Genomic DNA, 112,580 nt, shown 5'->3' on the forward strand with positions numbered 1-112,580 from the left:
TGAAAGTACTCATTTATGAACGTCACTTTGAGAGTGACAATAAACAATCATTATAATTTTAAATTTTTCAACGAATACTGGGGTTCGGAAACCATTAATTGCAAGACTTCAATTATTGATTGAATTGTAGGAGAGAAAAACAATATTATTGATCCTACTCCTAATGGGAACATTCAATATGACAATTCGATTGTTAAACGATATCATTTCGATCATATGTGAACACTTCGACATGATATGCATATCATCTTGGTATATCAAGTGATATAAGCGCTAATGTGAACATGGTATTATAGTATCAAAGATAAATAATAAAGACATGTATGTGCCTACAAAAATTTAAAAAAAATCTGGTTCGTACCCGGTACTTTCTAAAATGACCGCACTCACCGCTTGGGGGAGCGCGAGAGTTATTGTGTTGTAAACAGTTCAAGTTGAAGTGTGCCATGAGTGAAACGAAATCAAATGTCAACAATTCACTCATTTCGATACTGTGTATCGCGTTACTGTGTAATCTCCGTTTCAATATTTGAACTTCCTAAGGTAATCGAATTTGACAAATAAAAGCAATTACCAACTACATTTGATCTGTATATCCTTAGCTGCTTCCAGATTGGCATATTTGGTAAACGTTCAGGACGGCGCTTGACGACAATGGTAAGGTCTTCAATCTGCTGCCCAACGACATTGACTGGCCAGTTAGGTAAAGTTTTTAGCTAAATGAATTATGGAAAAACACCAAGTTCGCTTTCTGAAGGTAGCTGATTTGGTCATAGGGTGAAATATCGAGACAAGGTACTATACAAGATCGTAAAAGGGATTTGATGATCAACATTGTTTAGTTTAGGAAAAATGAGAGAGAAAAATGCACGAAGAAAGTTCAGTTAAGACCTCGAGTAAACTACGGGGCTCACTGGCTCTTTTTTTGAGATCATCGACGAAGAGAAATCTCCAAATGGAATGAAAATATGCAGCTCGAAGCAAATGTTCAAAGTTCTGTTTGATTATATTCACAATGATGCGAATTCTGTGATATACGGACTGCTCATGTTGTAACGACATAGGTGGTCACCAACAGAGCCTATGGAACCACAATGAAACGAACTAATTCTCTTAACTCCGAAAATATTCCTCTCATAGCAGATGGAAAACTTTTGAAATCTGGACTTTTTTTATAAATAAAGTATATAGACTAGAATTAAACCATTTTTTTCGATCCGAAACTAACATCCAAACTAAAACAATTTTATTAATTAGAAAAAAAAGAAAGCTTATTTTGACATGCGGATCTGGTCCTTCGGCTGTCAACAGTCGGGCAAACGGCTGACGGCGATGACTTCATCAGAACCGAAATCAGAACGAAATTCAGGCGGACACAGTTGTATCATTTGAGGCGTGTCCCTTGTTGCATGAGGCAGCCAGGCACTAGAATGCCTACCATGCTGACATTTTAATGTCTCTCCTTACGTCGCACTCGAATCAAGTTCTGAAGTCAAAGTCTGCTGTTAAAATTATAGAATCAAAATGTTTGTCGGGTGAGAAGAAACTTTCAATAAATATCATATCACACTTTACGAACCTCTTGCAACAATTATATGGATCGAAAAGTTGAACAATTGACCGAAAAACATAAGCTACGGTTTTCCATTCCAGAAGCATTTCATAAGAACGAGGTTTGCTTATTTCTTTGAAATATTCGTACCATTGATTTACATTTTCCACATAATTTATGTAATCTGCTCTGACTTTTTCGTGGTACATGGCAGAATGTCACAAACCTGGAAGTTGAATCCTGAGCCTTCCGATGTTCTTCAGCGCTAAAAAGACTGATTGTATGTAGCTTTACTACAAACGGAAAAAGGATGTATTCAAACTTTCATTTAACTGCTATAATGCGCATCGGATGTAAATCGTCCGCTTGTGGTTAATGTAAATAAACGCAAGACGAACTTTAAATAATTGAAATAAAATATAAAATCTCAATGTTTACCAATAAGTTAACGAATCGAAAGAGTTCTCACGGTTTGACATTTGCATTATGAATATGATGATGGGAACTCAGCAGTGCAACCAATTTATCACCATTGGTGCCAGTTTCTCGGAGGACCGTAGATGTGTGCCAAAAAAAGATCGTGACTGTCATGTCTGGAAATTCGTTTGTGATAGTATGTTCACATTAGCGCTGATATCAAGTGATATACGGATATACTTGATATCCGATGATATCATGTGCGATATCACTTGATATCCCATACAATTTTATGTCAACGCGTATCACCATTTTGGCATGATATCCGGGATATCATGTACGATATCATGTCGAGTTGTCAAAAATCGCTACTAGCAACACGGATAATGGCATTGAACGTACTCATTTATAAACGTCACTTTGAGAGTGACAATAAACAATCATTATAATTTTTAATTTTTCAACGAATACTGGGGTTCGGAAACCATTAATTGCAAGACTTCAATTATTGATTGAATTGTAGGAGAGAAAAGCAATATTATTGATCTTATTCCTAATGGGAACATTCAATATGACAACTTGATTGTCAAACGATATCATTTCGATCATATGTGAACACTTCGACATGATATGCATATCATCTTGGTATATCAAGTGATATAAGCGCTAATGTGAACATGGTATTATAGTATGTTCACATTAGCGCTGATATCAAGTGATATACGGATATACTTGATATCCGATGATATCATGTGCGATATCACTTGATATCCCATACAATTTTATGTCAACGCGTATCACCATTTTGGCATGATATCCGGGATATCATGTACGATATCATGTCGAGTTGTCAAAAATCGCTACTAGCAACACGGATAATGGCATTGAACGTACTCATTTATAAACGTCACTTTGAGAGTGACAATAAACAATCATTATAATTTTTAATTTTTCAACGAATACTGGGGTTCGGAAACCATTAATTGCAAGACTTCAATTATTGATTGAATTGTAGGAGAGAAAAGCAATATTATTGATCTTATTCCTAATGGGAACATTCAATATGACAACTTGATTGTCAAACGATATCATTTCGATCATATGTGAACACTTCGACATGATATGCATATCATCTCGGTATATCAAGTGATATCAGCGCTAATGTGAACATGGTATTAAATACTACTTCATAACTCTTGGAAGTGAAGACTATAGATCTAAAAGAGCGTAATTCTACATTATTTATAGGGGATAATTACTTTCGTCAGAAAAAAGACATTTAATTATGAAAATGTTCACACCTATGAGGGCATCATGCTCAATTAGTTTTGACATTTCACTTCTGGGTGCACGCTAAACGCAAACTATCAAACAGGACTGAACTAATAGCCTTTTCCGTCACGAGATGGTGTTACTGTGATGTATTTCGATTTGTATTGAATTCGTTGAAGTATTTCTCGCTCAATTTTCTCGGTTATTGCTGAACGGAATTCGATAATCTTAGGCTTGTTGTGACCTGTTATTCTCTGGTCACAATGTAGTTCCTTTGGTCACTGAGTCCAGCTTGTATATATTTTTCAAACATTGTATATTTTCGTTTATTTCATTGTCAGTAAATGTCTGAGTAGAATTTAATCGTCAATCGCGTTCATACTCCGTGTTTACATGTTTGAGTCACGTTTAAGTTCTGCTCAATAGCAAAAGTTGGTGTCAAACGTAGGGTTTTGTTGATTTATTTATTTATTTCCATTTATTTATTTATTAGTGATTTATCTTATTTATTATTTATTTAATATATATTTATTATTTATTTATTGTTTATTTATATATTTACAATCATTTATTTACACTATTTATTTATTTATTTATTTATATTATTCATTTATTTACATTCGTAAGTTCATATATTTCTTTATACAAATTTATTTAATAAATTATGATTATTTCGGCAAAAGGAAACAAAATAGCAAATACACTTATAAAAGTACTAAAATTCAAATACACAGTTCATGACACCAACCATAATAAAACGATAAAATATTGTAACCGTCATCTGTCTGCACACTGTCATCGTCGTCATCATCGTCATCATCGCAACATAATATGCGGGGTGGCATGCTTTGAGGGTGGCGGTGGGTATGAGATGGAAAACGGACCCCAAGCAGATAAAATCCGCGGGAAAACCTTTGCGGAGACTAGTAGATTCTGACCCAGTGAAGTGAAGACAGCAGCAGCGTGTCACCCGCCAAAAGTGACAATCCGTTTCTTTGAACCACAGTCCAAATCGATCCCAAAAGGGATCTCCGTAGTTATCCGTGTCGAAGATCCGCACGAACGTTTGTTTCGATCACGGTAATCGAGTGGGGCAAGTGCGGTAGGATCGTTTTTTTATTCCCCGGTTTTACTAAAAATAGTGCTAGCACGACGTGAGTGCATTCCCGGTCAGTGAAGGGCAAGAAAAATTGTGTTTGGCAGGCGTTGAGGACGCCACCGTAGTGAAAAACCGGGGAAAGCCCAAAGACCAATGAGTTAAATGTCCCACTCGATCATACGTCAGACACTCGCGATCGGTTAATAGTGCACAGTACCACTCACTGGGTCTTCCTCACGCGAAACGGAGGCCTCCGATACAGATAGGCCGAGTTGCTGCTTCATCTGGAGACGAGTTGCTGTTCCACCGCCCCGAAGTCCGTGCCACCCCGTCCGTCGTCGTCAGCAGAGTCCACCAAGGCGACCAACGAGCATCACGGCCGCAACGGGGCATCGAAGCTAAGTTTTTCTACAAAATAAAAGCGCAAGTAAAAGTGAACCATTTTGCCTTTATGTTTTTTTTTGTCGTACGCTAAAAATATATAGAATTTAAAAATTTAAATTGTACGGTCTTTTCCTATACAAGCTGTATCGTCCATTTTGTTTAGTTTTTTTGTGTAATTCTGTTTCCGCCGAATAAACGATTTACTCAGTGACCACAGGTTGGGAAGAAAGTCCGCCCAAAAAAAATAGTGAAGTGAAGATTCTCCAGGAGACCAAAAGTTAAACGACCCTGAACTGGTGGTCCGGTGCTGAAAAGCAGCCACCAGTAGTGTGTATACAAAACGTTACGTAACATTGTTTAATAGCTTTTATTGATTATTTAAACAAGTTCGATGATAAAATGGCGAACACTTCCGGTTTCTGAGATATATGAGGTGTAGGGTAACAGAGGTATTTTGGTCACTTCATATATTTTGGCCCACCTAACAAACTTTATGGATTTAATCGATGTTAAGTTACCCATGTTGCATCGATTTGAAGCTAATCACATTAAATTACCTATTGCGAAAGGGTTTTTCATAGATATTACGACATTTGGTGGATATTTTTACAAAGTGGGTCAAAATAAAATCAATTCTAAAGTGGGCCAAAACACCTCTGTTACCCTAAATGACGTTACCGGGAATCTTCCCTTTTTTCTAAACGCTTTCGTAACCGCACTTTCATCCACTCATGTTTTCAGAGAGGGCTCAACCGTTTTTAACAATCTTAGACTCATTCGAAAAGTACTAATGGGTCGTTGAGTGAATTCGAAGATCAAATGGTGGGCTCTTCCGATTGTAGAGATAGAAATCGAAAAACCGAATCTTTTTCGCTTCATACATGTTAAGTGACGATAACAAAACTGGTATTAAACACTGAAGTTTAATCATTAACATATGCTCTAATTTAAATGATTTATGATGATGATATTATTTTACATAATATTTCACATTAAAGTGATGTTAATGAACCCTTCAAATAAAATCAGTGTTGTTGGTGCCAAAAAATTAGTGTTGTTGGTATATGCTTCAAAACTGGTCATTTTGAGATATCGTAAGTAATCACCCCTATTCTTTACTTCGATATAATGTAAAAATGTGCATTCTGTAAATCGACCGATTTATGATATAGTAAAGAAAACTCGATGTCGATCGAGATACAGAATGCAAAATTTCGTATTCGATCGAAATAATCCGATTCGAATGAAATATAGAATCGGGGTAAATGTCTCCTATTGACAATCGACGGTTTTCAAGTGCATGTTTCCGGTCAGTTATGTGGATGGTCTATCGAGACGCTCTTGGTCTAAAATGCTGTGTTTGCCTTTTTTAAACATGATGTACCAATGATTTGTTTATGGTTTTGATAGGGCTTGGTCCCCGCAAGACTTGTGCAGTATTCGCATTTTTTTCGCAGCGATTATTCTTTTTAAAAACAAGACTTAATCGCACTTTTTTGCTGAAAAATTTCAGACAAAGTAAAAATCGAAAAATGCATTTTTGGCTGTTTCACAAAAACATGCGTATCTCAAACACTGACTTTTTTCTTGAAATTATACATAGCAAAGTAAAGTCATGGCATTACATTCTTGTTGTGAAATTTGGCCTTTCTGCTTCAACAGACTTTGCAGCCGATTCATAGCGTACAGAATCTTTGCATGGCTAGTACTACGATTCTACTGACATTCTTCCAGATCGAGGCTCGAACTCGAACAACTGGCTTGTAAGACCAGCGCCCTATGCATTGAACCGTCACCCGATCGAAATTTAACATAGATGTCAGAAAACAGCGCTACCACGAATAAAAGAATCGATTAAAATTTCTAGCCCGCCCAGTAAGGTTGTCATGATTTTTTTTTTCACATGTAAACAGCATGAGTCTGCATACAAGAGGAGAATGCAGATGTCGTTATCGCTTTCGAATTCATCTACCATTTTCGATCTGTTTTTGTTTTTGTGTACTGATAAAAACTTAAACTAGGTTAATGACAACATACAGGGTCCACCATCTAACTTTTTTTTACCTAGCGGTTATTTCGACATTGGTAACCTTATTGTCACTTCTGATTTGACAGAAACTTATTTTTATCCTTCCGCTGAACGAAAATGGTTGTCTATACGCTTGAGGAACGCGTGAAAATAGTGCAGTTTTACATTGAAAATCATGCAAAAATTACGTATGAAAATCATCTTCTCGGATGAGGTACATTTTCATCTTGGCGGGTATGTTAATAAGCAAAATTGTCGCATCTGGGGGACGGAAAACCCGCACGTTATCATGGAGAAGCCGATGCATCCTCAGAGAGTGACGCTTTGGTGCGGATTTTGGTCTGGCGGCATCATTGGGTTATTTTTCTTCGAAAATGAGGCAGGAGCCGCCGCCACGGTCAATGGCGAACGCTACCGCGCCATGATTAGCGATTGGTTCTTCCCATTACTTGAAGAAGAAGACACCATTTGGTTCCAACAAGACGGCGATCCGTACCACACAGCCAACGCTACGATCGATCTTCTGCGCACAGTCTTCGAAGATCGAATTATCAGTCGAAATTCGGATGTCGTTTGGCCGCCTCGGAGCTGTGATTTGACGCCGTTAGACTATTATCTTTGGGGGGCTGTCAAAGATAAGTGTTATGTGGACAAGCCAGAGACAATTTAAATCTTGAAGGACAACATTCGTGCAGCCATAGCTGAAATAAAGATGCATACAATCGAAAATGTACTAAAAAAGGCAGCCATTTGAATGAAATTATATTCCACAATTAACCGGAAGGATTGTACTTTAATATGAAAAATTAAAATTTTAAAATTGCATGTTTTTAAAAAAAAAGTTACAAGGCGTACCCTGTAGATATAAAAGAAAAACAATTAACAAGATGACAGGCACCCCGCTTCTGTATTTCGTTCGAATCGGCTTGTTTCGATCGAATACGAAATTTGACATTCTGTAGCTCGATCGAGTTCGAGTTTTTCATACAAAAGCATCACTCGGTCGAATTAGAGAATGCGAATTTTTATATTCGTTCGACAAAATCCGATTAGCGGCCCTTACACGAGCATTAAAAATGTCATTTTAAATGATGACTAACTAATGATGTAATTCAAATTTGTTTGAAATTTTGTCATTAGTGCACCATTACACGTTCATTAAAATGATATTATTTTTTATTAATGACATTTTTAATGACTCGTGTAAGGGCCGCTATTTGATCGAATTACAGAATAGGGGTGAACGTCTTGGATATGATTGACTCTTTGATGTCGTTTTCACTTGATGCCAAACATAACCCAGTTTCCACCTTAACTGCTGTCAAAGCTAGGTTCGAACCTAATTTCAACGTTGTTGAACTGAAAATCGAGTCAGTTTTGAACCTGGTTTTTATATAAGGTTTGCTCAAACCCCCGTTGCTAATTTTCGCTTGAGAAAACTGAAACTGATCCAGGGTAGTTTCTTCAAACAAACACTTTTAACGAAACTGTGTTGGTTTCGCACTTAGAATAGTTCAGAAGTCGTATATCATGGGGACGTGGTTTCCCTTGCTAAAGCTATTGCTATTTGATTAGTAAACCTTCAACATAAATTTCTTAAGAGTAGCGATTCCATAGCAAAAAAGGAAAGTTATTTCGTTACATAAAGCTTAGTTCAGTCAACCAAAACAATTTCATCCCAATATAAGTGACTGTCACAAGACATTCGATTCATTCATTTGTTGTTTCATCAACCAAAATGTTCATTTGGTTATTCGCTTCTTTGTGCTTTTTCTTTAGTATCTACATCAACGATACTAGTGCTGTAACCGTTCAATATGGTAAGTCTTTTTTTTTACTGCATCAGACAAACAGTAGTTTCAACTCTTGTATGTACAACAAAACTACAATCCAGACTCGGATGATTCACTAGTCACAAGCAGCAGTACCGTCCAACAAAAATCGAGTAACTATAATCCACAAAATTTTCACGAAGTAGACGCATTTGGAGATGACTACGTTGATTTCGGAGCTCATACAGGAGCCAATGGCGCGTTCTATTGGCATGCAAATTTTCCCGTCGAAGATAGTGAAAACGACAGCATCTACGATGAGGACTGGAAACATCAAAGCACCAATTACCGCGACCATCGAAATAAATAAACATTGTTTTACTTTTCGTTTATTAAAACGTGAATTTATTGATTTCTCATTCACTCCTCAACTTTAATGCATGATTGTATTTTTATGCATTTCCCTGCTACTCTCCCTTTCTTCCACAATATCAAACAAAAAACGTACTCGCGCAATTGCTAATAGTAATAAGTAATACAAATTGTTTCTGAATTTCTCTTTCGCATTTTTTTAGCTCGTTAGATTTTGGCTTTTTATAAGCATTCAAAAAAGTCTCTTGATTTATGCCCCCAGCTGGTTTAGAGTAATTTCAATAGAAAACAACTACAGCGCTGTTGTTGGGAGAAATGAAATCTTTCTCTATGAAACAACGGAATAAGAACTTAACAGCCTCTAACTGCACCACGACATGAGAGCAACAACGTGCTGGTACATTAAGTCTACAACCTATTCCTACACCAAGTCACACCCGTGGCATCAGCAATCTCCCAGTATCAAGTTCACTATTTAAAAAAACCGTTCCCAGCTTTCATTTACCGGCCGTGCGATATCATATCAAAACAAATACAATGTACCGCATACTAAGTCAGACTTTCGGCTACTGCACATCAACCATCAATATGTGTACCACCTTAATCCTAAATGTCCTTATGGGATAATGCCTTACAAATATGTCCAGAGTAAATAAAATCGATAGATCCATTAGAAAACTAGCGAAAAGTGTTGGAACAATGCATCAATATTATAATTTGCTAGTATGTATATCAGTTTCCAAATTTATTAAAGCATTACAATATTTGGGAAAAGGCATGAAAAGTTTCTCAACTTTTACATGCTGGCATTCAGTGTATTTGATCTTGGATCATTACAATAGTGAATACACTTGATTGAGTAATTCATCTTTTTTACCATTTGTATAACTAGGGGAAACGTCTAGAGAAAGATTTCCTTCTCCTGTTATAAGCATGCCAAAAATGAATGTCTAGTGCTCAGTATAAATGTGTTTTTTTTTCTATTTTGTATGTGACCTATTATTGCGTTCCATAAAATAAATGTTATTCATAATGACACAACGCTGTTGCTAACTGTATCTGCTCTTGGTTATCTAGGTGGACTTAATGGTGACCTACATCATAGGAGACATGAGTCTACGCGTGTGATGGATATAAGTGCGACAATTCAACTAGGTTGGTATCGACGTGGTATGGCAAAACAAAAAATAAAATAAGAATGTGCTTGTTTCTCGTGAATGTAAGAATGAAAACTGTGTATGATTGATGATGTAAGTTTATGAACGAGTATATGCACTTTTACTACGTTTCTGCGTTATCTTCTAGTAAACTGTTCAACTATTTTAACTCCACCAGTGAATGGCCATGGAGCCTGGTCTGTGAGTAGCCAATGGGATGAGAAATTAGTTTCCGTATGATGCTTCATGTTTTTCACTTTTGTTCCTGCGTTCTTAGTAGATGTTGCTTGAATTACGCTCTCCTTTGCTCTTGTAAGTTTAACAAACTTTTTGCTGTTTTTACCATTTTTTTGTTTTTAAATAATAATATATGCTTATAATTATTATTTATATTTTTTATCATTAGGTATATTATTTTGTTGTTTAATTTGTAGTGTGTATTACAATATTCGTTATAATGATATTCTTAAAGGAAATAGTCCGGTGTCCTTCTGGTCACGTGTGGTTCGCCGCGACGTGGAGCTGGATCAAATTGTAGGCTAGAAGAAACGAACAAATAGTTAGGTATTAAATACGGTTGTGATTTTATATTAGAATTTTTCTTAGAGAAAAGGTTTGTTTCTGTTCAAAGATATGTTCCATACGAACATTTCAGCATATGTAACTCATTATAATTGAATAAAAAGTGATGCTAGTAATTATTTGCCATTTAACATCATGGTATAATAGCGAATGTGAGCAGCTGGGTGAGGAGAAGAATGCACAGCAAGGGCAAGGATGCTGTAGCACCGCACGAAAGCGAACGAGGAATAGGTTGAACTCAGTTTTCCGAAGAAAAAAACACCACCAGGAACATCGTGATCGCGAAGCGATAGATCAACTGTACCGTGTACGAGCAGAGAAGATAGTAGTAACCTCATCAAGAACGAATGTGAGGCGATTGACAGGAGAAATCAGTACTACGACCCGCAACTTGACGACAGATTCCCAATACCTGGACTATCGAAGATAAGAAAGAAAATCGATAAGCTGAGGTACAACAAAGTCGCGTGTACTAACCAACGACCTGGCGAACTGTTCAAACGTGGGAGAGGTACTGATAATAGTCCTGCACTGGATAATTTCTAAAGTTTGGGGAAAGGTATTTTACCACAGAAATGGAGAAAAGGAGTAGTGTTTCTTATGTATTACATTGTGTGATGTGGTCTTTATAATTCTTTTATATAGGGGGAATAATAAATCCTATCTTTTAAAATAATTGCTTTCTTTAATGCGCGAGATAGTTCTCGTCGAATTTGTAATGTGTTTAGACCAATTAGTAGCCCGCAACTTTCATAACTCGATAGTTTTTTCCCTTTTTTTATTCGATTGAAGAGGTTTTGACCCTAAAGACTAAAAAAAACTTTCTGATCCTATGTGCGATAATTATCTTTCTTAAATAAACAAAAAAAACTCTTGTTTACTCGTTCCTCTAGAAGAACTAGATCATTGGAACTGTTGGCGAAAGAAGGGCTCTCTAGCCCCTTTGTTTAATATGGTTTTGGAAGGTATGATTCGAAGTGTGAGAATCGATACAAGTGATACGCTCCTTGGAAAGTCGGTAGCGCTTTCTACCTTCACTATGATATAGCGTTACGAGACTTCAAGATCATGGTGGAAACATACATCGGGCTGAAAGCCGAAGCTAGGTGGATAGAACTGTCTATAAATACGTTAGAAAGAAACACTACGCATCTCACCACAAGTCTTGATAGATGGCGAGAATATCGGGTTGGTCGATGCATTTGTATATTTAGACTCTCGGATGACCACCGAAAATGATATAGAAATACAGATCCATATTTTGGCGGGAAGTGGTCATGGACTCAGAAAATCCTATCGATCGTGATTTCTCAACAAAAAACACTGGCAGTATCGATTGCACGACATTTTCAGTAGTTATTGATATTAGAAAGAGGAGGTATTTGATTTTTAGTAAGCGTAATTGAAACCTTGCTGAAGGAAAAAAAAATTTCGATATTAAAAAGATTAAGCGGGCATTCTTTGAAATGATAGAAAATATGGTCCATCTTCTTTATTTTACTGTACAGAAACCGGAGAAAACAGGAGCATCTGTGGAGGTATATTAGAGGAGAGGAAAAATAATTTTTATATAATAAAACTATTCAAAATGGTAAGCATATTTAGCAACTCCCAAAACTGGCTTAAAAAAGCCTTCCAAATTAAAAGCGACTTGTCTCAAGTGCGACTTAGCTACATACATATATGCAAGAAGAACAAGGTGTTCTCTTGTTGTTTATATTCAAAATAAAACAAATAAGACTAACTTTTTCTACATATTAAAGGTTTACGCACTTCTTTGTACAAAATTTTACAAAATTAAAAAAGATTCGTGTTGATTGGATCAATAGTTTTATTTTTATCGTGTAAACGGACGGTTTCGAGAAAATGCGCTCCAAAGTTTATGTGCTTCAAAAGAATGGCTGTATGCTGGTAAAGTCAAAGAACAGTATCTCCGAAAGTATACGTAATACGATATTGAAACTTGAAAAATTTGTTCTCAAACGATATCTAGTTTAGAACACCCGCGTATGTGGAAAACGATGTCATTTATGTGCACGAGCATGATCTTCTCCCGTGCTTACTCTATTCAAAAACAAATGGCGCATATTCACCGAGAAGGAAGTGTGGAAGATTTTTTTCTCTGGCCGTTCGCAATCAATGAGGTAGAAACAGGCAGGGCAAACACAACTCTTTTGTTGGAGGAAGCAAAATGATTTTTTTAAGAGTGGTTCAAATGAACAAGCGAATACTTTGTATATTCGAGTTTAGTCTCAATGATGTATTTTTCGCAAATTTTTACTTCCTATATTTCAATCATTTTGCCTTTTCCGAATCCGTTTTTCATTAAGTAAAGATAAAATGCTACGATGGATTAGGCATGTGATTAGGATGCCGAATGACAGAGTTCACTGAATAGTCCTTGAAACATATCCGGCTGAAACAAGAAGAAGAGGAGCGCACGGTTGCTCGATCAAATGGAGGGCGATCTACGAAATATCCATGTCTTGAGTAATTGACGGGCAGTCATGGACCGAGTAAGTTGGAGACGTATGTTTGATACAGTAAAGGACAACCCTAGGACTGTAATAGCTCCTAGATAAGGTAATTGAATATCATTATTCAAAAATTAGGCGAAATTGATTGGTTTAGATTCGATTTAAGAAAGTTCATATAAATATACCACGTACAATGTTTAAATTAGGAATTTCGAAAAAGATTCTCAGTCTCAAGAAAAGATTTTTCACAAGATAGAAGAACGAAGAGCGAATCTCCAGTACTAGACGGTGCACCAACGCAGTTTGTGCTATGAAAATTTAACTTGGAGCCTTTTTCTGTTTAATAAACAACTGCAAGACACACACGAGACATAGATAAGAATATTGTATTGCAGTGTTGTATTATTTTTCCATTTGAAAAACAAACTGCTGCTGATTCATGTCGATTTATTCGAGATGCTTTTTATGTACATGCTGCATTTCAATATACGTGCGAACGATGGTTTCGGTTCAATGTTTTCGATATAGCGGATAAGAAACATGGAATCCCGTTTAACACATATGACATTGTACTTGCAAAAAACCATCGCTACTTCGACTCCAAAAATGGATCGTTTTAGTAGAAAATGTTGCACAGTAACCAAAGCGTCCAGTCAGAGACCAAAGTGTTGTGGTCTGTTGCTAGGTCCATAATCTGCTGAAACAAGACAACATCAAACTAGGCTCATCTCGATTATCATCTGCATGCCTCATGTGGTCAGACAAATGACTCGACGAATGGATTTTTATCGCCGTGGGAATCACAGTTTGTCCGAAACATGGGTGAATGTCTAACAAACAATAGATTATATTTCAAAAGAAGAGTTTCATCATTTTTTAAGGAAAAAGGAAATGGCCGAATGATGAGTAGACGGCCTCAAGGGGGGCAAAATATTAAATGACAGTATGATCCATTTTCATTAGTTTACTGTACAAAAACCGAAAATACTTAAAGTACGACTTTGAAACATTGAAATTATGTACTCAGACAACATATCTATCGATTAGAACAATAAATGAAAAATAGATTTTTCACAGAAACAAATTATAACAAATGATTCAGAAATATTAGAAAAAGTTATCTGATTAAAATATCGCAATCTACCTGAGCATAACTTTTTAAAAATGCACTGTCAATTACTGAAAACTATCGCAAATTTTGATTTTAGACAACTTTGACATACGATAACACTGTGAAAGTGAAGTAAAATTTGAACAGTTTTCCTATGGACGCGCCACGGCGTTTATGTGTCCCTATCAAACGTTCATACATTGCAAGATGGCAACTTTTAACGAAAATAAGTTTTTCGAACTTTCAGTTTCATTCAAAGCTAAGAGGATGTTGCCAACATTTGCTCGAATTGGCGCTTTTTTGTAACTTTGATGTTAATATCGATATTTAAACTAAGCTTAATTTATATGAAAATAAAATAAAAAATACTCACAATGAAAACTTCAGTGCATCGTCTAATTCCATTAATGCTGCCTGGTTACCACAACGATAACAGTAGTTTGGTGCAGAGAATATTGTAACCACATTGCGATCGTGACACCAATTGTAACCTTCCATGACAAGTTGATGTGCCCGAGATACCAGCGTCAGACCATTTGAGTGATTAAACAGTTCTGATATATCCTTTAAAGAATGTAAACAGAAAACGGTTATATCGCTATTACCTGTAACAATTGCGCACGTAACTAACCTGTCCGAAGGTATAGCCGGCACCACGTGGCGAAATACCCCAACCGCCTCGGTCATCGGGATCGGACCACAGCAGATCACACATCGGTCCCTCGTGTGGAACTTCCTGCAATCTGTCTAACGCTCGGATGTGATCCAACGTATCGATTGAGGGACTGAGACCGCCATGCAAACAGAATATCTGACCGTCAACCAGAGCCGTAAGTGGGAGATAGTCGAACAGGTCCGTAAAATATTTCCAGACGTTCGGGTTGCCATACTTTCGTAAACACTCGTCGTAGAAGCCATACACCTGCGTGATTTGACGGGACTCGTGGTTACCGCGGAGGATTGTGATTCTCTCGCGATATCGAACCTGAAGCAGACAAAAAAAAAACAAAACAAATTAAACCAAACTTCCTGGCTGGGAAGACACTTGTTTACCTTTAGTGCAACTAATAGCGTCACGGTTTCGACTGAATAATAACCACGATCAACGTAGTCACCCATGAACAGATAGTTGGTGTCCGGTGATCGTCCGCCTATCCGAAAAAGCTCCATCAAGTCATGAAACTGGCCGTGCACATCGCCACAAACTGTCACCGGACATTTTACTTCTTGTACATTTGACTCCTTTGCCAGTATTTCTTTAGCCTACCAAAAATGGAATTGAAAAGTATTATGATTCATTTTACTCAAATGTATTATTTAGAAATCAAGTATTTAGTTTCGGAGAATCGGCAAAAGTTATCGACAGTTAACATAACATTCATTTATGTGCTGTAATGCTTAAGAATAAAAGTGAATTATTTTTCAAAACTTGTAAGAATTTGGACAATCGGCTATCGAAAGTGCTGCCACATGTTCATATATTCAGTTTTTTTCGGCTTGTTTATTTTTATGAATAACCGTAATCTTTAGGTTATGTTACGGCTTTTCAGTCTGATGAAAAAATCATTATTTTTATTTATTCTTCTATCGCCGTTTCAATTCTTATTGAATCTGTAACATTTATTGTGTCAATCGTGTTGAAAAAACTTTTTAACAGTTATACAAAACTATCAACATTTACGACAATTCTCGATGAACATTAGAAAAGGTCCCAAGTGCAAGTGACAGTTTCTCTTGGTTTACTTTCTCTTTCAATTATTACGGCAAATTCCAGTAATTTCCAACAAATTCTACAGTGCATATCGAAAGTTGATGGTTTTTGCTATAATCCTATGTGAAGTGTTAGATGGAAAGATTGCTGATTGGACCGTTATACTCGAAAGAGAAAGTAAACAAAGAGAAACTGTCATTTGCACTTAGGACCTTTTCACGTGTTTGTCTTCAATTGAAAACAAACACGAGAAAAGGTCCCAAGTGCAAATGAACGGCTGAAAGCAAAAATCGGATAGTGGTAACTTAGTTTCGAAAACCCGTTTAAGTTTTTTTGAATGCAAAAATCGGATAAAAACATTGAGAGTAAAAACCGGACATGGATTTTGCAATGCAAGAATCGTTAAAATTAGCTTAATTTAAAACTTAGCCGGTTCTTTCAAAACAAATGTATTTATCTGGTTTTTGCATTCAAAGTTTTTACAAACTGCCGCTGTGGGAACGCAGCATAGATCAAGTTGCTCTTAACAAACAAGAAAAGCATGCTTCGCCCACAGCGACAGTCGGTAGAAAATTTGAATGCAAAAACCGGATAAATACATTTGTTTTGAAAGAACCGGCTAAGTTTTTGTCCGGTTTTTGCTTTCAAAGTTATTTTGTCCGGTTCTTGCAGAAAAGATATTTTTTAACGATTATTGCATTGCAAAATCCAAGTCCGGTTTTTGCTCTTAATGTTTTTATCCGATTTTTGCATTCAAAAATAACTAAACGGGGTTTCCAAACTAATGCCGTTTTTCATTGATAAACACTGGTGGCGTGGATTGCTCTGATTGATTCAAATGAGAGTTTATCTTTGTTTATTTTCTCTTTCAAACTTTTTACCTAGAACAACGACTGAACCCATCGACTTTCGATCTGTAGTTAAGAAATTGTTGCAAAATACAGGAATATGCTGTTATAATTGAAAGAGAAAGTAAACAAAATAGTGGAAATAAATATAAAACTATTGAATATATTCCGCTAACAGCTCCAGGTAAAAATAGGGAAGTAAACAAAGAGAAACTGTCATTTGCACTTGAAACCTTTTCTAATGTTCATCGAGATATATGTTGTTCTTTAACCTGTTAGTTCTCGTTGAACGTATATAGGTCTTAATTTATCTAAAACTAGAAACCTATGGATGATGGAAAATCTACTCGAAGCTCAATCCATTTGTTTTTGTTTCGCGTTTTGTTTTCGACTCATCAGTGCATTAGCAGTTTATGAAGAACTGCTAATACCACCTAGCGACTCAACATAAGCCGCTACTCAACATAAGTCAATGCTTTTTGCAATTCATGTTTTCGCTTGAGTACCACAAATTTGTGACAAAAAAAACGACTTTATGGCCCCAAACATATAGTAGTAATTTAGGGGTTTTGGTATCCCAAATGTACCGATTTATGTTAAACACGCATGGCTATATTTTTATACGTTTCGTCTTCGACTCATATATGCTTTAGCAATTTAGGTTGAAAACAGTCATGTGCGTTTACAAGAGATGGGCAATCCATTCGTGAACAAATTGAAAGAACTAGTCCTTCCGGAAGAATGAGTGAACAACAGTTCTTTGTTGAAGGATGATAGTTCGCTAATATTTTTAAATTAATTGAATTCTATAAGAAAGTGTATTAATAACTATATATTTCGAAACGGTCGTAGTTTATAAGAATGAAGTTGAAATTGTATATATTAGCGACCTGTGAAAAAGTGCACAAAAATGAACGACTGCTACTTTACATAATTGCAAAAAAAAATTACAACATTTCCATTAAAGAGTTTGTTACCAATGAATTAAAATTATTTGGTTTTTGCAGAAACATAAAAAAAATCGGGAGAACTAGGGTAACGGCTCTCTATTTCATCTGAGCTCCTATTTTCATCTCATCCCTTCACCTCATTACTTTGAACATGAATAATATCTTACAAGGTACCTGAACCAAACTGTTGAATGTTTTAAAATGATTATTCAAGCTATTGTCACACTTTCTCATTGGAAGAAATGGTTTTAAATTCTTCGGTGATCTTTTTTTTTCATTTAAAACAAACTCACTTTTCTATTTAAGACACATTTTCGTCTCAAGATTTACAGTTCGTCATGTTTCTGAATATCTACTAATCGATTTGTCTCAAAACATGATCACTATTTCGCACAATACAGATAAATCTGTATAAATGGCATCTCTGGTTCTGCATTTTGTTTATAGAAGGGCTAATGCCTAAATAGTAACCAAATTCTTTTTTTTTTGTTTTTTATTAAGTTCTCCAAATTAACTGCACAGTAAAATTTCAAATTTAAAACGAAAGGTAACGAAAACGATCCAAAAAATTTTAAACGTCGAAATGATTCCAAACGGTTTCTAAAAATATCGTGTGTTGTCTCATAGTTGGCATTAGGCTTTTTAAGGAAAATTCTGACATTTTGAACCTGAGAGTGTAATAGTGCAATATTTTGGTTTTGATTGCTGTCGCCATTGCTAATTTTTGGGATGAATAAAGGACCAACGATAGGATAAAACCTTTAGGATGAAATTAGGAGCACAGTAGTGAACATATCAGAAGTGTTTTTAGCTGATTTTTCAAATATTATTTTAATTTCCGAGGAATGTGAATCAATTCCCAATGTGGAGCCAGGCGAATTAAGCAGAAATATGAAAAAATCGTGGTGATTTTAGTGGCTAAATCAAGTTTATAAGGTAACATCCTTACAAATGAGATGAAATAAGGAGCCATACCCTAGTTCTTTCGGTAGAACTATCAAGCTCTACACGGTCCTTTGAAAAAAATTGTTTTGCCCATCTCTAGCGCTTACCATAAACCGGCACCCTGGAGATACCAAAACTTCTAAATGACTTCTAAAACAAATCAAAGACGATTGACAAATAAAACAGTGAAAATATTAAAATCTGCAGTAGGCAAAACTCCAAACTTTAATCTTCTCTGATAAAGGGAATCCCTCTGGTTTTTGTCTCGAATACAGCGAAGGAAATAAAAGTTGTATATAATATACATGAGATAACCATACATTAACTGATAGTTGCAAACAAATGAAATCAATTATAATCACCCGTAGAACAGTTGCATTCTGTGAATTTTATTATTTATCGAACAAGTACATGCAACTGGTTTCTATTGTAAGGAAATCATATTATATACGAAAGCCTAAAGGATACATTTATTTGGTATGAAAGAAATTGCTCCCACGTGATAAACAAGTTTAACAACACTAAATTACCCGGAATCAAGATTATTCTAAAAAATATTATTGAGGTTCCTCTAAAACATTATTGAGCAAAAGCAATTGTGCCAATAGTCATCCCATTTGACGAGCCGCCTCATAATTCTTCTGATTCCTCGGCCTGCAATCAATGGATTGCAACGGAATCGGAGCAAACATCTTCCCTTTTCCCTAAGAAGCAAATCAACACCATTTGCGAACAACTCAGCGACGTGACAATTTTTATCATATCCTTTGAGACAACGCGTTGAACAGGCAGTAATTCACACTAATGGTTTGAATATATGAGATGAAATGGTGAATCTGAGATGAATAAGGATACGGTTTATATTGAGTTGAATAGCTTAGGAAGATCCGTTTCACAGACAAATCAACACATTCATTCATTCACCACATCATGAATTATTACAAAAACATGATTTTCTTTTGCATTACTACCCCCCTTCCCCTCTACGGTAACGAATCGGATGGTGTAACAGCCCAAATGTGTCCGGCGTCGCGTGCAATTACGCTTCTTCGTTAACTCGTGTGAGGAATGACCATGAGGAAAAATCGCGAAAGAGCGAGCGCACCCCCTCTTTGTACCAACTGCGTAGGTGGAGGAAGCGGTAGAAATGAAAAACAGGAAAACCTACTCTTGAAGTTGACTGATGATCGCAGTGCTGGCCGTGACAACAGATCGCGACCGGAAGGGAAATAAAATCATTATTTGAAATATTGCCAGAAAACAGTACATCAATGCTTGTAAGTGAAAGACTTGTGCATGTGTAAGCGGAGGTTTCCTTTTCTTGGACAGGATCTGCACATACTCGAGAAGCATTAACAATTGAATTCGCTGTTCGTTTAATTCAAATTTTTATGAAGACACACACGCAACACAGGTAATTAAAATTTTCAACGAACCGGTAGCCGACTGATAATTCATCGCTTGAGGAGATTGTGTGCAAAACTATATAAGTTAGAAGTGCTTACTCTGTTTACCATTGTTTGGATTTATCAGTGAAAGTATTATATTTCGAACGTCTATCTCCAGCTTTCCTTGGTGATGATATAATGGGCAAATGAACAGCACGGTAAAGAGCTAGAAAAATATCAAACATAACCTTTTACACAAAATAAACTTAGCCATGGAGAGCTGACCTACAATTGAGGACTCGGAAATATGTGAAGCATAGTGGCCTATACTAGTTAAGCTGAATTGGCTCTGACTAGCTAACAGTCCGGAAAAGCTTACTAGCGTGTGAATTTGAGTGAGATGGAAAGTTCTAAGAGGTCGTTTAAAAGTCACGTCGATTCTCCAATTTCGCGTTGAATTATTATCTCATGATCACTTTGACAAAATGGTTTTGCAATTTAAATTGTTTATTAATTATGTAGAGTCGCCATAAATATGTTTAGCTTTAGTAATGATTAAGCGGAAGAAAATTGAGAAGTAAAATGAAAAGATTTTTTAGACAAAAAATACACCCAGAGGCATGACCCTAACCTGCGTACTTATGCATTGATTGCATACGCTTGAACCGTATCCGCCACCCTGAACTGTGGTAGACACAGTTCTACACCAGCTTCAAGTTGGTATAGTAGAGGTATTGCAGAGTAACATTATAATAGTAGATATGTCTACTATTTAATTTTGACAATCACTCTTTAGTTATTAAAATGACTTCAAAGGAAAGTCGCGTAGACGAAAGTGTCGCAAGCATGTTGGGAGTGAGTCTATCAGGTGTGCCAGTTTATATTGAGCTATTTTTTTCCGAATATGTCTCTGCAAACTGCGCTTTTGCTGAAGCATCACGCTCCAAAAAAAACCATTGCTATATTGTCAAATACAAGTAACATATACATTTAGTGAATTTTCAAATGAATTTTGAAAATTTTCAAATTTCATTTTTGAGCTTTCATTTAATGGCAGTGGAGGAAACTGCTTTAGCGTTTTATTTGACTGTACTCCGTGTATTGTAAATTGCCCCTCAAACGATTTCAGTTTGTTTGTTTGTTAGTACAAAGAACGCACAGGTCAACCCAATAAAGTTATATATGCTGAATTGCAAAGATTTTTGATCGAAGACAATATCGTAACTCCAAAACAACTGGCGGAGATTAATCAATAATTTTCAAGGCATTCATGATCGTCTACACGCTATATGAACGATTCAAAAGGTGAGAAAATGGGTTACTGGAGAACTGAATAAAATATAGCAAGCACAAGCCGGTGAGCTAAATATCGCTTTCTCGACATGGAACCAAAGATTTTCTTTACCGTAGGCATCAACAGCAAATCCTAATCGCTTCGGAAAAAAATAATACTGTGCATTTGATGGCATTAAAAAGATGTCTTGTACTACGTGTTTCTCGAACCAGGGTAAACTGTAAACACATATCACTACCAATAGAGAATGATGAAATTTAATCAGGCATTGCTCGAAAATCAACCAGAATTCTCCACAAGAGCTGAGCTGAGCTAAAGTAGACCGCCCGTAGTTGTACTTCGAGATTGACCGAGTTTTTTTGGAGTGTGACAACACGTAACCTAACTAAGTCTACTTATTGAACATATATATTCAGTATGGTAGATTTATCTGCATTAATGATATAGGAACTTTAATGGATTTTCACAAGAGATGATTTTTATTAAGCGGATTGTATTCTTAAAGATCAGCAAACATGAAAAAACGAACTTGCCAGATGAAACTAGAAGCTAGAAAAAATAATAAAAAGGGTTTCTCTCGAAAAATTAAGAATGAAAGTTTTCAAATATGTATCTTGAATAAAATGAAAATTTAGTTAAAAAAAACTGGGTGGGTAATGTCAGAGACACAACTGGATGTCGTGAATACGAATAAAACTGGCACGCTTCCGAATATCAGTCAGTTGATCGATTGTGTGAATTGTACAAGCATTCTTTTTTTTTTACTACTAGAATTCGAAACGATGCACCTACACTGAAGTACGGATAAGTTACATCAAACATTCTGCCACACAATTAAATATTATGAAGTAATTTTCATAGTTATTTATAATAAATAATGGTGGTTCCAAAAAGAACCTTATATGAAGGCGTTGGCTGATGTCATCTATTTCCAAGCTTGTCCGTGAATGAGATACTGATATGGTTGGAGTAGGTATAGAGTTCACAATCGATTATAATCTTCCAATGGAGAAAACATTAATTCACTGGGTTGATCAATGATACAATAGGCCTGTGAAGTATGAAATATATCTACGGCTTGCTACATTGATATTTCTAGCAAATACGAGATCGATACATGTGCCTAGCGTAGTAGCTATTATCTTGTTTTGAAGCATCTTTATTAAAATCCCTCACAACTATCATCAGAGAAAAGTGAACGAAGCAAATCAAATTATTGGATTTTCACTGAAATGATGATTGGCAAAGACGTAATCTGACAAGTTCTTTAGATAACATTTGGAGCCATCAGAACGGCTCATTTTATATAATGTTGTCCACTTTTCGTTTTCTTTCTCTCCAATGCAAACGACCAGCAGCTCTGTATGACGCAATCGCTCTTGTTTGAATTGAAATTGGCTTTGTGAACGAAAGATGAATTCAAAAGATGAACAGTTCATTCAACGAAGTATTCGTGAATTGGTGGAAATATGAAAAACTTCATAGCTTACGAAGGCAACTAATTTGATCAAAGTATCTTGAGCCTTTTCTTTATAGTCAACATGTTTTTCCATTCAAAACATGCCGCATTCTGACCTGGCGTATCTGGTACAAAGCGTATCAAAAAAACAAACCCAACTGTCGACTTACGAAAAAGAGTTGACTAGAGTAAAACGATCGCGGAAGCTGAACATGCAGATGCAAACGAAGGTTGATTGATGTTTGTTTTATTTGCATTACATTCCTTTTGTAGAATTTGACCATTCTGTTTCAACAGACTTCGCAGCCAATTCTTAGCGTACAAAATCATTACATAGCTAGTACAACGAGCCTATTAACACTAAGAATCCTTCCAAATTGGGGCTCAAACCTACATCTACTAATTTATAAGACCAATTCCCTATGTATTGAACCATCAGCCCGATACAATATACCGTAAATATGCCATTAAAATATAATAATTATAGTAAAACATATGACAAGACCAGGGACCAAAAAATAAGTCAATCAGTTAGTTAGGGTTAGGGGCACACAAATAAATCTTGCCCCGAGGCCCATTAATACGTAAAAGCGGCGCTGGACAAGATAGATTTCATAATGCTTCCTGGAAACAAATATTATACGACAACTGGAAGAGAAAATGAATTAGAGTTAGAAATTTTCAGACACATTGAACTGTCCCAGTTCGCAGTGAAATATTTCATGTGGGAGGTCATCTGTTCCTGTGGCTTAAAATGAAACATTTATATCTGACATAAAATGGAACATTGACAATCTGAGCAATGAACTAGAAAATTGATGTGAATGAGTACATGTGAAACGATACCTTTCATTAAGTGTTCCGCTATATTTCGGCTGGATTTGGCATTTTGTCATTACGGGAAAAATACCATATGCCGTCTACAACTTCTCACCACCCAAAGGTTCGAACAGTAGAAATTTAATTGCTGATTAATAGTGAAATATTACGGTAACAGATTGGTAATATTTAATAAAAAAAATCGATTAAAAATTACAAGTTTTCTAAGTTTGCAAGTTTAGCGAAGTAGTGGAAAGTGTTTTCCATTTGTGTTTCCTTTATTATCATTCCGGAGAGTTTTTGAAAATCGCTATCATGACATTAGTAATTTTTGAACAATATTTTGTATATTTGGTTTTTATTATCAACCAACACTTTAGCATCCACTGGAAGAATGATAATATCGCTGTCTACTCGGACCAGAACAAGCCCAGAAATTCCGTGGCGTCCAACGGCTAAACGAGTTGATTTATTATTCCTTCGCTTGTTTCCTGTTGTTCGCTCGTTAATTTTTTTCTAGAAATTGTTCTACGTGATATGGCAAACTATTCATTGAAGACATTTTTTTTTAATATAATCTACAACATTAGAAATACATCCCCGTATTATTAATAGTAATCTAAATTTTTGTGTTTGGCATCAGAGCAAAAAGCTCGCGGTTGAACAGAACTATCAGATACAGTACAATTGTAAATACAATTTACATATTACACATCTATTTGGTTCACATAAACAAGAAAAAATTCTCCCGTAGTCCAAAAAATCGCGTCACATTTTACCGGTGAAGTGGCGATGACCGCCATCACGTAATATTCGCTATTCAATCTATCCGTTCGAAACACCACTCTAGCACTTTCCCACATAGCAGTCAAACATTTGAACCAACTCACATTACCAACAAACACAGACAGAAAATAACATTACGTAATTCTACCGCAACGAAAAAAAAATTTAATGTCTATCAAGCGCAAAAGTGCGCCTGTTTATTCTTGTTTTTTATCTGCGCAAAGGTACCAAACATGATTCAGCCGGTGAATGTTAAAAATAAAAATACATGCACGACCGAATTGTAGAACGATCTTTAGACAGCAGTAAGATCCCGTCTGTGATCTTGGCCAAAAAATGGATAGGGATTTACCTCTGACGATTATATTTTATTTGAAACGGATCATAATAATCAATCGACTGTAATAGGACAAATCTGTAATGATTCGCAAGCCACTTTCTACGTCACGTGCTTTTTTTTTCAATTCGCTCCCGAATTGAATTTTATGTATATATCAGTTCTAAATCTATATTTAAATGGGGCTACCACGTTTGGCATAAAGTCGTTTGGCATAATACCGTTTGGCATAACGCCGTTTGGCATAATGGTTATTTGGCATAATGGTTATTTGGCATAATGGTCATTTGGCATAATGGTCATTTGGCATAACAGTCATTTGGCATAACAGATGAACATGCTGCTTAATAAAAATTGTTCTAATTTAGTGCAATTTTGAAAAGTCAAATGCGGCTACGCCGCATCGTTTTTAATGACCTGGTGTCCGACCTCGCTGCCGCTCGTTCGGACTTAACTGAGGGATAGCTCCTAGCTTTGGGTAATCCGGGCAAACGCCCGCAACTAGACAGAGGTGATTTCTGCGGGGGCGCTGCCCCCCCGCAGTGGCCGGCGCTTCCGACGGCGGGTCGCCGGCGCACTCGCGGCCTTCGGCCGTCTCGACCTGAATCATCTATAACGAACAGAATATTGTGCTGGCACTAAGTGAGTTGCTTATATAAAAAGGTTTCACATATTTCGTTGGAGTTTCCCTTGCACAACATCAATCGATCGAAACACATACGAAAATTTTCATTAGATTAAAATATTGCAAATCCCATTATTATTATGCCAAATGGCATTATGCCAAATGACCATTATGCCAAAAGACCATTATGCCAAATAACTGTTATGCCAAATAACCATTATGCCAAACAGCGTTATGCCAAACGGAATTATGCCAAATGACCTTATGCCAAACGGGCCGCCCCCTATTTAAATACCGGTATTGATTTACTTGGTTGGCTACCCTTATAGAATCTTTATGGAATCAGTCAGGAAATCGTCTTTTCGATCGAGTTGTTTAATGGAAATGTTGAGTGCGATCGGCTGTTGAATGCGACCGTAAAAAGTGCTGTTTGAAATACTAGTAATGCTTTCGAATATCTTCATCTATTTTTCAATCCTGAAAAAAAAGTTCCGAAACCGACATTTTTGTTTAAATACCAGTGTCTTAGAATTGCATGAAACGTCAAGATCTTATGATTTTTCCATTTGTAAAAATAGTTTCGAGTTATGCGATTGTTCAATATCAAACCAGTTTTAATCCACCTAGTGGTGTAATGATGCATTTCACAACATTTTCAAAAAAATCCCTTGAATAAAAAAAAAGGAAGTTTTGAAACAAAGACAGATGTACTCTTGTCATTTTGCATCGCCACTTCAAATGACGGTTTAAAACTTTTAACACATTTCACTCTGTAATTCCGCTTATAAGTAAGCTTGTAAGACCACAACACCTTTTTTAGCCAAAGTCTTCTCAATCGGTCCAACCATCTATGTAAAAGTGAAGCGAGTTCGGTTTCAACATTTTTAACCACTATTTCCGGAATTTCCGGAACCGGTAACTAGGAAGTTTCACCGAAATTGGTTCATTTGTCCAGTAATTAAAAAAAACTACAACTTAGAACAGTTCTGAGCCAAACTTAGAAAACAAAAATTTACATTGACGTTCTACATTACGGTTCAAGAATTGTATGGCTAGTTGAAAAGATTTTACTCGTTTTTTTTTCGACGGGCATAGAAATATGCTCTTTAAATTTAATTTTTCATTCCTACCAGTTTATATTTCCGGATTCGGATGTCGAACACGAATAAAATTAAATAGCATTCTATTATATCGTTAGACCTTTGAACCGGAGATTGAAGAATTTGGTTTTGCGGTTTCTGAGAAAACAAGATGGACTATTTTATTTTTATTTTCTTGAACATATACCCCGTAACGTCAGGACCGGAAGTCGGATCCTAACAATATGTATACACTGGGGTCTCTTTTTACGCGGTTTTTTATGTGGTTTCTTTTTACGTGGATTTCCAAAGTTACGCGGATTTCTATAAGGGTACGCGATCAAAATTTTTCTATGTCCCAAAGTCCATTTTCACAAAAAAAAATAACATCAAACAACACCAGGTCTGGACGTTTCATGCATTTCTTAGATATTTGGCATCAAAAAAAATTTTCTCAAGTTCGGAGTTTTTTTACGCGGATTTCCGAAGTTACGCGTTTTTTTAAGCGGTGCGTATCCCCCGCGTAAAAAGACCTCAGTGTATTGCAGACATGAGATTGTAGGGCCGATTAAAGAAAACGAATGCACACTATTCCATTTATGTTTGTACATTTTATCCTGTTACTCCGAAACCGTAAGTTCGATCCAGATAAAATTCTATAGTAGACTTCGGAATCTTAAGACTTTTCATTTAAGTCAAATTTTGGTTTTCGATATTTTTTAGTAAACTTGATGTATGAATTATGCTTGATATTTTTTTATAAATTTTCATAAAAGTTATGACTTTGTAAAATTTGAAAAGTATAAACTCTTATCTTTTCCATATGCAAAGTACTCGTATAACGTTTTGTAATATAAAAAAAATAAAAAAAATAGTCCGGAAATAATATTTTATCCTTTTCCCAACTTTCTGATTTTCCATATGAGACTGACATGCAAGTATGCGCAGTACATAAAAGAGGAGAATTCGATACGGACGGTGATTATAGGAACGAAGGCCTCTACTTCCTCAGGTCCTGATGGCATACCGACCGGTAATTACTCCCCTTTGCCGATTGTTTCGAATGTCATTCGCTACAGAAGTACTATTCCCTAATTTATGGGAGGTTTTTTTTGTATTTTTGTATGTTCCCAGTTTTTAAAAAATGCGATACATATCTCATGCTTATACGCTCCACAACTACCAACCTATCGCCGTTCATTTCTTATGTTCTCGACTGATGTATTGTCTAGCAAAGCAAAGCCTTGGTATTACATTCCTGTAGTGGAATTTGACCTTCTGTTTCAACAGACTTCGCAGCCGATTCAGAGTGTACCAGAACCATCTACTGACACTACGAATCCTTCTAGGTCGGGGCTCGAACATACGACAACTGGTTTGTAAGACCAGTGCCCTATGCATTGAATCGCAATCCCGGGTATTGTCTAACGACTCGTAAATAACGTCCACGGACTATTTCTTCAGTGTTTGATATAATTGATAAATTCTTCGAAGAATTTGTCGCATCATCCGGAATTCCGCAGGGAAGCCATCTCGGACCTTTAACATTTTTACTGTACTTCAACGATGTAAACTTTTCTCTGGAGGATCCTCGTCTATCGTTTGTTGATGACGTCAAAATCTGATACAACATTCGTAAATCAGAAGACACAACCTTTCTTCAAAGGCAATTGTTAATGAGTGCTGTAAAGTGAACCGTACGATATCGTATCCCGACAAGTGAACTACTATTACGTTTACGAGGAAAGAGATCCACTCCAATTCAAATACTTTCTGGAAGGATCCGTTCTAGACAGATCGACTAACGTGGAAGTCCTCGGTGTACTTCTCAATGAACAACTGAATTCCAGCAACACATCAGTTACATTGTAGTTAAAGCGTAGCCTAGGATTCGTAATGAGGATGACTGAGTACTTTACTTCACCTCTTGAATATTGCTCAACAGTTTGAAACCCTTGCTATCTTAACGGTGTGCACAGAATCGAATCGATACAACGTAAATTTGTCCGTTTTTCTCTTCGCCGAATGCAGTGGAACAACCTTCATCTACAGCTGAGTTATAAAAGTCGCGGACTGCTGGATGGTCTAGACCAGGGGTTCCCAAAGTGGTCAATACAGACCCCTTGGGGTCGATATCCTTTTTGCGGGGGTCGACGTAAACGAAAACTGACTATGGGGGTCCACGAGGTCTAGAAATCGACCTCCTATTGTTTGATATAAGTTGTTATTTGAAATATTCATGCTAACAAAAGTTGTGTTTATTTGACCATCCGCCATTTACATAAATGTCAAAAAGCAAGAAATTGAATCTTCAAAGGAAATTCGTTAATGGGGGTCTGAGCCTAAGTTAATTTTAGTAAATAGGTCCATGACCCAAAATAGTTTAGGAATCCCTGATCTAGACACACTACAAGGACGACGGGCACTATCTAGCACTTCTCTAGTTGATTGACTGTATCGCTTTGCTCAATTTTTGATATATTATTAATAATTATCATTAAGATCCCACATTGTGTCTGTTGATTGCAAATAAATTGCTTTGTGAAATTTCTAGAATCAAATAAATGTTAAAATGATTTTTTTTACGTTTCGTCTTTGACTCATCAGTGCAGAGCAGTTCAAATGGAACTGCTTAGTGCTAAACTCGCTAAATAAATAAAAATATGGTTATGTGCCCTAACACAAAATTTAGCTAACCCCTAAATGTTAAAATGATGTTAAATGATACTCTCTATTGATCGCACACTTACTGCTTCTGAATAAATATAACCAATACAAAAGCATCAGAATAGGATGGTACTGTTGAAATAAAAAAAACGCAAAATGAATCGAATTGATTAGGAACACATTCATACATTATATTCAAATGATAAATCTTTCAATCATCATATCATAACTAAGATTGAACAATTTGAGCTACACCTTTAAGCAAACTATGGCAACAAATTGTAATTCGACGGTCAACGGCATAAAAAACCACAAATTTCAATAGAAAATCACACTGACTCTTGTGATATCGCACTGATAACTGATACCGTGCGTCGCAGATAAAACCACAAGGAGATAAAATCACGTAGACATGTGAACATTGAACAATTAGACGCCATTTATATGACTAAGACAGTCCAGTTTTTCACCTTCCATCGACGTTACAGACAGTCACTGAACCTCAAGAAAAAAAACAGTAGAAAAAAGCAACAATTCTATACTGTTTTCTATTTCTGTAACCTCAATATTTATAGAATTAAATTCTCGCAATTTTGTTAATGAACTATCTCAGATGATAGGGGAAGTGTTCCTACGACACACACGTTAAGATTAAAAGCGATCTTTGCATTCACAATGTTGTTTATATTTGGTTAGTCGTATCCTCTTCGATTCGCACAACGTTTTTGAACCCAACGAAGTCCTCATAACGTTTTAACTCAAAATCATTGTAAAGAAGTCAATATAATAGTGATGTGTCCCGTAGGAAAGGGTTACGGAACAAGTCATTGTTTATCGCATTCTGACACAATTCATTCAAGTGCCGGAGTTATGACAATATGAGCTCTACTGCCCCTATAATTTGTTCCTGTATGCACTGGGATTTACGGACGACTTTGGCCAATACAAATAATCCTCTCAAGGTCGTTGTCGCTTGCGATAGAATGCATCGACCATCGTGGTGTGACTGTAAAACACACAAGCATAACCAAACGAAATCGACACACTACTATCAAGTGACAATGGCATCTTTATCGCTCGAAAGCTTCACACACTACGACGCACATTTTACGAGTGTACTGTCTGCCGGGTGTTAGGACTGTAGATTTTGAATCACAAAATAACTTCATATCAACAGCACCAGAGCGCACAGATGATGATATCATCACATTGTTCTTCTGGCGTCATCAATGGCATCGTCGGTTTTTTTATCAGAGCCGTTTGTTGATCGCAGAAACAGGTCGCAGGTTTTTTCGCTTTAGCGACGGGATGTTGATGCTAAAATAAATTGCACTGGAAAGTTATAAGTTTTACACTAATTAATCCATGTATGCTGTCAAAGGTCATATCTTTTTATATGATAAATGAACATTCATTTTATGACAGCTGTGCCGAAGACAAGATGAAACATAGGCCACAGTTCGAGGACTCCTGGAAGGATTAATAGCACGGATTTTTCAACTAATTCGCCAAGTTGAGATAGACTATGATACATTTCGAATGCAGAAGACAGTCTCATATCAATGCATCGAAAGTAATTGCACAATGACCGAACTATTTCTTCTGCTGTATCACTTCTTTAAGCCGGAGCAAAGACATTGTAATCGATTTTATCACAATTCATTGATTGAAAGTCAGGTTATCCGTGAAAAACAATGGTGACTCTACTAATGAAATGACTATTGGTACAATAACCCTATACTTCTATATTTCATTCTAGTTTCAATGTTATCTGAAGCTAGGTTATGTGGTGGTTATTTAGTGTTTTTTTTGCTTAGCGGTTTATACTGAATTGCTAAGTTGCATTAGCAGTTTCATATGAACTGCTAATGCACTGAATAATTGAAGGTGAACAGTGTAATGATTAAGGTAATCCCATTTCTAATTTGTTGCTTTTATAACGCTTTTCCATGTTCCTCATAGATTTATGAAATTTATATTGAACTTGAACATAATCAATTTCGTGTAGGTTTGCACATCATCTCAATTGCGTTCTAATAAAATTTGTCACAATACATATTCTAGCAAAATCTAAAGATCATTGTTAAAATAGACTTAGACGAAACGGCTTTCAAGAACTGATTTCCCTTCAACTATTTTGTTTTAAATTTTCAACTTTATTTTATCAAATTTCCAACTCTCTCGTCACCCACAAGGAACTGGTTTTGTATTAAGAACAATCGGAATGATTGATTCGTGCTAAAAATCACTAGTCGGAAATGATTTTGAAGAAAAGTCTGTAAACTCCTACTCATCAAATGTGTAGTCAAAAGTTAAAATCGAAATCAAACAAACGTTGAAATTTGTGAAGAAAGGAAGATCTTCGGACAATTCACAGAAATGGTACCAGGAATATGAATTTGAATTTGTATTGTGTTAATTTCACTGAATCAGCTTTGTCAAATCGTGTCAACCTTTCTACAACTTTCGATACTCTTCATCTGATTAAATATATCAATAACCATAATTGTATTTTGAAGCAAAATATTTTGTAAATGATAGCACCTTTAAGCCATAATTATAACTATTTTATTTTCCACGTAATCGAAAGCACTTAAACATACAGGAAAAATCATAAAATTGAAAAAAAAACACTTTTCGACATGAACACGATTGATAAAAAACTAAGAAATTAACTCATCCCCATCAACATTGAATCTCTATTTAATCGATTAATGCAGGTCGGATGGTATCGTATATACACCCCTATTCTGTACACTGAAGTTTTTTTTTTCATGGGAGATATATACCGCGTAACTTCGGAAATCCGCGTAAAAAAACCTAAGTGTATTTCGATCGAATCGGATTAATCCGACTGAATGTGAAAATTTGCATTTTTTAATTCGAACAAGTGATTCTTTTGTATGGAAAACTCTAACTCGATCGAGCAGCAGAATGCAAAATTTCGTATTCGATCTAAATAATCCTATTCGAACGATACACAGAATCCAGATGAAAATATAATGAGTGATTTTGTGCACAGCACAATATGCACTAGTTCACCTAAGTTGCTTGCGCTTGCTGGTCAATGACATCCGAACGATCTTTTCATGTCGCATTTCCGTGGCCTATAAATTGCGCTTTAATCCCGAGCACATTGCCTAATGTACCAAAATTGAGTGTATTTACACACATCTCATATACATCCAACTAAAAATTTTAAGTATCTCTTGTGGCTGTGTTAGTGTCTTTTTCGTGCAAATGAGTTACCGTACAGATTCAAAAAGGTGCTGCTCAGTTTCGAGATTTGTTGTTATCTCTGTCACGTTTGGCTCTGTGAGAACTTGTATGCAAACTTTCAGAAGAGGTTTCAGTGGCTTATGCTTATGGCAGTTGGAAACAAATTGCTGTCTTAGTTTCAACGTTCAAGCGAAGTGATTTGATCAATTTTCTAGACGTGCAGAACACTAAATTCTTCTATTGTATTGATGATACGAAATAAGTTGAATGAAAAAATTACAATCCGAAAGTATATCGTTATTTCATTGTATTGGAAAACACAAGCGAATCATCATTCCTCAATCTTTAGTTTTCACTAACAATGAGCTGTTACATGTGATATCAAACCACATAAGCAGTGCACAACTAGTAAATTTTGTCACGAAACGCCACTAAGATGAACCAGAGTAAGAGTTTGTTTGTGAACGAAATGTGAGTTCAGAAATGTTATTTTCTTCATGGAAAATCGAGTATTTTTTTTTGCTCTGACGATGCGGCCTTCCTTTTACTACAATTGAAGATTTTTGCTGACTTGTGTAAAGTCAATGGAATGATTTTGACTCCCGACAAGTGCACAATCATTTCATTCAAAGGAAAAAAATGTTTCAAAGTTTCATCAGAGTAACATTCAGACAGAATTTATACATGCTTGTAATCCGGCATATTCATTAAATTTGTGGAGCTGTTTGGCATTTTTCCAAAACCCAATTACTTCAACAATTCTGGATAGTCCGAGTTTACAAGTTCACGTTAACAAAAATCAATCTGCAACTAATATATGCTAATATTTTAGCAATTCCTTAAATCACTAGTGGATTGACAATGTTAATTAACCGAAAATGGAAGAAAATAGATTTATCAGCAATTCTATTTGAATCAACGCAAGATTTTTTTATTATGGTATGGAAATAAGTTTTATTTTACAATACCTATAAACCCTATAAACAGTCGATCCATAGAGTCAAATTTCGAATATGTGACATTCTCATGATGCATCAGACCATTCAATTCTAACTTATTATATTTGTTTATTGTAGCCTTTAATAAACTGTAATTAATCTTTTTTTCTTTTTAGACTCCGGCCCGGATAAATTTACTGTTTATTGTAAAATTTGCAATTATTATAGTTTAATTGAATAATCAAAATTTATCCAAATTTTTAATCTTTTTTGCACTTGTTCTGACTAAGACTATAACAGCAATATATTAATTTCAAAATTTTTTTTAGTTATATGAAAACCACCGCACTACATAAACAGGAAAAAACTTTATCCATATTCCGCACAATATGATCGCAAGTAACAAAAACAAACTTGTGGAAATTTTATGTATTAATCAATCATCACATCAACTTCACGAGTAACTTCCTACTTTCATTTTCAAATCTTATCTGCGATTTAGAGCCAGAGCTGAATGACCCATCGCATTGCAACGGTCAAATTCAAGTGACGAAAAACACGACATAATTTTGGCAAGCTCGGTTTGACACATCGTCGTAAGCCAGTTTTATACAAAAATAAATACCTACGCACTTTTCGTCGCCTAAAGGAGATCGATAACATTATACATTTTTTCATCAGATTTTCGCAGTCTGATGTCAATGCAACAATTTTTTATCCGATTGCCAAGCGTTAATCATCTGATAGTGACATTGCCCTCTGCTGAAGCAAACGGAACATTAGAAGACAATAAAAAAAACTACAGGACGGACGTCTACTTGTGCCGATTTTAGAAATACTTTTCTTGTCAAGCAAATCTGTGTGCGTGACTGCTCCGGAATTTTTGCCGACTTCCGAAATTAGAACATGATACACGAATAGATACAGCGGAAACTTGTTCCCGGCCTTTATTACCTTATCACACAGGGTTTTCACTTGAGTTTCGGTCAGTTGTTTGCACTCGTTCAGTTGTTCGATCCATTGGTCCAAATCTTTGAGTGTCGCCTTGTCCTCCATCCTGCTATTTTCACTCTTTGCTGCAGAATTAAACGACTAAATCGTGTCACTTTTTGCGTTACTCCTCAACACTGATCGTACACTTTCACTGCAATTCGCACGGAGACAGGTTTTGTGTGATTTCTATCGAATTCACACGACGAAAAATCGAACAAAATCCCGACCGAATTTCAACTTCCAAATCGTGACTTCCTATCTCAAGCACACTTCTAACAAAATGGCCGCAACGTTGAGAAAAATCAAGGCAACGCAATAAACACCAGACTGGTCGAATGTCGACTTCACTCTTACGAAAATGTCAAATTTGCCGCTTCACTACGTCGATTTATTTTGTTATTCCAAGCTAATTCCAAGCATTTCGGTTTGCACAAGTTTGTTTCTATCCTTCAGACACTATTATCGGTCTAAAAGTCACAAAATATAATGAACTGGCATTTTCACAGCAATATTGGAAGAAAACTAGCTATCTACAAGGTGAAGAGAGTAATGTACACCGAAAAATAACTCTAGTCAAACGTCACTCTTGCTTGAACTTTAACGAGCTCATGCGAGTTGATCATTTCCAAACGAATGCAAGAAATCGATTAATGATTGAGGCATGATGAATTAATGCAAGGGTGAAAACTTTCTGTAATCTCTGAGTACACTGATAAAAATGAGCATAATGACATATCACCAGAGTCAGAGTCAGAGATGCCATTTATACAGATTTATCTGTATTATACAGATTTTTACATGCGCATACAGATTTAATACAGAGTACAAATTTCTTACAGATTTCTTAAATTTAATACAGATTTATACAGATTCCACCAAAAGTATTAAGGAAAAAATTAAACTATCTATTAGTATTTGAGCTATCTATTAGTATTTGATTGCAATGACGAGATAAACGTTTAGGAATCAACGTACAAATCACTTTTTAAAATATATATTTTTAGTGCAGATATTTAATGAAGAACACTGAAATCCATTTATATTAAAATTTGTAACTAAATTGAACTTAAAAGTGAAACAAGTCTTGGCATCATGAAACATTATTGCCAGACTGACAGTTGTATTACCTGACTCGACGTTGCATATTGGGTTTTGGAAATCCATCTCAACTTATGAAGTGAACATTTTCAAATTAGACAAGTATATGGCACCATAATTCAATTGTTGTTGATAGGAAAAAATTATAAAATTTCGTCGATGAATATAATATAAGATATGTACTATCGTAACCATCATCTCAGTCCTTCGGGGCCATCAAAGCTAGCAAGTCAGTGAGAGCAAAGTAAACAAAATGAAGTAAAATACAACACATCATAGATTGTGAAAGTCAGTATTACAATTTGGCAGCGCACGTTTCATAACGATATCACATTTATAATCAAACATAAAAAAATCAACTTTCACAGCTAAATATCACAGATATTTAGCAACAACGAACTTATATACTTCTTCGTTGTTTTCGTCTTTGCGGAGAAGATGATGGTCACGAAAACATGGCGGCCTAGCAGGGACTTGATTCTTGCAGAGTCCCTTTGATTTGCTGCAAGCACAGATAACAGATATACATATATATATATATATATATATATATATATATATATATATATATATATATATATATATATATATATATATATATATATATATATATATATATATATATATATATATATATATATATATATATATATATATATATACACATATATATATATATATATATATATATATATATATATATATATATATATATATATATATATATATATATATATATATATATATATATATTTCAAAATGCTGTGTAAATTTCAAATTGGCTATACGTTCTACCAAATACAAATAATAATACCCCTAAGTCCCATACAAACGAACCGCCAATGTTTGGTTCACAGCCTGAACAAGTAAGCCTAGCAAATTACTCCCTTTCGTTGCGATAGTTTGAAAATGTAGAAGGAGATCGTTTCTGGCAACGCTTTATGCTAGTTGCTACGGCGCAAAACAAGTTTGTTTGTTTATGTTTTCCGTTGCTGTATTGCAACAAATTCAAAAGTACACTCCAGCTAATCGATGGATGAAGAATTGCGATATATTTTGGCAGTGATGGGACTTTATTTCATAAACGGGCCTTGGTGTGGAACATGGGTACGATTCGTAAGCGGCCCTTACACGTGACAATATTATTGTCAATCCAAAGTATTGTCAATACCGTCAATCCAATTGACTTGGTAACTTGAGTCCGCATTTTTCGAACAAATCATGCGTTTGAAGCTTCAAATATTGCAACTGAACATTGAAACATTGAGAGAAGAGTTCATTGCACATATTTGACAGTTTCTTCTCTGGAGAGAAAGTATTGTCGGATTGATGAGCAGTTTTGATTTTTTGACAATATTTTCGTCAATCCAATGAAGTTTCCATTACACGATCAAAAGTATTGTCAATACTCCTTGTATTGACAATAATATTGTCTCGTGTAAGGGCTGCTGTATACGTACCACGGAAACAGCGATTAGCGCTCTACACGATAAAATAAAAGTTAAAAGAGAAACAAATGCAAGCTGTATATGCGTTTTCCCAATAGTCACTCATCTATGCGTGACCCAGACAAATTGATTACAGCCCGAACGGTGGCAGACACAGCAGTTTTTCTCTCACGATGGATAAACTTATTAATTGAATTATTTTCTATTAGTATTATGACGTAAAGGTTCCCCGCATTTAGCAGATGTTGGAAAAATTCCTACTCCTCTGACGGGAGTGATTTGCAATGAGAAGAACGGATGGCTACCATAACGATTCGGTGAACAGTGCCGAGACATTCTAACATATAATACTGAGCAATTTCCGAAAAGCCAAGGATCAAATTTCTGAAAAGCCAAGGAATACAAAAAACAAAATCCGATATGGAATAACCCTATCTCATACACAACAACATAGTTCAAGTTTGTTTTTCACTATAATAAACAGTAACCATGGTGAATTTGTTCTTACCCTTCAGTGTTGCTAGTTTTATAGAAAACTCGTTAAAGTACATTGTCACTCTGACAGTGTATCATGACAGTGTACCGCAAGATGCAAAATGTGTCCTTGAAAATTTGTCGAAGTATTCCGTATTATAATTTGTATTTGGTTCTACCGACGACACGACCTGCCACTCGCTGTTAAAACTGTATCGTAAATTTAACTACCCCTCAGTAACTCGTAATGTCAAAATGAAATCCTTAGAAATATATTTGCAACTGGCAACCCAGGTTGATAAACTGTTGTTTTTAGAAAACAGTCACCATATCCTTGGTTACGTTTGTTGTTCAACTGAAAAATGTAAATAGAACAAAACGAACCAATATGTAATAAGTACTTCACAACGGTTCTATCGTAGGTCGCAAAGGTAGAAGATGAAATTTCAAGTATAGATGTATTATAGGTATAATTAAAACGGTTAGCTCATATAACATCTAACGATTTTTTAAAGGCTTCAAAATTATGTGCAATTGCTGATCATTTTTATTATGAATTAAGACGTATTTCTTTATTTAGGTTTTGCCCCCAGATCTTGATGAGATGGTCACTGACTCTAATGTTGGAGAATCTAAGTGAGTGATAAACCAGTGAACGGCCTTTAAGATTGAAAAATCAACACAAGGAGATTCGTACCACTGGCAAATTTTGATGAAGTACAGAAAATGTATATAAATCTTAGTGAAGAACTATTGTTGATATAATAAGGTCTTTCTAAAGTCATATATATATTTCTACAAATTAGTATCATACTCCTTCTTGTATTCGTAATAATAACTTCACAGCGGTATAAAGTTTCGCGAGTCATACTTAAGAAAATTCATCCGTATTTAAACACATTTACATTCAGAGCATTCAGGAACAGGATGTCAAGCGAAATATCCTATCGATGGCGATTGCTGCAATTATTATTTTTTCATTGATAAAAAAATGAAACGGGCATTGTACCGCGGTCACTCGAACAATGGTAGGATCTGAATTTACCTTATGGACAGATAAAAACTGGCCACATTCCTGGGCTGTTCTACTCACACATTTCTCATTTCTCACCAGGAAACAATTAGTCGGTAACTTTGTCAAGTGTTCGAATAGATTGGTTGTAAAGATCGCAATCATATTTTATTTAGAGCTCCATAGTGAAATCTGGCATACAAACAGCTAGGTTTCGTACCAATTCCTGGATAATAAAATTTGAAAGCTTACCAAATTAAAGAACTCCGAAACATATATTGTTACTCACCATAAAATATGCTAGATGCAGAGAATTATAAGTCTATAATCCTTTAAACTCTCCAGAAGTAATCTAGAGATAGACGAACTATCTTAATTTGTTTGTTTATTTATATCTCTATGGTACCTCGGTAACTATTTAGTAGCAACCAAAACAGTGTTGCTTAGGAATTTTATTTTTATCATTCACAAGGGGTCGCTATATTTGTGGTAACTGGCGGTAAATCGCTCACGGACACTTTTTATTCCGATTTTACTTTGAAGTGCCTGGTCGTGTCGTCGGTTCTACTGCCACCTACTCGACTATTCACCGCGAATTTTCAAAACGTTCCTCTACGTTCCTTCTGTCTGTTATATAAATATTTCAAGTACAAAAATTTTACCACTTATCATACGATTTCCCTAAGTGTTAAAGACAACATTTTTTCCACGTCGCATAAATCCTACGAGAATCCGATCGGAATAAACCAAAAATAAATTTATTAATTCAACCAACTTTATTTTATTTTTTCAATAAAAAGTACATATGAAAGGCAATAAGTTATTGCCCTTCATATATACTAATTATGGAAAATGTTATCTCACAACCAAACATACCCATATTTCAATCTCATTCACCTCGTCTCAAGATTCGTTTTTTGCATGTACATGCGGAATTGACGAATATCAAATGAAGTCGAATAAAAAATAAAAAAGAAAAAAGAAAGAAGAGAGAAATAAACAAGTCACGTACGGCGAGATAATGACGCAATTTGGCCTGGACAATTTTGAAAACAGCCGAAATGCAGCTAGCCTTCTGACGGTTGCCAGAATTCTTCCCAAGCGGGATTTTGGGTAGGTACCCAAAATCAACTATAGTGCATCTCCCCATTTTTGGGTAACGAGAGATGACCTAAGCATTTAGGCAAATGTTAGTTTCCAAAGCTCGCTACCCATTTTTTACGATCAAGTCAAAGTTTCAGTAAATAACGACCTAATTTCGGGTAGCTTCTAGAAGAGCTCGACAATGAGTGATTCCCACATTATCAAAATGACGGAATGAGCAATGAATTCTTACTGGTCGATCAACCCGATTGAGAGTGACATTATGAATGTCTTGTGAATGTCATTGAATATTCGCTCATTTTATGAACGTGTTAGTGTAAAAGTTAGGCGACTTAAGCCATTTCACTACACTCCTACTAGAGGAATGGATGATGCTGACTAAGGTAGGCCGTTTTGTTAATTTCCAGCAAATTTTAACAGTTTATACTGCAATTCTAATACCCGAAAAACTTAAAGATTACAATTTATATATTCAGTTATAAAATGTTTTCATTTAAAAATAAACTGAAAACCAGTACGAAAACGTACAAAATCGGGAAAGAAAAGACGAATTGATAATTCAGTCCGCATCTTCTCACTCAATTCCGACAGATTTCCGAATCAACCGGTTGTAGGCGAAATTCATTCGGAATCGGTTGTTGCACTGGAGTTGGAAATTGATTCAGCATTCATTTTGATTTCCACATGGAATTCCGAATGAAAATTTCTCTTTCGATTTTGAAATTTCTCCTCAAAAATCGATTTTCAGTGCACGTAAATAATTCCTTAACTGAGTACTGTTAATTCACAGTGTACAAGCTCGACTTTTTCTTTGTCATGAACAGAGTTGCCAGGTTATTTTTTGAAAAATCTGTAAAAACTTGAAATTTTATCTGGAATTGTCTGGGTCTACTATATACAGGGAAAATTTCACCGGTCTTCATTTTAGGTGAGCAAAAAAAATAAGGTCTCACCACCTGACCGAGATCTGACAAAACCTAGGAAAATTGGGAAAATTTGCAAAATCTGGTTAGTTTGAGCGTCTGGCGAAGCGAGAAAAATCTGACATTTGCCAGATAAATCTGGCAACATGGTCATGAATGTCAAATTTGGTCGATTCGATCGATGCCATCGATTCGGTTTTGTGCGGGGTATGCGGTATACTGGGTATACTTCTTTCCTTCTTTTCAACTCAAAACGTTGAGCAGTGTGCCACGCGCTCCGCTTGTGCTAGCCGAAAATATTAATTTTCGTTCCAATTGTTCTTAATCATGACGGAAACATTACAACTGCGCGGCCAGCTAGTCGGCCATTCCGGCTGGGTTACACAAATCGCGACTAACCCGAAATATCCGGATATGATTCTGTCTTCATCGCGAGGTATGTACAATGTTCAAAGATGGCGACTTACCTGTGCCTATGAATCGTAAACCGCGTGGAGTTTGGATTATATAGATATTCGTATTTTCTTCCAGATAAGACATTAATTGTATGGAAACTTACCCGTGACGATGCCAGCTACGGTATTCCCCAAAAGCGTCTGTACGGCCATTCGCATTTCATTAGTGACGTTGTTTTATCTTCCGACGGAAACTACGCCTTGTCCGGTTCGTGGGACAAAACTCTTCGCCTATGGGATTTAGCAGCAGGAAAATCTACACGCCGTTTTGAAGACCATACTAAGGTGTGAAACAATATATTGCACGGTCAAATTGAGAAAAATACTTAGGAGCTTAAGCGAATGTCATGTGGATGCATCGAAAGATTCTCCAGATGTCAATCCTTTTAAAGAGCGAGGAAGTGAAATTTCTTGTTCTTAGGGTCTCACTCTTGAAGCGCCTATGCGAGGCAGAAGAAAATTGATCGAATTAGTGCCAATGCGTGGCAGAAGATACATTTCCACCTTGGGTTGTGTAAACTGTGGCTAATCATCTAGTAATTTTATTCGCATAGGTATTGTTTCTAGTTATAGTTTATATTTTTGTGTGATTTCAACCGAAACATTTCATAAAAAATTATGCACAATCCCAGCTCCATATCGGATTATTCGTTGTTCAATATGGTGTTCATTTTTGAGCGTGCTAGAAAAAAATACTTGATTGTCTTTTCTTGCCGAGTAGCATCAACGCAACTTGGTGACGATGGTTGAGGTACAGTGAAATATTGAAATGTTCCGGTTCATTGCTCTGACATGCCATTGAATTCTCGATGAACATTAGAAAAGGTCCCAAGTGCAACTGATAGATTCTCTTTGTTTGATTGCTCTTTCAGTATTTTCCAACAATTTCTTAACTACAGATCGAAAGTCGATGGGTTCAGTGGTTATTCTATGTAAAGAGTTAGATAGAAGGATTACCGATAGGATCGTAATAATCGAAAGAGAAAGTAAACAAAGAGAAACTTTCATTTACTCTTAGGACCTTTTCTCGTGTTTGTCTTCAATTGGTTTTATGGTAGCCTGTTGATAACGATTTTTCTTCTTTTTTCTCCTAATAGGACGTTCTGTCTGTTGCATTCTCTGTAGATAATCGTCAGATTGTTTCGGGATCCCGTGACAAGACCATTAAATTGTGGAATACTTTGGCCGAGTGCAAGTACACCATCCAAGAGGATGGACATTCCGATTGGGTTTCATGTGTTCGTTTTTCACCAAACCACACTAATCCAATAATTGTTTCTGCTGGTTGGGATCGCACCGTTAAAGTTTGGAATTTGGCAAACTGTAAATTGAAAATCGATCACTTGGGTCACAACGGTTACCTGAATTCAGTGTCCGTTTCCCCGGACGGTTCTCTGTGTACATCTGGTGGTAAGGATTGCAAAGCGTTCCTGTGGGATTTGAACGATGGCAAACATCTGCACACTCTGGAACATAACGAGGTAATCAACGCACTGTGCTTCTCGCCGAATCGCTACTGGTTGTGTGTTGCATACGGACCATCGATTAAGATTTGGGATTTGGCATGCAAAACCATGGTTGAAGAACTGAAGCCATCGAAGGCTGATCCGCCACAATGTCTGTCATTAGCCTGGTCCACCGATGGACAGACCTTATATGCCGGATACTCGGATAATATTATTCGCGTTTGGCAGGTGTCCGTATCAGCGCGATAAGACCGTTGAGTTTGAATAAGATTTGTTTAATAAAAACACATTCGTATATTGGTATGTAAACCAATCCACAAGATACTGTACACCTTAATAATTCTCGAAATTCCCTGCAAAGCACTATTTTCCGATTTCGTTATGGAAGTTTAGTTGATTTTATAATACAGAGCGATTCATCAAACCCAGATAAAATGTATATCCCACAATTACTATGGTCCTAACCTGAGTGAACTAATAAGTTCGTTGATGGTGAGTATTAAGCAGCCTTCAGTATTGACTCGTATACGGCTTCAATAAATGAATCCAAAGAAGATGCCATTGTGAATAATGTGGTTTCCATTTTGTGTTTAGCTTACCCAAGCTCCATTGTCTGGCAGTGGTTTTCACTGCTCGAGAAAAAAATGCAACAATAATGATCGCCAAAACTCATTTCAAGCCGGATATTTTTGAAACTCAGAAAAAATGAACGCATTAACTATAATGTTTTTGATTTTTTTATTCAACTCTTCCTCCTTAATTCTACCCGTCAATTCTTTGCAACACGAGCCATCTTGCTTATTACACACTATTCACTCTTTCTTCAAATCTTTGTTTCGAATACATTCCCTGTTTTCCGGAGCTGTTCCTTCATGATCACTCATTTTTTTCTATCAGGCAAAGTTCTGGCGAGTTTCACGGCCTCGCCTCATTCGGCACAGAAACTGCATTGTTGACTTTGTGCAATTCTATCGCTGGTTTCGCGTAATGGTGCGATGCTAGATTCGGTCGACTTTGTGGGATCGGAGGAAGGGCAGCAGGCGCTTCTAAAGGCATTCTTCTTTCTATATTTGATCTTTTAACCTACACCCAGGCGGGAGTTTCCGAGGAATAAATCAAAGCCGGCGATCTGCTATAATGTATGTCTCGTCGTCCATTACGATTCGTATATGTACAGTTAAAACTGATCAATCGATTTTCGATCTGTTATCAGAGTTCAAGACCTCTGATGCAACACATGTACACCCCTATTCTGTATTTCGATCGAATCGGATTTTGTTGAACGAATGTAAAATTTTGCATTCTGTAAATCGATCGAGTGATGCTTTTGTATGGAAAACTCGAACTCGATCGAGCTACAGAATGCAAAATTTCGTATTCGATCGAAACAATCCGTTTCGAACGGAATACAGAATTGGGGTGGTAAGATACGCCAATAGATTTTGAAAGCTTCTTCGCGCATGTCCTCGTTATTTATTGGATTGGATGTGAATAAATTTTGCAATCAGTCCGCAATACAGAAGGTTTTAGTTTAATTTTCGACATTTCGATTCAAGTGATTTCTTTCTTAGTGATCTGGGTTTAACTTTGTTTCGCAATGTTTATTGTTACTAATAGCTCATAATGTTACACAATTATTACACTGTAAAATTGTTGTAAACCCTGCTACTGTTAATTTGTGTACTGCTTGCTGTTTCGTTGGTGAAAGCTTTGGGAACTAAATTGAGCAGTACAGTGCACACAACAGCCTATTTTCTGTTCGTAAATGCAGTGAGATTTAAATTGGAAAACTAGTAAAATGCAGCATGGAATAATGTAAGCAATTACTATTCTACTGATCCACACATAAATGTCCCATGTAGATGAGAAATCTCATAGAGCATGGGGCAGCTCTGCGTAGGACGGTAGCATTACGATTACAGTGGATCACAATTCTTACTTATTCTTTGTGTAGATGCTCTTTTTCCTTGAGAATGGAAAAGTCCAACCGCATCCAGATGATTACTAAGACAAACATGATGTAGAGGAAGCCTACCACCAGCAACGGTTCCTGCAGCATCATCACTCGACTAAAATTGTACTTCAAGTTGAAATCAGCGATATGATTCTCTACCACATTTTTCTTGCTGAATGAGATCACGGGACGACCAAAGGTGTCCAGATATGTGTAATGCAGTGTATCTGGATTACGGGTTACTGAATAAGGAGCTATCAATTTAATGTTGGTGGATCCTTCCGGTAAAATGATTTTCGTCGTAACTTCATCCACAACCATGTCATCAAAGATATGGTCAACAAGTCTCATCTTCAACAGATAATTTTCTCCGGTTTGGAAAAGATATTCAAAGCTGGGAACGTTATATCCCAGAGTGTAGTGTGTTTTCCATCCTCCGAATAGTGGAAAACGTGGCCGCAGATCTAGCTCAACCGCATCCTTCAATACACGCATGGCAGAAGTAGAAATGTTTCCGTTGGTATCTCGGTAGTACACTCCTGTTGCAGAAGCTGGGAGTAAAGTTTTGTACGATTTAACACATGCTTGATTGGAGCGTGAATCTTTCTGATAATCATAACGAGAAAAAGCCCCCTTCAGAGCGGCTCCGGAATGGACGATATCGATGGTTTCCTCAACTGCTATATTTCCCCAGTGAGACACTTCAATCACTCGTTCCAATGTAGTCACGGTCATAAATGGAGTATAATTTTCAAAATGTACGGCAAGCGGTTCCACAGAGAAAGCTGTAAATATTCAAGTAAATACACTAGTACACAAAACAATTGAATTTCGTGGCTTACTCACCAGCAATGTTGTCATATGCACCATAAGTAATCGTACTATCCGATTGAACAACCGGCTTGAACTGTGTGTAGCTTTCTACATTGCGAGAGCTTAGATGGACCGTTGTTTTCTGAGTAACAGTTTTGAATGGCGAATAAAAATAAACGTTACCAAAGTACTGCACCAGTTGCCGTTCAGTTTGTGCTATGGATGTTGGATAGGGCTTAAGCGATTTGGTGAATACCGTATCAATGTACACAACCGGATTAGATGATCCAGCCGGCAGGGTCATCGAAAAAATTACACCTTTCGGTGAAGGCGTTTCAGTTAGCTTCAAATCTTTTTTCGATGAATCTTTAGCGGCAATGAATGCCAAACGCTCTCGTTCTTCATTCTGAATTATGAACAAATAACTATTGATCGCTTTTTTCGACTTGTGCTCCAGTGTGATTTTGTATGAAATTTTGACTAACTGTGAAGTAAGATCTATAGTGCGATCTACATTTTTGTTCTCGATTTCCACATCAATTGCAGACTGTGCACTCAAAACGCACACGGCAAGCACTGCCAGCAATACTACACTTCTGAACATAATCCTTTGAATAACAGGGAAATTACTATATCAACAGGAAAAGGAAAAAGCCGCACGAATAATCATGGAGTAAAACTGCCTTCTTTCAACAACCGAGTACAGCAAAAGGACACGCACACACGATGCATCAATAGTAATTTGACAACTGTAAAATATTGACGTGTTAAAATCGACATAACCATCTGACAAAGTCGATATAAAATTTGTAATCGCGTCATGGGTCTACACACTCCTACACAATTATTCAAAATCAGGGACGTAAATCATTAAATCTATCGCACCAAAGGTAACTACCCACATTATCAGATCCGAATGGATTCCGAATCAATTCCGAATCGGCGAGAAATTTTCATTCGGAATTTCATGTGGAAATCATAATGAATTCCGAATCAATTCCAACTCCAGTGCAACAACCGATTCCGAATGAACCGGTTCGCCTACAACCGGTTGATTCGGAAATCATTCGGAATTGAGTGAGAAGATGCGGACTGAATTGTCAATTCGTCTTCTTCTTCTTCTTTCCTGATTTTGCACGTTTTCGTGCTGATTTTCAGTTTATTTTTAAACGAAAACATTATATAACTGAATATACAAATTTAAAACTTCATGTTTTTCGGATATACAGAACTAGTAAATAACCAGTTCTTCTTAGAATCCCAATATAAACTATTGAAATTCGCTGGAAATTAACAAAACGGCCTACCTTAGTCAGCATCATCCATTCCTCTAGTTGGAGTGTAGTGAAATGGCTTAAGTCGCTTAAATTTCACACTAACACATTCATAAAATGAGCGAATATTCAATGACATTTATAATGTCACTGTCAATCAGGTTGATCGAGCTGCCAACTTAGGCGAAAATTCTAGCACTGAACCGATCGAGCACTGAAAAATCATGCAGTCGAGTAAGAATTCATTACGCATTCCGTCATTTCGATAATGTGGGTAGGTGCGCACAAGTTAAAAATAACAATGCCTCCCCGCGTGCCGTAGATCTCTCTCAACAGGCGGTTCTATTTTGTTGGTCTTTGAGCGCTTGTTGAACTACATACTGCACTAAATATTCGTTCAGTTTGCTGGAACGGTTTGTTATTGTTTTTTCTCTTGCAAAAATAGTGTTAAAATTTGGTGTTACCTTCATATAGAAAGAAGATTTGTTGTTATTATACGTGAAGTAGAAGCAAATACAAATTATAATACGGAGTACTCCGACAAATTTTCAAGGACACATTTTGCATCGTGCGGTACATTGTCATGATACACTGTCAGAGTGACAATGTACTTTAACGAATTTCCTATAAAACTAGCAACATTGAAGGGTAAAAACAAGTTCACTCTAGTTACTGTTTATTATAGTGAAAAATATGTAAACACAAGCGAAGTCAGAAGAACTATAATCTTAGCCGATCCTTATGATGGAATTTGAACTGGTCCATGAAAATACGAAGAGCCCACTCCCCTGATAGAACAGCATCTATAAATTCTGTATACTGAAATACATAATATTAAATTTAAGTAGAATAGAAATATCAATATCATTACCATTTCGAAAGCTTCCCGGTATATTAGCCGGCGATATTTAGACTGATTGTTGCAGTTTAATACAGCAATGATAAACAAACAAGTTTGTTTTGCACCGTAGCAACTAGCATAAAGCGTTGCCAGAAACGATCTCCTTTCACATTTTCACACTATCGCAACGAAAGGGAGATATTTGCTAGGCTTACTTGTTCATGCTGTGAACCAAACATTGGCGATTCGTTTATATGGGACTTAGGGGTATTATTATTTGTATTTGGTAGAAGTATTGTACAGGTAGTGTTAGTTTAAAAAAATAAGTGGAAAAAACTTCGGAAATTGTCCAGTAAAACTAGTCCAACGGGGCTTCAACTCCTCATATTAAAAATGGCTCAACAATGGACCTCTGTCTGCCGGGTTTGTTGAACGAAAAAAAATGGCATTCGGTTCAACGGTCTGTTTCAAAATCGGCAAACGAAGGTCCCGTGTTGGCCTCCCGTTGAACGATTGATTGGACGTTCATTGGACCAATGATCCAACGTATTGGACCAACGAAGAACCACTTTTGAACGCCTTTTTTCTAAGAGGGATGACATTTGTCCAATAAAATGTTTATAGTAGAAGGAAAGAGAAGAATATGCGAACTACCGTTTGTCTCATATCCCATTTGAAATTGCGAAATCAACTCCAGTAAACTCATCTGGAATTTTATTCGGAATTCTGTATGATTTCCAAATGGATTCCAATTCATATACAACAACCGATTTAGAACCGATCCGAGTCGGAATTGGAAATCATATACAGAATTTCTTATCAAATTCTAGATGAGTTGAATGGGCTGCCAGTATAAAAGTGAACGGGACATATAGAGCATTCAAGAAAATATGTCCCTGTACGGAGAAATTCTTCCTATCAAATGGGAATTGTGGCGAAGGTCAACCTCCGGTATTCGGAATAGCGTTCGAGTGTCAAGCATGTAATTTTTCTATAAAACTACAGATTTTTCAATGATTTTTACTACACAGATGTGTCACAGATTAAAGATTTTCGTGCATTTTAGAAAAAAAATGTACAGACTTTTATGATTATTTCGAAAAACTAATAGATTTATTTTCTGTTTAAAAAAGATTTTCACAAATTTTTATGTAGTTCATGCGTTACAGATAGTGAAAAGATATAACATTTTGAAACAGCTTTTTATTGGCACCTCTGGTGTGAAAACCCCTACCCGCATAAGCTTGGCTGCCAGACCGCTGCCAGTGGGAAAAATGTGGCTGATAATAATTCTGGTGTCCGGCTGTCTCATCGCTGCCAGACATATGCACATCAAACAATCCCAGCAACCGTCAGAAGGCTGGCTGCATTCCGGCTGATGTCGAAATTGTCTAGACGAAATTGCGTCATTATCTCGCCGTACGTGTCTTGTTTATTTCTCGTCTCGTAATGAACGTCGTTGCAAATTCCGGAAGATTTAAAAACTCGATAACCATTAGGAAAGGACCTAACTGCAAATGACTTTCTCTTTGGTTACTTCACCGATTCAATGGCGGCTGTCAAATTCCAAATTTGCATGAAGAACTCATCATTACTGCACTTTACACGTTCATTTAAATGCAGCCCGGTGGCAAAGATAGGGCGCTCCAGCAAGTGCTAGCGTGGCCAACATCTGGGGCATATGGTGGGCAATCAGAGCGCTCAAAGTACGGTAAACAAACATTCGAGCATTTCAATTCGAGTAAAATCTTAATTTCCTTATCGTAGTGATGATATTCTGATCGATAATTTGCCGGGAAGTGCTTTAAAGGGTACTGAATAAACAAGTAGTTTGTAATATCCAGATTTTTGTTAGCCATTCTTCTTCATTGTTTTGGTTTTTGCAGAATGATGCTGGCCACAGTTTCATGACGTCATAGCAGGGGGCTGTTTAAATGACATTATTTTTTAGTAACGACACTTTTAAGGACTATTCACACATTTCAGTTCCGTGACAGTTCAGTGAATGTGCCTTCAGTGCGCCGTCAGTGTTCTTTTTTTGTCGGAATCCGTTCTGTTTCCGTGCTGTATACGTTCCGGCACAGCAAATGCAGTGACATACCGACTTCAGTGAAAATAAAAAAATATCGGTGACGACGAATTTGCGTTTGCCGGGCGGACGCTACACTGACGGCGAGCTGCACTGAAACGGCACGGTGCCGGATAGGTGTAAATGCGCGCATAGAAAACGAATGAAATAATATCAGTATCCGTGCACGGTGTCGTGCCGGCACTGAACCGGACCGGATATGTGTGAATAGTCCTTAATACGGCACCGTGTATGGGCACCGATATTATTTCATTTGTATTCTATGCGCGAATTTACATCTATCCGGCATAGTGCTATTTCAGTGCAGCTCGATATTTTTTATTTTTACTGAAGTCGTCTGTCAGCGTTTTTGCAGTGCCGGAACGGAAGGGTTCCGATAAAATACACTGACGGCGCATTGGAGGCATCCTCGTTTATTTATTTATAATCGATCAACAGACACAATTTGGTCCATGGGGGACGGGTATAACGTGATGGGTAAGTCGATGCTTTTCACGCTGCCCACCTGGGTTCGATTCCCAACCCCGCACATAAAATCAGAATTTTTCTGGCCCGAAGAGGCGAATGACCTTAAGGTTAAAACCTCTATAGCCGAAACAATTAAAAATATGGTACTAATGAGAATTCCTAATAATCAGGATATTTCTACGTATTCTGAGGCTGATTTAAATCGTACTTGAATGATACATGGTTGAAGGGTCGCAGTTGTTACGCTGTATAGGAAGTTGAAGAAATGCATTGTTACGGAGAACTCTGGGTCACAAATTAATATTAACTTCATTGAGCAAAAGGGGACAGTCTATCCTATTGTTGAAGCTATTAGAGCTCGTGATAATGCGGGAAATTCTTCGGAAGCGTGATTGTCAGTTTGATTCAAAAATTCTTATGAAAAGTGTTCTAATTAGTACATTTCGGATTATTGAGTTAACGCATATTTTTTTCACCATAGTGTATTATAGTAGTTTACAGCTTTAAAATACAAACCAGTTCAAAAAATCTCTCTTTTCTACTAGCGTAAAACACGTCATCAGTTCGTGTCGTACAGTACTTTCCTTGAATACTTCGTAACCATGTCTCATGCCATTTCATCTAAATATGTATTAATATTAATAAAATCGGTTAGCTACATTAGGGTCATATGTATTTATGTAGGTATGTATGAATGTTCTATACGGTTTCTAAAGTATGAAGCAGTACAACATTTTCAAGAAGCTGTAGTAGTTCTCATGAAGGATCAAAAATTAATACTCCATCCTGCGCTCAGTACAGTGGATGTAATGTTAGATTGAAGTGAAGCATTGAAAATATAACGGAGATAAGATAAAATAAGGCAGAAAAATTCCTCTACTTATATTGCAAGTTGTTTTGCTTTAACGACGAAAGAAGTGGGCTCAACTTTAATAAAGACATTTTATTTGTTATCAAATTGCTTGTATCTATTACTGTTGGAAAATTGCAACATTATTTAGGATTTTAAATGCATTTTAAAACAAACTCTAATTTGCTTTTGTTAAATAGGACAGGGATACTTTCAAATACTAAAAAGAACTTTCTTTGTTGGAAATCAAAAAAAATATGACTAGTGACAGCGTCAGAGATGAGGATGTATGACGTTTAGTGAGCTTTAGATTCCCTAGATCATGTATAAAAATTCGCTTTTCTGTTCGTTTCTACTCGTTAGTTGCTTTGAAATGATATTGGATTTTGTCGCTATTTGGGATACTTTCTGATTGAAAAGTTCTAAGTAATAACTTGGCATGCATACTCGTTCTCCTTAGCCAAGACTTTCTACGCAAGTGGTATTTAAACTTTGACCCCTGACTATAGTCTTGAATTGCTCCGGAATAGGTTGTTCGCTCTGAAAAGAAGAAAAATAGTTGCTGTTAACGCGTTGGCAATGGATTAGTTTGTTATTTACATAATCTCCGCTAGATCCTTTTGGAATCATAACATTCATTTCCGAAGATTTGGAACTGACAATTTCAACATCCAATGAGTCAGCAGACAGATACATTTGGCATCCATCAGTCTTATCAATAGAAATGGTTGGTACTTTGCCCAGCACCTAGGATACGGGAAGAAAAATTATTTCAGCAAAATAATTAGCAATAATTTCATCTAATAAACAACCTGCATTTGTACGCTTTGGCAGTTCACAAACTCTGCTGATGCTACTAAAGAGTCGAAAACAAGAGAACATTTTTTACACGAATCCATCACGACACTGTTAATTTTTCCTTTGATCACTAGGGTCGAGTTTTCGCACTTAAACATGTATACCACATTGTTCATTTCGGCATCCTCAACCACTAGATTCGAATTGCCTTTCTGATATTCTATCAACCATTTTTTACCATCACGAGTGAAGCTGGGAGGTTTGGAAACGGGAGCTGCTGGAGCTGAAACCGATTTAGTCCCATTGCTGATGCCAGTTGGGGCTTTATAAGGAGCTGGACCAGAACGGAGTCCGGGATTTTTGTGTGTCTGCATGTCAGAGGTTACTTTTTTCAATCCTGTTAAATAAAAAAGAACGATGCATTTGTCAACGCTGGCTGGACACTTACCATATCAAATTATCGCACTTACCCTTAGTTATATCTTCTCCTTGATTAATTTGAGCGAAGAGCGCACTTCTTTCGTCGCCAGCACCACACCCAGCGGTTAAGTCACCGAGTGGCATCATCGGGGGTGGTGGCGGCAGACCGCCCGGTGGTGGCGGTGGTGGAGCAGCTGCACCACCCACCGTCGGTTTATTTTTTCCAGCCCACACCAGACCTGTAGTATGATGCTGCTTAATGAATTGCTGTAGTTCGGTCAGTGTTTGAATCCACGCGCGAGCCCATTCCACATGGGTGGTGTCCTTTTCCTTCCAATCCTTCAGTACACGGTTCGTGTAAAACTGGCCCGCATCGTTCATCTCTTTTACATATGGTCCAGGAGTAGGTGCCTGCATGACAAAAATATGCTCACTCTCTTCGTGCGAAGTTTGTTTAAAAACAAGACATATTTGTAGTGAAATGACCTTTTGTAGTTGACATGTGATGTCAAGTGTTGTGTTGTAACCGACCATTTACCAGTTATAAATACTGGAAACGAATCGTACGATTGTCGCTATTGTATTGTTGGTAATAAAAAAAGCGGAAGAATAATGTCAGGAATATAGCCTGCATTTCAAATGGAATAGTTGTGCCGCTGAATGTGGAGTGCAAGAAATTTTGAAAAGCGTAGCCGGTCGTCATAAAAATATTCCACTCGGATGGTCCCAAGTGATTGCTAGTTAGTCCCATCAGAAGTCAAATGAGGGGAATCTCTAAATATGTGTATGGTTATCATCTCTATAGAGAATATACAGAGTTCATGAAAACAATTCAACTCGATTTGACGAAATTGGAAAACTTAAATCTACCTAAATTAGTGTTAAAACTTTGCTCAATGAAATGGAAATTAATTTTAATTGTTTGGGTTTGTAAAAAAATTTGGAACAAGTAAAATAGTATTTGAAAATTTATTGAACACCAATCTTTCACCTCTGCTAGATGCCGAAGGTAATATGTAGGGGGGAACGGGGCGAAAATGGCCACATTTGGTCTAGTACGGAAAATAATATTTTCTCTCGGAATTTTATATACTGCTTCCGAACAACCGTTTATCGCCAAACGCATTCGGTTTGAGGTATACATTCTCTCTTATATGGGCACAATCTGGCTCGAAGTGCTCCAATTTCGAAATCGAAAATCTCAAAATGGGTGGGGAGAAACTGGCCAGTTACATTGTGAAGCAGAAAACAATCCGACATATCCAAATATTGCATGTAAATGAAATTTTTAGGCCTTACAACTATTTCTTACATAAAAAATACATTTCATCTTAACTTTACTGACTTTCTTAAAGAAAAAAAAATGAAGAAAAAAATATGACATAAAATGAAAATGTTTTAGATTTGACTGATTCACTGTCTGACTCAGGGAAGCAATTCACGTTTGCGAAAATGTTGTCAGTTGAGCACACAATATTCTGAGCTGAGCTCTGTGGAAGCACTCAATACAAACTTTGTAGCAGCATTCGTTCAAATCATTGGATGGTTCGAAATATTCGTTCTTTTTTGTGCTGCCGATGTCAAATGTGCTTTAGAAACGTTTAGAAGTGTAAACACGTCGTCGACAATATCGTAATTGTGATCATCGATTATGCCCGAGATTTGGGAATTTTTAGACAGTTTTATTGGTACGTACTCGAAAATACTGTTGAGATTCATAAAATCAACAAGTTTGTGTAAAAAACAGCAATAAATTTACGATCGAATCTGGTGGCCTTTTCTGCACTACCAAAAAATGGTTCACCGCTTCATTTCGATTTTGCGAAGTCATAATATAAACAAAAATTAATTTATCATAAAAACCACCAGTACCCCGATCTCCGCTATATATTTCTATTCGGTGAACTCTAAATTATTTTTTTTTGTTTCTATTATAGAGGCTTTAACATTAATGTCATTCACCTCTTCGGAACAGAAAAACTTTCTGACCCTATGTGCGGGGTTGGGAATCGAACCCAGGCGGACTGCGTGAAAGGCATCGACGTATCCATCACGCTATACCCGTCCCCAACTCTAAATTAATTTCCGGTTTCTCTCGATAGATAGATTCTATGTTTCGTGTTGCTGTTGGTAAAATATTTCATGTTGCTGTAAAATTTGAGTCAAACAATTACAAAAAAAAACGACCAGAATAAAAAGCAAAACATAAAAAGGTGATTTTACTCCAAGACAATGTACCATCGCATAAGTCAAAGATGGTAGAAATCTCCAGTGGGAAAAGTTTGATCATGCGACTTACTCACCAGACCTGGCCCCATCCGACTACCATCTCTTTGTTTCATTGTTCCACGAATTTTCTGCGAAGCGTTTGGAATTCATCGAAAATTTGTGATAATGGTTCGACCAGTGGATCAACACCAAAGGCAGTCAATTTCACTGTGGTAGAAACAGGAGACGCAGACCGCATGGCGCGTTCGAATTGGTAAACAATACTTTAACACCAGTTCGATATGAAGCCATGCATTTAAAATAACCATCCACAAAATACCAAATAGATTTCTAAAAATGTGTAGAAAGTTATAAACATATGTCGAACACAATAGCTCTAATCAGGCGCGTACCCAGAAAAAAATTTCGGGGGGTGTTTCAGAACATGTTGATCATTTTCCATACAAATGGAACTTTATATATAATTATTTGATTTTTTTTTATTGTGAAGTCGTTTGTTGAAAATTATTCATTTTATTATTTACTTATTTGAAAAAAAGAGTTTACATAATATAATACTTTTTTGAGTTTCGGAAGGGGTTTGAACCCCTAAAACACCCCCCTGTATACGCGACTGGCTCTAATGGTTTCCTTGCAAGTCATGTGTTTTATTTGTTACTGTTGCTGGTGTAAATCAACTTGCATAGAAAATGTAGCAAAATTTCACACTTGTAAAATATCACCAGTGGCACAAAGAATGACTGCAACGGCTCACAAGAAATTCGCCGTGATTTGTATCTAAATTTTTGCAGGATGCTTCGAATGATATTTTTTATAATCTGAGAACCTTTTATCTGTATAAAATTACCGCCGAACTTCGCTTGCGATATTATTAGTAATTTTAATTATTCATACAAAAAAAATCGTATAGTTAGGAAGATATTTGACGATTAATGCAATTGCGTATGGATGAGATGATTGCTACAGGAGCATGACTGATAGTTGAACTGTGTGCAAAGTAGAACATGACGGATGATCTGTTCAATCAAGCTGATTTCTGATTTGTGTTTTACATTCGGAGTTATTTTATTGTCAAAACGATTTCCCCAGATATCAAAAGTTACTGATTCGAGTCCCGTCTGATTTGGCATTAAGCACTGACATTAGTAGGTTATTGGATAACAGGTAATTATGGTAACCGTATCCTTAATCATCTCAGCACTACCACTGATATCATATTTGAAAGCCAGTAATTCGAATGAAAACCGCTATCTCTGTTCAATGCGTTGACTCAAAAGATAAGAGAGAACTTGTTGCATACATTTCGAATTTGTTCGTCGCTTGAACAGAACTATTGCGCATCATTTATGTTTTTTGTCATTAACTCGCGATTTCGTTAATTATGTGTTCTGTTGGATGATCAGTTTGTTCTGTCCGAAGGTCGGAAACATTTTTGAGAGGATTTTTGATGCTCGGTGATCTATTTGTAAATCGACTTTAATACAAATGCAGACACGTAAATTGGTCCGAATATCAAAAATTTTCAAGAGATTATTATACCTATTTTTTCAACATGAATGCGAAATGATATTGATGCCGGAAGTCCAATGTGAAGCAAGCAACAGATGGTATCAAGATCATAAACGACTTGTAGAAGACACGACACTTACCACACAAACCCATCCTAATGCCGAAATACTTTCACTGATTGCGGATAGATGGTTGAAGAAGGGCGAAGTACGATGCTTTTCACGGTAGTTCTGGATGGCTGCTATTTGATCTGAGGTCGGTTTGAGCAGACTTTGTAATTCGCTGTTAGACGGAGCACTGGATTTGGCAGCAGTTTGCACGAACGAAAACTGGACGCTGATTGGAAAAGGTGCAAAAGATTACATGCTTTCTTCGGATTTGCTATTATACAACATACTTGAAAGCCTGTTTCACAAGCTCTGCCTGGGTAGCGACATCCCCTCCAATCTTGTTGGACAGCGCAAGGAAGTTGGCTAACGACCCCAAAATGATGTCTTCATATGCATTCACACTCATGTTGTTAGATTTTCCAGCTAGCTTTCCGGAAAAGTCGAGATCGTTGTCCAATGGTAAGAAGTCAATCGATTCTAATACTGAATTTTGCTCTTGATCGTTACTGTTATTACTACTATTTGAATTATCTAATACTACTTGCGAAATTACTGTGGGTAGGGTGTCTATCGAGTGTTCGACAGCAGACTGTTCCTTGACGCTTGACGCGGCTGGTTCACCAGAGTTCAGTTCGGGGAAAAGTGTCGCCTCGAGACTGTCCAATTGTTGATGCAGATAGGAAGCGGAAGGCGGTGGAGTCGATGGAAGAACAGTTGGTAAATCGTTATTCGATGCCGACTCGAGCAATTTATCGTCCTCTTTGGCGTTGACGATTTCCGCTGGATTAGAGTCAGAACCCAATTCCCGGTGTGACACGACCAATTTCCCGGTGTGACACACGTCCTTCAAGATGCGTCGTGTTTCTTCCAACTCCTTAGCAGATACCGTACGTTCCAACCGATCTACTATGCGCTCCAAACGATCGATGAGGTGTTCTAGTTCGCGGGCGGATGAAGGTTTCAATTCAGGATCACAATCTGTGTAATGAAAAGTGACAATAGTGAGTATTCTGATGAATAGTTTTAGAGCTAGAAATCAATCATCATAACATAAAATTTGAAAACCGATTTTTCGATTATGGATCATTTATCTGATTCGTAGTAAATTTAGGTTCATGAAAACTGAAACCGAATGCGTGGCACATTGATATTTCGGAAACTTTTGATTTTGAAGAAAGACAATGTCATCATACAACATGAACTGCTTCAAGTATTGGCTTATACTTCGGAACAAATATGTAGTTCTAGTAAAAAAGAATCTCCAAATCAGATCGAAACTCCAAAAACATGCAGACATACAATTCTTATGTTTAATGACTTCGTGTTTTTGTTTCGTAAATTTTTTTACTGCAGTGTGCAGAATCATAAGAAAAAGAAAAAAATACATAAAATGTTGTACCCTGTTGCTTGTCGAAATCATGAATAGTTAGTTTTCCTTTTTGATATCCGACAGTCGGCTTTAATGGAACAGTAGAGCAGTACGTTATGCATCAGAAGAGCCGGATAATTGTTTGATTACTAGACTTTTGTGTATGGTGCAGAATCCTATACTATAGTTACTGTGTTTTAATCTACGATTTCGATTAATTCCATTCACAACGCTCTTAAGATGGCATAGCCTAAGGGAACATTCCATATGCGCTACAAGTAGATTTTGTTCAGAATTCTGGAGCACTTTGAAATCAGAAGACAAGCGTTGGATGTAGATAGCGAAACAGGGCGAACGAACTGCACAACAGTGTCCTCATCCCAGTTCACATTAGTCCGCAATTTTTCATTCCTTCTTGGCCATCGGTGAAGCATCGCTGAAACTATATTCAAGATACTGCAGTGACTTTAAGATAAATTTTCTTTCGAGAACGACATACACAGTAAAATATGATAGGAAGCTTTTGGTACTCATACGAGGATGAACAAATTCCAAATTAGCGATTGTTGATAAAATACCAAGCGTTACCTCGTGATTTTCTTCCGATGGAGATGCATGTTGTTCGATCTTTGAATGCTCCATAGTTATTGAAAACTATGGAAAGTTAAATAGAAACTTTAGTCATATCCGATAATCTTACCCTCGAATATTTATCAACTAGTGAAAAATATAGGTACTATTATCTACTTTGTGCTAATTGTCATGTGAATCGATATAAATTACTAAGACATTCTCCAGATTGACAGAAATCGGATATTTTCAGATACAAACGATATCCCTTGGCCGACAGACAACCGAACATTTGATTCTGCAAACAAGTATACTCTGCGATAAGAAGCTATTTCCCGCTACACTCACTCAACCATGAATCGTTTGGTTGAGAGCAGATATTCGGTCATTTTCTTTCCACCTTCATATGACGGCCAAGTTTCCCCAATTTATACAGTTTTAATGCTCATGCTTAACCACCCGCGAAGACTACAAGCACTATCGACTAGGTCCATGCGACCGCAAGTAAGCCGTCAAGGCGTGGCTGAGGTGGACGGTGATGTTGACCATTTTATCTCAAATTACCTGGATTGGAACAGTTTTTCACGTCGTTTATGACTAACGTTCGCCCGAAACAGACACTTAACGAATGACCCATCCGGCGAACTTGACGCGTTTAGGTATTCGGTCACCGGTCCACAGCACAGACACATTCATAGGAATCGTTGAAGCGTGAGTGTTATCTCGTCACCTTTTTTGTACAGAAACCGTTTTTCCGAACTTTCTTAGTCAGAATCGAGTATCCCACGCCGATAACTTGTGAGCACTACAAATATAAATTGGTGTGGGCTGCAGTCAGATGACAAATTTATTCAATCTTGAACTAACTCGGACAGTTTTTGGTGTTTAATTTATTAAATTAAACTACACTCTCTTCATTGAGCGCCATCGCACACACTGTTTTCGGGGTGAGCTAAGTATACATGCTACATGCGAAAAACGTGTCCGCGAAATGACCCGATCGTTCGGGTGTCATAAAATAGATCATTTTCGAGTGAACAGAAAAGTTTCGCAGCATATTAAGAAGATTTAAATACGCATTGGAAATTAATAATTTCACTCTATGCTCTAAATATGAGCTATGAATTTTACACCAAAACGAGTAATACATCTACGCAAGTGTGATTCTAGACTGGCAATTTATGCCGAATTAGGGCCAAGACATAAATTCTTTTCAAATAAAGTTTTGAAATCCCACCTGATAGTGACCAATAAGCCATATGCCAATATTCACTGAGGAATTGCTTCCAGTATTTGTTTTATCACTAGACGAAAAAGAAAACATTCCCTTTTTGATTACTGTTATGATTGACTCTCAGAGAAACCTGAATGATAACGGAATCTTCGTCTTCGAAATGAATGTTGAAAGACGAATACGAATCTCGATGAACATTAGGTTAGATTCTAAGTACAAATGACAGATTTTCTTAGTTTAATTTTTCTATCGATTAATACGGTACAACCATTCTCTCTTACTATTTACTAAGATTAATAACTATAACTATCATCTTTTAATTTACACTAGAGAAATGAATATCGACAAATACAGGATACTGCCATTTGTACTTAGGACCTGATCTAATGTTCATCGAGAAATAAATCCCAAAATGTATCAGTTCAGGTACTATTCAGATCACACATCAGATTCTATCAACGTCAACAAACGTCAACTTCATTCAAGATTAGTTCAATACTTGGCTTAGAAACACATTCCCACGTGCAACACATTCCTAACCGTTGACGTTGTATAAGAAAATTTCCATACGAATGGTGACATTCCGTTGTTCCGTACGGTCCATTGATAGAACGTGTGACTTTCGTTTCGTACTACTGTGGATAAAAAGTTGTAAAATTTTTGAATTATATTTCGCGCGGAAACCTTATCTGTCCAAATTTTTTTTCTAGGTTGGTATGTATGTCAGTGACATCTGTGCCAAGTATCACTGCAAAATATTTATTAGTGTGTAGTATATGTCTGTCTTTCTGAAGTCTTAAAAGTGCAATCGGCGATTTTTACAATAAGTAAAATTATTCAACAAAGAAGTTCCACTAAATTTTGTGTGCGGAATCAAGCTTTTGATGCCTAAACGCTTAGAATGTTGTAAAAGGCCTTCGGTGATGATTGTATGTCGTGAGCAAGTGTTTTTGATTGGAACAAGTTGTTCAAAAAGGGTCGAGAACGCGTTGATAAAAAATCAAGGTAATGTTGACAGTTTTCTTTGAATATGGAGGTCTGGTGCACTTCGAATTTCTTCCGACCGGCCAAACTGTTAATAAGGAATACTATTTAAGTGTTATGCGTCATTTGCGCGAAGCTATTCGTAAATAAAGGCCAGAATTGTGGGCTGACAACTCTTGGTTTTTGCACCACGTGACTTTTCCAAATTTCAACCAATATCGTTCCACAACCACCGTATTCGCCTGATTTAGCTCCGTGTGACTTCTGGCTATTCAGAAAACTCAAATGCCCGAAGACATTAAACGTTAATCGTAGGCGCATTGAAGGCTATTTCGGAAATTGACATTAACAACTGTTTCGAGGATTGGAAAAAAACGTTGGCACAAGTGTATTGGGGCCGAAAGGGGATTACTTTGAGGGGGACGATAACTAGAGAGAGGGACAACTTTTTTCAAGAGAAAATTAAGTATTTTTTCATGTTTTGAGTAGTAACTAATTGTAACTTGCAAGAAATTTTAACCTTGATGTTATTCGCCTCTTGGTACAGGAACATTTTCTGACCCTATGTGCGAATTTGGGAATCCAATCCAGAAAAGCCGCGGGGAACACAAGTAACTTACTTGTTTTTGTTGCGCTCGCTTATTGGTAACAAATTTCACCAAGAAATTTGTGATCATTTTACCAAACCACTGTTTATTTTCTCACACACCCATTAAGATATCTACTAGAATGTCTGTTCCTTGTGACCGAATTTCGAAAGATTGCTAAGTTGTTGTAAAATGAATTTATGAAAAGAATTTTCTCTGAAATATTTGCCTCATGCAGGTCGAAGGAGATTGGAAATGAAAGTTTCAATCGTTGTTTAATCGATTAACTATTAGAGCAGTAGTTCTCAACTGGCGGATCGCGAATATAATTTAATGCTGTATCTTTGTGACGTTTCTTATCAAACTACGCGCTTATACTGCATTTTGCCTTTTAAGAGACTTAATAAAAGCTAGTATACATTTCTCGAGACATGCTTGTTTATACAGGTCTCGTTTTACTGGTGTTCATGTACAAGATGTTTACGCAGCTGCGAATTTCTTGTCAGACCATTAGTTTTTTTTAACAAAACGAGATCGAATTAAAGACATAGAATTAGCGGTTAGAATGATCTAGATGATAACTGATGCCGAATATTCGGGAGATATCAAAATACGAGAGTTTTGGGTTTCTTTTGATTTTCTCGAACCCATTCCAATTGTTATTAATAATATGTTCGGCACGATAATTGCTTCGAAGCATTCGGGCTACGAAATCGCATGTAATCTTCAACGATAGAAACAGACAATTTCAACTTGTTTGAATTTATCTAGTCGGATTGTAGTTATACTCGTATGTAGGATCAATTTTTTTCTCGTGTCTTCCATCCATTACAACTTTTTTAGTCATGCATGTTTCGAAACGAAACTTGTTTCACTGACAAATTGCAAATCCCATCATTTTAGGTGTTACCATAGAGTGAAAAAAGTCTTCGGGTTCTGAGTGAACTAGAAATTTTAACATGACTTTTACAGAAAATCGTAACAAAGTTTCCATAAGATTTTTCGAATAGCTTTGGAGTACAATGTACGACGACCTCAATGAAATTCTACTTAACTTTTCAAACTACAAATTGAAATGAAATTGATTTTCGCTGACAAACTGGCTGTCTGGCGAGTCAAATTGGATTATCTATCTGATATGTTCATCCATCAAGGAGATCGATTCTAGTTATGTTGAATCCATGATATACAAGTTAAAAATTGATTAGCTCACAGATAACAGATATACAGACTCGAACAAAATTTTTCAAAATCCTGTGTAAATTTCGAATTTGCTATACGTTGGAAACACTACTGCCACCTACTCGACTATTCGCCGCGATCTTTCCAAACGTTCCACTACGTTCCGGAACGATAACAAAATCCTCCTGCATGTTATATAAATATTTCAACTATAACAATTTTAACACTTATCACACGATTTCCCTAAGTGTTGAAGACAAATGTATTTCCATGTCGCATACATCATACGAGAATTCGATCGGAATAAAACAAAAATAAACTTGCCATTTTAACTGACAGCAAAACAAAAATCTAGCGTGAAGTGAATGTAGCACCCAAAATTGTGGCTCATGTGAAAGCGGCACCCGAATCGTGGTGGCACCTCGTGTCGATCGTGGTGAGCCTGTATATCTGTTATCTGTGGTTAGCTGTTTGACAAGCAGTATCTATCAAAATTTTGTTCACATAATCAAAGGAATTGTTTAACATAGTCAGCGAAAAAGATGAAAATTCTGTAAATAATTACAAAATCCGTTGAACATACATTAATTTACGAATGAGGTTAGCATCAGTGTGGGTAGATTTTTTGTACTGTTCAAAAGAGTCAGAAATGCATAAAAATTAACTTTATTCTCAATTTTGCTGGTATATTTCAAACGTAAGTAGTTCAAACTCGTTGTCTTATACATTCGAGTTGATATAAAAAATACAATATAATAGAAATATAATTATGAGCAAATTTATTGCTTCAGAGCTGTCGAGTCAAATTCTGGTATTTGAATAACTATTTTCCACCATAAACATTAATTTTGAAAATGGCTTTAAATTTTATTGTAACTTCTCTTTCAGAACACTAATCAAATTAGAATCAAATGTTGGGTTTCTTAACAAGTGTATTAAAGTATTGCGAAACAAATTAAGGAAGCGATTTGTTTTTTCAATATAATTTTTACGGATAACTCTGATTCATGAAAAAGTTTTTTCTCAGTGTATATGTTTTTAGAATGTCCATATTATTTCTTACAATTTGTTCTTGGACGCCATGTGTCTACAGTCGATAGTCATCGAATTACAGCAATTTAAAGAAAAATGAAAAAATTAAACCAAAAATTGAGTTTTTTTTTAATCTCGGGTGTAGAAGTAGGTTTTTGGTGATGTTCCCACAGGATAGGAATGCAAAAACTCGTATGTCATATTGATAGTATGGACATATCAACAACACTGCATAAATTTTGTGATTCTTTTTTTTTTTTCATCATTATCAACAAGAAAAAGACCAAGAGGAAAAAAGATGGATGAAATGGATGCTAAAAACAGGTTTAGAACCCGTAAAGTTTACTCTTCAACGATTCTTTTTTGGAAAATTTTAATTTTTTCGCAATTTCATTTTTCTATCTTTCTTTCTCCCGGTCTGTTTCTGGTTGGCTGTGATGAAGTCTTAACAATAAATCTTTAATAAGAATCATTTCTGAGTGGTCAATGCAACAAGAGAACATCGTGCAAAAGTCAACTAATTGGTTTGATGCGATCATTGAACGAAAAACGGCCAGAAACTGAAATCCATAATTTTTCATCACGACAACGTTCGGCCATATTTTACAGTTCCGACCAAAAATGTTTAGCCAATAACGGATGGCGTCGTCAGACCATGACTTATTTCGATCGATGCTAAACGCTCTTACCATTTACAATTCATTTCAGGGAAATGAATCAGAAAGAAGAATAAGCAAAGTTCAGATTTTTTTATAAATATTTCAATGTAATCATTGAAGGTTTTTCGGAACACACGGAATTACAGAATATCTTTTCATTTGATACTAAAGGAAATATTCATGATCAAGTTATGTTATTCATACCCGGCTTTAACCAAGTTACGGTCTTTCGCCGGGTATAATCAAGTCATTTTTCATTTCTGCACGGCAAACATTGAGCGCAAACGCAGAATAAAGCTCCCAAATTTGGAACTCCATAAATAATTGAAGCAGTCATAAACAACCGAATAAATTGCGTTCATTCAAAATTTATGTGAACAGTGTTATCTGCAAATAAACCAAACTGCTCTACAACAATCAGTAACTGAATTGCTCCACTCAGTAGGAGCCGTAAGATCTTCTTTAGCTCAGCGGAAAAATATAACAATATTCAATCCTAATATTTCAGCATGCTCGGGAAGTCCGTGTTGATGCTCATTCGTCGAACGAAATAGTATAAATTTATCATTTTTGCTTTGGATTGGCGCAACACAAGAGTGTGTTCGTAAAAATAGTAATCACTCTTCTCAGAAAAAAAAAACATATTTTCGTGTGTAGCTAACAGAGAGTGTGTAGGAATATAGAAAAAAATGGTTTGCTTTCTGTTGACATTTATTATCACCGATAGCAGCTGGTGTTGAGAAAGCTTATCGGTACCGTAGTTATTCCCTTGGGTTGTTCGATTAAAAACGATGGGGTTTGAAGCACTAGTCTATAAAAACGCTTGAAGCTGCTGTAACGTGGTGAGCAAAAAAAAATGTAACTAACAAAAACCAACACAGATAGCTGTTGTGTTATTCTTTTTTGTTAGTCAGATGACGCCTCTAATATTTACGGCTTCGTTAAAGCTAAATAAATACAGACTAACTGGTTCAAATTAAAGTTCCAATTAGTAACTGGTGTACACAGTGTTTTCATAAACACACTCCTGAACATTCAGAAAAACAAAGAAATTGAATAGTAGATAATGATACATTGTATATTATTTCGAGTGCAGTATTCAATAAGTCTGGTAGTGGATAATTTCAATTTGATCGCAAGTTAGTGCAAGTCACAGTAAAAACATCAACTTGCTATGTCCCTATTGGAACATACTATATTCAGGGGCATCGCATGAAATCGTTATAATCATAAAGAGATTAAACCTCCAACACTATAAACACGAATTTGCAACACGTTGACCTAGTTCAGCACGAAAGTGTGGTGAAAAAATGCCACCCTTCCGCAGTGTGAGATAAATATCGAGGAAAACGTAATTCTCAGTTTCTAAGCGAACGAACTTGTACTATCTAATTATAAATTCTATCTCGCACTGGGAAAAAAATATGGCAGAAAAAGAAAAACTGAAAACATAGGGAGCATGAATGAATATTTATTTCTGAACTGTACGACTCTATTGGCGGCCACACAAACCCGTCCAGATACTGCTTCAGGCCTTGAATAACGAACAAACAGTATAACGACCTTGCAGTGAAAAGTGGGATGGGGGGCATTCTGATGGGACGGACGGATAGTCCGAATGTACCTCCTGCTTGCGAAAATACAGGTGATACAATTATTGGTTGTTTACTCGTTGTTGATGACAAGAAATTTAACTCAATCGTTTACTAAAGTTCAACAATTTTATATAAAAATAATATGCTAATTGATACTTTAATAATGTTTTCAAAGTTTTCGAAGAATGTATAAAATAGTGCTACAAAAAAAAATAAATAACTCGCAATATCAAGCAAAAAATTTTCCAAAACTTGCGTTTATTAAATGTTTGCATTCATGTTTTCTGACATTGTTTCGAATAAAAACTATCCACTGCCAAAATTTCCACAAACAAATTTTTGTGTACATTTTAGATTGTTTGTGTAGTGTGGATATATTTAGGCACATTCGTTTATTTGTAACACAACGAAAAAAAATAACTACTAGCGGGTGAAAATGTGTGCTTGTGTATATTTTAATGGAGTATTTATGTGTAGACAGCTTACCACAATACCAGCGCTGCGTTTGAACTAGGAATGGGCAGGTGGTACGAGTATTTTTAACCAAAATCCGTCTGTATCGGGACGGACCAGGGTGTGAGAGCATTTAATTTTTAAGTATATGTTTATGAATTATAAGTGAGTAATTTCTGATGGGAAAAGGGTTCACGTGCTACTGTGATTAAATTGGGTATCGACTCATTTCCAGAAATAACATTTTCTGATTCATATAAAGCAACACAAATTTGTTTAAAAATTCGATCAAAGTTGTGCGTCTAACCCAGACATGAGATAATCAACAAATAACGGGTGATTTTTATGCTGGTATCTTTTCGGCAACACTGTTTTTGGCACTGTTTGTGTTGTCAAACTTGTTCGGTTTATTCTATAATTTAATCGTGAATCGTCGTTTGGTCTATAATTTAATCATGAATGGACACTGGCAAAGTTGGAGGAAGATCCATTTTATTATCGAAAATTTTGTTCAGCGACGAAGCTCATTGCTGGTTGGATGGATACGTCAACAAGCAAAATTGCCGCATCTGGAGTGAAGAACAGCTAGAGAATTTGCAATTGCATCCCAACAAAGTCAAAAGTTTGGTGTGGATTATGGTCCGGTGTAATTATTCGTGAAAACTGGTTGGAAAACGTGAAAACGATATTAGACTCATTCCGCTAATCGCTCAAAAACTAAACTTTGCACAAATGTCAGTTTTCTTATCAAATTTTTTTACACTGATAATCAATTAGAATCCAATTCTGCAACGAAACTAGGAAATTTTCTTTTTCCAATGCATTTTCATCTTTTTACGAATTTCTTGTTTTGTCTTTGAAAAGTGGGGTTCTTGTTACCTTTTTCATAGGTATAGAATTGTTTATCTTAGAAAGGCAAGAAACGTTGAGATCTGTAATTACATCCAACGAAATATGTTTGCAATGAAAGAGCCGATATTTTAGCCAAACGTGGTGCTATGGAGGGTGAAATTTATGAGCGACCGATTGCTTTCAACGAATTCTATAGCGCATCTCGCCAAAAAATACTTGCTAGCTGGCAAGCTTCTTGGGATAGAGATGATCTGGATCGGTGGATGCACTCAATTATTTCAAAAATATTGACATGGTTCAAGGGGCTGGATGTGAGTAGGGATTTCATTCGTGTGATGCCCAGACTCATGTCCAATCACTACACGTTAGACGTACATCTCGTTCGAATTGGACTTTTCGAAACTAATCATTGTGCTTATGGCGAAGGTTATCGGGGTATTGATTATGTCGTTTGGACATGCGTGGAGTACCATGATGTCAGATATCAACTAATAAATTCTTCGCGTGCCGAATTTTAGAAATCATGCGGTTTTTATGCGAACCGTTTACCCCCATAAAAAAGATTATGTGAAACGTACAATAAACATCACTAAAACTCGACACGATTCTTATTTTTTGATTCAATGCATTCAATAGAGATCGTAGTATCTTTTCATCGGAAACTAAACTAGTAACGGTCATACATAAATTAAAGTCCTATAAAATAATATACTCAAAATAAAGTCCTATAAAGTTCAGCAACTAAGTATACTTTTTTTCATATACGCTTGGTTTTCCGATAAGCACTGTCCATAACGTTCTTAAGTTCTTCGATACACGATTGACCAGTAAGGCTGAGGGCGGAACGAAAACGGATCACAGGAATCACCAGAAGAACGCGAAGGTGAAGGAAATATCTTCAGAATCTTCATCTATTTTTTCGTACTATGCCTAGAAAAAAAATGCCCCCAACTTTCGTGCATACTTCGAAGCACCGGTAAGGTATGAAGTCGTTCAAAATGAAAACTGTACCGAACCGTAATGATAAACAAAATGTGACGGCTAAAAATTGGGCTTGCAAGTTGTATCGTGAATATTTGACGAAGTACTCCTGCATGATAATGGACGATGAAACTTATGTACAGGAAGACTTTAAACAGGTTCCCAGAATGTCTTTTTATACTGCCATGCAAAGAACTGCGTAGAGGAGCATTTCAGGACGAAGAAAAAGGCCAAATTTCTGAAAAAATATCTGGTTTGGCAAGCAATATGGAGCTGTAGCCGAACAAGCCCGAACTTCATCACTACCGGAACGGTAAACAAGGAAATATATAGTGAAGAATGCCTGAAGAAGTGATTGTTACCATTCTTACTCAGCCATAACGCTCCCTCGCTATGCTGGCCTGATTTGGCATCTTGTTACCATGCCAAAGATGTTTTGGAATGGTATAAAGTAAATGGAGTCCATGTTGTACCGGATGCGGCGAATCCTCATAACTGCCCAAAGTTGCGACCTATCCTGGTAGCTAAATCGCTTACAGAGAAGTCTGGCTAGAGTAATCATTAAAAAACGAAGTTTGTTCATTTAGCCTTATTAAGTAACTGCAATTAATTTAAGATGACTAATAATGCACAACTAAATGAATATAAAATGCGTTTTGAATTGATTGGGGTTATTTCAAACTTAATCCGTCCAGATTTTGTCTGAGTTTTTCTTCTATTTTGATGCACAGTTTAGTGGGTATATACCAAAAAATTGGTATCGGAATATTTTTATCTGTTTGTTCAACTACTTGTTGAACCCCCGAGAGCTATCGTGGGGTTGTTATGGACTTTTCATAATCGCGAACAAGACTTGCTCTTTTTGTCATTCGCCAGAAGTGCTGCCAGTAGCATCACACGAACCTTATCCATGAGGCACAGACTCCAAACTTTTTCTTATTTCTTTTGCTCTATCACATTAAATAAACCTTGTTATAAGAAAAGAAATGTCACGTGTTTTCGCAAGAATTTTTTTTTTTCACATATGCGATCGAGATTAGCAGTACAATTAATATGCTGATTCTTTTATATGCACCAATTCTTGGGTAGTGTTGCTGGAGGAAGTAGTTTTTCATACACTCTTATTCTAAACGAGCGACATGTCAAAATATCTTGCACTCTAATTCGAACTTAACGATTTGATGTTACATGTTACACTTTACGTCCGAACCAATGACAATACTACCATTTAGGATTTTTTTCGATTGCTCATGAAGCCTATCATCAGTAACTGTATCGTGAATCGTTGCGATATGATAATGAAACTGTTCCCTGCAAAAAATGTCATGATTCGAAAAATGAACTCCCAAATTTAATCAATCAATTTTTCAATAATATTATTTCGTTAATAATAAATTTAAGAAAAATTGATATACAAGGATAAATCAAACACTCAAACGAAAAGTTAATGAAAATTGATATGTTTAAGAAAAATTGAAATTGTAAATTGAACTAATAACCGATAAAAGCTATTATACGATCAAAGATTAGCTATGTATCATTTAGAAACTAATTTGTATGAAATTATCAAAAAATCAGAATAGATCCGTAGGCATACTCGTTGCTAGATTATTAGTAATTTGGAATCTTAGAAAAAAGCTCAATACAAAAACCCTTGCAAAGCGAAAATTCTAAAAATAATAAGTTTTTGGAGGTATTGCAAGGCCAAATGAAATTACTCAAATATCCAAAAATTGACAACCGAAAAAAAAAACTAATTGATTCACTATAAAAATTGTTTGGATTCGATATGTGAGACATTGAGAAACTTCCACACTGGACTAGCTTGGATGGCTTTTCATCTCATACCTGGAATACCTTTTCAGATATGTGAAATATTGTATTTCTGCTCGAAACCGTTTCATGTGAGACAATTCGCAAGAAATTAAACGAATTGACTTGAGTTTCAGCAAAAACCGTTCTGTAGATTTTCACCTTAGAGAGGAGCTATAATTCAACCATTTTAGTTTACCGAACCATTCTTCAGTTAGACAATGATTTATTAAAATGTTCTTTGAATCGGATAACAATATGATCCAATTCATAAATTCATATGACCTGCTATCATACTACTTCTGAAATTTTATATAACAGCAGTGTCGAGGCAAGCCACATGCAATCTGGTCTCGTTCTTAAAAGTTATCAAGGACTATGTAATGTGCTATGACGATATAATTGTTAAAATTCAATGGATTACAAAGAAATCATGCACTTCGCTGGGCGGTATGCTCTCAAGCGCGGCTTCCCCAGTTAACTGTCAACTGATTTTTAGCTGCCGGAAGAAATAAGTCACTCGGGAAATCAATACTAAATTCCTTTTCAAGAGGTCATGTTTGCTCGTTTCATCCCTCACTGGTTTAATCCAATTTGCTGGCACAGGATTTTTGCTTTGAAAACTTCTTATATGTTTTATGGTTAAACGATGTTACGAAAAGGCTGAACTTTTTGCTTCTAGCGTTTCATCTTCTACCGTGTCTCAAACTGTACCAAGCGAGATGGGTAAAAGTTAACTTCTTCAAGAGATTTCGTTTATGTATTATTCTGCTTGCGATAAGTTTGTTTTTGAGCACTTATACTTTCTAATATTGTTGCAAAAGCCTTATCTGGTTAAATCGTTCACAAAGTAGATATGTAACTTCACTGTTAGTTGTGACTATTTTCACTTTTTGTTGTTGATCTTGTAGTTTTGCTTTGTTGTTGTAGTTTTGCTTTAACACTTTCAACATTCTCTCGAGTTTTCTAGTTTGCTGGATCGGTACCACGGGTACCTTCTTGATAAAGGCATGAATACGAACAAATTTAAACATAATGTTAATTAAATTGAAAACATTATCAATTTGCACATTGATATCATCATGTTTGCTCCAGGATTTCTAATAACGAACCGATTTTTTTAAATTTAATGCGATCCCAAATCGAATGTCACATTTCAACAGTAGATAGGAATCATTTCTGGCCGTCTTCATCTCCACGGCCAGGTATAAGAGAAACTGGAAATTATGATTCATCTAGTTAACGGAAGGACAACTACTCATTACCCGCGGACCCACACGAACAGAGGGATGTTGTCACCATCACTAAGTACTAACATCACCTGAATAATCCCCTTGTAAGATCCAACCGTCGCCCACCAGCGAAAGAGTCGCGATGATTAACATATGACATTGTGACCCAAATACGACAATGTAACAAAGAAATCATTCTAGTCTTAAGGTTCTACTTACAACCTAAGGAAAAACCCTTTTATGAAAAACGCAAAAGCAATTTCCTTCGCCATCGCTAGATAAATCATTATGAACAAAACATCACGTTATTCGGGAACATTAGCTAAATAAACAGATATTTTTATATTTAAATTCCGTTCAAGGACAGTGAGGAAAAATGCTTTTGTGTTTTTCAACAATGGTAGTTTTCCGAGGATTGTAAATAGACCCTTAAGGCGAAATGTAGCGGAATGCTGAAATCGCGTTTTTGATCAATTATTCAAATCTAGACCGATTTTCGAAAAACTAAAAACACTTAAGTTTTCGAAATCACATTTATCATAACTAAGTATTCTTAGAATTTGGAAATTTTGCTTTGCCGAGCCGTAATTGGTTTTTGAAATGTATAAATGGTAACTGTTCCGTTCCACGGGGATGATTTTAGAACTGAAAAGTAGTGTTTGTAGCAGAATTTCACAAAGAATCTGAAAATGTAACTCAAAATTATAAAATATTAGCTAAACAACTGAAATTTGAAAAAGTTTACATAAACTTTTCCGCATTTTTTTTATTGCTTGCGCGCTGCTGTTTCGTATTGAGGTGGTGTGAGAAATACACGGTGAGCACGGTGGCATTATATCGTGAGCAAAAATTACATATAAAATAATGACACGAATTTATGCAGCATTGGGTTTTGTGTTGAAATAAAAACGAGTTGAATACAATAAAATGGGTATTGTAAGAAATCGTTTATTTTCTAAGTAACTGTCATTTATAATGCTAATAATGTCCAATTCTGTTGAGTTCAATGCATTAATGTTGCTGAAGCAATAAAGCTTGGCTGTGTAATATCGTATAACAGGTATTATTCTAGATTGTAGCAATTTTTATAGCAAAACTATAACTTCATCATTGACAAGCTACTGAATGAAATGAATACAAGCCAAGTATTATCGTTCATTAACCTGTGCTACAAACAATGTGATAAAAATTGAGAGTCAGCTTCGAGCCAGTCAGCATGGAAAACTTATTGGAATTCATTGGTTTTTCAATTACTATGAATACAATGAATCAACGCTTGATTTTCCTTTCAAAATCGATTGAATAATAATGAACTACGAAATAACTTTATATTTAATTTCGTGCCCCAAATATGTGCTTGAGAAAAAGATATCAAAAATACTTCAATGTTCTCTTGTCTTCGATCGTTTTTTTGAAGAAGAATACATGCTTGCTACTAAGCTCAGGCATATACATGGTTAGCAAGTTATTCAATACATATACATATAACCTCATGTTAGTCATTCATAATTACTCATGATTTATAGCTCTAGTGTAAGAGTAATCACTAACAATAACGATTGAATTAGCATATATTCAAAGTGTGAAGGATTCAAAAATCCATTACATCCGATCTTTTTTACAAGCCAATATAACGAGAGGTAAACCCACTGCGCTCTATCATTGAAAAAAGTTCTTGTTTCTATGTGTCCGTCTTGGTATGCTTTGTGCGACGGTTCGTTCAACTGAAGCGATAAAATTTTGCGCGCATTTTATGACGCTACATTTCACCTTATGCAATTATAAGATACCCCATCCGCATCTTGAAGTTGATGCAGTGTGCATTGAACAGCCGATCCGGGCCCAAAAATATGACAAATCTGGAAGTGTCTAGTGGGTTGTTTTTTCTTTTAACAATATAGGCATGCTGATCCTACTGACACTAAGAATTCGTCCAGGTCGGGACTCGAACATACGACTACTGGTTTGTAAGACCAGCGTCCTATGCATTGAACCGCCAACCCGGGATGAGAAACAATAGTTCTTATAAATAACACGAAACATAAAAGGATAATTTATAAAAAAAGACGGTCGATTAAATTATAATAGAGATACTTGTGGCGGTTCTTCAAATCCAAATATATCCTTGACTTTGTAGAATACGTTAGCTTTGTATTTAGATGAAGTGGACCAGTCGAGCGAAAAGATTGCCGAGAGGTACGAAATTCGAAATGGGATAAGATTTTTGGGAAGGCAATTGATTATTTTTGATTAATTTTTGTTGATTCCAAGCAAATTCGATAAGACGGTCAAGATACGTCGATAAATTAATTGGATTCCGTCAAGGACGATCTCGCAAAGTAAGTAGGACAAATCTCTTATGTACACGTTCCATTCGGAAATTTCAAACGAGGAATTGAACTCAAATTGAGCACGCATTTTCTAGTAGACCAACAAGTAAAACCTGTTTTAATCAACCTAGTGGTGTAGTGATACCTTTCTCATATCAATCATACTATCATATATAATACTGTGGTATTCTTCAAAATAATTTTCTTCGATTCTTAAAAGAATAACCGAAATCGGTTTGTTTGACCGTCTACTGATAAAAGTTATCAATTGGAGAAGATTTGAGGTCGATCTAGAAAACTTTTTACGGTTTTTTGCCCTTTTCAGTGATGGTATAAAATTTTTAACACACTTTACCATATATTTCCGGATCCGGAAGTAGGATCCGGATGAAATTCAGGAATTAGGTATGGGACCACAGAACACATATTTTCATTTTTTTGCACATTTTACCCCATAACTCCGGAACCGGGAGTCGGATCCAAATAATATTCAGGAATTCCGTATGGGACCACAAGACCTTTTATTTGAATCTAAGTTTGTGAAAATCGGTTCAGCCATCTCCGAGAAAAGTTAGTGCAAAAAATGTTACAAACACACATACGCACACACACACACACACACACACACACACACACACACACACACACACACACACACACACACACACACACACACACACACACATTTTGCGTACTCGACGGGCCTCGGTTCAAAAGTCGGTTTCCACAGTGATTGCAAAACCTTTCTATATGAGAAAGGCAAAAAAAGGTTTTTTTTACAATAGGTCTTTTAAGTCCCGAGTGAATTTCGCTTTAAATTTAAAAAAAAAACGAATTTACAGGTACAGTTACAGCATCAAATCGTTAAGGTTAAGCAATCTGCAAACGTGAGCAGCAAAGGAGCGTCGTTGAAGAACAACACAAATAGTAGCGGACCTATGTTACTACCCTGAGGAGCAACAGAAATATTCTTGAATGCAAGAGAAGGACATGAGCCCATCTGTCAGGTGAATACAAGCTCGACCACATAATGAAAACAATAATTTATTGTTTATTGTCAATGAATAAACAACTGCTTCCAGTTTTAAAACGATACACAGTGTTACAGTGATAACAATAAGATGTGATACGTTAACCAATATCTAATTAGGAGACTATATCAAGTTACTATAGAGATCATACTAAAATGAAATAATTGTATAGAATACAATACACATAATTTAGTATTTCAGGAACGATCCACAGAGAATTTATATTGAACGTTGGATCTTCCTTTGATGTAATTAAGATGTTACCTCTATTGGAATCTGTTATCGAAACAACCTTATGAATGATTGTAAGCGCACAATATCCGCTTGTAATGCACATTTGGGAGTAGAATTGTAGCAATGGATATTCGAAAGACCATCAGGTGATTGTTCATTCGTCTACCTAATCAATTATCCTGAGCATAATTATGCCACATTCGACCGATTCGCTATGTAAAATATCAACTCCTGTCTATTGTGAAAGGAAACAGAAATGCAACAGTATCGCAAGCAATCGAACCTGGTTCATACGCCTGGTCTTCCTTTGTCACAAACGGATCGAAGCGCACCCGATGCTCGACGGCGGCCTGCGCCGCATTTAACAGGTCCGAGAAGAAGCGATGTCGTCGCAGAGCCAACTCGTCACGGCCGATTGGCGTTGTGGGTGGTTCCATGATTCCACCCTCCTCCCTGTTTGGAGCAGGCATTGAGTGGCGACAAAGAACAGTTCGATTAAGGCTGGCATGATCCTCAAAGAGATTTATTGTTGCAACATGCATGAAAAGTCAGCACGAAATTATGGTTTCAATACAAAATAATAGAACACTTCTATCTGAGTAGGAAGAAGCTACGAAGATTGGATGATAAAAGCATATCTACATACTTACACTGATAATCTAATGAAATATACATGTTCCCTTCTAATGAAAGCCGTGCTAGTTCACAAATATTTCATGCAAAAAACATCCGCATAGTTTTGAGAATTATTGAATTTAACAGTTCTAAATAGTGGTGTAATAATAGTTCATATTTCCTAATTTTTTTGCAACGAAAGACAAGGAAATTAAGGCACCTAATAAGTGTACAAAATACAACAAGAACACATTACAATAAATGAAAAAAAATTCGAATTTCATGTTGACTTTGGTTTGAGTTCGACAAAACTCGGATCGAAATCATAACTGTTTATCAGTTTTCAATTCGATAAATGAATCAGAGTGTACCTTTGAAATTATTTTGTTCTATTTGTTGATGTTTTATAAAGTGTGATTATGCTTTGGCTCTATATCAATTCCTATTATTCAATGCAACTAAACTTTAATCGATTTAAACGATTCGCGCTAATGCTAAGCGTTATTAAACTCAAACACAAAACGTCAAGGATTCAAAATAAGTTTCTGATCAGATTTACTTCATCGTACAACGAAAACTTTTCCTTTATTTCCAGTCCGTAAAGATTACCCACTGTTCGATTCTGTTCATGGAAACCAGTAATAAAGAAAGGTGTGCTAGTCCTGGTCGAGGGACCGGAAAGCAGATCCATGAGTTCATGGTAGGTGGCTGTCGCTATTCATTTAGTAACACACACGATTTAACTGTTTTTCTTTCTTCTTCTGGCTGTTTGAAGGTACGTGTGTAAAAACGCACTTTATGTTGATAAAGTTAGGTGCCTCATTCCGACGTGATAAAAAATCCAAATTGTGTTGTGAATTCTTTTAAATTTTTTTATCATGATCTGCTTTACTTTACTTGAAAAGTTGCTTCCTTTTCCACTCCAACAACAGAACATAGAAAATTGTTCTTGAGAATAGAACAGTTAAAAATATTATCATTTCACGATTAACACAAGAGACAAATCACTATCTGCTTATAAACTAATGAGCCGAAGACGAAACGTTAGAAATGCAATTAGTCATTTGCACTTTAGCGCATACCAGTACCCAAGAAATACCCGAATCCCTGAATAAATACCATAGAAATTTAAGTTAAAACTCTCCAGTCAATCACAGAAGTACGACTGAGTACGTTGCAATCTGAACTATAACTTCTTTACCCCCAGGAGACAGATTTTCTGATCAATGATGTGTCAGTGAATGTCGCTTTGTTCGAAAAGCATTCAACGGATACCGGATCAATAAAATTGGTTACTTGTATTCACACCAGTGCCATAAATTGTCCCGTATTTCCAATGAATTCTCTGTAAACAGTGTCTCCGTCGTCTTTTCATTGTCTCATTCGTATATGATCGCATTCGAAGAGAAGTAACGAAGACGAAGCATTTCGTATTGTTTTACTTTCAACGATAAATATAATGAATATTGTCGATAGACAAATACGAGTAAACGTAAATTTCGATTCTCATTATTTCCTCAATATAACAACATTTAGTCAAATTTGTCAATAAAGAGTTCCTATAAAACGACGAATCGACGATACGTTATATTTTAAAATTCCTTTGATAAGGAGTGTATCGAAAATAAGCTATCCACATACATTTGTGTTGTACGCATGTATTTGTGATGGTCTTCTATGCACATATGCTGTGCATTTGGCTGTCAGCTTTCGTTTGTTTACTTGTTTGTGCGGTTGAAATTCTGCGTTTTCAAAATGCCGCGTATTGGTGAAAGTGAAAATTGAGGTTCTGGACACATGGCTAAGTGAGAAGGGCATTACTATGCGAAAGTTGGCGAAGCGGTTTGGAATTCATCATGCCAGTGTTAAAACCATCATGAATAAGTTTTGGGAACACTATTCTTTGGATGAGCTACCAGGAAGAGGCAGAAAATCTGGTTCTTCCAACCCGAAACTGGATTAGAAAGTGGTAACCATGAAGAACAAATCAATGTCAATACGTGATTTGGTCAAAAATGCAGGAACGAGTGTCGGAATGAGCCACCGTATCAAGAGGCGAAATGACCTGAAGACCTACAAGAAGCAGTAGAACAGAAGAAGCGAGCAGCAACAAGGGCCCGGAAATTGTATTCGCGTCTTTCGCAGTGTTTGCGATGCATGCGTTTTGATGGACGATGAGACTTATGTAAAGGAGGACTTAAAAACCCTTCCAGGTCCACAATACATTACTGTCGTCGTTAAGGAGGATGTGAGCGATGCGGACAGGTCGATTCAAGTGGAGAAATTCGGTCGAAAGGTACTGGTATGGCAAGCAATATGCTCCTGTGGATTGAAGTCAACCATTTTTTACACTACCGGAACTTTAAATGCATATCTGAGTTACTCCAGAAGAGATTGCTGCCTTTATATAAGAAGCATAGTACAACTCCACTGTTTTGGTCGGATTTAGCGTCGGCTCACTATGCCAAAACCACTCTCAATTGACTTGCGGTAAAGGGTATACATTTCGTCAAGAAAAATATCAATCCACCAAATTGCCCTCAGCATCGACCCATCGAACGTTACTGGGCAATCGTGAAGAGGGTCTTCAAGAAGACTGGTAAGGCAGCTAGGAACATGCAGGAGTTCAAAAAATTTGGGCTCAAGCGTCCAAAAAATGCGATGCAACACTTGTCCGGAACTTGATGAAGAGCGTTCGATCAAAAGTTCGAAAATTCTTGAAGGAACGACTAAAATTTCATTCGGTTTTCATTATGAACTCGTACAATAAAGGATTATTTTTAGTTTGAATAAAATATCGTTTTTTATCACAATTTGAAAGAAAAATTTGTGGATAGCTTATTGTCGATACACTCCTTATTCAATCTTTTACAAGACTGAAGCAATCTTTTAAGGCTATTTAAAAAACCGTCCATCTTAAAACTTGTTGAAATTAGGAGTGTATTCTAGAAATGGGCAAAATCGTTCATTTCAAAGAACCGATGAAAACTGAACAGTTCTACTGAAAGAATTAGTTCTATTGAACCGTTCTTTCGTTTTACTGAAACTTTGTATGTTTTTCCGAAAATAATATGAGAGCTACAAACTATATTTTGTAGTAAACAGATTCTATAATAGTGAGCGCTTTTCGTATGTGTTCTACCAATAATACTTCTCTCTTGTATACATCTTCAAAGTTTCCTCAAACCAGAAAACGTTTCGAAAGACGCTACTTATTTGTATACATACTCAAAGAATTCGATTACTTTCATTTCTATTGAGAAGAATAGAGAACTATCATTGTTCAATAAAGAACTCCAGTTCACTCACTCTTCGAGGAGAACTACTTCTTTTGGACCGTCCACGGACTAGTGTATTCCAATACTATTTTAGCCTAGTATAGTCTAGAAAAAAGTATAAGGTTAAAAATGAATGAATTGAAGAACAACTCTCCTCCCGTAAAACCGATTCCTTCTAACAACATATTCGATATTCTTTCAAATTTGGAGACGAGACAGTTTTGGTCAACAAGGGGCGCTTTATAATAATCTCCGCTAAATATCAATAACATAATTAAACTAATGTCACGGATACCAAAAAAATACTTGTTAATGGCAATTTTAAGAAGAAAACAATTTTTTTTCATAAGATTAAGAGAAAACATGGCAATCTTGCGATATGAAATTAGATGACAAATAAGGCCTAGCCAAGAGAATTAAGTGCAAATTTTCATCTCATATTTTTGAAGATTTTTATTGTTGAAACAGGTAATTTCAGTAGTTATCAATCGTTGATCAAACAAGTGAAAAGTGCACATTACTAATTATGAAGTCATCCAACATTGAAACACGACGAAGTGTAAAACTTGAGACGAAAATGTTTCCTAAGTAGAAAATGAATTTATTTTTCACTGTCTGATTCAGGTACGTTGAAGGATATGATTCATGTTCGAAGTTATGAGATGGAAATAGGAGCTCAGATGAAATAGCCGTTGCCCTAATTTTGTTTTTTTTTTGTTTTTATACCAAGATAAACTGAGAATAATTTAATGAATAACATTATACATATAGATTTATGAGAATGATATCATTACTCCAACAGGTGCAATAAAACATATTTTTTCACTTGTATTCGATTAGTTTTAGGAAAGAGAGTCGACATTGAAATTGTCAAAATCCTCTTATGACTGATATTCAAGTGTGGACAATCTGTTACTCAGACAAATTTTTTTACCCCATATCACTTTCATTCCGTTGCTTACCAGTCAGTAACGTTTTTTGCTGAACCAGATTTAGAAGACCCTCCGCTGCTGGCAGGAAACCTTTGGTTAGATTTCTTCGCCACTCGTTTTAAGGGCGAATATTTATGCATCGTTAGACGATATGTAGAGAGCCTTTTTTATGCTTCAGTACGCCACAGGCGTTGGCATCAACGGAAGACCGACAGTTGGCAACAGAGCGTGCTCTATCACAAGCATGCCAGAACCCAAGAAGAGTGCCCTATGTACTGGGCTGTAAAACATTGTTGGGATCATTCTGGTTTATCACTGCATAAACTGAATTAATTCGTAACTGAGGACTGTGTGGTTTTCCGGTGGGTGACAAATGAAGCGCGAAACAACAAGTGAGGATTTGTTGTTGTTGTTATTTTGGTCTTGGTACCAAGATCCTGTCTCATATGACTGATGGAAATCGACGAAAGTACAATCTGAGAAATCTGTATTATTTGAAACTTGAAACATAGCATCAAATTTTAATATCTATTTCAAGTATAACTTTTTAAAATACTGTTCGACAATGGGATCATCTGGAAAATAGGCCTTTTAGGTTGGTTCTCCTTCAGTTTTAAATGATTAAAAAACACATTTTCATGTAATTTATGATGAAATATATACGAATTGCATCAATTGTACTACATGTTCTATCACTTAACTTTTGGATTTTCTTTCGATCTAACGAACATTCTCATTCTACTGTTATATCAGGACAAATAACCATTTGTTGATGTACTTTAAGGTACCGCTGTTTTGAAATGTTATTTTAACTGAAAAAATCAACTACCGAAGTTGGAACAGCTGAGATCGGTAATCCGAATTAGGTGTGAACGCATGCATGTAAGGTGCTAAAAATAAATCTTTAGAGCTTTTCCACACAATACTGTAATGAGAGTTGTCTCCACTGGTTGCACTTGAATTAGGTTATACCAGATCCAGTCAGCTTAGAACGAAATCAGTCTTCAGTTCAGCTACGTGATCGCACGGCACCACATTGAACATATCATGTCAATTGCATGGGTGCGCAGTGCTATTACAGACTAACAGACATGACACTATGAGTAAATTCTTCGTTGATAAGATATTTATCTTTTTTAGCGATATTTGAAGTCAACAATTTATTTTTCTCAACGTTGTTCAGAAAAATTACTTCTCAAGTACGTGAGACCGAAATCAGTACATTACAGATAATTCTGTATGAATGTCAACTCTGTTGATGAATGAAAAATTACATACAGTCACAGAGAACTGACATCCAAGCTAGTACAAACTTTTTCAAAAAAGCTGTGTGAAGCATACAAGTAAAAATCAGCTTTGCGCACAACTTTGTACGCATGAATTACCATTGTATGAAAGCTCGAACGCAAGAGCCCATTACTGGGCTGCTCGAAGCGCCTCGACAGGAGAATTGCTACTTGTTGATTACTTTTTAAAACAACCGTTAAATTTCTTACATAAATTGAAATCTCTACTTGGATGTCTGATCTCTGTGACACAGTCTAGATGACGGACTGAATGTTTTTGATTGAGTAACGTGGTGCCATCATGACATATGAGAGTACTGTCCCAACTAAAGGAATACTCGAAATGGCCGTTAAAATGATTAACACTCCAAATACCAAGCCTCAAAAAAAGTTGGAACGGTAACTTTGAGCTGTCATAGCTCAGCTGTTTTTCAACGAATCTCAATAAATTTTACACCCTCGAATTTTGTGAAGTTCGTAGATTGATTCCAAAACTTTGTAGCAGACGATTGGTAAAGGAAAACCAATGAAATTTTGATTTTTTCCGTTCCAAGTTTTTTTCACGCGCCCAATATGCCCTATCTGCTTTCAATTTTCTTTCCTTTGGCATAAACGTCGCATAGAAAATATTGACTACTTCAACTTTACCGAGTCATAACTTTGTTGTTAGTCAACCGATCTTCAAAATTTGTTCACCATTGGAAAGGTACTACTTCCACAAATAAAATGCACTGGAAAAAACTAAAAATAGGGTTGTCTACCCAAAGTTATAATGAAAACTGTAGATAGATGACCTAAGAAAAGATGAGACTTTTTACAATGATCGTAAATATCTCGAAATTCAAAGCGATGACCTATATATTTATATACATCTTTCGATTGCTAGTGATACCAGCTACAATTTTCGCTCAACTACCATTCCTACACAATCAGAAGAAAACATTGAGAAATCGATCAATTTATAAATATATATGTATTTTTCTTTTTTTTTCACATGTTTGTATATAACTCAAAAATTAAAGCGATGACATGTACATTTTTTTGATTCAAAATATTGAAATCATTACCAGAAACAATGTATTGATGATCAAAGTTATATATTCGTTCAAAAAATCTCAAGAAATTTGGTACAAATACAGAGAATTTCTATTATTGGGAAAATTTTGCCAAAAAAAAAAAAACAATTCAAAACTTTGAAATTTTATGACATATATTTTTTTATTATTTTAGTTGGAAATTTATTATGAACAAAATTTACAAAAAAAACTGAAACTTGGATTTCACTGAAAATTTTGGTAAATATACCCAAACTCTAAAAATAATAATGTTTTTGTATTGGACAAAAGATCTAAATAATTTTTATGCACAACCCAAACGGAATTGATAACTACTAAAATTAATTTTTTTTTGTTTTAGGTTTTCCGTAAAATCTCAAAAAATCGGTAGAAGATCGGAAATTTCAAAATTTCTGATATATATTGCGTTCCAACGTCAGTGAAAATCAAAGTGAAAATATTGGAATCCGTTTTGATATCATCTGTTTCAAAGAGACGTAGAATTTGTTTTTATTAATAAAATAAATTTTGTGACAACACGAAAATTTTAAATTATTTCAATGGCTTTGTACAAAAAGAAATAGAACGTAAATTTATATGAATTTCATATACTAACCCATGGCCAAAGAAACAAACTACAATTTAAAAAAAAAATTATTGCTTGATTTTTGTTTTACAAGCAATTAAGAACAAAAACATATATCTTAAACTTTCCGCTATCCTAAACGACATCAATTATAGTCGATTGAATATTAGAATTCAAATATCACAAACTTAGAATTATTTCGGAATGTATAGAATTCGAAAATTATTTGAATTTTCTATTAGTAAACAATTCAGAAAAAGTAGAATTCTGAATTTAGCACAAAAAATCATACGAAATTAAGTAAAACTTGTTTTTATCCACCTAGTTGTGTAATGATGCCTTTCTCATATCTCTCTTATTCTCATATAAAAAATGTAAACAGTTTTGTTTGATTTTTGAAAAACATGAAAGCAGTGCATGAACTAGTGTAACCTACAAATTGAAACAGTTCTCAAATCGGTTAGGTCATCTTTCTCAGTGAAGTGAGTTCCACTATTTCAGGAACTTATGAAACTGGAATCGCCCCGAATATTGGCTTTGCAGCAGCCTTTGCGATTAGCACCAACCAACCAATCTATTTGCAGCTTACAGTTGTCTTCGTCTCGAAAAACAAAGTCTTCGTTTGAATGCTTTTTACTGAATGAAACTCTGCACCTATGTTATCAGAACTAATTGGCTCAAGTGGCATGTTCCCCTGGTTGTTTGGAGATTCGTGCCTTGCGTAGCTTCTCATCAACTTCCTGATGGGAAGGGAAGGATAAAAGGAACATGGAAGTTAATTGAGAATTGGGGGAGGTGGGAAAACAGCACAAAACATAAAGAAATAAGTCGTCCTGCATCCCCGAAAGGATGCTGAACGATCTGCAGGTGCCAAAATGCACGGTTGATAAAACCTCCAACCACCGAGAGGCGTTAGAGATTTTACAAAAGCGACACCATTCTGCATTCCCCGAAGAATGCAGAACGATTTCTTCCCGAATATGCACTTGAATTAATTTGATACTTTAGAAGACAAAAACACCATATATAGCTAATAAATGACTGATACGAATATTTTTCAATGAAAAAATCCAATGTATGAACATAATTTAAAATTTTTTAAAAATATCTCCACCACCTTTTTTTTATAAACATGCTCGAAAATATTTTCTTTCAAATACAAGAAACGGATTTTTTTTTCGTTTTCCTCAATGTTAGATATAGCAGTTTAAAAATAACCTGTTTTTGAACTAGTTTTGCTCATAACTTCGGTTCAGAAAACGCTACCTGAACACGCCAGTCATTAAAAAATTGGTTTTAACAAACTCTAAAAGATGTTCAAAGATACCTATACGAAAAGAGAAAAATATAAATGCTAGAGCAAAAAATCTGATTTTTTGAGGAACACCCTAAGTTGCTCTTTAAAAATAGCTGTAACACTAAAACCGTTGCAGATACTACTATGGTGTCCTCAGCAAAGCTGCTCGATATAAGTTTATCTACAATGTTGCCGAAAATGCAGTCCTCTATCTCAATACATCCGGAAAATAAGTTTTGGATCACCTTAATAATAAGAGCCACCCTAATACCATGTACATTGACATATGGCTTATCTTCACTGATCATTTGTTTTGAAGACATCATAGCTCTAAAGTATAAGGTTAAGCCACAAATGTTTTTGTCCCCCTAAATTGTGAATCCGGACCACTGTGCAATGCAATTTAACTCGGAAATTTTAAAATTTCCGATCTTCTACCTATTTTTTTAAATTCTACGGCAAACCTACAACAAAATCAGAATTTTAGTAGTTATCAAATGCGTTTGGGTTGTGCATAAAAATTGTTTAGATCGTTTGTCCAATACAAAAATATTTTAAGAATTTTAGGTTATTTACTAAAAATTTTAAAATTTTCAGTGAAATCCAAGTTTCAGTTTTTTTTGTAAATTGTGTTCATAATAAATTTCCAACTAAAATAATAAAAAAATATATGTCACACAATTTCAAAGTTTTGATTTCATGTTGTTTGGCAAAATTTTAACAATAACATAAATTCTCTGTATTTGTACCAAATTTCTTGAGATTCTTTGAATCGATATATAATTTTGATCATCAGTACATTGTTTCTGGTAATGATTCCAATATTTTGAATCAAAAAAATGTACATGTCATCGCTTTAATTTTTGAGTTATATACAAACATGTGAAAAAAAATGAAAAATTCATATATATTTATAAATTCATCGATTGTTTAATGTTTTCTTTTGATTGTGCAGGAATGGTAGTTGAGCGAAAATTGTAGCTGGTATCACTAGCAATCGAATGATGTATAAAAATATATAGGTCATCGCTTTGAATTTCGAGATATTTACGATCATTGTAAAAAGTCTCATCTTTTCTTAGGTCATCTATCTACAGTTTTCATTATAACCTTGGGTAGACAACCCTATTTTTAGTTTTTTTCAGTGCATTTTATTTCTGGAAGTATTACCTTTCCAATGGTGAACAAATTTTGAAGATCGGTTGACTAACAACATAGTTATGACTCGGTAAAGTTGAAGTTCTCAATATCCGATTCGCGATGCAGGTGCCGCATGAATGCAGATAGGGCACGTTTTGTGCTCGAAAAAAAACTTGGAACGGGAAAAATCTGATTTTCATTAGTTTTTCCTAAAAGATTGCCAATAATGATATACTTAAAATAATCTACAAACTTCACAAAATTCGAGGGTGAAAAATTTATCGAAATTGGTCAAGTAACAACTGAGCTATGATAGCTCAAAGTTACCGTTCCAACTTTTTTTGAGGCTTGGTGCTTCGCGTAACTTTTTTAGGCTTGGTATTAGGAGTGTTAAAGAATCCAACTGCAACAGCGCAGCATTTGGAAGCGATATACAGGGTCCGCCATGTAAATTTTTTTTAAACATTCAATAAGGCGGCCAAACGACATCGGAATTTCGAGTGATAATTGGACCTTCGAAGACTGTGCGCAGAAGATCGATCGTAGCGTTGGCTGTGTGGCACGGAGCGTCGTCTTGTTGGAATCAAATGGTGTCCAAGTCTTCCTCTTCAAGTAACGGGGAGAACCAATCGCTAATCATGGCGCGGTAGCGCTCGCCATTGACCGTAGCGGCGGTTCCTGCCTCATTTTCGAAGAAAAATGGCCCAATGATGCCGCCAGACCAAAATCCGCACCAAACCGTCACTCTCTGAGGATGCTTCGACTTCTCCATGATAACGTGCGGGTTTTCCGTCCCTCAGATGCGACAATTTTGCTTATTAACATACCCGCTTAGATGAAAATGAGCCTCATCCGAGAAGATGATTATTTGGCAAAAATCGGCGTCTTCTTCAAGCTGATCGCAAGCCAAGTTGGCATTATTTTCACGCGTTCCTCAAGCGTATACACAACCATTTTCGTTCAGCGAAAGGATAAAACTAACTTTTTGTCAAATCAGAAGTGACATTAAGGTTACCAATGTCGAAATAATTGCTATTTCAAAAAAAAATGTTAGATGGCGGACCCTGTAGACTTTCATTTGTATGGGCTTAAATAGCTTTAGAAGATATGATCACAAGCTCGAGTATTGACATAAGTGGTACGATTTTTCGGGATTCCGTTTCGCTGCAATTTTGAGGTAATAATGTAAACATACTTCGATGATGTGTGTTGATGGAAAAATTTATAAAAAGAAACGGAAACTTTACGAAAGAAACTATCACAAATATCAATAAACGATATTGAGGTGGTTGATGACATCGTGTCCTTGGGGGTTCATTTCCGGTAATGATGCCATCAGAGAAACGCAGAGGTGTATTTTAGCAGCAAATCGTGGGTACTTTGAACTTAAACTCTCGGTTCCTAATACACTACCGGATTAGTTTTTGAGTGTGATCAATATGCAGTCACGTGGAGTCGGCGGTGGTGCACCCGTCGTGCTGCATATTTTCGTGTAGATATTTATCTGGTAATAATCTTAAGACTCTTTTTGTTAACGTAATTTTCGTAAATTCCATGCAGACTACAATGAATATTTATTAGGTATTTAAAGAGTTTTGTTAGGAAATTTGTTTAGACATAGATTTGCAACGCATAAGGTGTGATTGTGTTGCGAATAATACGTTGTTCTATCGAAAATAGAGGACACGACTAACTAAATACATCAATAGGTAGTAGCATTCCCAACTACCAGTATTTCCACTAATTTCGGAAATATATCGTTTCGTGCATCGTATTCTCTGCAGTGCATATTACTACATAACATGATAGAATTCTAAAGCACTCTTGGCAACCGGCTACCCAGAGCAATAAACATATGATATTATTATCGTATTATTAGTAACTAAAATTCATCGAACTAACAATTTTTCCTTTTCCATTGATCATCATGCGGACATCAATGCAGTTGGCACAATATAAAACAATGTGTTGTTCCTAAGTATGTAGCATTTAAAAGACTCCACTCAATTTCACGTAGATTAATAAAATGTGTGAACAGAATAATACAGGTATATTCCATGAAAAACAAAATGGAATCATTATCAATTGGAACAGAGGTTAAAAAAGACAGTAGATAGTCGAACCGATCAAATACAAATTCATAGGTGTTATTCAATAAAAGAAGTTGTATAATCAATTCTGAAGACAGAACGGATAATCGTTAGTATGACGAAAATTCTTACTAAATGCGGTTTTCAGTCGTAACATTTTGTATTGACTGAGTTATTATACAGTCAACCGATTCGACTACAATTGCTGGAACATTTTTAATACTAAGTTAGCGCCATCCTTGCAAACACAGCTATAGCCAAACACAGAACAAAACTAGAATGGATAAAAAGACTATAACTATCAAAGGAGCTACGGAAACGAACAGAAATAACTAACGACAAACAACCATGCAGGACGAAACATGGAGAAGAAATATATTTGATATTTATTTTTATAAGCAGTATACTAACATCATCAATCTATCTTCGGCAAACCAGTCCGGAAGCGCAACCAAACCGGGAATGGAGCCCCGTTTAGTACCATATGGAGCACACATATTACCTCGTGGTAGTCTAGGGGGTATCGAATCGGAAAATACCTCATCGTCGTCGTTCGCGGTTACCAAATAATCCGGTGGTGGGATAATTTCGGTCGTATCGTTGTAGACCACCTTTTTCTTAATGGACGACTTTGACGAGGAACGGCGAGACAAACAACTTTCGCGGAACGACAGTTGCGTCCGAATACTCGTGTCGTCACTGTTAGCCGACTCTTTCCTACTGGGCGATGGGCAAGTGTCGTTCGGTTTCCAATCACTTGGAGGGCTACTGTCTGCCCCGTTGTCCGATACAACACTACAGGTAATAGCAGCGAGTTTTTCCTGCTCCTGTTCATCATCTACAACATTATCGGGAGCTGTCTTAGGCACATGATTGCAGTCACTACACAAATCACTATTATTGCTACCGCTATCACTAGCATCATTGTTGTGTTTCAACTCTTCTTCGCAGGAATCATTGTTTGGCAAGTAACGATGAATATCGATTGTTTCTTCGACCGTAGCTTGACTGTTGCTGGTATCACTTTTCAAGCGCTGGATTTTCTCTAAATCAGAAACACGTTCGTTAAGGTCCTCATCCACTTCCGATTGAATATCCACCGGTTGTTGAATGGGCGTTGGGAGAATTTCAATTTCCGAAACGGGTTCCAGACTTTCGGACGGGATGTTGTCTGTACCTGATGAACTTGATTCATCTGAAATAAAATAACAATTTGTGTTGGCTCATTTCTTCGAATGATTTCCTACTGTTACCCTATTGTGGTGCCATTGTTAAAGAAGAAGGATTAACGAACGTACTTTGTGATCTAATGAGTTCTAGTTGCGTTGTTTAAATTCAAGCATTGTATTTTTCAAATCACACAATTTTACATGTTCTTGAATATAACTTAGGGTGAAATGCAACGCCCGGGTTGGTGGTTCAATGCATAGGGCGCTGGTCTTACAAGCCAGTTGACGTATGTTCGAGCCCCGACCTGGAACGATTCTTAGTGTCAGTAGGATCCATAGTACTAGCCATGCAATGAATTCTGTACACTAAGAATCGGCTGCGAAGTCTGTTGAAACAGAAAGGCCAAATTCCACAAAAGGAATGTAATGCCAGGACTTTGCTTTGTGAAACGCAACGCTTCATTTATTTACATCTTATAAGATGTAAAATCACAAGATTTTTGTCAAACTGCGCTGACAAAGAAGCCCTTTGTAACTTCAAAAACAAACGAAACTTCATAATACCTGCGCTTACTGAAAAAGAGGTTATCCTATGAAGTCAAATCTATGGCTGTCATTCTTTTTTCGGTTTCGCATCTAATATTATTTGAATCCCACCGTAAAATAAATTGTACTACGGAGGTATCATAGAAAAGGATTGGAAAAAGAAACCATTCAACAAGTCCTATTGCAATATTGAATGGAAAAATGGAATATGATTTCGGTTCATGACTGATAAAGTATCTGTTGGCATATAGCCACTTCATCTTTTCATGGAATTGTACAGCTGTACGTAGTGTGCTTTTTCAAAATCCGAAATATCGGATCTACGAAAAACGGTACATGAATGAAAAGTAACATTACACCAAAATAGCATCACAGCAGGATGAAATATTGTTCTTACGTGAACCAGAAGCGTCGAGCATCTTACCATTTTTTTCGTCCGTCCGTTTTTCTTCAAACACTGCGTCACTTTTAACCGGACTGTTTGCGGAATCCGTCATTGGCTCCATTATTATATTACACGTCTCGTGATTAATTTCACTCCTGCTGCTTTCAGTGGCAGTGACGGTTTCGGTTATTTCAACCGTTTCGGCGACGGTGGTGGGAGTTTCGTTCGGCATTGAATCTGTTTCGTTCTTGACACAAACGGGTTCATCCTTCTGAAGTGCTGCCGAAGGTTCAGTGGTTGATTTTTGATGCTCACTTGACGTTGAGCTTTTATTTGACAACGCCTTTGGGCTGTCCAGGGGTTCATTGCTTTCATCGACATTTTCGATCGGAATTTCTATGGGATCCGGTAATGAGGGTTCAGTTTCAGGTGAGTCTTGTACGACTTCTGCGGATTCCTTCTCGTCTGTCTCTTGTGTTAGGGATTTGGCTTCCGTTTCAATAATTTCCACTTTGATTTCTTCCTCGCTAGACGGATTGTCTTCGATACAGGGTTCGTTGGAATTTTGACTAGCGAAATCATCTTCTTTGCCATGTTTTCTTTTATATTTTGGAGATTGGGGGTTCATACAGCGGCAGCAGGAAAACATTTTTTCTTTCCTTACTTACACTTTTCAACAGCAAACGTAACGCGTCACATATGTTAACAATTATAACGATAAAAATGTGCGTAACAGATTCACTCTAACGTTGTTTCGATGCTTTTTTCGTTATTATCATTGAATTTACACCTTTATCACACATTATTTCCACGAACGAAACTGTATAGGCACAGATTATGAATAACTTTTTCGAAGCATAACAGAAAATTACTTCACAAATGCGCACCTGAACAACTGTTTATAGTACCACCTAGGCATCTTAGAATTAAGGCAGTATGCCTTATTATATATATCATTAAATAAAAAAAACCTTTTACCGATAAATTTATAATCCTGCTAATTATTATAATAACATTTACTTTCACGTCAATTACAAGCTTGGATACGCAAATTGACTGCAGGAAGATGAGGCGGAGGTACGTGTTGGATTAACAGTACTTTTATCAGCTTTCGTGGAAGTTATTACATGCTCATTAGAATCTGATTTTAAAAGTATGCTCAACGTAATTATAAAGATTTCACCACAGAACGAAGTTTTGCTCCTACGAAAGGTTGCATTGAATTCGAAGTTTTCCTAAATCATTAATGTTAAAATCAAGGATAGCTTTTATCGTATCAAAGAACGCTCACTGGCGATTGAATCAGTGCCATCAAAGAGAGACGGATATCATCGCAACAACAAAAACCCGACATGGCTCATTTAACATAGAATCGACACCAGTGCGAGAGCGAATTTCTCTCGATGACATTTCTGAGAATCAAAGGTTAGCACGCTGCTGTGGGGATCCTCTCTGAAGCAACAAACGGTCGCTTATTCTCGTGTCGCGATCCGATTCTATACGGGCAGTTGATAGTTGCGATAGAATCATTTCACTATTGCCTTTTATTCTAACTATGTGCATAAAACCTTTGTATAAGTTGTGTCTATGAAAACGTCTGTGAATGCTCCACACAAGGGTTTTGAAATATTGCAACCTAGTATGAGAATCATCACGTTGAATCATCGATTCGATTTTCTGCGATAATTGTCAACTTGCGATTTTCTCGTGGGAAATTCCACACAGCAACGATCATTATCAGACTGTAATTTTTTTAAGGGCGTGAAATACTCATAATATGAAGTGGAGCGAAGAAATATAGCAAAATTCTCTCACGGTTCATGCATTGAGAGACTTGAGTTCTTGTAGAATCTTCTACCGGGTTGAAAATGTTGTATACAATACAATAGCAATACAGCAGCTTCTGTCAAATTTTCGGCAATCACCAACACTGGTTAAAATGCACTGCCAAATATTTGGCACCTGTTTGCTCTGTTTGTGCTCAAGCACAACACCTATATGCGATTATTTAAATTTCGGGGTATATCTTTGTGCACACCTTCAAAAAATCGCCTAAATTTACATTTTATAAGCAGAACATAGTGAAAATGGAATATTGTTAGATGTCGCAGTATTAAGTTTATATAAAAGAGATTTAGTATATGTATCGTTTTTTTATAATTTAGGTTAATCTTAAAAGTCATATTTTGTCAAAAAAAAATAGCGTCATAGTTGATTGACGCCATTATTTTGATGTCAGTGAGTATGTCAAATCGTGTTTCAAATAACTCGCTTTCGCGGCATTCGTTGCCTTTCTTATTTCATCAAAAGAAAACACGCAATTGAAGCTCATCGGTTGGTGGTACAATCTTCTGACGAGCAAGTTCCAGTGATCGAACATGTGAGACGTGGTTTGTCAATTTAAATATAAAGATTTCAATTCCGCAGACAATGAAATTCCTGGTGCAGTGGAAAAGTTCGAAGACGAAAAATAGCCGGTGTTATTAGATGAAGACACAACCCAATCACAACAAAAATTGGCACAGCAATTTGTCATCGTTTATAAGTCAAGTGAAAAATCCAGAAGTATAAAAAAGGGTGTCACAGTAGCTGAGCGACAGACAAATGGAAAATCGAAAATCGTTGTTGAAATGCTACTTTGATGTTTCGAAAGGAAACCTTTTCGATTTTGTAATAATCACGGGGGACCAAGAATCGATTAATTTCTAGAATCCGAAGCGAAAAAAATCATAGCTTTGACCTGGTGATGTCAATTTATCAACTGCAAGGCCAACTCCGTAAGACAAGGCTTTGTGTTTGTTCAACCGTTCTGATATATCATTTCGAAAAATGCGAAATGTCCGGAATGCATTAAAAAACTCACTTTCAAGGATCACATTGAAGGAATCCAGGCAAAGTGTAATAAATATATTAAATGTTTATATCCTCTTATAAACAGAAATTCTAAGCTCTGTCTAAAAAACAAACCGTTAATTTATAAACAAATTTTCAGACCAGCCATGCTTTATGCGGTACCAATTTGGTCAAGTTGTTGTTCCACCAGGAAGAAAACGCTTCAAAGGATTCAGAATAAAATTCTGAAAATGATTTTGAAGCGTCCTCCCTGGTTTAGCACAAATGAGTTACACAGACTCACAAATATAGAACCATTAGATGTAATGTCACATAATATTATAAGCAAATTCCGACAAAAATCGATGCAATCTTCAATTGAATCGATTCGCTCTCTGTATTAGTTAGTAAGTTAGTATATAAGTTCCTTTTCCCCATTACACAATACAAGTAGATTTAGAATTTTCCCTACACAAAAATCTCAGAATTGCGGAAGCAAATAATGTCTTCATGGTAATAACCAAATCATATATATGTATATATAACAGGGCTGAAAAGTCACCACTTGTGGCTGAACACCCAATTTAAATCTTAATAATTTAATTTTAACTCATATTCCAATGAATAGTTATTTAAAAAAAAAAAAAAAAATGTCCGGAATGCTCAATTGCAGATCAGCGTAGCGTTTCGGTAATTTTAAAGACCGTCTTTTCATTTATGTTTGAATTTTCGAGTACTATTTCGTGTCATCATTTGTAAGATTTCAACTGCGCTGAAAAACATAAAAAATCTACCAAAAAATATTACACAAGCATAACAACTTTTCAGTATATCAGCCGGTACATTCTTGTATTACGGAAACTATCATGGAACAGGCATTATTTTATGCATTCTTAAATTATTTAAACCCTTCTTAATCCACCTAGTGGTGTGATAATGCCTTTCTCTTCTTTCATAACAGTCTCATGAAGATATGTTTCATACTTTTATTATACTATTTGAAAAAGTCGACTTTTTGGGACTTAGAAAAAATATGAAAATATGAAGTCCCAGAAAGTTGATTTTTTCAAAAAATTTTTTTTTTGAGATGACACTAAATTTCGATGTTTCATGCAGTTTTAAGAGTTTCGGCATCAAAAAAAATTTTCGATTTTGGAAATTTCATGTACTCCCCCCTATGGTACTTTTTCAAGATCGAAAATTGTCAAACCTTTACCACCGGACAGCACCCCTTACGCATGTCCGATTTAGCTCAAATTTTGCATGAAGGCTTTTTTCGAGGTGCTTAAACTTTTGAGCACTAGAGTTTAACGAAAATAGAGGTGATCCCAAAATTTTGGCACCCTTACATATATAAGAGCGGTAAAAATCAATGTGTTTTGTCGGTTACGTCACTTATACCATCATATATCTGGAACCAAAAGTCACAGCCATTTGATCTTCGAACTTGATCAATGGCCCGACAGTAGCTTTCAAACGAGCCCAAGTTTGTTAAAATCGGTTCAGCCATCTCTGAGAAAATTGAGCGCGTTCAAATACAACGCTTTTTGTCGGTTACGTCACTTATACAATCATATCTCTGGAACCAAAAGTCACAGCCATTTGATCTTCGAACTTGATCAATGGCCCCACAGTCGCTTTCAAACGAGCCCAAGTTTGTTAAAATCGGTTCAGCCATCTCTGAGAAAATTGAGCGCGTTCAATTACAACGCTTTTTGTCGGTTACGTCACTTATACAATCATATCTCCGAAACCAAAAGTCACAGCCATTTGATCTTCGAACTTGATCAATGGCCCGACAATAGCTTTCAAACGAGCCCAAGTTTGTTAAAATCGGTTCAGCCATCTCTGAGAAAATTGAGCGCGTTCAAATATGTTCTAAAAGTGCACACACACACATACACACACACATACACACAGACATTTCCCGATCTCGTCGAACTGAGTCGAATGGTATATAACACTATGGGTCTCCGAGGCTCCGTTCGAAAGTCGGTTTTTCCAGCAATTCTAATACCTTTCTATAGAGAAAGGCAAAAACGATTATTATGAGGATCGTTCAACCTTAATTAATCTTTTAGAACTTTTGAACCATTTTAAGAATGAAATCCTACATCTCTTAAAAATCACCCTTTAAAATACATTTTAATACATTTAAAAGTGTTCTACATTTGCTTGGTGAATAAAACAAACTCTAGAACTTTACAATTTGAAATAACATACTACTTAATTTGACTCTAGCTTTTACGAAAGCTGTGAACGTTATTTTATATCATATGTTTCCGCATTCTTACCCGTGAAATTGTTGTTTAATTTTACGACTGCGGAGTCTTCGTAAAGATTGGACTGCAAGCACCAAAACGAAAAACGGCAGGACGGATATCCATAATAACAACACAGTGCTTGTAAAACGCTTTTAATTTCAAAGCGAAATTATAAAAAAATCACTTCACTCTAGTCCACAACTCTAAACCGCGTGTGGAAAACTATCAAGTACCTCCATTCAACTATTTTACAGTTGCCGCAGGAAGTTCCAGACAGCGAATTTTCTCTGTTGTTATACATTACCACCCACCGTACATTTGGCACAATTAAACAGAGTGGACTACCGTACAAGTCCGAATACCGGATACTATTGTTTGAATGTTATATAAATCATTTCATTTTTGTGCTGTGTTATTATTATACTGAGTTCTATTTATTGTAAAATATTCCAAACATTACCAAAATTAAATTATATACTATCCGGAATAATGTACACAATTGCTAGAATCATTCGCTACAAAATGCACACGGAATTCATTGGTAGCAAGTGCCAACATTATGATGATATCTAGTCTGCTGGGAAGGAAGTTAACAATTTTATCTTTTATTCGTAAGCATTCCACTTGTTGGAATTAGAACAATGCTACTGAATACGAAAACGGAAAGAGGAGTGAGAAAGTTAGAATAAAAATGAAACCTAAACGGTTGAGGTTTTTAACGTTTTGTTTCACTATGGACGTTGCCACGCCAACTCAAAAATAGGTCGAAATCGACCAAGTTTCTCTGAACACAGGAGATTTGCAACGATGGTATTCCTATTTTAACTCTTTTTTTAATTCACGTAAACTATGGTACATTAGTTATGTACAGTTATGTATTTCGGGGTTCTATTTTTTATGCGTAATGATGATTCGAATATTTATGAATTAAACTGATTTGCCTTTCTCATATAGAAAGGTTATGCAATCACTTGAAAAACCGACTAGTGAAAATTGGCCCGGAGGGCCAAGTGTCATATACCATTCGACTCAGTTAATCGAACTGAGCAATGTCTGTGTGTGTATGTGTATGTGTGTGTGCGTGTGTGTGTATGTGTCAAATAATCTCACTAGGTTTTCTCGGAGATAGCTGAACCGATTTTGACTTCCGGTTCCGGAGTTATAGGATAAAGTGTGTTACATATTGTACATCGTCACATAAACCGGCGAAACAAAAAACGTAAAAAATTCTCTAAACTGGTCTCAAAACTACAAAAAATCGATAGTTATTATCAGTAGGCAACTAAACAAACCGATTCCGGCTATCCTGGTTCCCGGTATCCGGTTCCGGAAGTACCGGAAATAGTGGTCATATATACCAAAATGGATCTCACTCACTTTTCTCAGCGATGGTTTGACCGATTTCCACAAACTTAGATTCGAATGAAAGGTCTCGTGGTCCCATACGGAATTCCTGAATTTCATCCGGATCCGACTTTCGGTTCCGGAATTATAGGGTAAAGTGTGTTCAATATTGTACACCGTCACTTAAAATATTTTCGGATGCAGCAAACATTTAAATCGTAATTTAAAGTGCGTACTAGAAGAGTTTGTGTGTCATGTTAGTTGGTGGCTGTACGAACCGGCTTTGATTATACCGGTTCTCGGGTTCCGGTGCCGGAAGTGCATATAATAGTGAACCCATTTCGTTTTCTTAAGGATGACTTACTCAATCAAATCACTGTTTTATTCTTTATTATATTATTTTATTTTATACACTCCTACCAATTGTAAAAAGGCTGCTGAATCACATATAATGCCTGTGGATGCTTACGGCGAGCATGCAAATAGTGGTTTCGAAAATTTGGAAGTGGTGATTTTGTTGACGTGAGAACCGAAGAAGGTGGGGGACCATCAAAAAAGTTTGAAGACGTCCAGTTGCAACCATTGTTGAACGAAGATGATGGACAAACTCAACAACTCGTAGAACCATTGAATGTGACCCAGCAAACTATGTGTTTGCGTTTGAATGCCATGGGAAAGATTTTGAAGATCGGAAGATGGGTGCCGCACGAATGGACTGATAGGCAGAAAGAAAATCGTAAACCCAGGAACAAACGAAAGATTTTTTTGCATCGAATCGTTACTGCCGATGAAAAACATGTCTATTTTGTGAACCCCAAGCGGAAAAGATCATATGTAGTGTTATATATTATGACCTTCTAAAACCTGGTGAAACGGTTAACAATGAACGCTACTAACAACAAGACTATCATTTGAATGATAAAAATGATGATTATAAAATCTTCGTGAATATTATGTTAATGTTGTAGATGAATTTGATACTTTTAAGATCTGATCACTTCAAATTAATGAAAGATAAATTAATATTTTTTCTCGGCAGTCGGCTGCCCAACACAAATCAGAACCAACAATACATTATTCTAAAGGTAAATAAAAGTATGAGAATTATGTTAACCTTTGTCTATTCAAACGGTTATTGTTATTCAAACGGTTTGCATTAATTATATTCACTCGTGTCTACAGTAGAATCTATTTTCTTTTAGAAGAGTTTTTGAAAGTCCTTGTTCGTTTCGCGGTAGCATTTACCAATTGTATTCCAGCCTACCTTTAGCGATTGTGAATTTAATAAACACTTTGAATCGGTATATGCGGCCTCTAGTTACAACTAGTAGTGCTGGACTAACAACCCTCAAAACTAAAAATTTCCTAGCCGATCTACACTTAAACCTGGCCGGCGGTACTGATTATTGAATTCTGAGTTTGCTAGAAGATTCGTCAATCTCAGGAATGATCATTTATAAATTCTCTGTACGATTTCAACTAATCCCGAACAGTAACAGAGATAAAATATCTACGACCCAGTGATTTTGTAACAAGATGGGAATCTTGAGAAAATAATTGAATGACACCTAATGTTGTCAAGTTGAAATTTTTAGGCTGTTGGTAAAATAATTGAAAAAAATAGACACACAGAACAGTGCTGTTTTCTACTTTTTCTAGACGAGAGGAGTTTTTATTCGAATGCGAATAGCTAAAAGTTGTCTCAAAACAATAGCTCACTAGTTTTCGTAGATTAAGGAGCAAGACTCTTTGCAAGCATATGAGTAATGTCAACAATGTGTGCGTAAAAACAAATTCCGGCGCTTCTTTTCTTGATTTTAATCAATAAATCTTAAATACGGTTGAAAAATAAACCAATCGAATCATTCTGCTTAAAATTACAATTCAAGAAAAGCGAAAATCTTAGTCTAAAACTCTTCCGCTTTCCTAAAACTGCTCGAGAAAAAATATTTCAGTTTCAGCTTACATCCACTAACACATTTGATTAGCAACAAACACATTCCTATATGGATTTCATCTTGCAGAAATTATTGCGATATAAAGATTTACGTACCTTCTATAAGTAAACCCGAAAAAAGGAACCTTTAGTTTAACACGCGAAAGGCAATGGATACGGAATGTTGTCGTAAAACTATTTATTTTTTCGGAAAACTGCTTTTGTAACAGAAAATATTTAGTTTTGTTTATTTTGTGTAGCGCAATCTAATACAAATCCATTGAAGCAGTGTTGCTAACTTTTTTATTAGGGAATTTAAATCTACATTCATAAAATGTAAGCAATTTTCCATCAAACGTTGATAAAAAAATTATCAAAACTGATATTTCATCCAAAAAGCCTGGCTTAACGTTCGTTTGAGAATAAATTATTGCTAAATAGATTGTTTGAAACTCAATCGTGCAAGCCACTTTGATAAACTGGTTGCACTGCATATATGAATACAAAGATCTATAACATACGTACCAAATAAAATGTACGTAATACACAAATTACCAACACAAGTTGACTTGGTTTACTCTTGATCCTTAAATTGAACTGAAATATTATCATAGAATATTCAGTTTCACAGCTTGGAATATGGTCGATGACTGTCGTTCCACCAAGGAAGCTATTGTAAAAATTATAAAAAGAAAAAAGTTACTTCTGGGCATTGTATTTTTCATGAAAATACAACTACTTTTTCAAAGATTTTCTGTTTACTGTGTTGCAACAAGTGAGTTTTCAGTTCCTGATTTTGTTTTGGAATTATGTTCGAGAATCACAAGCCAGTTGTCGTAACATCGAGGGAATCTTAGTGTCAGTAGGATCAAGTGCGAAGTCTGTTGAAACAAATTACACAAAACGAATATAAAACCAAGGCTTTGTACGTTTGAGGTGCCAGTGGGATTTAGTAAAAATTAAAAAAAAAAATCTAAAGTAGATTTAAGTAGCGTAGTAGATCTGCTTAACGCTTTATGTTGAATTGCTAAGTGGCACAAACAACTCAATATGAACTACTTTGCACAGTCGGTGCGAAACGCAGAGCCACAGGTATTCAAGTCTTGAAAAAAGAAAACATATTTACATCAAACCTTAGGGTAACTTGATAAAACTTATTCATTCAAAAGGATTGAAATTGTTCCCATACAATGCCCCTTTGGGCCTTGTAGAGTTGGATTTGGTACCAATTTGACAACATATTATTATTTCAAAAATTTATGAATCAAATTATGGAGTGATTAAAAATGCACTTGATTCAAACGTTTACATAACTGAAACACAAGAAACTAACATTCTCTCGAACTATGGCATGATATTGCTCAAAGATACTGAAAAATAATACCCCGATTATTATCCCACAATTACATCAAAAACATTTTCAACCCACCCTATAAATTGTATGTAAATGGATTTCTACAAAGCAGAATGATCATGAGAAAGTTTTATGCTTTAAATCAACTTCTTAGTCAATGGCTCAAGGCTTGTAGTAAACTTTAAAGTTTCAAACCCGAAGAGTAGCAAGTTCTACACCACACCTTAATGAACAAATGATTTATTTATGGTGTGATACCGTTTAAGCCATAAATCGCTTATCTCTAGCCCATGGGGGGTGGAGAAACCACGAGAGCTGAAACGAAATAATATATGTGCGTTCGTTCATCGTCTTGCTCCGTGACTTATACCGTACTCTGATATAATAGTCATACCGCGATTCCCAGAAATGATGCTACAAATGAGTTGGCAGAAAACTACAATCTATCTATAAGAACTGGAAAAGGTAATAAGTGTGTGATGATTTTAATCCTAAATAGTATCTAACTATTCTAACTCTACTGTTAAGCAAATTGATTTCTTTTTCACGAATGCTTCTGAAAATATTAAACCTATGAAACAGACTGTTTTGTTCATTGAATAAAATTAAAATTTTATTGCACGATAAATTTAGTGGTTACAGCTGCAACTAAAGTAAGTGAAACATTCAATCATTTCTGCGTTGAAGTTGTAAGGGTAATAAAACCCATTGTTTAAAATAAGGCACCTGGTGACATAAGCTCGTTAGATGAAAATATTAAAAGCATTCAGTACCACCGTTATATTCACCGTTCAGTTTTTTTCTTTTCATTTTAATCGAATAAAATTCAGAATTTCTTGGCAATATATATTGTTTTGCCCACGTTTTCATTAGAAACAAGTGGAAATGTACACAATTCCTAAAAGTTAGAATGATTACACGAAAAAAACAACAACATTTAACTTTCGGTTGTTTTATATTGCCTCCAGTTGTGAGTGACTTTTCCCTCGAAATGTATGACTTGCTACAGATAGCTTTAGCATCGACAACATTTTAAGTAATTGAATGTGTCTGGCCCCAAAATTGACATGCAATTAATATATATTTTGTGATTGCGTGAGTTTTTCAGGGAGGCAACTAAATTTGATTACTATTCTCTGATCTTGTTTGAATTTTTTTCCCGATTAGAAAAGCAAAGCAAAGTCAGAGTGTTTCAAGCCTTATCGGTGCTGGATGTTCTGTTTCAGCAGATTCACACCAAGTCTCGATTCGAACATGGTTACATTCCTATTATTGATATCTTTTCTCAGCTGTATTCATGGCGTGATGTATTTATTGCAAAATGTAGTAAATATTACAAATTAACGGATCGAGAGGGGAATACTAAAACACCCAACAGGAAGGTATAGGACAGGGAGAATGGAAATGCCAACTTCCACCTGTGAACGATACACAAACAATAGGCGGACTCTTCCCTATACCTAGTAGGACTAAACTAAACTAGACATAGTCATTGGAAGAAGATTGCTCATCACTCCCGTGGAACGTATGAGCGAAAGGCTTATTATTACAAGCGAAGAGCCCTGGAACCACCTAGCTCTGTTTAGCTCTTTCATACAGTGTCTAACTGATTATATTCAATGAGGCAATGATTGATCAACTGGTAATGTGAGGACAGACTGTTACAATACATTGGTACCAATTCACTCAGCCAAACACATTTTTGCGATTTGAAGTATTTTATTGTGCACCAATAATAAATTGTTTCAAACTTATGGTCATTTGCCTCAGAATAGTTATCTGATCTTTCACGTGACACGCTAGACATCTTAATAAAGGATGCAACGTGTTAAATCAATTGTATTATTATGCCATTTTTTGACTATCGTAATGACTGGCTTAGAAGACGTAAATTTATATATTTTTTTTTTTTTTTAAATAACTATTTATTGGAATATGAGTTAAAATTAAATTATTAAGATTTAAATTGGGTGTTCAGCCACAAGTGGTGACTTTTCAACCCTGTTATATATATATGATTTGGTTATTACCATGAAGACATCATTTGCTTCCGCAATTCTGAGATTTTTGTGTAGGGAAAATTCTAAACCTACTTGTATTGTGTAATGGGGAAAAGGAACTTATATACTAACTTACTAACTAATACAGAGAGCGAATCGATTCAATTGAAGATTGCATCGATTTTTGTCGGAATTTGCTTATAATATTATGTGACATTACATCTAATGGTTCTATATTTGTGAGTCTGTGTAACTCATTTGTACTAAACCAGGGAGGACGCTTCTGAATCATTTTCAGAATTTTATTCTGAATCCTTTGAAGCGTTTTCTTCCTGGTGGAACAACAGCTTGACCAAATTGGTACCGCATAAAGCATGGCTGGTCTGAAAATTTGTTTATAAATTAACAATTTGTTTTTTAGACAGAGCTTAGAATTTCTGTTTATTAGAGGATATAAACATTTAATATATTTATTACACTTTGCCTGGATTCCTTCAATGTGATCCTTGAAAGTGAGTTTTTTGTCATACGTTAAACCTAAGTATTTAGCTTGATCAGACCATGTCAATTCCAAGCCATTCAATTTGAGAATGTGATTATTGTTTGGTTTAAGAAAAGAAGCTCTTGGCTTGTGAGGAAAGATAATTAATTGCGTTTTTGCTGCATTTGGTTTAATTTTCCATTTGGACAGATAATCACTGAAAATATTTAAACTTCTTTGTAGGCGACTGCAGATCACTCTTAGATTTCTACCTGTGGCTAACAGACTTGTGTCGTCACAGAATAGCGATTTCTGACAACCAACGGGTAGATTTGGAAGATCAGAAGTGAAAATATTATACAAGATTGGAGCTACACTCGAACCCTGCGGAACACCGGCTCGTACGGGTAGCAATTCAGATTTACAATTCTGATAGCTAACCTGAAGAGTACGATCAGTTAAATAATTTTGAATCATTTTGATCAAATAAATAGGAAACTGGAAATCAGACATTTTTGCTATTCAACCTTTGTGCCAAACACTGTCGAATGCTTTTTCTATGTCTAGAAGAGCAACTCCAGTGGATAACCCAGAAGATTTATTTGTTTTTATCATGTTCGTTACTCTGACAAGTTGATGAGTAGTTGAATGTTCATGACGAAATCCAAACTGCTCTGGTAAAAAAATTGAATTCTCATTTATATGAGTCATCATTCTTAACAAGATAATTTTTTCAAAAAGTTTACTGATAGAAGAAAGTAAGCTAATTGGGCGATAACTTGATGTTTCTGCTGGGTTTTTATCAGGTTTTAGGATAGGAATTACTTTAGCGTTTTTCCATCTTTTTGGGAAGTAAGCTAATGAAAAACACTTGTTGAAAATTTTAACCAGGAGTCTCAAGGCAACATCGGGAAGATTTTTAATAAGAATATTAAAAATTCCATCATTACCAGGAGCCTTCATGTTTTTGAGTTTCCTAATAATTGATTTAATTTCATCAAAATTCGTCTCAATAATGTCATCGAGTGATAACACTTGGGTTGAAATATGATCATACTTCAGTGAGACTTCATTTTCAATAGGACTCACAACGTTTAAATTAAAATTGTGGACACACTCAAACTGCTGGGCTAGCTTTTGAGCTTTTTCACCATTTGTAAGAAGTATTTGATTTCCTTCCTTGAGAGCAGGAATTGGTTTCTGAGGTTTCTTAAGAACCTTAGAAAGTTTCCAGAAAGGTTTAGAATATGGTTTAATTTGTTCAACTTCTTTAGCGAAATTTTCATTTCGCAAAAGAGTAAATCTATGTTTAATTTCTTTTTGTAAATCCTTAACTATGTTTTTCATAGCAGGATCACGAGAACGTTGATATTGTCGTCGACGAACATTCTTCAACCGAATGAGCAGTTGAAGATTGTCATCGATGATAGGAGAATTTAATTTAGTTTGAGCTTTGGGAACTGAAAGATTTCTAGCTTCGATAATATAATGATTCAAATTATCAATTGCTGTGTCGATGTCCGCAGAATTTTCTAAAATAGTTTCATGATCCACATGATTTTCAATGTGAGATCTGTAATCCAACCAATTAGCTCTATGATAGTTGAAAATAGAACTAATTGGATTAATTATAGCTTCGTTGGAAAGTCTGAATGTTACAGGAAGATGATCTGAGTCAAAATCAGCATGAGTAATCGGTTCACTACAAATGTGACTTTGATCTGTTAGAACCAGATCAATTGTAGACGGGTTTTTCACGGAAGAGAAACAAGTAGGATTACTGGGATGAAGAACTGTAAAGTAACCAGCTGAGAGTTGATTATGAAGTATTTTACCATTACTGTTATTTTGCCTACAATTCCACTGGACATGCTTAGCATTTAAGTCCCCTATTACGAAAAATTTCGATCGATATCTTGTAAGTTTTTGCAAATCGCCTTTAAAGAAATTTAATTGTTCGCCGGTGCATTGGAATGGCAAATATGCTCCAGCGATGAAATAAATTCCATGAATGGTTTCAACTTCGATTCCCAAGCTTTCAATAACTTTAGTATTGAAAGAAGGTAAAATTCGATGTTTAATTTGCCGTTGGACAAAAATAGCAACTCCACCACCAATTCCAGTAAACCTGTCAAATCGATGAACCACATAATGTGGATTACTTTTCAATTTTACATTTGGTTTAAGAAAAGTTTCTGTCACAATGGCAATATGAATTTTGTGAACTTTGAGAAAATTATAAAATTCATCTTCACTCGATTTCAAAGATCGAGCATTCCAATTTAAAATATTCAAATAATTATTTAACATCACTGTTAAATTTTAAATTCATTATAATATTATTTGCAAATTTCCATCCGATTTGAAATGCTTCAAAAAGTGATGAAGTCGAATTCATTTGGATGATCATTTGAAAAAGTTGATCTTGTAGGTAGATCATTTTATTTTCAGTTATATCGCCTAAATCGACTTCATTTAAAGAAGCGAATGGCATTGAAGGAATATTTGTAGGTAGACTGCCATTAGAAGAAGATGATTTGGCCGGTCTACCTATTAATAAATTGTTTTCGTTAGAAGAGGAACTGCAAGGCGGTCCTGTGTTTTGATTATTTACATTAGAAGAAATAGGTGATAGATTTCTACCTAATATACCAGCATAACTGACATTAGAAGAAGATGATGACGAGGTCGATCTACCTGTCAATAAATTGTTTTCGTTAGAAGACGAATTGGCAGGTGCCTTAGAAGAATTTTCAGGTATGTTCTGTAAATTTAAGGTCGTTGATTTGACTTGTTGTCTAAGCGAACGAGCGTTTAAAATTTTTTCCCTGACAGGACATTTCAAATAATTGGATTTATGATTTCCATTGCAATTTGAACATGAAAATTTATCAGTGGTTTCATTCATTGGACAAACGTCTTTCGAATGCGATTTACCACAATTCAAACACCGTATATCCATATGACAATTTTTGGTTCCATGACCGAAGCCTTGGCAACGACGACATTGCGTTAAGTTTGCAATACGATTATGCCGTTTATAATGTTCCCAATGAATTTTAATGTGGGAAATGAAACGTACTTTTTCTAAAGTTTTCAAATTGTTTACATCACTTCGATTGAAGTGTATTAGGTAAAGTTCATGGGAAATTCCAGAGCGTGGTTTAGAAGTACCATTCGCTCTTTTTTTCATAAGTATTACTTGGGAAGGGGCAAAACCAAGCAATTCTTTTAGTTCATTTTTAATTTCATCAATACTTTGATCATTTGATAATCCTTTCAAGACAGCCTTGAAGGGTCTGTCTGATTTTATATCATATGAATAAAATTTATGAAGTTTTTCGGACAAATATCGAATAAGACGTTCGTAATCTTCCAATCCATCCACCAAGACTCGACATTCTCCTCTTCGTCCGATTTGAAATGAGACTTTTACTTCCGGGAGAAAAGTAGAAAGCTCAGTACGGAATGCTTTGAAGTCGGAAATCATCACCGTCACTGGTGGCATAGATTGATGTTTCTTCCCAGAACGACAAGCGTCCATTTTGGGAATTTTTGAAGAATTTTCTTCTATGTCGCTACAATCGGATTCAGGAAGAATCTCGTAAATATTGTTAGACGGCATAGGATCAACGGAAGGGAAATCCGTCCGTTGTCTTTTATTTTTACATTCAGATTCTATAAGATCGTGAATGTTATTAGAAAAATGTTGAATAACGGATTGTGATTTATTCCGTATTGAATTATTTTTAGCCTTAGGCTTGTTGCCTTTCCGGTTGGACGCAGGCATTTTTGAAATTAATGAAATTTTAAATTAAATTAACTAGGCTAAATTAGTCTTCGATTAGACTCCTAGCTAGCCTTAAAAAAGGCTGATTAATTTCTTAGTCACTCTAATATCACTCTTTGTATCACTTAGTCACTCTAATATCACTCTTTGTATCACTTAGTCACTTAGTTAGTGATTCAGGTAGCCTTGAAAAAGACTGAAGCCTTGAATCAATGAAACTCTAGGTAGCCAGAAAAAAATTCCAGGAGCCAAGAGCTATACGCGTGCGGTGCGAACGACTGTTCAACACCGACTGTCGTAAATTTATATGTTTTTGCCTTTCTCATATAGAAAGGCTATACAATCACTGTGAAAACCGACTTTTCAACAGAGGCCCGGAAGGCCGAATGTCATATACCATTCGACTCAGCTCGACGAACTGAGCCACTGTTTGTGTCTGTATGTGTGTATGTATGTAACAAAAATATGCACTCACTTTTCTCAGAGATGGCTGAACCGATTTTAACAAAATAAGATTAAAATGGAAGGTCTCATGGTCCCATAGCCTATTGAATTTCATCCCGATCCGACTTCCGGTTACGGAGATATAGGATGATATGTACTAAAAAAACGGAAAAATAATCATTAACTTTTTTCAGAGATGGCTAAACCGACTTTCACAAACTAAGATTTAAATAAAAGGTATTATGGTCCCGGAGTTACATGGTAATATGTGAAAGTTAGAGAAAAAGTGTACACTCAATTTTCTCTGAAATGGCTTAACCGATTTTCGCAAACTAAGATTCAAATGAAAGGTCTTAGTTTCCTAAGAATTTGTAAAACATTTTATCTGGATTCGAATTTCATCCGGATCTGACCTCCAGTTCCGCAGTTACAGAGCGATGAGTGTCAAAGTGTTTTCAAATCGCCATGTAGAATGACAATATGCACAACACCGGTACGTGGTGATACGGTGAAAGAAGAAAACACAAAACGAACGATGCGTGCTTTGTTCTATTTCGTACACGGTATAAAGAAAACGAAACGGTTACGGATGTCTGCTACTAGAGTGTGATATTGATCGAAGACTATAAAAATTTTAGCTATGTTATGATAAGTGCGACCGAAACAATAAAAGAATGTAAAACCGGGGCAAAATACATGATATAAAAAAAATAAAAGAATTTCAATGTCGTTTTATGTTGGTTGCTGGCAAACGAACCAACTTCGGCTATTCCGGTCATCTGAATCCGGTTTCGAAAGAATTTGAAATGGTGATTAAAAACTGCAAATCACCAAACTTTCTTCAAGATGGCCGAATCGATTTTCACAAACTTATAGGTTCAAAGGAAAAGTCTTACAGTTTTATACGAAATTCCTAAATTTTTTGTGGATTTCCGGAACTACAGGGTAAACAGGATTTGTAGAGTTTGTTAGGCTAAGTCCGAACAAATTTTCCTACTTCTATTCAATAAACAGTTGTTTTTGCGAATTCCGCGGTGATATTTATGATGTTATGAGTAATATGAGAAAGACATCATTACACCACTAGGTCGATTAAAACAGGTTTTTTTTAAGGTGATGTCGATCTCAGCATCGAACAATTAGATCAAACACTGGGACAAAACTATAAACATCAGAGACCGTATATTTTGTTTATAAATATAATCCGTATGTTTTGCTAAATGAAATAATATAATGAATAACAACACTGACTATCCCCATACAATTACAGTTAACGCTGAAATGATTGTTTTCTCAACAGAGTTAGAGAGTGCAAAAAAAAGACGTGTAGAATAAAAATTACATGCAAGGTTTCTGGTCACGATTTTTTTTTGCTTCACTGTTTCAACTATTTTCCTGTCTTCCCCTGATCGTTAAATGGCTACAGCACCCAGAAGAAATCAAATTGGAATGGGAAACGCTGTCATAATGGATTAACAACGAAATCCACAAGCATATCGATTTCTACCAGCAACACGGAAGTAGCGGAATGTTGTGTAGAAGTTAAGGTTGACAATTGTGAAGTACGAATATGTTGGAGCTGAATTAATATCAGAGCAGACATTGAAATTAGAACATAGGAGTCTAGAAGCGACGAAACATATAGTTATGAATCATGGAAACTAGAAAAAAAATCGTGTTTAGACTACAGATGGTTGATCTGCTTGCGAATGATCCGGAAGAACGAGTTAACAAGAGTTCTTTATTATTTTCAAAACAAATCGAAGTGAACGGATTTATTAACACAATACATCTATTATCTTTGTATTTCAAAAAGGTCGCAATTGTCGTTAGCACAAATATATGTAATACATAGTCGCTGTGTTAACAATAATTGAATTTAAATAGTAATTTGAATATGATTAGTGGAGTTCGTTATTACAATTCTGGAAGAACGATTCAAAAAAACTAGTTCTTTCATTAGACAAGTTCGGAGCGATTTTGTGAAACGAACTGTTTTGCCCAACTCTAGTTTAAACAGAAGTGTATAAACACCGATGACCGACCACAACAGGTCCGTAGACCGTGGCTAAATAAACATTGCATTTCAAGCAAAAAAAACCTTTTGCTAGGTTATTTCAAAGGTTTTTTCATCATCGGAATAATTTTCAATTACAAATACTTCAATTCAGTAATAATATAATTTCTATTGTTCAATGTCAGTTATAATTATTCTTTAGCAAGAGCACTTTGTAGAACAAATTCAACAAGTGTAGATATAAGTTATGATTTTGTGAATATGTATTTCGAATGAGTGAAGAAGACGAATCCATGCAGACCGCACTGAGATGCATATTCCGACTTAAATACAGTATCCGAACTCTACTACATTCAACTCAATACTAGATCGGAAATCGTACTTTCAAGCTAGTAGCCATATGGCTACAGTCTGTTATCAATTCGAATGGGTTTGGCAGTAAAAAATTTGTTCTGAATCGGTCAATTTCTTTTAAAATAGAGGTTCCCAATTATCAGCAATAATGATAACACACAGACATAGACTTCACTTGTCTACCGAAGACGAGTTGCAAATTACAAATCACCTAGATCATTTCTTCCAAAAACTGTACACTTAGTATTTTGTATGCATGGTCAATTTTATTCTGTTCATGGATTGCATGGCAAAATGATTGAACTACTCATAACACGTCGGTCAGTGAGTCCTCGGTCTGATAGATAGATGGCCCAACTAATTAAAAACCCCTTTAGAATTCTGTGACATCTGTGGATTGCAAACACCGATGAGGTAACAAACTGTTGTTCCAGAAATCGTCTCAAAAGTTTATTCCATCGTTATGGAAAATCGAAAGGTGTTTTGCATGAGCACTTGAATTTTGAAAAAAAAAAAAAAAGATTTTGCAAAGTGGGTGCAACGTTTTCTCACTTAAGATCAAAACCTAACGTGACGATGACTAAATTCCATGAATTGAAATTCACCATATTCGCCAGATTTAGCCCACAGCAACTGTTTTCTTTTCTCAGATTTAAAAAGGAAGCTTGCTGGAAAGCGGGTTGATTCAAATGATGAGCTCATCGCTGATACTGAAGTGTTTTTTGTAGACCACGGAGAAATCGTGGTAAAAAGTGACGAAGACGCATTCAAACGAGGCGTTGCTTTCGAAGCCGCGAGGGAAGAAGAAACTGCTGCGGAGCTGTCAAAAGTCAACATAACATATAGAACGGTGTTTCGACATCTAACAGAACTTCCGGCGGTAACCTTCGTCAGTTATTAAAAAATATATAGTTCGAATACACACACGAAACTTGTTCTGTGCAAGTCATTGATATACTGTGATACTCGGTAGAAAATTTGGAGGTTGTCGTTTACTTCAGGTCACTCATATAAGCAGAATTGAAATTGGTAACTATTGTTGTTTTTTATTGCACAGATCACTGTAGATAGCTTATAAGTTATACTATCCTTGATGTTAACATACTTCGCCGGTAATAATAGTTTCCCTACCAGAGACGACAGTATTGAGGGAATAAGCAACATATCCGTGGGTTTCCGAGTTGGAACGGTTTTAAAAAATTTTCATAGTACTCAATTTATAAGCTTATTTTTCGATTTCAATTAGAGAAGCTCGTTTCATAATTACAAAATTACAATTGCTTCTGCCTGAATGGCAGACTGGTAAAAGCATACGGCCACCATGAACCATTATGATACACGTTACCCGAGTAGAGTGTGAGATCCAAGAGAAAACTCAATTTGATGTTGTGCTGTTCCCGCATGCACCGTGAATAGCAGTGACGCTATTTGAGCACAGTATGAAAATGTTCTCTTTGTCCTTCTCACATCCGAAGCTGTAGCATTCGAACATTATAACATCGAATTGAGTTATTTACTTGATCTCATACAACTCGTACATGTAATCACTTTGAAATACAAATTTAGAGGCTCTGAAGACCGAGCGTTTTATAGTGAAGTATCCTACAACCCAGGGAAAGTGAATTAGGAGTCCGGAAATAAGGTATCCCAGATCATTTGTTTTTTCGACTAATTGACCACAGATAGAACCATAATGTCTTCAGTAAATTTTTAGTTCTGGCGTAGACTTATAATTTACGATCATTTGATGCAGAATTAGTCCTGTGACTCAAAATTATGCAGATTGAGTTAGATGGTTTCTTTGGAAAAGTATATTAAAGTTCCAAGATCTATTAGATGATTGATAAAATACTTCTCGAAGTATCTAGCGTTAGTGAGTATATGAAGTTCTAAATGAAAGGAAATGGAATAGGAATGAGAATTGTTTTGAAGACACAGTTTGTGGACTACTTTGGAATAGACAAATTAAACATATATTTTTTGGTGGCACCTATAAACCACTAAAGTATTATTAAGGATTAGCTCTAGGTTCTGGAATCTGAGACATTCAATGTATTAATAGTTAAATTTTTCCATACTGTTGGATATAAAGTTAAGGGTATTTTCAGAACAGGTTTGGCGAGTAGATGTTTTGTATTTTTGTTTTCCGCATGTAGAAATTCGATGACGGTACCACCATTTATCACAGCTTCAGTAGTCATCTCATATATTAAAACCATTAGTTAAAGTGACTGTCTCTGTTTGAGAGCTACATTGACACTACGAATTAGATGGAAATTTGTTTCAAGTTTTCTCGTAGCTATAATAGCAGTATCGCACAATTGCCGAATTATTTTTTCTTCAGTATTGTTTCTTACAGCCGAAGCAAAGACATTGCATTCAATTTTACCACATTCGTTGACTGAGAGTCGATTAGTCCGCAAATCAACATGACAACTCTACTGATGAGATGAATATTGCTACAATAACCCTACTATGCTGGGTTAAAATAAACGATATTCAATTCCATTCAACCCTACTATGCAATCACTGTAAATTACGTATGATTTGCATATTGAAAGATCATTATTCCATGAATTTAATTTTGATTTTAAAAATTACGATCTGAAGAAGAGCGAGTTCTTTAAAAGTGAATTGATCTAATTTAAAGGACTTGTTAGTTGATGCACAAAAAATTAATTTGGCCATCCAGATCCTTGATTTATGGATGTACTGAAAGTAATGGTCAAAACACTTTGGAATTGAACTTTGCAACGTCGTATGCCTAGAAATGTCGAAACATTTTTTTAAACAGAACACACAAATTTTTTAGGACCGGATACATAACGTATCTAGAAGGAAATCGATGACGCCAAATATATTTCTCATATCAAATTCCTAAATAAGCTCCTTCTACGGCTGAAGATCAGCGAGATGGGAATGCAAAAGCCACTATTCAGATTGACCAGTTTCAGACAAACGTGGTACCGATGATCACCAATTTATCCAATGTCTCCTAGATGTGTGGTTCTACACCACTATTTTCGTGGCTAAAAGGAAGGAGCATTATTGGCGTAAAAGCTGAAAAAATGTCGAAAACATTAATTTCTTCACGGTTATGGTCACGACCAACTACCACAATGCTATTCGGCAGGATGTCAAAGCATTTTTGTTAAAGGCAACATAGGTTTGAAGGAATAATTCTTGAATTTGATTAAAGTTAAAGGAACGATTTTCCATGCTTGAAAAAAAATTGCAGGATTTTCACCGAACGAATTTGTTTTTCGTTAGTTTCCATTTTCAACACACTGAGGTTACTTTTTACGCGGGGTATACGTATCGCGTGAAAAAAACACGTTACTTCGGAAATTCGCGTGAAAAAAAACCGCGTAACTTTTTAAATTAACCTCAACCGCGTAAAAAAACTTCAAAACCCACAGGAATTTTTTTCGATGCCAAATATCTTGAAAATGCATAAGACGTATAATCTGGTATAATCCGAAAAACAATTTTTTTTTGTGAAAATCGACTTTGGGACTTTGAATTTGAGACGCGTAACCTCAGAAATCCGCGTAGAAAAAAACCGCAAAATGAAAGAATTTTTTTTAATGCCAAATGTCTTAGAAATGCATTAAACGTCCTGGCCTAATATGAATTTTTTTGAAAAAAATCGAACATTTGTCATTATCAAAAAGTTTCAAATTTCGGGATAACACCAGATCTCGACGTTTTATGTTGACACGACGTTTTATTTCTAAGACAAAACAAGAAAACCGCGTAACTTCGGAAAACCGTGTAAAAATACGTGTAACTTCGAAAATCTGCTTTGAAAAGCCGTGTAAAAAGAGACCGCATGTAACAACCGCGTGAAAAAAGGTCTCAGTGTATCACTATACTTATCAGTTTTTTTTCTAGTGTGTCTTTCGTTAGGTACTGATAAAAAGCTAAAGTATCTTGGCGATTATTCGTCAAACCGAACAAAGAGAAATAAATCACTTTGAACCAGTAGTGGTATTGTGCAACTAAGTCGAAGCGCCTTTTTCGTACAAGCATTCGTACAAAAATACCATTCGTTTCGAGTTTCATCATGCGGCACTAGGCTTGTAGCTCTTTGCTTGCGATACAATGCCGCATCTTTAGCCTAAATGAAAAAAAAATGAAATCTACATATCACACTTGAAATATGAGACTACTTAGACTTAGGAAGAATTCCCTTCCTCTCTCCAGTGAGTTATACATGGTTTATGAATAGCCCATTGTAAGTCGTATTTAAACATAATTCGGTTTTGGGCAATTAAAATTTTACTACGAATGATCCATCGATACTTTGATGGAAATGATTCGAACGTTGTCAAGATGCGCCGAATACTTTCCAGTGAAAACAATCATACCATCCTGTGTTTGATTGCATGCTTTTATAAGAGACTGTTCGTTCCTAGATCCTTTTAGCAGAAGCTTTCAGTTCCAACATCTTAAGTTGCATTTTCATTATTTTGGAAATTATAGACAATACGATCATCACATTTTTTGATTTTTTCTAAATCTGCGTTAATAAAACATTTCCACAATTTCAGACCACCAGTTGATGCTGGATGCTTGAAAATACTGCACTTAGATTATATAATTACGAGATGAATCAGGGCGTGGACCAAATAACCCCAGTTTCGCTCTTTGGTAAGGTAAAAAATAAGGTTCAACCAGATTAAGTCACGTGAATCATTTTTTCAGGCGCATTTGTGAAGTTATTTCTTATCCATTCTTTGATGTTGACACGAATGAATTATTTTTCCTTTGGGACTAACTGCAGCTTGTAGGCAGTACTTCCGATAGCAACAGCAGCGCATGTAATCCTTTGACACACTTACAGCGGCTTACAGTAATCAAACGAACAGGAAAAGCACTGAGTAGCGTGAATTCACCATTAGTCAACACACTATTTTCACTCTGATTGTATAATGAAACTAACAGGTGTTCAGTTCAGTGATCACCGCGGCTAGTTGTTTTTGAATTGGAAAAACTTTTACGCGTAATCACAATCACGTAGCATAACTACACTGGAAAATCGCACAAATTTATCCACCAAAACTTTTCCTATTTTTTGTATCATCAATATGTAGGCTTTGAACGTGGTTGCCCCGTCCGGGAGGGATTCTGCAAAACAGACTACTTGGAGCGAAGGGTCAAATAAAAAAAACTAAAACCCACACATACACACATACACATAGCAGGACGCAAAACGGGAAGCATTCAAACAAGATGCTACCGACGGTTGCGAATTTTCAAACTCAACTAGCCACTTCGTAGGCCGCCACGAAAGGCGCTACTGGATTCCGCATCCGATGCTGGATATTATCGGTCTGACTCGGTCGGGAAACGGTTCTCTTCACATCTCCGGATCATGCACGATTAGGTGTTTTTGTTCTCGCCATTCATGGCTGGGGAAAACTGAATTCTCCTTCGACATAACCCGAAAAAATATGAACCAGCATGAATGGCGATAGTATCCTGCAACGCGAGAGAAAATCGACGACGGGTTTCCCCGTTTTCCATTGACTCGTTCGTGCCTGGTTGCTATGTCTGTATTTTTCACAGCGCTCTCAACAGAAGTGAAGCATGGATCTGTATAACACCTGTATGCATGTTTATGCCGAG

At 36.0% G+C, this 112,580-nt stretch overlaps 4 protein-coding genes across 6 annotated transcripts; 1 reads left to right on the top strand and 3 right to left on the bottom strand.

The window, feature by feature from the left end:
* Positions 1 to 8,898: 8,898 nt before the first annotated feature.
* On the bottom strand, positions 8,899 to 34,845 carry LOC131427176 (serine/threonine-protein phosphatase PP2A). The gene is made up of 5 exons (XM_058590145.1): positions 34,244 to 34,845; positions 15,278 to 15,487; positions 14,856 to 15,209; positions 14,598 to 14,788; positions 8,899 to 10,593 (listed from the first exon to the last, which is right to left on the bottom strand). The coding sequence occupies exons 1-5, from the start codon at positions 34,343 to 34,345 to the stop codon at positions 10,521 to 10,523; spliced, it is 930 nt and encodes a 309-aa protein (XP_058446128.1). The 5' UTR covers positions 34,346 to 34,845; the 3' UTR covers positions 8,899 to 10,520.
* Positions 34,846 to 40,566: 5,721 nt separating this feature from the next.
* LOC131427178 (small ribosomal subunit protein RACK1) lies at positions 40,567 to 42,582 on the top strand. Its single transcript, XM_058590146.1, has 3 exons — positions 40,567 to 40,777; positions 40,873 to 41,081; positions 41,894 to 42,582. Exons 1-3 carry the CDS (start codon positions 40,669 to 40,671, stop codon positions 42,509 to 42,511), a joined length of 936 nt encoding a protein of 311 aa, XP_058446129.1. The 5' UTR covers positions 40,567 to 40,668; the 3' UTR covers positions 42,512 to 42,582.
* Positions 42,583 to 43,848: 1,266 nt separating this feature from the next.
* LOC131427179 (dolichyl-diphosphooligosaccharide--protein glycosyltransferase subunit 1) lies at positions 43,849 to 45,766 on the bottom strand. The gene is made up of 2 exons (XM_058590147.1): positions 45,063 to 45,766; positions 43,849 to 45,001 (listed from the first exon to the last, which is right to left on the bottom strand). Exons 1-2 carry the CDS (start codon positions 45,631 to 45,633, stop codon positions 44,202 to 44,204), a joined length of 1,371 nt encoding a protein of 456 aa, XP_058446130.1. The 5' UTR covers positions 45,634 to 45,766; the 3' UTR covers positions 43,849 to 44,201.
* A 4,401-nt stretch (positions 45,767 to 50,167) lies between these two features.
* Positions 50,168 to 112,241, bottom strand: LOC131427181 (adenylyl cyclase-associated protein 1). 3 transcript variants are annotated; one of them, XM_058590150.1, is made up of 10 exons: positions 111,794 to 112,241; positions 88,173 to 88,953; positions 86,445 to 87,228; positions 74,038 to 74,207; positions 55,905 to 56,595; positions 55,648 to 55,843; positions 51,820 to 52,180; positions 51,364 to 51,746; positions 51,152 to 51,298; positions 50,168 to 51,091 (listed from the first exon to the last, which is right to left on the bottom strand). In XM_058590150.1, exons 2-10 carry the CDS (start codon positions 88,780 to 88,782, stop codon positions 51,008 to 51,010), a joined length of 3,426 nt encoding a protein of 1,141 aa, XP_058446133.1. In that variant the 5' UTR covers positions 88,783 to 88,953; positions 111,794 to 112,241; the 3' UTR covers positions 50,168 to 51,007. The 3 variants fall into 3 exon arrangements, with proteins under 3 accessions (XP_058446133.1, XP_058446134.1, XP_058446135.1); XM_058590151.1 differs by lacking the exons at positions 74,038 to 74,207; positions 86,445 to 87,228; positions 88,173 to 88,953; positions 111,794 to 112,241 and adding an exon at positions 58,121 to 58,586; XM_058590152.1 differs by lacking the exons at positions 74,038 to 74,207; positions 86,445 to 87,228; positions 88,173 to 88,953; positions 111,794 to 112,241 and having other exon boundaries at positions 55,905 to 56,100; positions 56,159 to 56,298.
* Between the last annotated feature and the right edge of the window lie 339 nt (positions 112,242 to 112,580).

The sequence above is a fragment of the Malaya genurostris genome, chromosome 2 (genome assembly GCF_030247185.1).
Source record: "Malaya genurostris strain Urasoe2022 chromosome 2, Malgen_1.1, whole genome shotgun sequence".
Lineage (NCBI taxonomy): Eukaryota > Metazoa > Arthropoda > Insecta > Diptera > Culicidae > Malaya > Malaya genurostris.

Coding starts and splice junctions, on each gene's coding strand:
- LOC131427179 (XM_058590147.1), bottom strand. CDS start 45,633: ATGTTCAGAAGTGTAGTATTGCTGGCAGTGCTTGCCGTGTGCGTTTTG. Junction 45,002..45,062: donor TGCATATGACAACATTGCTG/GTGAGTAAGCCA, acceptor GAATATTTACAG/CTTTCTCTGTGGAACCGCTT.
- LOC131427178 (XM_058590146.1), top strand. CDS start 40,669: ATGACGGAAACATTACAACTGCGCGGCCAGCTAGTCGGCCATTCCGGC. Junction 40,778..40,872: donor GATTCTGTCTTCATCGCGAG/GTATGTACAATG, acceptor ATTTTCTTCCAG/ATAAGACATTAATTGTATGG. Junction 41,082..41,893: donor GTTTTGAAGACCATACTAAG/GTGTGAAACAAT, acceptor TTCTCCTAATAG/GACGTTCTGTCTGTTGCATT.
- LOC131427176 (XM_058590145.1), bottom strand. CDS start 34,345: ATGGAGGACAAGGCGACACTCAAAGATTTGGACCAATGGATCGAACAA. Junction 15,488..34,243: donor TGAAAACCCTGTGTGATAAG/GTAATAAAGGCC, acceptor CATTTTTGGTAG/GCTAAAGAAATACTGGCAAA. Junction 14,789..14,855: donor CCGGCTATACCTTCGGACAG/GTTAGTTACGTG, acceptor CATTCTTTAAAG/GATATATCAGAACTGTTTAA.
- LOC131427181 (XM_058590150.1), bottom strand. CDS start 88,782: ATGTTTTCCTGCTGCCGCTGTATGAACCCCCAATCTCCAAAATATAAA. Junction 55,844..55,904: donor CTTGTGAAACAGGCTTTCAA/GTATGTTGTATA, acceptor TTTTCCAATCAG/CGTCCAGTTTTCGTTCGTGC. Junction 51,092..51,151: donor AAGGATCTAGCGGAGATTAT/GTAAATAACAAA, acceptor TCTTCTTTTCAG/AGCGAACAACCTATTCCGGA.